The following is a 144,179-nucleotide window of genomic DNA, read 5'->3' as shown; positions in this document are numbered from 1 at the left end:
CTATGATTGGCATCACCATTACCAGTGAGAATCTAGCACGAAGATGCATACGAATTCTCCCACCAAAGTACGACGGTCTTGTTACGGTGCTGAATACATAGAACAGAAATCCGCCCCTCAACTTTGAGGATTTCAGTGCCATGCTTCTGGAGGAGATGCGTCAAAAGACGAGGACTGGAGAAGATTTGGCTTTCTCGACTGGATCACAGAAAGGTAAGGGTAAGGACTCTGGTAACCCATCTTCTTCTGATGACAAAAAGAGAAAGAAGAAGATCAAATGCTTCTATTGCAACAAGGCAGGGCACAAGTAGAATAAGTGGAGTCCTGAAGAAAGAACTCCTAGGTATGTGTCAGATCCCACTATCTCAAGTGGGTCGCTGGTGAAGAAGAACTGCTCCTCAGTGTACAGCCGCAGTCAAGAGGTGTTGAACACCATTATCTTGGTTTTCCCAAGGTTGAAGGTAATATGGAGGTTAGTGATTTAGCTTCTAAAAACTTGGAAGAATTGAATGAAGGGTATCAACCATCTGATGTGGATGAACCATCCGAATCTAAAGAGGTTGATACAGAATCCATTGTTGAATGAGAGGACAAAGATTCAGAGCAAGAGGAAGGATATAGAAGATGAAGGAAGAATCGAATGAAGGGTATTTACCTTGTCAACATTGATAAGACCAAGGGGATGTTCATTAGGTCAAAAGATAAGTATGGCTCTCTGATAAGGACTGCTAGAGTTATGTGGGCAATGCCCCCCACTGTAGGGTTCCCAAATGAGGCAGGCAACCCAGAGGAAATAGAGAGGGAGGGAGGGGCTGGTCAAACCAGCCCCTGGAGGGCTATCAGCTAGTTTTGGCCGACATAATGTCATCCAAAATTGGCCTACATAGTGTCGGGCAAAACCGGCTGACATAGGGTCGGCTAGCAGGTCGGCCAAACAGGGCCAACAAACCCCTGGGGGACCTAGTTTGCCGCAAACTAGGCCATATATAAGGGGCCATACTCCCCCTCTTCTGGGAGTCTTTTCTGACACTTTATGTGGAGCTGTGTATCATCCTCCGAAACACACATTTGATAGAGAGTGTGTTGCAGATCTGTTCCTGATCTGCTACTGTTTGCTATTCCCTGAAGGCATCCTCTTGCAGCTCCATTGGATTGCTGTTATCCCTATTTGTAGGCGACCCAATTGTCTACTATTTGTGGGAGGCTAGAAAATAGGAGTTTGCTGCCTTCATCTCTTCATCTCTTTGCTGTACTTTTCTAAGTATTATTCCAACACTATTATAGACCCAATTCATACGCTTTCACTTCTTTTATGTGCATGATCTCTAACAAGGACACCCTTTGAATAATTTCAAGGGAGTTGCAGTAGTATGTTCTTTTTGTGTTTACCTTCAGACTCGTAGACATCGCAAAACTTGCAAAAAACATGGTACATTCTGCAGTTTGGATTCCTAAGGTTGTCATCAAGGGAAACTATGGTTTTGACTCTGTAGATGTAATTGAAAGTATGTATATGCATGTGAGAGTGGCATATAGCTGTATGCCACTTTCACACGCATTTCTTAATACAAATGTGAGTATCATAATGATGCATGATATAAAGGCCATAGAGGCCATAGTCTGCTGCAATACTTGGGGTAGACTGCTGCCCAGGTAGGCAGCCAAAATGGCCCCTACCTAGGGTAGTTGTCGGCCATTTGATCGGCCAAATTTGGCCAAGCTGGTCCTTTCTAGGGACTGTGGCTTTGGCCAGAGTCCAGCCCCAGCCCTACCTCTTCTGCTCCTCTCCCCTACCTACCTATAGGTATGTCCCTATGGCATCCTCATTTGCGTGCCTATAGTTGGGACAATGAGCGATCTCGTTGATGTAAAGTCCAAAGAGGGTCGGTGAGAGTGGATAGCTCTGTTTTACTCTGATGGTGCTCTCTACCCATTCTGACAGGCCTCGTGGGGAACGAACTCTACCTCTATCAAACTCATATAGACTCATGACTCCCCAAATAATGCTCTCTGGAATGTGCATCTCCTGTAGCCGTCTGATCAAACGAGAGCATGGGACAATGTCAAAGGCCTTCCTAAAATCCACAAAGCATGCATAGACATTCTGACCAGTGGTCGGTTGGGTAGCTTTGCTTTGTCCACTCTCCATGCTGATTCACACATGAGGTTAGTCCCCATTGTAGTGAATAATTTATCATTATCTGCCATTGGTGTATCTCCCATTTCCATTCCTCGTACGATCACATTCAAGGCTTTGCTGTTCCTTCTTTTATCCTCTTCCAATGTTTTAGAGATGACCACTCTCTTTGGAGTAGAAGCACCTTTTTTAACAATAGTGGTCCACTTTGCCTATTTCTCAACCATGGCAGCTTGTATGGCAGTAATCTCCTCTTTAAAGGATGCATTCTCTGTTTTCATGTCTTTCAGTACTCTGAGAGAGAGAGAGAGAGAGAGAGAGAGAGAGAGAGAAAGAGAGAGAGAGAGAGAGAGATCTTTGGCTAAGATGCTGATTTGTTAATGTACCTAGGTGCCACCACCAAGAGGAGAGGGCAGCCGGGGGGGCATAAGAACAAACCAAGTTCAGATTTTTCTAAAGTTTTGGATTTTGACAGAAGAGTCATGCGCTCAGATGTTCGAAAATGATGAGAGTATGTATGAACCTATGATAAACCTTATGTAAATTTTTTATCTTTTTTAATCAATGCATTCACGATCGAAGAGAGAGAGAGAGAGAGAGAGAGAGAGAGAGAGAGAGAGAGAGAGAGAGAGAGAGAGAGAGAGAGAGAGAGAGAGAGAGACATCCTATAGTTCGTCTTATCTATTGATATAGCCTCCATTTGAAGGCAAGGGGCGTAAGTTGAGTGGGACATTAGATGCACTCTTGATTGAGCTGATAGAACAGCCTTTCTTGGTTGCGACTTTGAATGATATGATTCTGATGATGGGTCTATAGATCATTGGTATGACACAAATAATCCACAAAGTAGTGGTGCTTCCACTATCACAGTAGTCCTTGGTCAGGCAAGTTGAGATCTTCCACTGACACCTCTATGTTAGTAAGGGGAAGAGATAAAGGAAAGACCAAGGTGAATGAGATTGTCTGAGAAGGTCTCAGAGGGTTAGATACCCTATGGACAGGTTGACATATAGTGGATTTACTACAAAACACTTTGCTTACATGACAAAAGTTGTGGGATACTCAGAGCCATTTAGATTTGATGATGCTGTGCAAGATCAGCAATGGCAAATAGCCATGGATGAAGAAATGGATGCACTTGCCTTGAATCAGACTTGGGACTTGGTTGAGTTTCCTGAAGGAAAAACACCCATTGGTTGCAAATGGGTTTACAAAGTGAAATGCAAGTTTGATGGTTCAGTAGAACGAGGCTGGTTGTAGAGGGTTATGCATAGAAATATGGCTTGGATTATGAGAAAACCTTTAGCTGGTTGCAAAGATGGCTACTGTGAGGACTGTGATTGCTTTGGCGGCTACAAAAGGCTGGAAATTACAGCAAATGGTTGTTAAGAATGCCTTCCTCAATGGTGGTTTGTAGGAAGAGCTATATATGTCACAACCAGATGGTTATGTCCATCTTAATTTTCTGCAGTATGTTTAGTATGTTTGCAGATTGAAGAAAGCCTTGTATGGGTTGAAATAAGCTCCACGAGCTTGGAATGAGAGGATCAGTCAATACTTACAAAGTGTTGGTTTTGTGGTTGGTAAGGCTGATCATTGACTATTTGTGAAGAAGACTGATGCCGGTTATGTGGTGATTGTTATCTATGTGGATGATTTGATCCTGATAGGCAGTGATGAGTATGGCGTTGCTGATATAAAAGCTAAGTTGAAGAATGAGTTTGACATGAAAGATCTTGGAGATCTTAAAGTTCTTTGATCATAGGCTCGTGCAGATGCGATGATTCCACATATCCAGAGGGCAGAGACTTCTGTTGAACCACGGGCTACTCTGAAGGGTCTATATGAGACAAATAACATAGCCCGAATCTTGTTGCTCCAACATCAGTTATACACTTTGGAGCTGGACGAGGGAGGCAGTGTGCATGACCACATGACCAAGGTGAAAGTGGTGAGGGACCACTTGGCAGCAATCGGTCACAGGGTTGATTCAGCCCAATTGGCACCCATGGTGATGCACCCCCTACCTCGAAGTTACAGAGGCTTCATGAATATGGTGATGGCAGGTGAGAGGTTCAGACCTTTGACGTTTGATGAGCTTGCGATCTTGTTGATGTAGGAAGAAGCTCATGAACATGTCTTCAACCAATCGAACGAGAGAGCTTTGGCGGTGAAGGACAAAGGGGGCAAAGGTAAGCCCAAGAACTCCCAGCTAGAATCCAGTGATGCATACAAATCCTGGAAGAAAAATATCAAGGGAGTTATGTATGACTGACACCTATGCAACCACGTCCCTCTCCCCTTGCATTCTTATTGTTTGCATGCACATGTCGTTATGATGCCATTGTAATGATGGCGTCATTATGATATTACGATGGTGTCGTTATTAGAAGGATGCCATCATAATTTCGAAGTAAAAAATGCCCACAATTACGATGGCATTGTTAGAATGCCATCGTTATTCGGGGAGTCCAAAGGATGCCATGATTACAATCGCATCCTAACGACGGGGTCATTTTATGACGGCACAATGTTGGCATTGTTACGATGCTATCATTATGATAGTACCAAAGTAATGCCATCATTACGATGCTATCATAAAATCAAGATGCCATCATTACGATGCCATCGTAATGATGGAGTCATGTTGATCTGTTTGATGACATGGTTAAATCATCATAATATTACAATGGCATCATTATCGTTCATTACAATGGCATTCTAATATTACAATTGCATCGTAATGATGGCATTTCATCATTATGATGGCATCTTAATGATGTCATATGGCCATCGTAATAATGGATCATTACGAATGCATTGTATTAAAGGCATCAGTAATCATTCATTATGATCGGTGGCCAAATGATATCCTTATTATGGTGGGTGGTCAAATAACACTGTCTTTATGATGCTCAAAATTGATGGCATCACTACGTTGCATCATGTTATTGAGACAAAGAGCTAGAGGCCTAGGAGGATCGTGATTTGTATGCTCTTGCGATGATCATAGGCTCGTGCAGATGCAGTGATTGCACATATCTAGAGGGCAAAGACTTTTGTTGAAGCATGGGCTACTCTGAAGGGTCTATATGAGACAAATAATACAGCTTGAATCTTCTTGCTCCAACATCAGTTATACACTTTGGAGCTAGACGAGGGAGGCAGTGTGCATGACCACATGACCAAGGTGAAAGTGGTGAGGGACCACTTGGTAGCAATTGGTCACAGGGCTGATTCAGCCCAGTTGGCACTCATGGTGATGCACCCCCTACCCCGGAGTTACAGAGGCTTCGTGAATACGGTGATGGCAAGTCAGAGTTCAGACCTCTGATGTTTGATGAGCTTGCGCTCTTGTTGATGCAGGAAGAAGCTCATGAACATATCTTCAACCAATCGAACAAGAGAGCTTTGGCGGTGGACTAAGGGGGCAAAGGTAAGCCCAAGAACTCCCAGCTAGGATCTCCCAGCTAGGATCCAGTGATGCATACAAGTCTTGGAAGAAAAATATCAAGGGAGTTATTTATGATTGATGCCTACGCAGCCACGTCCCTCTCCCCTTCCTCACATTCTTACTGTTTGCATGTACATGTCATTATGATGCCATTGTAATGATGGCATCGTTATGATATTATGATGGTGTCGTTATTAGAAGGATGCCATCATAATTCTGAAGTAAAAAACACCCACAATTACGATGGCATTGTTACAATGCCATCGTTATTTGGGGAGTCCAAACGATGCCATCATTATGATCGCATCCTAATGACACGGTCATTTTATGACAGCACAATGTTGGCATTGTTACGATGCTGTCATTACGATAGTACCATAGTAATGCCATCATTACAATGCTATCATAAAATCAAGATGCCATCATTACGATTCCATCATAATGATGGAGTCATGTTGATCTATTTAATGACATGGTTAAATCATCATAATATTACGATGGCATCATTATGATTCATTACAATGGCATTCTAATATTACAATCACATCGTAATGATGTCATTTCATCATTATGATGGCATCTTAATGATGTCATATGGTCATGGTAATAATGCATGATTATGAATGCATTGTAATAAAGGCATCAGTAATCATTCATTACGATCAGTGCCAAATGATATCCTTATTATGGTGGTTTGATGACATGGTTAAATCATCATAATATTATGATGGCATCATTATCGTTCATTACAATGGCATTCTAATATTACAATTACATCTTAATGATGTCATTTCATCATTATGATGGCATCTTAATGATGTCATATGGCCATCGTAATAATGCATCATTACGAATGCATTGTAATAAAGGCATCAGTAATCATTCATTACCATCGCATTGATGGCATTGTAACAATGGCATCATTACAATGCCATCATTATGATGTCAATCCAATTGATAGCATTGTTATTATGCCACTATTATCATTATCATGGCATCGTTATGATGTCTCACAACAACACAAAGCAACTATAGACGCGCTTGGTAGATGTGCAAAATAGCAGGCGCATCTATAGGCGTTGCTTTAGTAGAGGAATTACAGGCGTGTCTAAATGCACATCTAAAAGCTCGTCTATTTGCGCGTAAATTACCGTGTCTACGTGTGCATCTAACCTGAGAAAATATGGTCCCGTCTAACATCCCGTTTATTAGCGCGTCTATTTGTGCATGTATTAGCGCGTTTATTTGCGTGTTTACACTGAGAATCAGACGTGCATTTAGACGCATAAATAGACGCAAAGCAGAGAATACAGAAAGTGAGATTTTGGTGTACATCATTGCTTTCCAAACATTGCCCATGATTACCAAAGCACATAATTTTTTGCAAGCCCACATATACAAGAATTAAGTGAGATGAGGAGAATGAGACAATATGTAAAATAGTTTTGCCAATATCAATTATGGGGCTACGGTTCAATCTCATCCTCAATGAGATCAACCCTTGCCAAACTATCTACTTCAAAATCCAAACAAGTGTTTAGATCTACAAATACATTCAACCCACTACTACTTGTGCCACTCATGTGCTCATCGAAATCAGCATCTCGAATGGTAGGCTCGTCCTCACGGGTAATGGCCTCAATATCTGTATCTCCTATCTCATGATCATCCTCCTCTCTTGTATCACGGTCATCATCACGTCCATGGCCATGATCATCCTCCATACGCTCCATATTAGTAAATGTACTATACATCACTTTGGAACGTGGCATAATAGGTATGACATGCCACCATCTATTATTATCCACCATTGGTTGATAGACAACCTAATTCAAACACAAATACAATCATGTTACTTTTCTTGCATCAAATATTTAAAAGCGAGAATTTTTATATGTGTGCACAGTACCTGTTCACATTGTTGCGGTAGTACTAGTGTGTCCTTCCTACTTTGCCAAAACTTTGTGGAGTCAATAGTTACAAAGCCACTTGCATGGCATTTGATTGTTGCATTAGGGCCTCTTTCCACCATGTCCTTAAACCACTTTACATCCAAAACATACACAAAGAAGCGTCGAAAGTGAAGCATAATAATATCTTGGATTATGCCACAATAGTCATCCATGGCTCCATTGGCTCCCTCAAAGCTAGCAATGACGCCGCAATCTTGTGTGTTTCTCTTATCATCAATCCGTTGTGTTCGAAAATGCTTGCCCTCACACCATATAGCATTGAACATAGTGCACTACACCAAGAAAAAATCAATTAAATAAGCAATCTAAATTATTGAAAGCTCCTAACTTATGCATAACATTCTATATACCGACCTTGCTCATGCATCCCCTAGCATACTCCCATTCTTCCATTGTGATATGCATCCCCTCGTCTTTCTCTGCTTTCTCCATTTCATCAAGTAGCCAATCCACATGAATATCCTTTGGAAGTGCTCTTAGATGCTGAGGGTATGGCACACGAGATCCGTGGTGTGTACGAAAGAGGGCCCTTTCTTCTTGTCTTCTTGCCTTTGCATCCTCGTATCTTGTCACCCATCTTTTCATCACATCACTATTAAGCACGCAAAAGAGGTTGATACTATTATGCAACTCCGTGCCTATTACTTTGTTGCATCCTTTCCCTTGAGGCACAATAGAGGTCATCCTTAGGTCTTCATCATCTCTCCAAAGTCGTGGGAGAGAGCTATCCACATCAACAAGAAACTCAGAAATATATACAAGTGACTCTTGTACCAACCAACCCTCGGCCATGCTACCTTCTGGTCTTGCATTTTGTCTCACAAAGCCCTTCAAGGTCTTCATGAAGCGCTCCAGAAAGAACAACCATCGTGCATGTATAGTACCACATATAGCAATCTCATCCACCAAATGCACTATGAGATGTAGTTGGCTTGTGAGAATAGAACGTGGAAATGTCTCCTCCACTAAACAAATTGCCTCCATTGACATAACTCGAGCATTCTCAAGCGTGGTGGGATCTATTTCCTTTGAGCTCACATACCTCACAAGCTCGCCCATCTTGTCAATACAATCTTTCACGTCCTTTGATGCACTACATGAAATGCTAGTAGGTAGTATGAACTGAACCCGCGAGGAGGTGGTTGTTTAGTTGCTTATAGCTATTCACTCACAAATTTGAAAGGAAAAAGATATTATGCACATAAAATACTTACTTGGAGCATCTTGTGCCAATCATGAGATTTCAAGCCATATAATTGCTCTACACCTCTTTTCTTGCTCTTTGTAAAGGCTCCCTTCAAACACCTCATGCATCCAGTGGGAGTACGAATTGTAGTAATAGCGCGCTTCATCGTCGCCATCTCTAGCTTTGATAACATCCACAGTGCACGAGGTAAAAAAACACACCCATTTGGTTTCTCTTGAGGCCAAGCTTCATGTATCCTCCCTGTGGTATGTAGATCCTCCCTTATGCCTGCCGAATCTCATGTCCCATTCAAATGCTCCCAAATGGTACATGCCACATTCTTGAAAATGTGCATGGGATCAAGCAAGTGATTGATCTTGAGGTGGGACCAATATGGTAAACGATAAAATATGGAGTATCTAAACAAAATAAAGTGTTAGCGTGCAATCTTTACTTTTAGCCAATATAGCCAATCTTTACTTCCAGCCAATAGTTACAAACCCTTACCGGCTCATGCCAAGTGGTGGAGGAGTCGTGGAACCGTCCCATGTTCTCATCCAATCTCCCGCGGTGAGTGATTGTGGGAGGACTTCATTCCAAGGGGCAACATATCTAGGATGATCAGGTGGGAGAAATGGATGGTGATTCTCATAGATGACCTTATTCAATGCGTCTGCCCGTGAGGCAACTAGCGAAGGACCACAAACAGGACATGCATGGTAACCCGATGTAGTGAGACCTGAACAATAGACACAATTAAGAGTTGAAGGTGGGTCATGGTGCCACATCCTTTGCCTATTCATAATTAGAAGTGCAATGCTTACCTGAACACTCGCCATAGCCTGGGAAGTCATGCATCATCCACATCAAGACTGCTTTGCAGTTGAAGTCTCGTGACGAGGGAGGCCTGCTCACATCATGCACCTCGATACCTCTCCAAAGTATCTCTAGCTCATAAATCAAAGGCTCCAAATAAACATCAGGGTTTTTGACTTTATGTTTCCTGGAATTAGAAGGGACAGCATGACATGTCCTTTCTTAATAGCCATAGAGGGTGGAAGATTGTAATTCACCAATACCATTGGCCATACACTGTAAGACGTGCTTTTGATACCAAATGGGTTCACACCGTCCATACCCAATCCAAGTCTCAAGCTCCTAAGTTCTTCCTTGAAGCTTGGCCATGTGTCTTCAATATGCTTCCACGCAGGAGAGTCCGCGGGAGTTCTCCACTTGCCATCGGTTGATCGATGGGAGGAATGCCATGACATGAGCTCTGCAATAGATTTGCACTTGAACATATGTTGGATGCGAGGGATTATGGGAAAATGTCGCAATACCTTATGAGGCACGTCCAAGGTTTTGAGATCTGCTCTATATCTTGCCTCTCCACAAGTAGGACACTCTCTTGCATCCTTATGTAGTCCACGAAACAAAATGCAATCGTTGACACATGCATGGATGCGCTTGTAATCTAATCCTCCAAGAGAGGTCACATGTTGCCTTGCCATATCTCTTGAGGTCGGTAGTTTATTCTCCCTTGGAAGCATTTTACACAATAGCCTGCACGTGAAGACCATAAATGAGGAAAAGCATTCGAGTAATTGACCCACTAGCATAATTCAGCATGTTTGCAAAATCGACTTTAAAGCTTACTTGAGTAATGCATTCAAATTTGCATTGCTCCATCCATAGATGGTTTGCAAGTTTAGTAACTCAAGGGAGGCACATAGAACAGAGAATGTGCACCCCTCAAACAATGGAGTCGATGCTGCAGTAAAAAGAGCATCCTACTCCATGCTATTATCCCTCCCTTGATGGACATATAAATCCCACACCATATCATCAAACACCTCCTCCTCCACGGCTTCATGAGGTAATGGTGGAGGGCTACTACCACCATCACTCCATGCATCCGTAATGGTCCCTCCCAAAGATCCCACCTCATATTGCCGACGCTTCGCCTCCTCACGACGAGCATAGGGTAACATATGCGGGTGTGGCACTGCATCCTGTATCAAATTAAAATGGGATCATAACTCAAACATATGAACACCCATAGGTATCTCAATCAACCTTAACTTACAAACCCTTACCCTGTTTACGGTCACATCCCATTCTCCATACTTTGAGATATGATTGAGTGTAATCCTGCATGCACGATACATGTTTCCTCGACATCGATCACACAGACATTTGATTTTTTTCTCCAACCACATTTCGCGATGGTGGATACGGAGGGATTCATCCTCACTGGAGCTACTTGTTGAAGATGAAGACATCCTACAAACAAACAACCCACCAAATTTGCTCTTCTTCAAATGTTTAATTTAAACTCTGTGACGCGTCTATAGTCGCGTCTAAAAGCACGTCTAAAATCGCGTCTAATGGTGTATCTAAATGCGCATCTACTCTGTGTATTTAGACGCACCTATAGATGCGCTATTAGACGTGACTATAGATGCGACTTTTAAACCTGCTTTTTAGCACGCCGCTCGCTTTGCTTTTCTTCACATTACTTATACTTCGCGTGGCTTGCTTCCTTCCTTATTAGCAGATCCATAGTTTTGATGCTTAAGAGGGAAGCTCCCATACTTACTTCCAAGCTTACACTCAAGAGAAAGGCACCCACACTTACTTCTAAGCTTAAAGGAGAGGAGGACGAACAAGGAGGAGAAGGAACTTTGAAAAAGAAAGAAGAACCTTCCATACCTCTATCCAAGTAAGTCTTTTTGCAGTTGATCTTGTTTGGAAGTTTGTTCTTTCCAGATTTGTACTTTCTCGTATCCAAGAAGCGCATGATCTGGGTATTAGTGTCATGTTTTTGTGTCGGGTGCAATGTCCTTTTCTACTTTTTAGAAATCCCGTCTGTCGGAGCGCATCTATAGGCGCGTCTCATAGCGCGTCTAAAATCGCGTCTACAGGCGCGTCTAAATGCGCCTGGCCTGTCGCAGACACAGACAGACGCGTCGATAGACGCTCTGTTAGACGCTCTGTTAGACGCTCTGTTAAATGCTCTGTTAGATGCTCTGTTAGACGAGCTATTAGACGCTCTATTAGATGTGTCTATAGACGCACAAATCAGACACGTCTATAGACGCGCTCTGACAGTAAGCCTCTCTTTTCTTCCCCTTTCTTCTCAGCTCATCAGTAATATATTTTTTTTCTTTTTTCCAGTTCAACATGTGGCCAGGAAGCGCTTCCAGCTCACCTGATCCCCGGGAATCTATTTGGAAGGACTTATATAACCTTTTAGGGCACCCTCCTAGTCCTGCGGAGTTATACGGGTATATGACGGGTACTCTAAACACTCCCCAAGAGTCGGCACTACAGACTCCAAGCCACCCCACACCACCTGAGATCACCCCAGCGGAGTTAGCACAGCCGTCTTATGCCCCTTCCCTCGTATCATCTTATGCCCCTTCCCCCATGCCGTCAGGAGGTCCTTCTGTCTCGACGAGCCATCGACGTACTCCTGTGCCGTTGAGACTCGGTTCTCCAGCTACGAGTGATCAGCGTAGTCCCCTGCAGTCCCTAGCTACGAGTGGCCAGCGTACGAGCTCGACATGATAGGGTAGCAGGCGTAGTAGCAGGGAGAGCGGTGGGGGATGCATGGCATAGTGCTTTGGGCCATGTGGCAGTGGGGAGGATGATGATTCAGATGATTTAGACGTGCCTCTGGGTGATGGTACGATTTATTATGACATCACTCAGACAGGAGGCATCTTGATGGATGCGCGGGAGAAGGACATCATGGCCTTCATGCGCTCTATAATTGCTAGCAATTACAGAGATTGCTTTATCCACTACAAAGACCACCCAAAGAGGTTGGCTGATGAGACCCTCGCTACTGTTCGCTCTAGGTATCCTAACCCCCCCAATCGCCAGTTCACAGATAAATGGGGGAAGTCAAAGATTGTTACGATACTTAGCAATAAAAGATCTTCGCTTAAGAGGCAGGCACTAGCGGAGCTTGCCAGGCTTAAGGCAGGTCAACCACCAAGGGGCCCGCCCCACAGCACTCACAAGCGTGAGTGGAAGAAGGCAATGAAGTTAGCGAGGGAGGACCCCAGTCTGCAGCACGTGGAGGCACGGAGGATCCAGATGGAGGAATATAGAAGCGCGCATTTTGGAGCAGGGGGTGTTGAATCATGGGAGGCCCAATTTGTAAGTATCGATCTCAAATTATATTGCTTATGTAGTTTATTAGGAGGTTGTTTCTTTGTACTAATCCCTCCGCAAAGTTTGTCACGGTCATGCAGCTTGAGATCATGGGCAGATACCCTACTCTTGTGGAGACAGCCTACCACCGCCACCATTGCAGAGGAGATACATGGAGGCACTTCCATGATGACGGGTTGATTACTGAGGAGCAGTATACCCGAGCTACTGGAGTAGCCCCCCAGGTATTTGAAAGTAATTAAATAATGCCAAAATTATAAGTAAAGATTTGATTTTTCATACATTGATATATGTTGTCCCTTGTTTACAGGCCCATGCACAAGACGATGAGGAAGAGGAGGAAGGAGGTGCAGAAGGGAGCGCAGAAGGGAGCGTGGAAGGGAGCGAGGACCTGGAGAACATAGATTAGTCATACAAGTAGTGCTAGCTACTCCTTTTTGTACTTAAAGCCACTGGCTTGGCTTTGTGCCTCTTGTATATACACTCCTCTTATTTTTTGTACTTGAAGCCACATGACATGGCTTAGCTTCGTGCTATATGTATATACAAGCACTTTTTGAGCTTTCAATTTTATTGTGTTTTGGAGTTGTAATGTTTTATTTGGAATTGTAATTAAAATGGGGTTGGCTGTAAGAATTTAATTACACAATGTGGATATGGGATTCTTGTAACTATATAGCATACACAACATACATAGTATTCTGTAAAATTTAAATTAAAAAAAAGCGCGTCTATCAGTGCGTTTAAAAACGCGTTTATATACGCGCCTGTCTGTTCGACTTGCATCTATATGTGCATCTATAAATGCGTTTATAAGCGCGTCTATTTATGCATCTAACTGCGCGTCTATACGTGCGTGTGTCTGATATATAGACGCGCAATTAGACTCGGGTCTCTAAACGTAAAAATAGATGCGCAAATAGACGCGCCCGTAAGTTTTTTATTTAGTTCATGAAACGCATCTGTTCACGCATCTATGGGTGCTTTGTCTTGTTGTGTCTTCATCAGTACGGTGCATTGTAAGGATAGCATCATTATGATGCTAACCTTGATGGCATCAACAGTAATCATTCATTACAATCGGTGGCCAAATGACAACATTATTATGGTGGGTGGTCAAATAACATCGTCTTTATGCTCAAAATTGATGGCGTCATTACGATGCATCGTGTTATTGATTACTAGAGGCATCATTAGGATGCTCGTGTTACGTGATGCTAACCTTGATGGCATCAATAATCATTCATTACGATCAGTGGTCAAATAATAACCTTATTATGCTGGGTGGTCAAATAATGCCATCTTTATGATGCTTAAAATTGATGGCATTACTACGATGCATCATGTTATTGATTATTAGAGGCATCATTATGATGCTAACCTTGACGGCATTAGTAATTGTTCATTACGATCGTTGGCCAAATGACAACCTTATTATAGTGGGTGGTCAAATAACATCGTCTTCATGCTCAAAATTGATGGCATTACTACGATGCATCGTGTTATTGATTATTAGAGGCATCATTAGGATGTCAACCATCTGATCTGGATGAATCATCCGAATCTAAACAGGTGGGTACAGAAGCCATTGTCGAATGAGAGGACGAAGATTCAAAGCAAGAGGAAGGATATAGAAGATGAAGGAATAATCAAATGAAGGGTATTTACCTTGTCAACATTGATAAGACCAAGGGGATGTTCATTGAAGAATCAAATGAAGGGTATTTACCGTCTACGCATCCACTCTCGATCCAAAGTCAGTGTGATGAGACCTTGAATTGGCCTAGGGCGATCCGAAGCGCATGTGGCAGATGTATTTGTGTGTATATTGAATGCTTGCGGAAATCCACAAAGTAGCAATTGATATACTCTCTGTCTCCTGTCCCTGGCCTCCTCGATAATGCCTCGAAGGGTAGGATAACTTGAAGACTATTTTTGGATGACTCAAAAAAGTTGATCAAAGATAGTGGGTGGGAATTCCTTGATATGGAGGTTAATGATTCAGATTCTAAAAACTTGGAAGAATCAAATGAAGGATATCAACCGTCTGATGTGGATGAACCATCTAAATCTAAAGAGGTGGATAGGCTACATGCAAGTGTAGGAAGGCATCCCATGATTGACCGCACTGAGGGTAGATGGAGCATTTTTTGAGGCAGCCCACTCTTGGGTTGCGGGGCCCGTTTGGAGCCTCAGATGATCCTGGATGGCTCTGGGCCCGAACGGAGACCATAGGTTAGTTGCTCTATTTTTGCACACTAGTCCTATCGTGTGGTCGGTGGCCTATTTTGGGACCGACCCCTAGTCAGCCGTTTTGGGTGGACTGGGTCAGTCACCCAATTGGCTCTAACCGACTACTTATGGTGGCTATATAAGAGCAACCTCGTGAAGCCCATTTCATCATTGGCTACAGCAACCCTAATTCCTTAGCATCTGGCCTCAGTCCTCTACTGTTTTTAGCATGCCATCGAAGCTTCTTTCACAGGAGCACATGGTTGGGAGGCAGCACCATCCATTGTATCAGTTTTACAGTAATCAAATTTTGGATTCTCCATACTATCTGTTTTCTCTCTTGTGTACAAGATCCTGTTATCTGTTGAGCACAGACGTTGTATTGTTTTCTTACAAATATATGGGGTGGGCTATGTATGGGATGTGTATGGGCTGAATATAGCGGTTAGGCAAGGTGTGGGCTACATATGGGCTGAATATAGGGGAATGGTTTGCAAAAGGGATGTACTGCATATGGGCTGAATATGGGATGCATATGGGCTGAATATTACATATGGGTTGCATATGGGATGCATATGGGCTATATATGGGATGCACATGGGCTGAACATAGGGACTGGGATGAATATTACATATTGATTGAACATGGGATGCATATGGACAGAGTATAGGAGATGGGCTGCATATGGGCTATGTATGGGATGCACATGGGCTGAACATAGGGAGTGGGCTACACATGTAATGCATATGGGAGGGAGAAATGTTAATTTATAGATTGCAATTTAAAAGATATCAAGTAAGTTGATATGTGTAAAGAATGATGCATTTCTCCTTTTATAGATTAGCATAGAAAGATTATTGATTCATATGCTACATGTTATACTTCAAGTTAATGCATTCTTTCTTTTATCAATTAGTATAGAGGATTATTAATTTATATACTATGGGTTGATGCTTTTCAAGTTGATGAATTTTGTGAAGAGGATCAAGAGACAATTCTCTTGAAATTTTTAGGCTTGAACACAGTGGATGAGATGTACATGTCACTCAAGTCTGATTATAATATTATAAAGAGAGATCTAACTTATTCTGAAGATAGAAATGAACATCGTTTGCTTGCAATAAGGAAAGCTTTCATAGATTGGTTAGTTTTAGAGGAAAAAGTTAGGGTAAATAGAGATGAAAAGAAAATGTTATGTCTTGACGATGTACATGTATCAAAATGAAACATGTTATTTTGAATGATATTTAAAGACACATGGATGGACTCTTTTATTCATTTTCAACGCAATGTCTTTTCTCTCAACATTCTTTTGATTAATGTCTCTTGGAATATAAAAAATTGTATTGGTGGTATATCGGTAACAAGCTCTTACTTTCTTTGAAAATGAATTTGTGAATTTTGGCATGCTTTTTGTAATTACGTCCTTCCTTTGAAAATGAGTTTATGTTATTTGTGACACTTTAGGTGATTATGTCATAAGCTTTTTTTTAAAGATTACTTTATGCTATTTATATAAATTGACTATATGTTGAAGTTTAAGTTTAATTTTATTCTTTTCCATTACGTAATCAAAACAACTCTATAAAACCTTTAGAAAGTCTGTATTTATTACTGAGTAAATTAATTCTTAAATTTTCCTATACAGAGAAATTCTATTGCAAATTTATCTATATAGAAAAACTTAGCATTGTCTATATGGATTATAATTTACCATATAGCAAATGTTCTATAGACTTTTACTATATAGGACATTTGCTATGTAGTAAATTGTTAACTATATAGACAATTCTAAGGGTTTCTATATAGATAAATATACTAGATCTAATCTAGTAAAATCATATTGTAGGTTTGCTATATAGTGAATTTATTTGCTATATAGGAAATGTTCAAATTTTACTAGTCCGGACTTTTACTAGATACATTCAATTGGATCTAGTAAAGTCCCTTTTTTCCCCTATATAGACAAAGGTTTAGTGTTCCTTGTGATACTTCATCCTTAAAGTTGAAGACAAAGAAGACAAAGAAAGTGGCTTGATAATTGTTTGTATGCATTTCACTCTCTTGAGGGGGAGTGCAAGCTATCAAGCTCATGAAATGCATCACGAAGTGAACTATAATGTGAAAAGGAAGAAAAGAATGATGGAGATACTCAAGTTCTACCTCATGAAGAACATGCTCTATCTCGAATGATTCTTTGCATAAGCATATTGTATAAACTATAGCATATAGGCTAGCAGTGTGAAGCATCACAACAAATTGGGGATGCATCTCAATTCTTGTTGCAGAATAAATCCAGACACTCACCACCTTGAAGACCTTAATGATCTTAAGGGGGAGTATTGGAAATAATACCAATTAAGGTCTTGGTTACACATATGGACACACATAGGGTGATGTCAATGGATGCACCTCTCAAATGAAATGCCACATCCTACAACCATATCAATGTAATCATTAGGCAAGAATCAAATGAAAAGGTGAGCTCTCCTTCAGGCAGGTGTCAGCAATTTTCAATTCTAAGTATTCTTCTTTTTTTTGAATGGGAATGCCATCTGTCAAACCTTCTACAAAATCCAACATTTCACACCATGCACATGGTCTTTCTTCTTCTTCTTCTTCCATTGTCGTCTTCTTGTTATCTTCATACCCTTTCAACTTTTGAAGCTTTCAAGATTTAAATGATCTCCATCTATTCCTCTTCGGAAGCTTTCGTGGCCTCATCGCACTCTCTTTCTCCTCCACTGCTCGACTTTCATCGCCTCTATTGCCTCCTCTGGGGCTGCTACTCTGTGACTATGAGAATGCCATCTATTGTCATGACCACATCAGTTTGTTGTCCCAAGAATTACCCCATCTATGACACCTAGGTCGGTTACTGGTACCAAGTGCGATTTCCTTAGCTCTTCACTACCTTTCTTTCTTGAGTGCGTGTGTGTTTTTTTCTAGTGTGATCTCTGTTCTTGGTGTTCCTGCATCGAGTCATGTCTATAAGCACCTATGAGAACACCATCAGCTGGGACTACAAGAACTCATTTGGGGCTACAATGATTACGAGAATGCTATCTGCTCTATGACAACCACATCAATTGCTACCCCGAGGATTACCTCTGCGACACCCAAGCCGGTTACTTCTACCAGGTGTGATGAGGGCTATTCTTGGTGTTTCTGCCTCCACTCATTTCTACAAGTGGATTTCAATGGAAAGAGTCTATGGAATTTGCATTTCATGCTTGACATGTAAATCCAATTTCCAAATACATCAAAACCGTCACACTTTTAAGCTTCTCTTTCGTTGGTTAATTCTCTACTTTATTTATACATAGCAAAACGGATCTAGTCAATGCGGGCATCATCAGGCTTTGTTCTTCTATGATGTTGCTACTAAAGGGTGCTTTTGTATAATATATCTTGTGCACTGCAAATGATCATGACCTTATATTGGAAGTGACCTTAGAGCATCATTGAAGTAATGTCAAAAATTATGTCATGTGCTGCACAAAGTTATATATTTTTTGGTGACTAGAGCTTTTTGTTTCATAACTTATAGTGTAAGCACAAACCATTTTTTAGCGAGCGTCTCATGCTCAGGCAAGCAAGCTACTTCCCTAGTGTCTCTTCTTTGATCCTCTGTAGGACCAGCATCCTGATCTAAATTTACCCCTTCTATTTTGTCATATCCACCAGGAAGGCGAGGCAATCATGCAAACTGTTCTATATGTCATGCCTGAGAAAATTGCAAGAAGCCCATCTTTCATGCTACTGGAGCTACAGAGCAAAGAGTACATGAGTGGCTCTTCCTCTTCCTTTAGTTAGAGCATCTATAGGGAAACCAAGCGGTTGATTACAGAAAACTACTCACTTGTGCAGGGATAGTTGGCGCGATTTATCATAGATGAAGCTCATTGCATTTGGTAATTTCCAATCATACTAGTGCAAGAAGAAGCTCAAGTCAGGGATTGTACTCCCAAATCTGTAGTTGATTGGAGGTGCTAGCTATAGAAGAGTGTGGGGTAGAAGAGATGCATCATGGCACAAAGAGTGAGAGCACAAGTGAGGAAAAATTCATGTATTAGAATGAAGAATGTCCTCCATTCCTCAACTCAAGTCAAATGTTTGTTTTTGAGCTTTACATTCACTAGAAATAATTATTGATGCCCCCAAACTAGTGGATCACTACTACTTGAATCTCCTGGACTGGAGTTGTAAGAATGTTTTGCAATTGCTTTAGGGACAACAGTGTACCTTTGGGATGCAGAGTCTGATGCAATCAGCCAATTGATGAAGACAATTGAAGAGGATGATTATGTTACAAGTGTTGTCTACCCGGCTATAGATAGAAAACATGTTGTAGTGGTGTTACCTAGAAAAGAAATCAAGACAAGAGGCTAGACACTAAGCATGGTGATGCTCAAGGGCCATAGAAGAAAGGAGAACATGAGGGCGAAACATTGTCATGGGTGGGGAAAAGGGATTAGAAGGCGAGGGAATGAAGAGGGAGACTATGGCACAAGGGGAAAGGGAGAGAGCAAAGAGAATCATGTACATGATGGGAGGAGGAATGTAAAGATGGAGACATCAAGGGAAGAGGGCCATGCTTTATTTGAAAGGAAGGGAAGGGGAAATCAAAGCACTAGCTAGGTGGCTTTACAAGAATGAGCATATTCCATCAATGAATAGCCCCCTCCTTTTATAGCCAAGAGAGGGGGTCTCTCCCAATAAATGCATCCTCCCACATGCATGGTGTGTGTGAAAATGTCTCCCATGTGGGCTAGGTGTTTATGCACTCTCAATTGGGTGTGACAACCCTTTGCCTCATTTTTCCACATAAATCAAGCCCCATATCTCAAGTCTATGATACTCCCTTGGTCTCTTCCCAATTTTATAATACGTTCAAACATCTACGAGGACAAGTGAAGGGTTGGCACAAGGAATTTGCCACCTCATCCTACTTTCCCCATTATTTAACTTGCACTCTTGGACCTTCTATACCTCCCCCACATGGGCCTATCCTATATGGAGGGAATAACCCAATATAATATCCATCTCCAGCTATTTTATATTACTTCTCCCATGGACTTTGGGCCATATCTCACTAAATGCAGGCATGGGACCACCTAGGTGGAGGAGTGGCACATGGAGGAGCCATGCCACCTTAACATTTTATAATATTGCTACCGTGGATCATGTACAACACACCTTATGGGTCCTCTTACGTGGAAGGGTGGCACATGGTCATGCCCTACCACCTCAACCCTGGACCCTATGCACTCCATATTTTATTATACTATTGCCACACATACAAGTACACACTCATATTTATGCCTTTTTACTTTGGTCAAATTTATCCATAACAGTTCCCCCCCCCATGCAGGCAGGGAATACACAACATTTCCATGCCTGGGACCATCATGCACAAAGAAGGGCTTGAGATAACGCTTGTTGATTACCTTCTTGCCATATGGCTTATGCAGCTCCTGAACTTGTACAGACCCATTGCTACGTTCCTTGATGACTTTATATGGACTAGGGTCCACAGTGGCAGAAACTTCTTATCCATTTGGTAGTCCAATTTGTTATCAAAGCATAGCACAACATTCCCCTCAGCAAAGTGTCTTTCCCATCCCTTGTGAATCTTAGCATCCAAGCGGGACTTTTGTCGATTCTTTTGGATCTCTATTTGGTGTAGTGCAAGGCGTCAGGTTTCATCTAACTTCTCAAGTTGTACCAATCTAGCCTCTACATGTTCATCTTCTGTCATGCTCTATTCTTGTGCCAATCTCAAGGCCAAAATCTCTATCTCTAGTCGTAAAACTACCTCGGTACCATACACCAACTCAAAAGGAGTGTGACCTATAGATGTTTTATGAGTGATGTTGTAAGCCCACACGGCTTCAGTGACCTTTTGATCCCACTGGCTCCTATTCCTTGTGGCCATTTTTCCCATGGTTTTACAAAGGAGGCCATTGGTCCGCTCCGTTTGACCCATGGATGTTGGATAATAGATGCTAGAAGTGCGATGATCAATACCCATGCGATCCATGAGCAATTCCACTACTTCATTTAAGAATGGACTCCCATGGTTAGATACTATTTCCATGGGTGTCCCAAACCTTGTGCTGATACATTCAAATATGAAATTTGAAACTGCCTTACCATTTGCAATAGGGAGGGCGATAGCTTGAGCCCACTTAGTGACATACTGAGTGGCTACCAAAAGATACTTCTTTTTGAGGGCAGTCATGGGCAAGGGCCCGACAAAATCTATTCCCCACTTCTGAAACAGATGGATGGACATCACTGGGTGATGTTGCCCAGGATGCAAATCCTTCCTACCAAAGAATTGGCATGGTTCATAGGTTTTGCAATACAAAGTGACATCCTTGAACAAGGTCGGCCAATAGTATCCAACATGTGAAATCTTCTTAGCTATATAGTCACTGGCATAGTGGCCTCCACAAAATCCATCATGATAATGCTTCAATACCTTAGGCACTTCATCTGCATCAATGGCCCGTCTTAGTACCCCATCTGCTATGGGACCAAGAAAGGGCATTTGGAGAGGAAGTTCCCCATACATGTGTGGTGATGTCCAAAATGCAAAGTACTATAAGCCAAATGCAAAGTGCTATGTGCCAAACTCAAACTAGATGTGTAAATTTCAAATTGCTTTGTGCCAAAAAATGAACCCAAGGAAGGGCAAGTTCCTTGGTCTTATAATTTTTGCAAAGGAAGTGTGCTGACTTTCCCCCCACACAAATGTCTAGTTATGTGCAAAATGACTCAAATTGCTATGTGTTAGATACAAATCAATATGAATCCAAGGAAATGCACGTTCCTTGGTCTTATAATTTTTGGAGAGGAAGTTTGTCAACTCTCCCCCCACACAAATGTGTGGTTATGTGCTGAATTCACAGTAATATAAGCCAAATGCAAAGTGCTATATGTTAGTTTCAAAATGGTATGTGCAAAATTAAAAGTGCCTTGTGGCAAATTCAAATTGAAATGAATAAGAGACGAATTCTACAGAAGTATCCAACAAGTGCAAAGTGCTATGTACCAAATGCAAAGTGCTATGTTCTAAACTCAAATTGCTATGTGCTATGTGCTAGATACAAATCGATATGAACCCAAGGAAGGGCATGTTTCTTGGTCTTATAATTTTTGGAGAGGAGCTGTGCCAACTCTCCCCCCACACAAATGTGTGGTTATGTGCTAAATGCAAAGTACTATACGCCAAATGCAAATGCTCTACATGCCAGATTCAAAATGCTATGTGCAAAAATTAAAAGTACTTTGTGCCAAATGGACAAAATGAATTGTGCAGAAGTAACCAACAAGTGCAAAGTGTTGTGTACCAAATGCAAAATGCTATGTGCTAAACTCAAATTGGTATGTTCTATATGCAAATTGCTAGGTGATGTATGCAAATTACTATGTGTTGTATGCAAAATGCTATATGCTAGATACAAATTGATATGAACCCAAGGAAGGGCATGTTCCTTGGTCTTATAATTTTTGGAGAGGAAGTGTGCCAACTCTCCCCCCCACATAAATTTGTGGTTATGTGTACGAAATGCAACGTACTATAAGCCAAATGCAAAGTGCTATATGCCATATTCAAAATGCTATGTGCAAAATTAAAAGTGCTTTGTGCCAAAATGAACCCAAAAAAGGGCACATTGCTTGGTCTTGTAATTTTGGTGAGGAAGTGTGGTAGCTCTCCCCCCACATAAATGTGTGGTCATGCGCTAAATGAAAAGTGCTATGTGCAAAGCACATAAAGTGCCGTGTGTTGAATGCAAATTGCTATGCACTAATTCAATTTTCTAGAAACAAAATGTGTGGTTATATACTAAAACTACAAAATTCAAATAAAACATATTCTCAGTCAATACAGCTACCTACCCGTATCTAGTTCATTCTATTCAAGCACTAGAGATCTGTTTAAGCGTATACTATATGTTCTAGATTTCTACATAGAGTTCATAATTGAGCAATGTAGAGAGGTCATCTTTTTCACTTTGGGGTCGGGACTCTGGGGTCAATATGCATTTCGACAGTGGCACGCCATCAATGAAAGATTTTGAAAGTGTCGCATGAACAGATTGTATGACCTTCCAATTGTTCCCTTCGTGATCAGATTGGGGTTAATGATATTCGACTCCTCTTTTGGGCATGAGTCTATCCTCGTCTTCTCCTCTTGTAGATGGGAGGGTACATCGCCGATGGTAGGGTACATCTTTTTTGCTTGTTGCTGACATCTTCTCCTCCCTGCATTGTCACAGGTCTTTGTACCCTTTTGTTGTTTGTGCCGTTGGTGGGATTGATGCGGATCATTTGTGCCACTGATGGAGGGATAATTATTGCCCTCATCGTCTCCTCGCTTTTGTGGGAGATTGCTTTAGCGATCGTCATCGTGTTTGCTCTCATTGGAGATTGGTGAACCTTTGTCTACTCGTCCTTTTTGCAAATCGTAGTCTACACATTTAGGCTGGCGCACGACCTTATTCTCATCTATCACTCTATGAAGAGTACGAGTAAGCGCAAGTTAAGATCCAGAAAACAATGGTCACTAACTCTTTTGAGCATCCGTTTTAAATTTGTCATCTATGATTGATATTTCTTTTTTGGACTTGTCATGTGGTGATCGGTGTTCTGAAAATAGCTAATTAATGGCTTAAAATTTTCTACCACTACGTCTGACCAGACACAACTTTCACAAGATACTGCCCCATCGTAGGTCATCATACCAGGTGATCTCTGAAGTCTGGCAAGGTACAACCCGCAGCTACGATGGCCGTTGCACACATGGAACTTTTGATAATTATCTATGCGAGAAAAGATCGTGGGATACGACTTGTTCCAATACGAGAGGTTGAAAAAATAGATCAAATCACACTGTGGAGCCAACGAACAGCGTTTTGGCGCGAGCTTGCATCAAGAACCTTGTTGTGGAATTTTTGAAAGTAGACTTCTTTTTTTCCATGAGGACAGTTGCCTTATTTTCCTTCAATCTGTTGCTTCATTTGCTCTCTTGGTCATATGTTTCAGAAAATCTACTAGATTCTTCTTGGAGCTCCCTCCGTCCTCAACAGCCGTTCTAACTATCTTTTTCATTTTTGAGATTCTTGTCCTTGCTTCCTTTCCTTCCTGTCCATTGAATAAAGCCCTCACCGCCTCCTCTATTGCCACGCTTCTTACTATTGTGCCGTCGTTTGGCATCTCCAGAGTGATACCAATCTTCCACACCTGAGAAACGATCCTCGTGTTTAACATTTGGTCAGCTAATTTAGGCCACCCAATCATTGGAACTCCCATGTACATGCTTTCGATGGTGGAATTCCAGCCACAGTGGGTTAAAAATCCTCCAACAGAGGGATGCTGTAAAACAGAAAGTTGAGGTGCCCAAGAAACAATCCTGCTGCGTCGTTTCGTTTGATCTGAAAAGATGTCAGATATTGAGACGGTGAACTTTTCTGCTACCAAAGTTGCACGGCACACCCAAAGAAAAGGCTGCTCACTAGCCTCTAGCGCCAGGGCTAACTCCTTGAGTTCAGCCTCAGACCAAAATCCACTTGTGCCAAAAGATATATAAAGAACAGATGAGGGAGCTTGAGAGTCGAGCCACTGTAAACATGCGTCATCCTCATCAAAAAGCCTTGGCTTAAGGCTATTGGGGTCGAGAGCCAGAAGAGGACCTACCGTGTAAATAGGAAGTTCCTGTCGAAGAGCATCAACGGAACTGCTTTCTATTTCATACACGGAATGTACAATTGCTGCAGCTGCAGTTTTCACTGCCGTAGAAACCCTGGTGAAAAATTCAAAAATTGTATCAGGGGCTCTAAGAACGTCAGAGACATCTGCCAGACGCACCACTGTGTCAAGGCCTGGAATGCAAGTGATCAACTCTTCACTGTCGTCAGGTTCTCCTGCAATAGCATTTACAAACTTCAGGAGATTTCAATCAATTTCGGACTTATTTCAAACGTGATCCATATCTCATATCTTTGACAGAACCCCCATTTGCGGGCTTGTTTCAAATCTAGAGTACTAGCGAGTGGAATTATTTGCAAGAGAGGGGAAACGAGCTCGTCTGCATAAAATTTTAAGTGTTTCGCTTGTATACCTGTGTTGGGCATGGATCGGTAGGGTGCGAACAGATCACGCTGCATGTAATGGAATATGGAATGAAACCGTGCAGACACTGGGCAGAAAACTACTCTAGGAACTCCCACACCATCAGCAACATCTTGCGCCCATAATACTATGGTGTCAGCAATGAAACAAGTAACTGGAGGCTCCCTTTTCTTGAGTTTGTTCAGCAACACCTCGACCCCCGGTTTCATCGCCTCCAAGATCGTGATGACCCACCCAAACTCCAAGACTTCCACAGCAACTTCCTTGTCCACTGGAACGTGGAAGAACTGCAGGTTCGGGTCTGGACTAACACTGCCACTCTGCAGATTGCTATCTGACTGTGGGAGCAAACCAGAAATAATTCTGTCGAGGGAAACGAAGGTTACGAAGAAGCCGTTTGAGGCAAGACGCTGGGCAAGCTGCAACATAGGAGTGACATGCCCGTGAGTTGGCAAGGGCAGCATGAAGGCGTGAGGCTTACGAATGACAAGAGGAGAAGAGGCAGTGGACATCGTTGCTAGTAGGATGAGTGTGGAGGGTGTGTCGGCTTTTACTTTTTTAGCTTGCCGAAGGCAAAGCCTTATAGGCTTACTGCACACGGTAACCACATGCAACCACATGCGTGATTTGTGCCCAGTGTGGAGGGGGTGTCGGCTTTTACTTTTTTGGCTTGCCAAAGGCAAAGCCTTATAGGCTTACTGCACATGGTCACCACATGCAACCACATGCGTGATTTGTGCCCACAGAGCACTTTGTTCACGCATTCCATTGAAGCATTTAATGGAGATCTGCTTGTTTGAAAGTATTGGAACATAAGACCACTAAGGTCTTGTATTCACACATGCACCGACATCACGCATCGACGATGTGATGCAAAGAGGCACACCTCTTGGCAACCCTCTCTCTCAAACTCTATTTGTACGCATGATTCATTCATTGAAATATACATTCGATTAGTACTATACTGGCACACGCAACTGATACAAATGCAAATGCTAAAGATGATGCTAATAATTTCTCTTCTTTCTCTCGCTTGGGGGGGAGTACAAGAATACAAGCTCGAGAAATGAAGATGCAGAATCCGGTAGATGGAAGAAAGATGAAAACAAAACTGATTCTGCTCCTAATCATCCAAGCAACTCTTAATCTCGGATAGATTGATTAATGCATTGCATATTGTAAATTTATAGCATATAGTCTAAGCTCTACGAAGCACCACGCTAACCGGGCGTGCATCTTAATTCTGTGATGCAAAGAGGTGCACCTCTTGGTAACCGTCTCTCTCAAACTCTATTTATACGCACAATTCATTCATTGAAATGTACATTCGATTAGTACTAAACTCGCACTCTGTTTTCCATAGAAAGCAAGATCTACGTACATGTAGGGAGCTCTGCGATGAGTCTGTTTGTGAGAACTGAGAACAAATTGGCCACTAGATATTTCGAAATGTTCTTCTTCAAGAATATCTAAAAATTCATCCTCATGCACACAACGTCACATAATCCATTTCATAGAGTTGCTTGGCAATCAGTCAGTATGGTACTACATCCTTAATTAGCTTTTCGACCCCTTTCTTGTTGAGGGGCTTGTGCAAAAATCCATCTTCGAAGAGGTGACCTGCAATCTCCTCCGTCCATTCTGGCATCAAATCTACAAGAAGTAATGTGACATTTGAAATATCATCATCTACGCCAATTGGTGGCTCACCATTGGGAAGGCACAACTTGTCCTAAACAAGCCTAGTGGTTGGAACATCATGCAATATATCACCCTGCTGGTTTAAGTCAAACACCAATTATGAAGTAAGTTAATTGTTTAACTTATTTTCTAAATTAGACTAGCTTGGACTTAATGTGATTGTCCTAAATTAGCTTGGTGGTTAGAACATCATCCAATATGTCACCCTAATCATTTAGGTCAAACATTAGTTACATGATTGTCCTAAAACCACCATAGTTGAACAACAATATATTTCACCATCTCCATGGTTGTTAATGCAATTATCCTAAACTAGTGCTGTGTCTCCTAGTAGTTAAAAACTAGTTAAGTTTTATCACTACAAGGCATAGGCCCTTTTTCAATGAAAATACGTCCGACGTTTTTTACACTATTTTTTTTTTAAAAACAGGCGCAAAGGTCGTTATTTACGTCGTTATAAGCGTCGGAAAAGAACGGTTGCTATATAAGCATCGCTATATAGCGACGAATAATAGAACTTAAAAAAAAGCATTAGTGGGACTAAACAGGGCTACAATAAGCCCTATTTAGCCCCACTATTGTTTTTTGTTTAGTAATTACAAAAAAAAAGTTTTTTATTACAAAATTTCCCTTGCGAAAAGGGTGATACAAAATCGCTCAAATGAACCGATCAAGCATCAGAAGCATATACATGTCGAAGATATACAACATTGTTTGTTACAAAATTACCCTTTTGAAAAGGGTGATACAAAATCGCTCAAGCGAGCCAATATACAAAAGGATATACATGGTGAAGTATATGCAAACTACTACTACTACTACTACTCATTCGAATCGTCATCGTCCTCGTCTTAATGGCCTGATCTTTGGCCCTCGTGAGCTACGCCTGATCCCTGGCCCTCGTGAGCTGCGCCTGATCCTTGGCCCTCATCATCGCTCGCCTCCAGTGATGGGACGCTTGAGCTTTGACTCTAAGAATGAAACCATATTAATTGGAAATTAGATTGGAACTTAAAGAATAAAACAATTTAAAAAGTGAGATTACAAGTAGGAGTAGACTTATACCATGCGAGCAGCCACCTCAGCCCAATCGACCGTCGCTCCCATTGCCTCCTGCTCAATAAACCACGGCTTTATTCCTACGCAAAACACGCATCACGTCTGCATCTGTAGGAAGGCAACCCATCGGAGCTTCTTGTGGACCCAATTTACGAGAGTTAGATAAAGTGCATGTAATATGTAGTAAAACAAATAGAACAATACATTAAATTAGAAGCAGTAGACTTACCACGGTTGCCTCGAATGCCAACCGTCCGCCTACACTAAAGTGCAAAGTACCTACGGCGTCCAGCCGTCTCTTCGCAACCCTCCTCTGACCCTCGAACATTTCGGGATGGTCCCTGTTCTGCTTCTTAAAAAACTTCCAATCAGCTTTGTCTGCCTAGCTGGGTTTAGCCCTCCCCTTTGCGATGGAAGTACGCAAGGTTGATCTACGATGCTTTAAGACCAAACCCATGCGCTCTCGCATGTAATTCTCATTTTACTCCAAATATGGGGGGTTAGGGTCTTTTTCTTTTAATTCGTCGATGACCGCCTACTTCTTTTGGTCATCTTGATACTGCCAATCAATAGCAATGCCACTCTTGAAGTGATGGCTCATCAACCACCTCATGGTGGCCATCACTGCTTTGCCCTTTTTATCTTCTATTATCTCTCTAGCAGCCGTGATTTGATAGGATAGGTCCTCGACTGAGTAAGGAAGACTCATGGTAGTGGTAGAGTTAGAGTGAGTGGTGTTTGTGCGAGCGCTTTCGGAGCGAGGAGTAGCAGTGGGAGTAGGAGAGGGCAAGGGACTTGACTGGTACTGGGTCTTAGGACCAAGTGGACACCTGTAGGGATGTCAGTGTGCTGACTCGTCTACATCTCTTGAGTCAGCACAACATAAGCGACCCCTCCTACTCTTCCTTCCCTTATGATGGGCATGCCCAAATGATGATCCCTCAGTTGAAGGGGCACGAGGGGATGGCTGGGCAGTAGGTCCAGCCGTCGGTGTAGGAGAGGGAATTGCTGCGGTCCTCTGGGATAGCAGAGAGAAGAATCTTGCTACCTCCTCATCGGTCATTTGTGCCACAAACTCATCAAGACTCCCGACAAAGCCATGGACTGCTAGCAAAGGAGTTCCCCGAGGGGTAGTCGCAGTGCTACGTCCGAGAGGAGTCGGGCTAGGGGTAGTTGCAGGTGTAGGCCCCTGAGATGTCCCTATGAGGGTTTTCGTACTCGTCGAACGTGCAACGTGATCCCATGTCTAACGTAGACACAAACATGAAAACAAAAAACAAAAAACAAGAGAATACATTGAGAAAGCATATGAGAATACACTAACAAAGCATAAGAGAATACATTGAGAAAGCATATGCTTAATAAGCATATGAGCATATGCTCATGCATAAGCATAGGTATAGGCATATGCTTATGAAAAGAAGAGAAAAAGAGAGGAAAAAAGAAGAGAAAGAAAGGAGAAGAAGGAGAAGGAGAAGGACATGCATAGGTATAGGCATAGGCATAGGCATATGCTTGTGAAAAGAAGAGAAAAAGAGAGGAAAAAAGAAGAGAAAGAAAGGAGAAGGATATGCATAGGCATAGGCATAGGCATATGCTTATGAAAAGAAGAGAAAAAGTGAGGAAAAAAGAAGAGAAGGAAAGGAGAGGGAGAAGGAGAAGGAGAGAGGAAAAGAGGAGAAGGAGACATATGCTCATGCATAAGCATTAGCATAAAAGAAGGAAGAGGGAAAAAGAGCATAAGCATAAGAGAAAAGGAAGGAAAGGATATGCTTATTCTTATGCATGAGCATATGATACTTTTATTCTCTCAAAAGATCAAACATGTATGAAAATTAAAACAAATTTGTCATTGAAAAAACTATCTTTTAAGGTTGGTATGAAAAAAAAAACTCTCTGTAAAACGTCGCTATAGAAAACTATCTTAGTGTCGCTATATAACGACCATTACCAATCTGATAAAAGTCGCTATATAGAAACTTTAGTAAACGTCGCTATATAGCAACGTTTCACTAAAGTCATTATATAGCGACCCTTAACGAACCCCGGTTCCGATACCAATGATTAGCGCCCCACGCATGCTAAACGTCAGTACTTAAGCGTTGCAATAGGATCCATGTGTAGTAGTGTATTTTTGGGATGGTTCAGGTCATATACCAGTGAATCTCTAAACTAGATTGACTTGGACTTAATGTGATTGTCCTAAATGTCAACTTAATGTGATTGTCCTAAATGTCAACATTCTAAAGGTCTATGAGCTCTTAGAGAGAGAGTGAGAGAATGAGAATAAAGGAAGCTATCACTTGCAAGAGATAAAAGAATTTGCATGGGGGAGAGATAGAAAGAGAGAGAGAGAGAGAGAGAGACCACACGTGATAGACTTTGCACTAATATCGTGAAGCTAGAGTAAGAGCTGATTTTTCTAATTAAAGTGCTTCCTCAATAGCTTAGGAAATACCTTAGGGACTAGTGGGAAGAAGAAAGTCATTTATGCAAATTCGTACATCCATATTCTAACAGATTGAGAATTGCTAGTAAATGAAAGGAATTTGTATTTGTCGTTTGGGTTGATCGAATTTGATCCCTTAAAAAAGGAACAAGAGCTCCACTAGAGTTGTGGGTCAAGGGCCACACACACTTGGTCGTATCCACATCCATACAATCGTGTACATTTTCTCCACGTACTTTTTTACATCCTTGATTACATGATACATTGGCCATGTTCCATGTGACAACATTTATGGAGCCCATGATCTTCCATGTGAACCATGTGCATACAATCACCCTTAACTTTAGGAAGTGATTCTTACACCATGATTCCTAACACCCTCCCTCAATGTAACATTACATTGGCTACACATAGAATCATGTTGTCTAGATTACAAGGATTATGTACCTTGTATCTTAGGTAAGTATTTTAACAAGTATGTTTTTACATGATGTATTTTATGGATGTGTGGTTTTCACTCTTTCATGTCATTTTCTTTTGAAATGCTTTTTATAACTCTTTATTTTATATAGAAAGGAGGGTCTAACCTCTTATCTCATTTGACGGACAAGGGCCATGTCTACTTCATAAATACAAAGAGCACTTTTGTGAATGTAAATATTTTGAGACCCAAGCAACATTAGAGTCAAACATGTGGTCATATTCTTCTCTCTTTACTTGAGGATTCTCCAATGGCAACAATAATCTCTTGATGACCAAGAGAATTTGGATAGAATACTCCTTTTATATTTGAATAATTATGATCATTAGCTGTAATCTTTTAGCCTTTACGGCTCTCACCAATTGCCGAGTTTTTATAAATGTAAGATCCTCTGTTCCATTTCTTCTTGGTATACATTAGGGGAGAATTGAGGTCTCAAAAGGGCCTCATAAGGAATGGATTAGGGAATGCTTAGTGGGCTAATGCAAGGAGCTTGGAGGGTCCCAAAGAGACCTAACCAACCCAACCTAGGTGGGTTAAGCCCACATTTGAGCCCACCTCTCCCCCCATCAATGAGGGGAGGGTGCCACTTTTCTAAATTTGAATTTCAAATTTCAAATCTCCCTCCCTCCCTCTCTCTCTCTCTCTCCCTCCCTCTCTCTCCCTACGCCTCCTCCCTCCCTCCCTCCCTCCCTCCCTCCCTCCCTCCTCCTCCCTCTCCCTCTCCCTCCCTCCCCCTCCCTGAGGATTACCAAAAGGTGAGCGACAAAAAGTGAGCGAGCCAAAAAAAGCGAGCAATAAAAAACAATAAAAGATTTATAAATCCCCCATTTCAGTAGCAAAAAATAATAACTTATTCAAAAGTCCATATGTTTCCTCAATGCTAGAAGGTTAAATATGCATATAACTTTCTAAGCCACTAACGCTAATTTCACATCATCCATGAGATAGCTCGGGGGGGTCACTCATCATATGTAACCCTAGCACGTGAGTTCAACAGAAGGATATTTTTTATTTCTAAAATTTACAGAAATAAATATACATAAGGGACTATTTAAAATAATTTTGGAAAAAATTTACAGATTTGTATAGAAAAGGGGTACATTTTATTAATGAAAAAATTTACAGATAAGGGATTTTAAATATAGGCCTTGAACGCACGTGATATAGAGGGTTTATACATAGTGACCCCCCTGAGTGAGATAGTTTGTATGTTCAATTTCCAATTCATTGTTTGTATTGAAGAAAAACCCTATAGTAACTGCAATCAAGTTCTCTCTTTCCACTAGAGTAATTGAGATCATCAATGCAACCTTTCACACAGCTGGGGTTTTTCCAAGGACTCCTTGCATGGATTAGTCTAGATTCCATGCATATGTAAATGCTTAGCTTTTTTAACTTTGTTCACTCTTGGAATGAAACCCATATTTCTTTGTTACTGGAAAAATATCCTTCCCTAATGATTTATTCTTAGCTCCCACTAATCTAACCAATGCAATAAATTAACCACAAATTCATATTTTGGTGCATTAAATTTTACTAGATGGTGCACAAAGACATGATAATCATCTATAGTACGCCTTGCCATTTGATTTGATATGTAACATGACCCTGTTTGGACTTGTAAATCAAAAGATACAAGGATGTGAAAATGCCCTCTTTTAACGCGCTCCCTGTTTTGGCCCAAAAGAGGGCATTTTCACATCCCTGTATTTATGCAAGATGTCAACATATGATTTTTTTGGCCCAAAAGATGAGTTTTTAACATCCCTACATCTTTTTATTGTCAAATATAAATGGCATAATGTTACATATCAAATCAAATGACAAGGCATGATTAGATCAATATCATGCCTTTTTGCACCATCTAAAAAAATTGTGTGCATCAGAATATGAATTTTGTGAGATTCTGTCCAATTTTTTGCTCCAAGTTTAAAGCAAGGTTTCCCATAATGGGGAGTGAGAAGACACTGTCTATTTTGGCAAAAAACAAATGAAAATTTAACATCCTCTACCTTTTAATTGCACTCTGGGGATCACTCTTCATAAACCCATAAAGCATGTGCAAGCAAGCATGTATTAAAAATTACCCCTATTCTTGCAATTTACATTTCATCATGTAAATGGTTGAACCCATGTATGTGTTTACATTTTAAAATGTCTACATATATAAATTACATTAAGTTGCTATTTTACAAATCCCCTCATGCACACAAACAACATGTAAGTCCCCCCACTAAAAAACACCCCTCAATGCACAAAAGTGGTATGTTACATGTTTATGAGTGACCCCCCAGGATAATTGGCAAACCCAAATGGGGTCATGTTGCAATAGTCCTTAACTTTAGACTACTCAATTTCAAGAAATGTGACACATAACCACTCTTTTGAATACTTTATACTTCAAGCAATTATTTTATAAAAAACTTAGATTCTTTCTTTGCTTGCTTGATTTTCCAATCACTTCAACTAATTGTCGCTCGCTTTTTTGGGCTTGCTCGCTTTTTCTCGCTCGCTCTATTGACTGCCTCCTCCTCTCCCCTCCTCTGTCTTGCTCCTCCTCATCCCTCTGCCCTCCTCCTCCTCCTTCTGGCTCCTTCTACCTCCTTCCTCTCCCCTCCTTCCCCAGCTGCCCAGGCTCCCTCTCCTCTGCTTCTCCGTCCTGCAGAATCACTCCCCTCCTCCTCCCTCCTGTAGCATCTCTCCCCTCCTCCTCCTATAGTAGCTCCTTTCCTCCCTTATACACCTGTCGCCCTACTCTCCTCCTCCTCTTCCTCTTGCCCTCATTTGCTTCTCCTCCTCCCTCTTCCTTGCTACTCTCTCCCTCTCACTGCTCCATCTTTGCCAGCTCTCCCCTACATTTTAGCCTGCATCACTGATACCTCTCTTTGAGTACTCATGGCACCATTTGAGGACATATCCAACAAGTACCATGTGAACCTACAACTAGAGGTAGAATATGCAAGCACAGGCTATTTGGGATATAGTGGAACTCCTCAAAGTGTGCTCCACAGTCTTCGATTGCAAGGGAAGAAGCATCTTGACCTTTGGGTGGATGGAAACTTGTATCCTTTAGGCCCTGCCACCCAAAAGAGTCCTCCTTTTCATACAGTGCATGATTGTTCAGTTTGTTGGCAAGGGACATGCTGGATTGCTTGGTTATTACAATTGATTCAACCGTTCTCAGACATGGGCTATGCAAGCAAGCAAGGTGCAGAGAGCCCAAGAAGAAGAACTTGCACATTTGGGAAATATTGCTATTGTGGCAATGCATAATAGTATGTAGTATCTCCAATTGCAAAACAAAGAACTCAGTTGACAAAGCACATGCACTAGACTTGGAGCAACATGAATTGGAAGAATCAATCCAGAAGCTCGCTGAAAGCAAACAAGATTTGGAAAGTTCTATCTATGGCCAAGTTCAATGTGCTGTGGAGAAGGAACGAGAGAAGTCGATAGAATGAGTACAAAAGTTGAAAGGAACACATTTGGGACTACAGGAGAGGAAAAGACAATTGCAATCTATGGATGCATTTTCAACCAATAGTGATGCCCGAAAGAGAAGAATACGGGCTACAAGGTTACTTCCCCAAATTTTCAATGAAATTTCTTACTCCAAAATATTCGTGGTGTTGCATTGTTTCCACTAAGACTTATTTGTACTCTACTTTAGGAATTTCATGGAGGATGTGATGGGAACAATGGAAATGGATGATAGTGATCCTTCATATGTTCTAAGAAGTTTAATAAAGCCAATTGATTTCATGGAAGTGTTGAAGGACCCTAGACAAAAAGGGCTATGTGAACAAGTTGCTAGAGAGGTAATGAAGGACTTCAAGGGCCTTGTGCAAGCTTGTGATGTCGTGAAGCTTGCGATGTTGCTGGTGTAAGTCGTGAAGTTTACAACTCTTTTTTTTTAATTTTTAAGCTTGCTATGGAAAAAAAATATAAGATATCTACAATGCCATTGCCAACACCGTGGTCTATAAGGCTTGCATGTCAAGAAACAAACCAATGTGCTAGAGAAAAGCTTGGAGGATACCATTGTGTAAGTGGCACAATGACTTGGAAGAGTAAAAAGAAGTCTGGCATCCAAATGTTTGAGATGAATGCTTTCAATAATGTTTATGTGGATGTAGAGAATTTGCAGAGAGCCATGGTCAAATTCTATGGGATGAGAGAAGAAGGTAAGAGAAATTCCCTCTTCACATTCAACTTTATTTCTTCTTATTTCTATATCCTTACAGTATTTCTCTTTCATTGTACAGATGGCAACCCCCAATGAGGAGAATGCTTTCATTGCCCTCCTTCAAGAGTAAAAGGATTGCATGGATTGGAAATACATGGATATGAAGGGTGTGCTCATCTTCCTGAAGTAATGTAGCACATGATACCCATGCTAGTAGACGATATCAGGCCAATGTGTCAGCGTCCCTATCCTTTGAATCCCAAATATGCATTCATATTGAGAGACAAGATCCAAAAACTCATAGATGAAAGATTCATCTATGAGATAGAGCATACACACTAGGTGTCACTCGTTGTGATAGTCCTCAAGAAGAATGAAAAGATTCTAGTATGCATGGATCTAAAAAAGTTAATGCTACCACTAGGCACGACCACTATCCCTTGCCTTTCACGAAACATGTTCGGGAAAGGAAGCTTATAGCTTCCTAGATGGATTCTCGGGATACAATCAAATGTCCCATCGCCCTGCAAGATCAACAGAAAGCTGCCTTCGCAACTGGGTGGGGTGTGTATGCAGCCAAAGTAATGATATTTGGGCTTACCAATATGTCTGCCACATTCCAACAATTGATGATCACCGTCTTCAAGGAGTACCTAAGGGACTTCGTGGCAGTCTTCTTGGATGATGTGTGCATGAACTCAGCATGAGATGATTACTTGAGATATTTGAAGTTGGTCCTAGAAAGGTGCAGGTCATACCATATATCCTTAAATCCCCTGAAGTGCCAATTTTGGGTCAAACGCAATGTGATTCTCAGCCACAGTGTCCAAGAATGGCATCTCCACAGATTACAACAAGATCAACCTCATTCTAGAATTATCTCCCCCCACAAATGCCAAGGGCGTGCAGAGGTTTACGAGCCATACGAGCTACTATCGAAGGTTCATCTAGTTCTATGCAGACATAGCCCAGCCCTTGTACAAGCTATTAGTAGTCTTTGAGTGCACTAAGGAATGTCAGAAATCCTTTGAAACCCTCAAGCTAGCTCTAGCCACAACACCAATATCACGGACCGCGTACTGGAATCTAATATTTCACGTTCACATAGATGCCCCCAATTTTGCTATTGGGTGTGTGTTAGCCCAACTAGGGGAGTACAACTTCGACTAGACGATGTACTTTTCTAGCCCAGCAATTAAACAATGCCAATGTTAATTACACGACAATAGAGAGCAAAGGCCTAGTCGACAATTAAATGATGCCGATGTTAATTACACGACAACAGAGAGGAAAGTATTAAATTACACGACGTAGTGGAACAAAAACTGAAAAAAGAATAGAGAGTACACAGCAAACTGGAGATGAATAAAATTTTCCTTCAATACTGATGTAGTATAGATGATGGCTCCGTCCACCAGTGCGCTCCCACAGTGGAGCTTAGATGGTGATCTAGACAGATACTAGGTGAAGAGCTACTAGCTGGAAGATCTGATCTGATCTGAACGGATCTGATACAATGGATTGGGGAGGTCGCCTCTTTATAGCTATGATGGCAGTAGTTGGATCAACATAGTCAGTGGAACCAACCAATCAGCCTAGCCTCAGTGGAGACAACTAGTCAACCTAATCGGTGGAACTGACTAGTCGTCCATGGAATATTTAGGGAATATTTCCTATACCGTCGCCTCGGGGGCTCTTGCCCCCGAACCCCCACCAGGCGAACCCCCACCAGGGGGGCCACTGGCCCCTAGGCCCCAGTAAGAATAAGGGGCTCCTACACAATCACCTTTCTACCATCAACGGTCTCATTGATAAACCTCATCTGACATGCAAGTCAAGATCCATCCAGTGTCTCGGGCTCACACATGGCTTCTCCTCATATGGGGGCCTTACAACTTGAGCAGCTTGGACCACTACTGGTTACTAGGAGGGTGGGGCATTGATCATATCTAACACCCCCCCTCAATGTCTACCTTCTTGGCACAATACCGAGTCTCTGAAAATGAACCTGAAGCTGATCCTTCTCGAGTGCCTTGGTGGTTGACTAGTCGCACCTCAATAAAATCAACCATCCCGTCCTCAATCAAATCAAATCAACCATCCCATCCTCAATCAAATCACACACATAGTGATACTGAATCTCTATATGTTTTGTCTCTGGATTTTTAGCAATGGCCATGCAACTTTTATTGTCGCACCTCAACACAGTTGCCTCATCCTCTTGCACTCCCATGTGCCATAAGATCCCTTGCAGCCACACTGCTTCACAAAACATGTTGCCTTGTACTCAGCCTCGGTAGAAGACAATGCCACTATTGGTGGTTTCTTACTGATCCAAGAGAAGATACCTGAACCTAAACAGAAACAATATCCAGAAACTGATTTCCTGGAATCAACATCTCCAGCCCTAATCTGAGTCACAATGACCAGCCAAAGAAGTGCCCGTACCATTAGTGATGCCATAATCAAGAGTGCCCTTCACATACCTGAGCACCCGCATCCCTTCATTCCAATGATTCTCCGGGGGCTTATTGGAGAACCTGCTCAAAACGCCAACAGCAAAACTAATGTCCGGTCTGGTGTTGCACAGATAGATAAGATTGCCGACCAACTTCCTGTACCTCCCGATGTCTGCTGGTGGTGACGCATCCTCCATAGATAGCCTTGCATTTACCTCCATAGGTGTAGCTATCTCCTTGCACTCCGAGTTTGTCGTTTGATCCCTTTGCTCTTGCAAAAATCTCCAAACTATGTAGAAACAAACTCATCACCACCATCCGATCTGATTTTCTTCACTTTTCTTCCTATTTCATTTTCAACAAGCTATAGCCATTCTTTCAATTTACCAAAAGCTTGGGCCTTTCCGCAAAGCACCCACATCTTCCTACTATAGTTGTTGACAATCAATAAAAAATAGGAAGATCCCCCCAAGGCCTGTGTAGGCATCCTATTGCACAAGTCAACATGCACCAACTCTAGAGGAGCATTTGCTCTATTCTTGCTTTCTTGTGGGAATGCCTTTCTCTCTTGCTTGCCCATCATGCAAGCTTCACACGGTTCTTTGATTTCTGCTACTGCAGGTAAGTGAGCAACCATACCTTACTTATGCATCTCCTTCAGCACTACAAATCCGATGTGGCCGAATCTTTTGTGCCAAAGTCTGCTTGTGCCCACTCCAGCGGTGGCTGTAAGAGCACTTAGCTCATACAGGTTGTTCCTCCTTGCTCTTGTGCCAACAAGATTTCCCAGATGCACTCACCGCTTGTAGAAGCCTGGTTGTTGAAACAACTCAACAGATGTGCCATCCACTCCCAATATTCCTATGAGGGGCATGACTACTCCCTCCACTACCACAATGTGGCTACATATCTGTTAATGTGTCAAGAAGCCAACAGGGTACCTTTTTGGGCTCCTGAATTTCTGCTCTTTCTTGGTCAAGAGACCTGTGCAAATGATCCTGATCCATGAGAGGCATATCAGACTAAATTTCTGGCTGCAAATGACCAACAGATGGAGGAGGTACAATCTCAAATAAAACATCAGCCCGAGCATCGGATGGAAACAAAGGCATCAAGCTGTCAAATATGTCAGGGGCATCAAGTAGCTAGAAGTTCAAGACTCCGGTCCCTAGCAGTAGACAAGTCTTGGATCCATGGTAGACCGCCTCCCCTGTCACCTAGACATGAAGCTACTCGGGGAATTCCTCTAGGCCTACAACTCAAACACCAACGTCGGCATCCTACACGATAGAACAAGAACCCCCCACTTCTACCACCTCAACGTGGATGTGGTGCCCACTTCCTTCAGCTTCCCCATCATTGGAGAGAAGTAATCTCAGAAGAAAAAGATGCACGAAGCCTTGAGCCAGGATTTGCAACTTTAACCAAAAGAAGAGCAAGGGCCGCATACACTTCTATGAGATCACCAAGGCAGAGTTGGAGAAATCGACACATGCATTCCAGTGCCGACAGACTCAGGGAGGAATTTGATAGGTAGATCCAAACCCTCTAGGATCTCTTGGCATAAGAGCATGCCCTCACTATAACCATGCAAGCAAAAAATGAGTGCCTGCATACCTGTGGATGCCCAAAGGAATCAACATTGGAAGACATGGAGCAACAGAAGTTCTAGATGTACCTGGGAGGTCTCTACACAACTTGTCACGTGCACTTTTGCCCCATGCATCGTCCCATGGATCATCCCCCAATTTCATCCTCATGCATGGTCAATTTTAAGTTATCATACACATACATTACAGGATGATGACTGCTTCTTGGTTCGCAATATTCTTTTTTTCTCTCCATAATCTTTTCATGGTCAAAGGTTTGACAACATTTGTTCTTACAACAATCAACGGCTTCTACTAGTCGAATAGAGTCTTCAAAACATTTTCCAACATTACATAGTTTAGTATTAGCTTAACACTCTCTACTTATCATTATGTACTTTATTTTACATGATATATCGGGAGCTAGAGTAGATTGTGGACTAGCACTACAGTCGTTGTCTTCTTCTTCGTAGTCATTGGAGATGCCCTCTTCTGCATCTCCTCTCTATTTCTAGTTAGAAGGGCAGGATGTTTACGTTGGATGCGGACATGCCTGAATTGAGTGCAGTAATGTTTACACATGGGACCAGTGTAGTTGCAAATATTGATATCTGGCATAAACTCATTGGTCATGTTAATGTACAGTGACTTAAATTAATGTAGGCCCAAAATATTGTTGCAGGATTGCCTAAGTTCAAGGTTGCAGAAATGCATAAGGTATGTGAAGCCTGTCAATTTGGAAAACAAGCAAGGAAACCATTTCCTAGACATGTTCAAGAGAGTAACAGGCCATTGGAATTAATCTTCTCTGATGCGTGGACTACTAAAGCTGCATCTATTGGAGGTTGTCATTATTTTGTCACTCTTATTGATGACTACAGCAGAAAAGTTTGGGTGTATTTTATGAAAAAGAAAAGTGAAGTGTTTGGGTATTTCAAAGCCTTTAAAGCTATGGTTGACAAAGAAACAGGCTTGCAAATAAAATTTCTAAGGTCAGATGGAGGGGGAGCGTACCTCTCAAATGAGTTTGCAAGGTTCATGCAGGAGCATGGCATAAAGCAGCAATATTCATGCAGTCATACCCCACAGCAAAATAGACTTCCAGAAAGGAAAAAGAGGCATATTGGAGAGGTATCTCATGCCATGCTCAATGAAAAAGACTTGCCAAATTATTATTGGGCTGAAGCAATTGCTTCAAAATGGATCCAAAGGTTGAGAAGTGCAGCTTTATTGGTTGGTATAGATGCTATAACCCTTCTACTCATAAGTTTACAGTGAGCAAAGATGTTGTTTTTTATGAGATGAGCAGCTGGTATAAACCAGTAAATGTGATTGATGATGTAGATGCACAAAATGGTAATGCTGCACAAAATTCACAGCAGCAATCACAAAATATTAGTGGACCTGTAGTGTCCTCTAGCAGTGTTCACATACTTCACCATGGATGGGTAGATTGAGATCAGGAAAATCTCCTCAAAGCAATGCAGATAGTGGTATGAAAGTATCACGAAAAGGAAAAGAGAAAGTAGATCAGCCCATGGTTGATGTGAATGCTAGTCACTCTTATGTGGATGGTGAATCCAGTGGCTCAGAACAGATCCTTGATGATGAGTTGGGTATTCCTTCTGTTGTTACACCTGGAGTAAGGAAGACAAGGGATGTTTTAAGAGCACTTGGTAGTGAGCCTATGTTGCCCAGGTCCACCAGAGCTAGGTATCCTATGGATAGGCTGAAATATGATGGATTTACAGCCATTCACTATGCCTATATGGTCAAAGTGATACATGAACCAGAACCCACTTCTTTTGAGCAAGCCATGGGAAAATAAAAATGGGAGAAAGCCATGGATGAAGAAATGGATGCCTTGGAAGCAAATGCTACATGGGAATTGGTGCCTTTGCCTAAAGACAACAATGCAATTGGCTACAAGTGGGTTTATAAGGTGAAGCACAATGTAGATGGTTCTGTGAACAGATACAAGGCAAGATTAGTTGTCAAGGGGTATGCATAGACATATGGCATTGATTATGAAGAAACATTCAGTCCGGTTGCAAGGATAGCAACCGTAAAAGTAGTCATTGCTATGGCTACATCAAAGGGATGGTCTTTACATCAAATGGATGTAAAGAATGCTCTGTTTCATGGTGATTTGCAAAAAGAGCTCTATATGGAGTAGCCACCAGGTTATGTTCATGCTGTTCTCATCCTAAGTTTGTTTGCAGGTTGAAGAAAGCCTTGTATGGCTTGAAGCAAGCACCCAAAGCATGGTCTGACAAGATAGGACAATATCTTGTCACTATTGGCTTTCAGATATCCAAGGCAGATTTCTCACTTTATGTGAGAAAAACAGAGAAAGGCATTATGCTGGTTGTCATTTATGTTGATGATTTGAGCATCACAAGTGATAGTCATGAAGATATCCTTCATGTGAAAATGCTATTGAAGCAGAAGTTTGAGATGAAGGATTTGGGAGAGCTCCGTTACTTCTTGGGCATTGAGGTGATTAGATCCATAAGTGGGATATGGCTCTTGCAGAGGCAGTATGGATTGGACATGCTGTCCAATAATGGGATGACAGGTTGTAAGCCTATTTCAGTTTCTTTGGAGCAGAATGTGAGGTTGAGCGCAGATGCAAGTGAGCTTCTAGAAGACCCTACTATGTACAGATGCATAGTAGGAAGTTTGATTTATATGACTATTTCCAGGCCAGATTTGAGCTATGCTGCTGGGTTGGTAAGTCAGTTTATGCAGGCTCCAAGGAAACCACATTTGGATGCGGCTAGATGCATACTGAGGTATGTGAAGTCCACATTGCAGTATGGACTATTTTATAAGACTTGGGTTCAGATACAGTTGCATGGATACATTGATGCTGATTGGGCTAGTAGCATTTCTGATAGATGATCTACAAGTGGATAAATGTTCTCTTTTGTGAGTGCTACAGTCACTTGGAGCAGCAAGAAATAGCCTATAGTTGCCTTGTCGAGCACAGAGGCTGAGTACAAGGGTGCAGCAATGGCTACATGTGAGGCAGCTTGGTTGCATATTAAGCTACTTTATGATATGCATCAGGCGTTGTCATTTATTGTGACAATATAAGCAGTATACACTTGGCAAATAACCCAGTCTATCATGCTAGAACAAAGCACATTGAGGTGCATTATCACTATGTGCAGGAGAAGGTTCTAGTAGGTTTTATTGATCTAGTTTATGTCAGCACAGAGGATCAGGTAGCTAACATATTCACGAAGGCATTGGGCACAGAGAAGCTACGCAAGTTCAGAGACCTGCTTGGTGTGTAGGAATCGGGATTGAGCTTGAGGGGGAGTGCTGAGATATCGAGCTCCACTTGTGATATGCCAGGGTGACCGTTGTGCATTTATGTCGCCAACTTGTTAGCTACAGATGCGGTTGGTACATCACCCATGAATAATAGCTGGATGATAGCTATCTTTATGTACTCTAGTTAGTGGCTTAGTTAGTATGCCACCTTAGTTAGTTGAGTTTGGTTTGAGACCCACATATAGGGTTCACCTATTCTTTTGTACTTAGAGTTCTTTTGGCTTTCACAACTAAGAAGAGGAAAAATATTTTCAGCCTCCAACTTTGTGTGTATTCCCTCATTGTGTATGTGAGAAAGTTGCAAGTGAGACTCCTTACTTCTCTCCCACTCTCTTCATAGTGTGGACCATATTGCAAGGCATCCATAATTTTAAACAAAATATGGAAGGTGGTTGTATACAATATGCTGCAATCACAAAAAATATTAAGTGAGTATTTTGTAGACCAGGTTTGAAAGTACAAACTATGAATACAAAACAAATAAGTTCAACTTACCATGTAGTGTGTTATATCGAAGCTTGTCTAGGCTTGTTTCATCGATTTTCCAAAAATTTTAAGCTCCTCTTCTAATGCATGATGATCTCTCTTGGTCCATATCTTTTTCTCACAAAGCTAAAAAAGCTTGTCTAAGGACTTCCATACATCTGTTTAACATTTACCATCTTTCATATCATCTTTAACTGCATTATGCACATGCTTCCAAAGGCCGTATCTCACCCTTGAAACATATATTGATCATCTACCAAGCTTCCCTTCTCTTTGTGGTACTGATAAAAATATTCTTACTTCGACTCCACCAATTGATGGCTTGATAGGAACATCACTTTCCATTTGAGGACTTCTTGATGTCCCTTCTACAGCAGCTCCTTCCCTCCCTTCTACACCTGTCACCCTACTCTTCTCCTCCTCTTCCTCTTGCCCTCATCTGATTCTCCTCCTCCCTCTTCCTTGCTACTCTCTCCCTCTCACTGCTCCATCTTTGCCAGCTCTCCCCTACATCCTAGCCTGCATCACTGATACCTCTCTTTGAGTACTCATAGCACCATTTGAGGACATATCCAACAAGTACCATGTGAACCTACAACTGGAGGTAGAATATGCAAGCACATGCTCTTTGGGATACAGTGGAACTCCTCAAAGTGTGCTCCACAATCTTCGATTGCAAGGAAAGAAGCATCTTGACCTTTGGGTTGATGGAAACTTGTATCCTTTAGACCCTGTCACCCAAAAGAGTCCTCCTTTTCATACACTGCATGATGTTGTTCGGTTTGTTGGCAAGGGACATGCTGGATTGCTCGGTTATTGCAATCGATTGAACCATTCTTAGACATTGGCTATGCAAGCAAGCGAGGTGCAGAGAGCCCAAGCAGAAGAACTTGCACATTTGGGAAATATTACCATTGTGGCAATGCATAATAGGTAAGGCAAAGAGAAAGACCGGAAGCAAGCATGGTAGATGGATGGCTTGTGCAAGAGTCATTAGTATATATCACGGAGATTCTTGCATCCACGGATCCCAATATGCCACCGGCTTGGGATAACAAGGATGATGATCGCATCATTGGCGAGGTTCCCCAAGGAAAAGGGATTGAAAGAAAGATGAGCGAAGAGCAAGTGGAGAAATTCAATAAGTTTTGTATCCTTAATAGCAAGGAGATGCAGAAGTGGATTCATAGATATGAAGTGGCCAAAGCAGAAAGAATAGTTGCAAGGAAGAGATGCAGAGTAATTTACAGGCAATCACAACCATATCCATGGGATCTCACCCTTCTCCCCACTCATATGTCACTTGATTGGCTATAACTATCTCTACGTAAAGCGAAACACGATGGAGAGATAATAAACGAGCACGGGCGAGAGTTATCATCTGGATGTATGATGCATGTAAGTTTCTTACCTCTTGACGTAATTAAGTAATTATTTGTGGCAATATACGCTATAAAATAGATGCATCCTCATTGTCTTAATGATGCTCTTTTATATTACAAAAAGTATAGTGCATTATGCTCATATGGATGACATTTTCACATGGAATGCATTCATTTAAAGAGTCATGTATGATTGTGGAGTCATGGCTAACTTCACACAAGATAGCCGAGCAAGTGCTTCGGATACCAATCTTCTCTCCTCATAGTTGGATTATTAAGGGACCATACGGGAAATCTATGAAATTGATTTCAGACAATTTAGTATTTTCATTCTTGATGTAATTATAAAATGGTTTAGAACTATTTACAACGGTCCCCATGTGATAGTGAGGAAAGAAAGTAGCAATTTCTTTGTAATAAACTCCACCAAAACCGATGAAATTGATACTTTTTTTCTTCCCGAGCATTGTGAGCAGGTGCATACTAATGATTTAATTAATCAAAGCTTTCATTTTTAAATATCCATTGATACATGTACTTATGCATAATTTCATATATATAATTGATGGCATTTGGTACCCATCTTCAATATAGGTGGTTTTTCATCCAAATCGTTCTAATCCAAGATGGTGGCACGTGATCCAAGTTGCACCATGAAGTAAGCAAATTTTTGAAGATAGAGATGTGGATATGGAGATGCCACTACCAATGCCGGATCCAATTGATCCAGATGGATCTAACGAAGAAGATGAAGATCACAATATGAGCCAAGAGGAAGATGCACATAATGACATCATATGAGAGGAAGATGGAGATCATGATATTGAGGAAGAAGATGATGATCATCAAGAATCACAACACTTTATTGAAGAAGATGATCAAGTCTTAGGTGAATGTACGATGCCAGAGTACGATGATGATATAGGAGATCAACTCCATATAGAGTTAGAGATAGATTTTATTGGTGCGTTAGACTTGGCTCAAGATGTGAAGCCATTGATGTAAATGCTCTTCATTGATTTTTTGCATCTCAAACTTGGCCATGAATATATGAGCTTCAAACTTTATGCACATGCTCTTGTACTTTTATTCTCTCAAAGGATCAAACATGTATGAAAAGGAAAAAAAATTTGTCATTGGGAAAAACTATCTTTAAAGGTCGGTATGGGAGAAAACACTCTCTGTAAAACGTCGCTATAGGAAACTATCTCAGTGTCACTATATAACGACCATTTACAAGTTTGGTAAGTGTTGCTATATAGCGACTCCATATAAACATCGCTATATGGTGACACTTGACTAATCCCGCTTCACTTACTGATGATTAGCGCCCCCCGTGCGACATCGATGCTTAAAAATCAGAATAGGGCCCTTGTGAAATAGTGTTCATAGAGTAACAACACTATCAACACCTCAGGAGATGCACACCCAAGAGGCGATGCTCTCTAACCTGAGAAATGGTCTACAGAAAGTGAAAGGGGTGCACAACTAAGATCAACTAGTTGCAAAGAGGGCAACATTAGCTATGTTGGTGTCCCCTAAAACAAAGGAGAAATGGCTTGGGTGCACGATGTCAAAGATGTTGTCAATCAAAAGGACCAATGTGGCTCCAGCGGTTGAATGTAGAGCAAAAGCAATGCTGGATCATCCCGATCCGAGAAGTCTATGGGCTTTAAAAAAATGCAAGAAAACGATAGACAACCTAAGTGCGGAAGTCATTGCTACAAAGACACTATTTTGGCACAAAAATACAAGAGTTTCTCCAATTTAGAAAGGACTGTCTTTGGAACAATTTCATCTTGGTCCCAGAACGTTCTGTGTGCTTGCATATCAAATATGTCACATTAGTCTCCATGTGGATATTTTAAATGTACTTGAGGATTTACAACATTGGTGATTATCATTACACATCTTCTCTCACCACAACATTGGAAATGACACACATTCATAGGATCAAGACTATGAATTCGTCCAAAAGCCACCACTTCATTCTTGTTAGGGTGAATACCTATTTTATGTACAAAAATAGATTAGCAACTCAAAAAAGACACAATAAATAATCATTGAGCTTATTATTACTTAATAACTTTTATATAAAAACTAGCAGAGAAGGCATTAAACCTAAACCCTACATCCTAAACTTTAAACAATTAATACCAAAACATCTTAACCACCGTAAATCCTAAACTTAAACATGTAATTCCTAAACCCTAAATCCTAAACTCCTAAACAATAAATCCTAAACCCTAAACCCTAAACCCTAAACTCTAAATCCTAAACCCTCATTCCTAAATCCTAAATCCTAAACCCTAACCCTAAAATACAACCAAAATTTAATGAATTTTTTTGATTTGTGCAACAGGTTGGATATATCCCCCAACCTGTTGCTTAAGAAACAAGTTGGGGGATATATCCAACCTATTGCACAAATCAAAAAAATTGTAAAAATCAAGAATTTTCTTGATTTGTGCAACAGATTGGATATACGGTTGGGGGTGCACTCCCAACCTGTTGCCTGAGCAACAGGTTGGGGGATATATCCAACCTATTCCACAAGTCAAGAATTTTCTTGATTTGTGCAACAGGTTGGATTGAGCAATAGGTTGGGGGATATATCCAACCTGTTGCACAAATCAAGAAAATTCTTGACTTGTGGAACAGGTTGGATATAATGAGTTATAACAGGTTGGGGGGTATATCAACCTGTTGCACAAATGAAGAAAATTCTTGACTTGTAGAACAAGTTGTATATATCCCCCAACCTATTACTTGAGCAACAGGTTGGGGGATATATCCAATCTGTTGCACAAATTAAGAAAATTATTGATTTGTTCAAGAGGTTGGATATCCCCCAACCTGTTACTCAAGCAACAGGTTGGGGGGAAAAGTTTTCATAAACCGCTCTAGAGAAAACATCCACCCACTGTGCACGGTACCTGCAATGGCCACCTCATCAACTATGTGCACAAGCAAGTGCACTTGAGTTGTCATAATGCTCGAGGGAAAGTGCTTCTCAAGCAAGCATATGGCTTCAATGGAGTCCACCCTAGCCTTCTCGATGATTGATATGGAGATCTCTTTTTGAGATGTCCACCTATTTCACATGCCCATGTAAGAATATTAATAATCAGTCTATAAATTATTCAGCTTAAATTGAAGAAAATGCAATCAATGCAATTTGATAGTAAGCATACCTCACAATGCCACTGATCTTGAATATAGCATTTCTAACATCTTCTTGTAAGCACCCTTTCACTGTAATTGGGAGGATGAACTATCAAAGCAACAAAGAAGTCATGTCAATAATATAACATAATCATAATTACACTAATGCATCACGATTATTGGTACACTAATCCTATAGCTTATAATACCTGTAAGATCCTCAATGTGTCATCAATGGACTCATGAGATGCATGCCAAGTCATCAACTCCGCTATGGATTTGCATCGAAACATGTGATGTATTCTTGCAATGATGGAAAAGTGTCTCAAGACCTTTACTGGTATCTGCTCACCCTGCAAGTCATCTCTATATCATTGTTCCCCACACTCCGGACAACTAGCCAAATCTTCATACTCACGGCGAAAGAGAATACAATCATTAAGGCAAGCATGGATGGTATCATAATCCATACCCACTGTTGTTAGCATCTTCTTCACTTCATCTCTTGATGCGGGCATGGTATTTGGTGCAGGCAACATCTTCTGAGCAACCTATCACAATTCAAACATACATAGGCTTTGAATAATGATGATTCTCAAACATACATGATGATTTTCAAAACAAAAAATGTCCAAATAATGAGTCAAATTAATGTGAGAGCTAACCTCATTAAGGTCGAGACACTTGTATCTGACCACCCACACTTTGCTTGCAGATTCAAGATTGAAGACAAGCCTATAGTTTAGACATCCTAGCACCCTCATACAACTGTGTTGATTGCAACTCTCGCATATTGACCTCAGACTCGGACATCACGTGTACATATTATGTAGTGCCCCTAAAAATAGAATCCATCATATCCACCATACCCTCGTCATCATTTGGCACATCCAGGAGACTATAGTCTTGCTCAAAGTGTGAAGGTATATGTGCACATTTGCCACCCTCCTCATCCTATCTCAAGATTTCGTGTAAATATAAGATCTTGTCTCAAGGTTTTGTGTCGTGTACGTATGCAATATTAATCACAAACTCAAATAGCATTGACTTACCAATGATCCATCACCATGTGCAACACCAACGGTGGGTATTGGTTCGAGGTCCTCCCCATACATACGCAAGTGGTGCATGACAATATGACATTGATGTTGTACTTATCGCTTGCAATGTGTGCAATGACAATACAACCTCTTCGTAAGCCACTCTGTGCTCCCAGGTGTTGGCGCATCATCTGACGAGCTTCTACTCGTCCCTTCCATTTGCACACCTCCAAAATCACAACATGAGGTGCAAGGAAATCTATTAAGATCCAAAAAATAGCCACCCATGAGCTCCTTTCCTCTCTTCTAACAATAAGTACCCTGAACCGTCGCTATATAGCGACGCTTTTCCCTGTTACATCGTTATATAGCGATGCTTTAGGATATAACCTTTGCTATGTAGTGTTACTATATAGCGATGCTAGGGGCTAAAACCTGAAACCCCGTGTGATGTCATCTTTCACATCTCTATTGTGGGAAAAGCAAAAATCGATCCTCCCACCTTATATTCGATGACCTCACTTTCGTCTTCTCTATTCCCTACACCCCTCACTCCTACCCAGCGCCTCTCCCAACACTTGTGCTCCCTCTCCACCCTTCTCCCTCTTCGCTTGTGTGAAAGGAAGTTTTTCAAGAAGGTGTGTCTCTTTAAGCAATGTAGGTTCACTTTTTGTGAGATTTTGTTTTGTGAGTGTTGAAACATGTTTCTTCTTGTATTGCTAAGCCAATGTGCTAATTTTTATGCTTGATTTTCAAAAGTTAAGGACAAAAAACGAGATTTAGTGAAAGAAAGAAGACACACCTCTTCTCTTTTTGGTATTTCTCTTCCTCCTCTTTCTTCTTGTTTGTAGGCTTATGCTTTCTTCTTGTTTGTAGGTTTATGCTTGTGTCCTCAATCCAATCCATTTGAAAAGTTGCTTCTCCAAACTCCTCTTCCTCTAACTAGTTATCTAAAAAATCGTATGTTTTCTCTCTTTTATAGGGTCAGTCCACGAAACACCAAGCAAAACCTTTCCAAGTAAGAAAGTGCTTCCTCTTTTTTCCTTTTGTTATTTCCGTTATTTGCATTGGCCAGTTGCAGTGATGGGCATAGGAACCCTCTCTTTCCCTCTATTCTCTTATTCCCTCTTCTTCCCCTCTTTTTCTCTTTTCCTCCCTCTTTCACCCCCCCCTTTCCCTCATATGCTCATGCATAAGCATACGCATATGCTTTCTCTCTTTTTCTCTTATGCATATGTTTTTCCTTCTCTTATGCTTATGCTCTTTTCCCCTCTTCCTTTTCCCCTCTTTCTATCTCTTTTCCCCTCTTCCTTCTCTTCTTTTCCCTCTCTTTTTTCCTCTCTTTTTCTCTTCTTTTCATAAGCATATCCCTATGCCTATGCTTATGCTTATGCTTGAGCTTATGCATGAGCATATGCTCATGACTAAGCATAAGAATATGCTTTCTGTCTCTTTTCCCCTCTTCCTTCTCTTCTTTTCCCCTCTCTTTTTTCCTCTCTTTTCTAATTTTCATATCTCTTTTCACATCTCTTCTCTTATTTTCATATGCTTATGCATGAGGATATGCATTTGCCTTCCATGAGCATATGCATTTGCCTTTGCTTATGCTTATGGAAGAGGGGAAAAGAGATTGAAAGAGTAAGCATAAGAGAAGGAAAAACATATGCATAAGACAAAAAGAGAGAAAGCATATGCTTTCTCTCTTTTTGTATTATGCATATGTTTTTCCTTCTCTTATGCTTATGCTCTTTCCCCCTCTTCTCCCCTCTTCCATTACTTCCATGAGAGGAAATGGAAGAGGGGATTTTCCCCTCTTCTCCCCTCTTCCATTACTTCCATGAGGGGAAATGGAAGAGGGGAGAATGGAAGAGGAAAAATGAGGGGAAATGGAAGAGGGGAGAAGAGAGGAAAAGAGCATAAGCATAAGAGAAGGAAAAACATATGCATAAGACAAAAAGAGAGAAAGCATGTTCCTTCTGTTATGCTTATGCTCTTTTCCTAAAACAAATGCATATGCTTTCTCTCTTTTTGTCTTATGCATATGTTTTTCCTTCTCTTATGCTTATGCTCTTTTCCCCTCTTCCTTTTCTTTTCCCCTCTCTTTTTTCCTCTCTTTTTCTCTTCTATTCATAAGCATATGCCTGTGCCTAAACTTATGCTTATGCTGAGCATATGCTTATGCCATGAGCATATGCTCATATGCTCATGCATAAGCATAAGCATATGCTTTCTCTCTTTTTCTCTTATGCATATGCTTTCTCTCTCTTTTCCCCTCTTCCTTCTCTTCTTTTACCCTCTCTTTTTTCCTCTCTTTTCTTATTTTCATATCTCGTTTTTCATCTCTTCTCTCATTTTCATATGCTTATGCATGAGCATATGCATTTGCCTATGCTTATGCTTATGCTTATGCATGAGCATATGCTCATGCATAAGCATATGCATATGCTTTCTCTCTTTTTCTCTTATGCATATGCTTTTCCTTCTCTTATGCTTCTCCTCTTTTTTCTTCTCTTTTTCTCTTCTTTTCTCTTCTCTCTTTTTCTCTTGTTTCCTCTCTTTTCTTCTTTTCATCTCTCTTTTTTTCGTCTCTTTCCCCCTCTCTCTTCTTCATATTTATCATTTATGCGTTGATGCCATTTCATAATTTTCACAAGTGATTTATTGCCTTTTCATACCATCACGAGTTTGAATTTCATAATTGTCTTAAGTAATTAATTGTCTTTCCACTTTTCAATGGACTGGTGGTACCAGCATGACCAAAAGAAGCAGGCAGTCATTGATGAATTGAAAAGACAATACCCTAACCCCCCAAATTGGGAGTTCAATTAAAATTACATGTAAGAGTGCATGGGTGGGGTCTTGAAGCATCGTAGTTTAACCTTGCATACTTCCATCGCAAAGGGGAAAAATAAACACAGTTGGGAAAATAAAGCTGACTAGAAGTTTTTTAAGAAGTAGTACAGGGACCATCCTGAACTGTTTGAGGGTCAGACGAGGGTTGCGAGGAGACGGTTGGACTCCGTAGGTACTTCGCACTTTAATGCAGGCAGATGGTTGATATTCGAGGCGATCGTGGTAAGTCTACTTCTTCTCATTTAATTTATTGTTCTTTTTTATGTATTAAATATTGCATGCACTTTATCTAACTCTCGTAAATTGGGCCCATAGCAAGCTGCAATGGGTCACCTTTCCACAGACACAGAGACGAGATGCAGGTTCTGCATAGGAACAAAGCCATGGTTTATTGAGCAGGAGGCTCTAGGAGCGACGATCAATTGGGCTAAGGTGGTTGCTCACACGGTATAAGTCTACTCCTCCTTGTAATCTCACCTTTTAAATTGTTTTTTTCTTTAAGTTCCAATCTAATTTCCAATTAATATGGTTTCACTCTTAGAATGCAAGCTTGAACGTCCCATCAATGGAGGTGAGTGTTGATGACAAGGGATTAGGCTTACATGGCTTCGACGAGGGCCAAGGATTAGGCACAGCTCACTAGGGCCAGGGATCAAACTAGCGCAATGAGGATAAGAATGAGGATAATGATTCGGATGAGCAGCAGTAGTAGTAGTATTAGTAGTAGTTTGTATATACTTCAGCATGTATATGCTTCTGTATGTCAACTCGTTTGAGCGATTTTGTATCACTCTTTTTGAAAGGGTAATTTTGTAACAAACAATGTCATTTATCTTTGGCATCAGCTCGTTTGAGCAATTTTGTATCACCCCTTTCACAAGGGAAATTTTATAACAAAAAATACTCTTTTGTAATTACTTTTAAGAAAACATTAGTGGGGCAAAACAGGGCTTGCTGTGGCCCTATTTAGCCCCACTAATGTTTTTTAAAGCTTCTGTTAATCATCCGCTATATAGCGATGTTTACTAGTGTCGCTATATAGCGACACTTATATAGCGACCGTTCTTTTTTGACGCTTATAGCAACGTAAATACCGACGTTTGCGCCTGTCAAAAAATTTCTTTTTAGTGTAAAAAAGATTGGTATTTCTGTCGAAAAATGGCATGTGCCTTGTAGTGGAATTTTAGGGTGTAGGCTAAAGGTTATGAAGACTTGAGATTGGTAATCACCTGAATGGCCTAATGTTGCTGTCTGAAATGCTCCCACCAATCGTGACACCATAGCTCGTGTTTCATTCCAATGGCAATGATTGAATGCGTGCATCTGCAACCGCTTCTTGCTGCTGCTCTGCAAAGAGTCTTCTTTGTTCTCGTTGTTTCTCCCTTCGCAGATGTTGCAAAAGTGTCTTTTATTATCGGTTCGATACCGTGCTAGTGCTTTTCTTGACCCGCACTCTGTTCCTTGTGCCTTGACCTAGCTTTTCAGCTTTCTTGTCTCATAGCCTCTGTCTACTTCTCTTGCAAGCCATGGTGAGCTGCATGTTGCCATTGGTGCCATGGCCACGATCTGTCCAATATACACCTAGAGAAGGTAGCTGGTGAGGCAAGCAAAGAATAGAAGACAACTTACCCGAAAGAAGACAATGGCAAACCAAAGTCTGTGCAAGGTCACATCGAGGTGCGTGTAGGTTGCAGGGTGGGGGCAGGTTGCAAGTACTTAAATCTTTAAAGATTTGATGGGCAAGAGGTGTGAAAATTCAAAATTTGCGGGAATAGTGAAAATTTTGGCCATTGGTTTATGATGATACACGTTAGCAGAATTGGATATCCCAAACAAGTGCAATGTGGCCTACAATGCTTCAAAACACAAATAGGCCAAAGGGCACGCTATCGGGTTTGATGCTATGTATTATTAAATTCAATAACCTTTGGCATGCTTATGAGCCATATAGTAAGCAAGTGCATGGAAAAAGAAACAAGTCAAAATTGTAAATAGTGTTGGATTTATTAAAATATCTTTGCACATGCACAAATTGCACTTTTCCAACTTCTTCCATTTTAGGGTGAATCTAGATACCAAAACCAAAAACTATCAATGTTTTAAGACCACCATGCAATACTCTCAATAGTTTGGATTCTAAATTTTCAATCATTTTGGGTTTTCAACAAATCAAAAGAAAGTTATGGAGTGTGCCCTCAAATGGGTATGCATCACTTTAGCACAACATTGGAGGCCCATTGACCCATGCATAATGATCTCATTTAGGTGTGTCCTTGGGTTGAGGAGAAGCTCACGTAGTGTACTTTAGGATGATTACTTGGTTGCATGTATGTATAGAATAAAACGAGGAATAAAATTTTAATGTTTTTGAATAAATTGCTATATCCTATAGTCTTCAGGATGCTTGCTTCACATGCAACATAGCACTTATAATGCTTTAATGGTCTCGTTCCAAATCCTTAATTCATAATTTTTTGCTCTCATGTGCAAGTTTGGAATGCGTACTACAACTTGAAGACAAAGTTTGTCGAATTCCATTGAGCAATGCATAAGTTATGGGTCATGCAAGATACTCATATACAAAAAAGTCCTTGAACCTCACCAAAAATGGCTACACCCAAGCAAACAATGACCCATCCATGACATGCACTGGATCGTTTCAGTAGAGGCATGAAAATTTTGAATTACCTTCTTTGCTTATGTTGAAGATGCATTTGAGGGCCTTGAGGTCTCCTACCATATGCTAATCGACTTGGGAAGTCGCCCTTGCCTGCAACATGAAGTTTGTTCTCCTTGAACCTAGTTTTTTATGTCTTTTGGTATTTCTATATGTTGAAACATTGTACCCAAAATAAGGTTTGGTGGTCCTCTGTCGTTACCTGCCATTGAGAAATGAAATTATAAAAATGAAATCGTTGACAATCAGTAATATATTTGAAAAATGAAAGTTCATGCTTACCTTAAATGCTCCCAACCACCAAATGTGCTTCTTTGATTGTACATTGAAATGCTTTGAGTTTTCTTTTGTGCCCTATTCATAAGTATGATGGTAACTCTTTCAATCTTTTTCTCTTTAACAATTTCACATTCATCCAACTTTATGACAAATATAAGACATCCCTGACACTCTTCAAATGTGATTTCGTAGAATTCAACCATTCTTTTTTGTAATTGTTCAAAAATGCAAGAAAGGTTGTCACAGTAGATCTTTAGTGGCATCCTTGGAACCACCTTCAATTCGTCAATTAATATTTGAATTTATAATCCTTCTTTGGTTGCTAATGCAACATCAATAAACTCGGCTTCTGCTGATGATAATGTAACCGATACTTGTTTCTTTGACTGCCAGGTGATCGCTCCTCCCCATCTGTGAGTTGACTACTAACCTTCATATTGCAACTGCTAGTACCATCCATCTCCAATGGTATCTTGAATTGTGAGTGTGCCGTGCGTCCATTGGCTAGTAGCAATGCAACAATCCTATAAGATGCACATGCCAAAGCGATGAGCCCCTCCCCACGCAATCGAGAGAGCAAGCAATTGTAGAGAAAGGTCTTTCCAGACCCTCCTATACCATCGAGAAAAAAGACCTCACCAGCATCTCCATAGATGCTTGCCAAAATCCGATCAAATGCAGCATGTTGACAGTGATTCAAGGACATTTCCATTTGCTGGGCGGTCTGTGCTTCTTTCACACAATCAAACATTCTTTCTTCTTGCAATAAGCCATTTCCAGCTTCTGACAACGATGTTCTATCTACAACAGGCATTCCGTCAAACTCAGCCAACCTTCGCCCATGTTGTTGAAGAATGTGCTCCAAGTGCAATACAACCTTCTTTATCGCTAGTTCACGATGACCGATTAAATTCCCCATACTTGATTCCTATATATATAAAAAATAATCTAAAAGCTCAGCGGAAAATTTTTCCCACAAAAGTCGAGGAGACATTGGCTCACAGAAAACCAATATTGTGACAAATAGGTGTCTCAGTTGTGCACTATTTTGATAAAACACAGCCTCTTGCATACACACAAACCATTCATCATCACTCTCCAACAATCCCCGTGCTATGCATGCTGCCTTGAAAGTAGGGTACACTTAACTGTCAAAAGTACGTAGGTCATCAAAGGACTTGCATCCCGTGCACACATTAAGAAGCATATGCATGAAGTAGAGCTCACCAGCTGAGGGGGAAATATTGTACATCTGACCGATGGTATTCCCCTTTTGTCTTCTAGTCCACCGCTTACTGGTTTTGTTCCAAACGAACTTGTCTGGCAAGTCACCATATAGCAAGTTGCTTGCGTCATATTGCAACTGATTGTAAGTGAACCATTTTGTGAGGGTGGTCTTTTGATTTTGTCCCCTGCCTACAACATTTTGCAAATCATCATCATCTCGAAAGATGACGTTATTGTGCATCGGAAGATGAACCTGTAATCTTTGCACATCGGGTTTTTCATTGTGTGTGGCATACTCGTAAATCTGCCAACATGCTTCTGATGCTGACACGTAACGTGCATCTAAGTAACTACTAATCTCATCAATGCCACCGTCAACTGTGTTGTGCAAATACCCTTGCTCTCCTGCATTATTTAGCTGCATCTTGATAATGGCTCTGTCATGACCTTTGTACACATATTTATACAAATACTTAACTACAGTGATTGTGGAGCATATTTCAACATTTATGTGTGCCTTGTACTTCACAGAGAGGAAAGGATTAAATGGCACAATCCAACGATTATCAACAAACCCCCTTTCACTTGTATCTTTCTACCATCATCACGACGCATGTAAACTCGATAGCCATCGTTTCCAACAACAGTAGTCTACGAGAATCCACGTGGATAATGACGAATGCATTTTCCATCAACCATGCAAGCTGCAGATGGATTTAGTGCACCACACGGACCATGGACATTACATTGCCCAATAATATCATGCAACTCCGAGAACATTGCCTTATCTGGCAACTCTGCACACACTAATCGGTCATAGTGACCGATCTCCACGGGTTTGAAACCACCTTCTAATATCAACAATATGTGTGAGTGTGGAAGACCTCTCTTTTGAAACTCTATCACACTCACATATCCAGCCACCTTCCTAAACAAATTATGTTTTGTAATTGACTGCATCATGTCCTTATGCTTTTGGAAAAACACACGGGCTGTCAAATCTGGACGGTCTTGCGTAGTTTGCTCGGCAACAATGCTATAGATATTTCATGCCATTTGGGATTACAGGTGAATGTTAAGAAGGCAACACCACCCTATGCCTTGCAGCATTGCCAAGCACACTACGTGTCCCATCAATTGTATTCACCATGTCCATCAACCCTTGATAGACTTCAGTGTGTAGGGAAGCTTGGTTGTTTCGTATCCACACCAACTTGGACTCTTCCATGCTACTGTAGGCATCAACCATGTATTACTGCAGCAATCTACCCCCACGCAAAAGACATGCATTTGTATCATATCTCACTTGCAAACGATATGCGTAGTATTGTCTCTAGGTGACACAACTCTGACCACGTATCTCGTGCAATGCTGTGCGATTAGGAACACCACTATATGGGATATATGGATGCCAACCATCTTCCCCCCGAGGGAACAAAAGAGCATACATGAGAGGCATGTATGATCGGTGCAAATTAGATATTCTACGCACAAACCCATTGCGGCTAAAAATCTGAATGTCTCGATTTCCAATATCGAAGTCATCCCCTTGTCCTGGCATGATTGCAGCAACCTCGCTAGCCATAGGAGCCAAGTACTACCTTGAGGTGGAGCGGCTCTCACAAATAACCATCCTCAGGTTTGTATGTGGATTTGTTCTTAGCACTTGCCCGATAGCCATCAATACACTAGCATATGGATTGCATGATGAATGGTTTGTGTGTATGCAAGAGGCTGTGTTTTATCAAAATAGTGCACAACTGAGACACCTATTTGTCACAATATTGGTTTTTTGTGAGCCAACGTCTCCTCGACTTTTGTGGGAAAAATTTTGCCTTGAGCTTTCGGAGATTAGATATCAACCACCAGGCTACTTAAAACATTTAAGTACTAACATGGAAGCAGGTGGATAAAAATTAGGTATTGTGAGCACCATGAGAAAGTCCACAAGTCCAAGAAATGTTTGCAAGATTTTTATTTTTCCAAAATACGACGACATTTTGTGGCTCAATGCCCTTGCATTTGATTCTGTTGTCTGCATAGGCCAACTTCTACATCCATAGATTCCACTGCCACCCTCACGCTTCTAGCAACTTGTGTTCTCGACCTTGTTCTTTGTATAGCATAAACACGACGGGCTGCCCACGTTGAATCCATTTGAGTAGTTGTACATATTATTGGAGCATGTTCATGCTCATTATCTACAGCTGGTTGATGTCCATTGTATTTTCAGCAATGCATGCTACATTACTGTGCCCATGCATTTGATTCTGTCGTCTGCGGAGGCCGTCTTCTACATCCATAGATTCCACAGCCACCCTCATGCTTCTAACTCCTTGTGTTTTCAACCTTGTTCTTTGTATAGCATAACTACGATGGGCCACCCGCATTGAATCCATTTGAGTAGGTGTACCTATCACTGAAGCATGTTGATGCACTCTACCTACTGTTACTGAAGTATTGAGGTCCATTGTATTTTCAGCCACAATGCATGCTACATTACTGCATCCATGTATCTGATTATGTTGACTGCAAAGTACTACTTCTACACCCATAGATTCCACAGCCACCCTCATGCTTCTAGCACCTTGTGTTTTAGACCTTGTTCTTTGTATAGCATAAGCGCGACGGGCTGCCCGCGTTGAATCCAACAATCTTCTCCTATGAGAATCTATTGAATGTAGCCTCTCTTCTATTTGTCTTGCCATATTCTATATCCACTCAACCAACTACATAAATATCTATTCCTCAAAGGGAAAAATAGCTTAATTAAATAACTTATGCATCATCCCTAACCATGACAAACTTGATGTATCTCAACCAATGTGCCCTAAGGAAGAAAATAATTTAGAAAAGCAAGAAGCAAGGTTAATTAGCAAAGCCATCCTTTTCCCATCTATCTAAAATTGAGAGCGGACCATTTATGCATTGAACTCATAGTGTCCCATGACCAAGTTTCAGTGTGTCACTATCTTTGGTATGAGTAATGCTCATATTTTTTCAGCATATGAGCAAAATACAATACCATATGTGCAACCATCATTTGAAACATAAAAACCAAAACTAACATATCTTAAAACTCAAAGTTGACCATCTCAAGAAACGATGTGTGCATGAATGAATATTTTCAAATAAAAAAGTATAAGCATTGCATCAGCATTTATGTGCAATAACTATTTCATTGCATGCGCCGAAAACAAAAGAATATGGATTAAATCAAATATAAAGGAAATGGGGAGGGGGGGATAGGCATTAGCTTAATTTATACGTGGGGGTGTATGTCATTACGTATTTCTAAGAGAGAGAGAGAGAGATAGAGAGAGAGAGATGTACAGTTATACGAGCGCCCTTGAGCATCTATCTTCTATCTATTGCCTTCCCTTCCTTGCCTCATCCCATGCTCCTCCAGCACATAACAAAAATCACTTCAAACATCCACTTTGAGACGTAACTGAGCATCATCGGCCCAAAAGTGAAGGAAAAGTATCCCCTTACTCATGGAGGTACATTGGAGGTTTGCGGCATAAAGAAAAAGGTGAGGGAGTGTGATTCAGTTTATGGAATCTAGACCATGGAGGGCCCATGTAGTGAGGCGAAGGGGTGCAATGACTATTTCATTGCATGCGCCGAAAACAAAAGAATATGGATTAAATCAAATATAAAGGAAATGGGGAGGGGGGGATAAAGGTGTAAGGCATTAGCTTAATTTACACGTGGGGGTGTATGTCATTACGTATTTCTATGAGAGAGAGAGAGAGAGAGAGAGAGAGAGAGAGAGAGAGAGATGTACAGTTCGCTTAGCTTTACTTTTTTTTTGGGTTGTTTTTCTTGCAGGTGCTTCATTTTATTGTTGGACATTTTATTATTGGACTAGCACTAGCTTCTCTCCACAACTTTTGTTTATCTAGGTAGGTGATCACTTTTTTTCCGATTGACATTGTGTGTGTGTGTGTGTGTGTGTGTGTGTTTGCATCTTAAACATTTTCAAAATCATTGAAACCATTCCGATCTGATAATTCATGAATTCTCTGTTACATTCATGAAACCATTCTGATCGTAATTCGTGGACACTTAGATTCTTGGGAGGGGAAAACTGAACTAAGAACAATCTTTTTTCAAAAAGGTAATGGAGGTGAGAGAGAGAGAGAGATTTAGAAGCTACATTTTTAAAATCATCCAAACCATTATGATCTTATAGTTTCTAGATGATTATATTATTGAGACGGAAGAACTAAAAGATAATGGAGGCGAGAGAGAGAGAGAGAGAGGGAGAGAGAGAGAGAGGGAAAATATAATGGTGGACAGAAGTGAATTAAGTTAGTGTATTAGTTAGAGACAAGGCGATGATGGGGTTGGACCAGTAATCATTAAATGTAATTGTATCTTTCGTAGGGGCATCTTGATGACCTGGCAATATGTCTAGAGATAAGCTTGCACTGTCTACCCTAAGTGATCTAATCTAACCTTCATTTTGAGAAGCTAGCCTTGCTTTCCCATTGACTTTGCTTTCTATTTGGAATTCTTTGCTTCCTTAGGACACGTTGTGTGTGTGTGTGTGTGTGTTTGCATCGTTTAAGACAAGCTACATTTTCAAAATCATTGAAACCATTCCGATCTGATAATTCATAAATTCTTTGCTTCCTTAGGACACATTGTGTGTGTGTGTGTGAGTTTGCATCGTTTGAGACAAGCTATATTCATTGAAACCATTCTGATCTTATAATTCCTGGACGCTTAGATTCTTGGGAGGGGAAAATTGAACTAAGAACCATGTTTTTTCAAAAACATGGTACATCTCTCTCTCTCTCTCTCTCTCTCTCTCACCCAACCTACAACACAGTTGCACGACGCTAAACTACCAACCTTATCTACAATCCTTTTCTATTGGTTCAGCATGATCTCTTCTATTGTGGACCTTGCTGTGCTACTCTGTGTGTAGAGTCTCATACCTCAATGCCTGCTTTGTCTGTGCATATCTCTTAGGAGAGGCGAGAGAGAGAGAGAGAGAGGGAAAATATAATGGTGGACAGAAATGAATTAAGTTTGTAGATGATTATATTATTGAGACGGAAGAACTAAAAGATAATGGAGGCGATGATGTGGTTGGACCAGTAATCATTAAATGTAAGCTACATTTTTAAAATCATCCAAACCATTATGATTTTATAGTTTCTAGATGATTATATTATTGAGACGGAAGAACTAAAAGATAATAGAGGCGAGAGAGAGAGAGAGAGGGAGAGAGAGAGACAGGGAAAATATATTGATGGACAGAAGTGCATTAAGTTAGTGTATTAGTTAGAGACAAGGCGATGATGTGGTTGGACCTAAGTGATCTAATCAACCTCTCAAGGAGAGTAAAGGATTATGTATGTTTCATGTCATGTGCATTATAGCCATGAGAAGTAACCTCTAGAGATGAGGCGATTGGATATCAGTAATCATTAAATGTAATTGTATCTTTCCTAGGAGCATCTTGATGACCTGGCAATATGTCTAGAGATAAGCTTGCACCCTCTACCCTAAGTGATCTAATCTAACCTTCGTTTTGAGAAGCTAGCCTTGCTTCTCAATGAGAGTAAAGCATCAAATATGTTTCATGTCATGTGGACTATAGCCATGAGAACTAAGCTCGAGACGTGAGGCAATTGGATGATAGGTGGGGCTACACAGAGAGAGAGAGAGAGAGAGAGAGAGAGAGAGAGAGAGAGAGAGAGAGAGAGAGAGAGAGAGAGAGAGAGGGGACGAAAGAATATAATGGTAGGGCAGAAGTGAAATAAGACAAGGCCATGATGTGGTTGGACTAGTAATCATTAAATGTGATTGTATCTTTCGTAGGAGCATCTTGATGACCTGGCAATATGTCTAAAGATAAGCTTGCACCCTCTACCCTAAGTGATCTAATCTAACCTTCATTTTGAGAAGCTAGCCTTGCTTCTCAATGAGAGTAAAGCATCAAATATGTTTCATGTCATGTGGACTATAGCCATGAGAACTAAGCTTGAGACATGAGGCGATTGGATGATAGGTGGGGCTACACCGAGAGAGAGAGAGAGAGAGAGAGAGAGAGGGCACGAAAAAATATAATGGTAGGCCAGAAGTGAAATAAGACAAGGCCATGATGTGTTTGGACTAGTAATCATTAAAGGTATTTGTATTTTTCTTAGGAGCATCAAGTTGGCAGTATGTCTAGAGATAAGCCAGCATCCTCTTCCCTAAGTGATCTAATCTATCCTCTTTTAGAAGTTAGCCTTGCTTCTCAAGGAGAGTAAAGGATTAAGTGTGTTTCACGTCATGTGCTTTATAGCCATGAGAACTAAGCTCAAGAGGTGAGGTGATTGGATGATAGATGGGGCTACACACACACACACACACACACACACACACACAGAGCAAAATATAATGGTGGACAGAAGTGAAATAAGTCCATGATGTGGTTGGATATGAAAGGTCCAAAGTAATTGTATCTTTCCCAGGAGCACCTCCATGAGCAGACAGTAAGATCGTAGTAAGATTGCTTGGTGATGATCATAGGACTAAGGTCTCAGATTTAGGGTTGGGTAGAGGAGGCTAATGCATGGCAAGGGGAGGTTAGGGGGATTTGATTTTTGAAATAGATGCTAGGGCCATGTGCCTTCCATGTCGATTTCTCCTTTTAACATGTCCTATGATTTCTACTTCCTACCACCATATCCTTGGTCACTCTAAGCAACTTACCGCCTTTGAATCGGAAAATATTTGCACGAGTGCTTGGCAAGAGCTCATTCACAAATATCTCAATCCATCCAACTTGATTCCAAATTCTTTGCTGAGAGGAGATGGGCTACAATCTTTGGGTATCTACCTCCTATGCCAATTGATTTCTACTCATGTTTGTTCTATGGAATCTGTGTGATCCAATTATACAATTGAGCCAATACATACCTGAAAAGGTTTTTGTATTTTGTTATGGATGCAGCTCCAGAAATGGCTTCTACCATTGTTCCAAATCTTGGGGAGTCGGGTTTCCATGGGCGACAAAGCCTTCGGGCAATGAAGTGAGCTGCAAGGGTGGAGGGCTCTGCAATTTCTGACATTGTGTTGTCATCTTTTCGTGAGCCAGATAGCCTTCATGTGATAAATCAAGTTTTTGCAAGGGCCGAGACTTCAACCCATGGAGCAAATCACGGTCCCAAGTTGCCTTCAAAGCATTTTAAGTCTAGTCGCGAACGTCGCACTGCTAATATAATGAAACGACTTACAAGGTGGAGAGCTTCAACCCATGCAACTCAGCATTCAAGTCATTACAATCTTTTAAAGTCCATTCAAGCCATGTGCGAGAATAATAAGGATGCATGTGCCATGAACACACGATATTTGGGCTCTTTGTGGGGAGAAATCCATTCAGATGGTGCTGCAGTAATAGCGCAGGGCATGGCAGAATTCCCTGGAACTCTCATTGTAAGGATTTCTCAAATTGAGAATAGTGTTAAGGACTCCAATCAATGGATGCAGCAGATTTGGGGAGAGGTGGAGAAGAGGCAGTTGTATGTGAGAATGGGTGTAGACTACAAGTTGATAAGCTGAAAGAACAAGTTCAGCTACTGTCCATTGAGGTGTCAATGTTCAAAGTTGAATTAAATAGGCTAACTGCTTTGATGACCAGGATGAGTCGTAAACTAGAGCAGGTCGCAACCCGTGACAATTAAGAGACCCCTGAGACTTTTATGTCACTTTTTGTATTGGAATCCCAAATGCTTCTATGGGATTCATGTACTTGGGTTGCCCTTATGTTATTTGGCAAGAAAAGTTTGAATCCTGAGACTTTTATGTCACTTTTTTTACTGGAATCCCAAATGCTTCTATGGGATTCATGTACTTGGGTTGCCCTTATGTTATTTTGGCAAATGTCACTTTTTGTACTAGAATCCCAAATGCTTCTATGGGATTCATGTAGTTGGGTTGCCCTTATGTTATTTGGCAAGACAAGTTTTTTGCAAATGATTATATTTACTTTCATTTGACGTATACATGGCAATGGAAGCTAATTTAAGTCAATATTTGAATTGCCTATTGTTCCTTCCCATTTTCGTTTTATTTAAGATATACTCAAATATTTGTAATTTTTTTGCATCATGTATTCGCATAAATGCTGATGCAATGCTTATACTTTTTTGAGATGGTCAACTTTGAGTTTTTTTAGATATGTTAGCTTTGGTTTTTATGTTTCAAATGATGGTTGCACATATGGTATTGTATTTTGCTCACATGTCAAAAAAATATGAGCATTACTCTTACCAAAGATAGTGAGACACTAAAACTTGGTCATGGGACACTATGAGTTCAATGCATAGATGGTCCGCTCTCAATTTTAGATAGATGGGAAAGGGATGGCTTTGCTAATTAACCTTGGTTCTTGCTGTTCTAAATTATTTTCTTCCTAGGGCATATTTGTTGAGATCCATCAATTTTGTCATGGTTAGGGATGATGCATAAGTTATTTGATTAAGCTATTTCTCCCTTTGAGGAATAGATATTTATGTAGTTGGTTGAGTGGACACAGAAGATGGCAAGACAAATAGAAGAGAGGCTACATTCAATACGTTCTCATAGGAGAAGATTGTTGGATTCAACGCGGGCGGCCCGTCGTGCTTATGCTATACAAAGAACAAGGTCTAAAACACAAGGTGCTAGAAGCATGAGGGTGGCTGTGGAATCTATGGGTGTAGAAGTAGGGGTTTGCAGTCAACATAATCAGATACATGGATGCAGTAATGTAGTGTGCATTGTGGCTGAAAATACAATGGACCTCAATACTTCAGTAACAGTAGGTAGAGTGCATCAACATGCTTTAGTGATAGGTATACCTACTCAAATGGATTCAATGCGGGCGGCCCCTTGTAGTTATGCTATACAAAGAACAAGGTCGAAAACACAAGGAGTTAAAAGCGTGAGGGTGGCTGTGGAATCTATGGATGTAGAAGACAGCCTTCGCAGACAACAGGACCAAATGTATGGGCACAGTAATGTAGCGTGCATTGTTGAAAATAAAATGGACGTCAATACTTTACCAACTGTAGATAATGAGCATGAACATGCTCTAGTAATAGGTACAACTACTCAAATGGATTCAACGCGGGTGGCCCGTCGCATTTATGCTATACAAAGAACAAGGTCGAGAACACAAGTTGCTAGAAGCGTGAGGGTGGCAATGGAATCTATGGATGTAGAAGTTGGCCTATGCAGACAACAGAATCAAATGCATGGGCATAGTAATGTAGCATGCACTGCTGAAAATACAATGGACCTCCATACTTCACCAATAGTACGTAATGAGCATGAACCTGCTCCAGTAGTATGTACAACTACTCAAATGGATGCAACCAGGGATGCTACTCATTTAAGAGCCCGAAGGCGTGTTGTTCACAACAGGGCTGTGATTTTGGGTGCGCGGGGGAGCCTCTCTATCTTGCATACTTTTCCGTTAAGGGAAAATGTAGAGCATCCATCTTTGTATCCACTGGTCTTCAATGCTCCTTCTGTTCATGCACTCGGATCCATGGATCATACATGCAGCTTTTGCCAGGCTCAACTGTGGAAACAAGAAACACGAATGCATATGCATCAAGTTGTGGGCAAGCACTGTTGCAAAGTTGGTCGTGTGTCATTGTTGCTGTTAGAAGAACCACCAAAGATTTTGAGAGTTCTACTGCACGGACATGATGCTAGAAGCAGACTGTTTAAGAAAAACATTAGGGCTTATACTTGGGAGCCCATGTTGATCAAATGTTCCATGGGAATGGGGGTATACAAAACTTTCGGGTCCATGGCAGTGTGTATCATCGGGTTGGAAATTTGTTGCCCGATGAGGCTAGGCAAGAGATGCCATGTTTTACATAGTTGTACGTGTATGACACTGATCATGAACTAGAACACCGTATACATGGGATGCCTGGTTTGGATCCAGGAATTTTGGAGTTGTTGCAGAGGATGATGCACGAGTGCAATCCATATGCCAGTGCATTGATGGCTATTGGGCAAGTGCTAAGAACAAATCCACATACAAACCTGAGGATGGTTATTTGTGAGAGCCGCTCCACCTCAAGGCAGTACTTGGATCCTATGGCTAGCGAGGTCGCTGCAATCATGCCAGGACAAGGGGATGACTTCGATATTGGAAATCGGGACATTCAGATTTTTAGCCGCAATGGGTTTGTGCGTAGAATATCTAATTTGCACCGATCATACATGCCTCTCATGTATATTCTTTTGTTCCCTCGGGGGGAAGATGGTTGGCATCCATATATCCCATATAGTGATGTTCCTAATCACACACCATTGCACGAGATACATGGAAAGAGTTGTGTCACCCAGAGACAATACTACGCATATCGTTTGCAAGTGAGATATGATACAAATGCATGTCTTTTGCGTGGGGGTAGATTGCTGCAGCAATACATGGTTGATGCCTACAGTAGCATGGAAGAGTCCAGGTTGGTGTGGATACGAAACAACCAAGCTTCCCTACGCACTGAAGTCTATCAAGGGTTGATGGACATGGTGAATACAGCTGATGGGACACGTACTGTGCTTGGCAATGCTATAGGGCGTAGGGTGGTGTTGCCTTCTTCTTTTACGGGAGGGCCTCGATATATGTGCCAGCTATACCAAGATGCTATGGCAATTGTCAGAAAAAGGGGCAAACCTGATTTATTCATAACATTCACCTATAATCCCAAATGGCCTGAAATATCTATAGCATTGTTGCCGGGGCAAACTGCGCAAGACCATCCAGATTTGACAGCCCGTGTGTTTTTCCAAAAGCATAAGGACATGATGCAGTCAATTACAAAACATAATTTGTTTGGGAAGGTGGCTGGATCTGTGAGTGTCATAGAGTTTCAAAAGAGAGGTCTGCCACACTAACACATATTGTTGATATTAGAAAGTGGTTTCAAACCTGTGGAGATCGGTACTATGACCAATTAGTGTGTGTGGAGTTGCCAGATAAGGCTATGTTCCCAGAGTTGCATGATATTATTGGGCAATGTAATGTCCATGGTCCGTGTGGTGCATTAAATCCATCTGTAGCTTGCATGGTTGATGGAAAATGCATTCGTCATTATCCACATGGATTCTCACAGACGACTGCTGTTGGCAACAATGCAATTGCTGGTGCTGTGAAAACAAATGGAGTAGAGCTACTTGTGGCTGGATCATCCAATGGTCTACAGATCTTAACATGGTGAATCAGATGATTGTATGGTACTATTTCTACTTTTTTTCCTTCTTTAGCCTTTTTTCCTTTAGTTGCACTTCTGTCGCAATTTTGATTAGAATCTAACTTGCAGGACTAAACCCAACATCCATGGGTACAAATACGATCGAGTTTCTTGGGTATGCAACTTTGCAACGATTAGTTCTCACTCTCCATCTAAAAGATACAAGTGAAAGGGGGTGTGATTGATAATTGTTGGATTGTGCCATTTAATCCTTTCCTCTCCGTGAAGTACAAGGCACACATAAATGTTGAAATATGCTCCACAATCACTGCAGTTAAGTATTTGTATAAATATGTGTACAAAGGTCATGACAAAGTAAATAATGCAGGAGAGCAAGGGCATTTGCACAACATAGTTGATGGTGGCATTGATGAGATTAGTAGTTACTTAGATGCATGTTACGTGTCAGCATCAGAAGCATGTTGGTGGATTTATGAGTATGCCACGCACGATGAAAAACCCGATGTGCAAAGATTGTAGGTTCATCTTCCGATGCGCAATAACGTCATCTTTCGAGATGATGATGATTTGCAAAATGTTGTAGGCAGGGATCAAAATCAAAAGACCACCCTCACAGAATGGTTCACTTCTAATCAGTTGCAATATGACGCAAGCAACTTGCTGTATGGTGACTTGCCAGACAAGTTGGTTTAGAACAAAACCAGTAAGCGGTGGACTAGAAGACAAAAGGGGAATACCATAGGTCGAATGTACAATATTTCCCCCTCAGTTGGTGAGCTCTACTTCATGCGTATGCTTCTTAATGTGTGCACAGGATGCAAGTCCTTTGATGAGCTACGTACTTTTGACAGCCAAGTGTACCCTACTTTCAAGGCAGCATGCATAGCACGGGGATCAAGTATGGGGAATTTAATTGGTCGTCGTGAACTAGCAATAAAGAAGGCTGTATTGCACTTGGAGCACATTCTTCAACAACATGGGCGAAGGTTGGCTGAGTTTGACGGAATGCCTATTGTAGATAGAACATCTTTGTCAGAAGCTGGAAATGGCTTATTGCAAGAAGAAAGAATGTTTGATTGTGTGAAAGAAGCACAGACTGCCCAGCAAATGGAAATGTCCTTGAATCACTGTCAACATGCTGCATTCAATCGGATTTTGGCAAGGGTCTATGGAGATGGTGGTGAGGTCTTTTTTCTCGATGGTATAGGAGGGTCTGGAAAGACCTTTCTCTACAATTGCTTGCTCTCTTGATTGCGTGGGGAGGGGTTGATCGCTTTGGCATGTGCATCTTCTGGGATTGCTACATTGCTACTAGCCAATGGACGCACGGCACACTCATGATTCAAGATACCGTTGGAGCTGGATGGTACTAGCAGTTGCAATATTAAGGTTAATAGTCAACTCGTAGACGTTTTGAAGATGGCTAGGCTGATAATATGGGATGAGGCACCCATGACTCACCGGTTTGCTTTTGAGGCACTAGACAAAACTTTGCGAGATATCATGTCCAATGAGCAACTTTTTGGTGGGAAGGTGGTATTGTTGGGGTGGGATTTTAGGCAAGTCTCGCCAGTTCTTCCAAAGGCAAGACGAGAGGACATTGTCAATGCTACCTTATGCCACTCAAGGATTTGGGGTCGCACTACAGTATTGAAGTTGATGCAGAATATGCGGGTCCTTCGGAATGGTGATAATTGTGCTGAGCAAGAGTTCATGCAATGGGTTCTAGACATTGGCAATGGGATAAATAGATGTACAAAAGACGATACTGTTGTGATTCCATCGCATATGCTTTTAGAGACAAAGTCCATGGAAGGCCTCATTGGATAGGTGTATCGAGGGCTTGCAACTATTTTAGACTGTGCACCATACTTTCGAGAGCGCACTATTCTTGCACCTCGAAACATCGAGGTTGATGCAATTAATGCTATGGAATTGAAGGCAATGCCCAGTGAGGAAAGGGAGTACCTAAGTGCAGACTCAGTGGACAACTTAGGGGGAGATTCCTTTTTGTTTGCAGTCGAGTATTTGAACAGTCTTGATCTTGGTGGTGGATATCCCCCGCATCGGTTGGTTTTGAAAAGGAATGCTTCTATAATTTTGTTGCGTAATTTGAATCCTCACCAAGGTTTGTGCAATGGGACACAGTTGATATGCAAAGAGTTTCACACAAAAGTGTTAGAAGCTGAAATCATTACTGGTAACAATGCTGATGAGCTAAGGTTTTCATTTCGTAGAGTGCGTTTGATGCGAGGGGCGAGGAGATGGATAATACTTCTACCACAATATTGTGTACAAGGAAGTTTTGCAATTGGCAACAGCAAGAGCCTAGGAGTATGACATTGCTCTTTCAAGCCCTCCTCAGGCTTTCTTGGGTGGAAAATCTTCATTTCGGTAATCTTTGTATAGCTTTTTTTAAGTTCTTTCAATATTCCAACTATCATAGGTCTTTGGGAATGTTGGCTATTTACACAAAGATGAAGTGAGACGTAATATTTCATGACTTTGTCCTTGATAATGTTTGGATTTCATTTTTCATTTGAGTTATGGGTTTGCAATATACTACAGACTATTTTCTCTTCAAAGCCTATTGTTTTTTTTAGGATATGTAGATTGACACGTGCATTCTTTTTTTGCAATGTGATAGAATGTCTAGGCAGTTCACGTTTGTCACTGAAACAAGAGCACAGGTGCAAGGTACATAGTTGCTTGACAACCACGTTTTATGTTGACACGTTTAATAGTATAGTCACTCACTTTTTAGAAAATTGTAGATCCTGCGGGCTGGGGATCTTTGGGAGAGCGTGCAACTCTTGTTGGATTTGCTTGAGCTGGAGAGCTACCTTGGGTAAGAACTGTGTACATTGTTTAATGCTTTATTTTTGTTAAAACAAAAGTTTTTTGGATTATATTTGAGTGGGAAAACATGCTATTGTTTTTCTTTTAGGACTATTCCTGATTCAAGGTTTCTAATGAATCTCCACGTCCACAATCCTTTGGATGGACGAGTCCATTTGGGATATTACGCTCTCCTGGCTTGCCGGCTGCATAGGGATGATGGACCATAGACCATCACTGTTCGCTGGCTAGGATACTATGAATGTGTGTAGACACGAATTTTCTATCGAGGGCAAAATGGGGACTACACGTACACCTTTGTCAGCGTTGTTGAAAGCCCTTTGCGTCTGAGTAAGTACTCTAAACACAACAACACAAAGCAACTATAGACGCGCTTGGTAGATGCGCAAAATAGCGGGCGCGTCTATAGGCATTGCTTTAGTAGAGGAATTACGGGCGCATCTAAATGCGCGTCTAAAAGCTTGTCTATTTGTGTGTAAATTACTGTGTCTACTTGCGCGTCTAAATTGAGAAAATACGGGCCCGTCTAACATCGCGTTTATCAGCGCGTCTATTTGCGCATGTATTAGCGCGTTTATTTGTGCGTTGACACTGAGAATCAGACACGCATTTAGACGTGTAGATAGACGCAAACCAGAGAATACAGAAAGTGAGATTTTGGTGTACATCATTGCTTTCCAAACATTGCCCATGATTACCAAAGCACGTAATTTTTTGCAAGCCCACATATACAAGAATTAAGTGAGATGAGGAGAATGAGACAATATGTAAAATAGTTTTGCCAATATCAATTATGGGGCTACAGTTCAATCTCATCCTCAATGAGATCAACCCTTGCCAAACTATCTACTTCAAAATCCAAACAAGTGTTTAGATCTACAAATACATTCAATCCACTACTACTTGTGTCACTCATGTGCTCATCGAAATCAGCATCTCGAATGGTAGGCTCGTCCTCACGGGTAATGGCCTCAATATCTGTATCTCCTATCTCATGATCATCCTCCTCTCTCATATCACGGTCATCATCACGTCCATGGCCATGATCATCCTCCATACGCTCCATATTAGTAAATGTACTATACATCACTTTAGAACGTGGCATAATAGGTATGACATGCCACCATCTATTATTATCCACCATTGGTTGATAGACAACCTAATTCAAACACAAATATAATCATGTTACTTTTCTTGCATCAAATATTTAAAAGCGAGTATTTTTATATGTGTGCACAGTACCTGTTCACATTGTTGCGGTAGTACTAGTGTGTCCTTCCTACTTTGCCAAAACTTTGTGGAGTCAATAGTTACAAAGCCACTTGCATGGCATTTGATTGTTGCATTAGGGCCTCTTTCCACCACGTCCTTAAACCACTTTACATCCAAAACATACACAAAGAAGCGTCGAAAGACAAGCATAATAATATCTTGGATTATGCCACAATAATCATCCATGGCTCCATTGGCTCCCTCAAAGCTAGCAATGACGCTGCAATCTTGTGTGTTTCTCTTATCATCAATCCGTTGTGTTCGAAAATGCTTGTCCTCACACCATATAGCATTGAACATAGTGCACTACACCAAGAAAAAATCAATTAAATAAGCAATCTAAATTATTGAAAGCTCCTAACTTATGCATAACATTCTATATACCGAAATTGCTCATGCATCCCCTAGCATACTCCCATTCTTCCATTGTGATATGCATCCCCTCGTCTTTCTCTGCTTTCTCCATTTCATCAAGTAGCCAATCCACATGAATATCCTTTGGAAGTGCTCTTAGATACTGAGGGTATGGCACACGAGATCCGTGGTGTGTACGAAAGAGGACCCTTTCTTCTTGTCTTCTTGCCTTTGCATCCTTGTATCTTGTCACCCATCTTTTCATCACATCACTATTAAGCACGCAAAAGAGGTTGATACTATTATGCAACTCTGTGTCTATTACTTTGTTGCGTCCTTTCCCTTGAGGCACAATAGAGGTCATCCTTAGGTCTTCATCATCTCTCCATAGTCGTGGGAGAGAGCTATCCACATCAACAAGAAACTTAGAAATATATACAAGTGACTCTTGTACCAACCAACCCTCGGCCATGCTACCTTCGGGTCTTGCATTTTGTCTCACGAAGCCCTTCAAGGTCTTCATGAAGCGCTCCAGGAAGAACAACCATCGTGCATGTATAGTACCGCATATAGCAATCTCATCCACCAAATGCACTATGAGATGTAGTTGGCTTGTGAGAATAGAACGTGGAAATGTCTCCTCCACTAAACAAACCGCCTCCACTGACATAACTCGAGTATTCTCAAGCATGGTGGGATCTATTTCCTTTGAGCTCACATACCTAGAAATGAAAAAGTACAGCATATTAGCAATATGCATTCAAACTTGCACGAAGCATTGATACGCATCATATTTTATATCATGTAAAGTATCTCACAAGCTCGCCCATCTTGTAAATACAATCGTTCACGTCCTTCGATTCACTACGTGAAATGCTAGTAGGTAGTATGAACTGAACCCGCGAGGAGGTGGTTGATTAGTTGCTTATAACTATTCACTCACAAATTTGAAAGGAAAAAGATATTATGCACATAAAATACTTACTTGGAGCATCTTGTGTCAATCATGAGATTTCAAGCCATATGATTGCTCTACACCTCTTTTCTTGCTCTTTGTAAAAGCTCGCTTCAAACACCTCATGCATCCAGTGGGAGTACGAATTGTAGTAATAGCGTACTTCACCGTCGCCATCTCTAGCTTTGATAACATCCATGGTGCACGAGGTAAAAAAACACGCCCATTTGGTCTCTCTTGAGGCCAAGCTTCACGCATCCTCCCTGTGGTACGTAGATCCTCCCTTATGCCTGCCGAATCTCGTGTTATGTCTTTGCAGAGACGTACAGAGAGGTACTCAGTTCTTACTGAAAATGCAATACGTTTATTCCAGGAGGTGAGGGTTACATAGTTGGGTCATGACGATTCGTCATGCCCTTTGGCGTATGACTAATCGTCATTGGGAGCATTATAATTCAATATTGTTGAATACTCTACAATACCATCCGCTACTTTCCGACGCTCGTTCACCACGCACATGAAAGCCTCCTTAGAATCTTGTCCGAGTTGGTCGTAGCTGAACCGAAGTGATCGATTCACTTCGTCATATTCATCGTCCGTGCCATCCACTGTTGCGGAGCAGTAGCTTCTGAGTGCATCGATAGGCTCTTTCCAGTCGCCTTCTCCTTTGTTAGGCGCCTGTAACTGCAATGGCGAGAGGAAGCCTGCCACAGGCATCCAGCAGTTTCGTCAGCGGCACACTCGATTCCCCAAAGGCATGAACGCACAGCAACTTCTTTGCATCCTCTTCACTTAACAACGCCACTGGAAAACGGATCACTTCAACATCGCCATCCAGCACATTTGTGCACGGCCCTTCATGCCTACCATGACTCTGCTTCCTCGCGGATGATGAATCTTCTGTGGAAGTAACTGCTTCAATTGGTTCGGGTGGAAGACATTGTCGGTGTAGATGAAGACAGGTTTGCTATCCGTCGACACGGCTCTTTGTAATTCGTTCTTCATCGATTGACGAAACTGCGCATGTGCCAAGCGATCGCCCGTCAGCTGCTCGAACACCGAATCAATCTTCTCGTCGCTGGGTCTCTGCCCCAGCTCAACGTAGCAGCGCTTTTCGAACCTGCGCCTCAATCTTTCGTGGTTGTATACAACAGCACCCAGGGTCGTTTTACCAAATGCCGCCCATGCCATGCAGCACCACCGCCGATACCTTCTCACCATCTTCACATCGAAGGATTTCTACGATTTCATCCACTCGTGACTCCAAACCAACTGCTAATATCAGAATTCACAACCGCACACAAAGTCACGCTTAACCACTATTCATGTTCCTGCAAGATGTAAACACTCTAGGGAACATAAAAGCATCGCAAGTAAAACTACACGAACTTGGCTTTTTTACGTGCTGACCGGAGGTCGTCCGGTGGCGTTGGAACTTTTTTCATTTCTTTGAAGGTGTCAATGCTTACATCTAAATGAATGTCACTCCGAAACTCAATGATATTCTTTCGCAGGCTCTCCAAAGACGTACATTCCGAACCCGTAGTCGCAAATCTACATCATTGGGACCCAACTTTTAGCTTCCAATCCACATGCTATAGACGTATTCCAGTTAAAATATGCGTGCGCTTACTGTTACCTCAAAAGTGGATTTCTATCTAGAATGGCGCAGCACCGGACAATTCCATTCGCAAGCATCACGATGCCCTTTAAAGCATCCTGTCTTGTCTCCTCCATGTTGTCGTGCGTTATAATATCGAGCAGTAGACGCAGTCTCTTCCACAACATTACGATCTATTCCATGGTGGAAAAGCATTCCGTGTAGTTCCCTTCGCTCTGGTCCATGCGTTGGAGTACCCACCCGATAAGTGACAGCCCCGCGAAAGCTAGATGCAGATACTTAGCATTAGCGATGGTAGTCATAGCAAGCTTTTGCATCTACTTCCCTAGATCTGATCCTGCGAGCTGCATACGGGACCATTTCATACAGCGTTACTTTGCAATTGAGGTCTACCCATGCACGATCGCACAACAATATAATCGAAGTCCCAAAACACACCGCGTAAAAGATTTTCACACAAAACATACCTTGGATATCCACCCCCCTGCTTTTTCGAGTTTATGCACATGCGTACTATTCGTAGGCTGATTTTGCGTTTTGTTCTGTGGCACCTACTAAGTCGCATGGGCGGACTCCTGCTGCATTCAGGGTCTGCTCACCCGCAGCTGGAACCGGATCCGCCAGACGCTCTTTCGAATCCGAAAAGTTTGCCTCGAGCTCCGCCTCCGAGAGATCAATCGCGACCTTGCTGTTGGTGGAATCGTCAGAAGGCGCAGCTGGAGGCGGCCAGTCATGATATTGAGACGAAGTGCCTCTACAACAACAGCAAGCCAGGAAGCTTAGCTTTCCCATGAGATGGCTACGTGCGCACACAATTGATCCGAAGCAAGGAATCAGGTTTCAAGAACTGCCGTTGGTGGAATCGTCAGAAGGCGCAGCGCGCTCTCGAGGCGGCCAGTCATGATATTGAGACGAAGTGCCTCTACAACAACAGCAAGCCAGGGAGCTTAATCTTTCCCATGAGATGGCTACGTGCCCACACAAGTCCGAAGCAAGGAATCAGCTAGCTTGCAAGAACTGCCCACGAGCCAGTTTCTAGGGGCCTCTCGAGTCTCGGAATCAAAAGGTCAACACCAGTGCCAATTTGCCGTGAGTACTGCTTTCTCTTCAGAAAAGCTTCCAAACAAGTAATCCAAAACAAAAGGGATCAATCGGTAAACGAAAGGATCAATGCAACGCTCATCAAGGGAGCCCACGGCCACGATTACGTTCATCGCTTTCCAGTGATGTGTCAACTATTTTGTTCGCAAGATTTGCATTTACAGATCATCATCGTCAGATATCTCTACTCTCTATTAAGGAGAGTTTCAGTTTTGAAGGGTTACTACGAATGAATAACTCACAATCTTTGGATTAGATGTGTTTACTATTCACAATTGGCCATTAGTTGCATTTTTTGCGCGCTTACCCGTTTCATTTTGGGTACATGGACATTCACGCTTCTTGCTCGCGTATTTGCCATGGCAGGAAGTTATTGGTCTTTCTCTGTAGTCCCTTCGGCTATCAAGGCTTCCAATGCATTGGCCATGGGAGAGTCTTTTTGACACCAGTATTGGAACGTAAGACCACTAAGGTCTTGTATTCACACATGCACCCACATTGTGATGCGAAGAGACACACTGTCACACACACCTCTTCGTATCTATCTCCCAAACTCTATTTGTACTCACGATTCATTCAATGAAACATACGTTCAATTCAATGAAACATACATTCAATTCCTATACTACATTCAACTCTATTTGTACTCACGATTCATTCAATGAAACATACATTCAATTCCTATACTACTCGTACTCTGTTTTCAATATGGTATCAGATGCTTGTCTTGGACCCAAAACCCCTACGCCTTCCGTGAAACGATCCTGAAGGCCTCCTCCTCCTCCTTTTCGAACGTGAGGATGAAACAGCACATAACAAAGTCTTGCGAGAGCCCACAATCAATGGGCAAAATCAATGTGCAGTTAACTTAGACCTGCACACGGCGCAAAAGCCTAGAAACAATGCAAATTGCACCCAACAAAGGACCCTCAACGAAGGGCACAAGAGCCCCACCGATGGGCAATATCGAAAGGTAGAGCACACAAATCTGTCGACCAAAGGTCACCTCCAGCCACAAGTAGGAGACGAAATGGACACAAATCTGTCCAACGCGGAATCACAGACCCGCGCAGACGCACAAAAGTCCCGAATTGAAGGGCAAATCAAAGATTCGAAAGAGAAAGAGCATTGAAATGGCGCAAAAGCCAAAACAAATGCAAGCATCGACCTGCAGCAAACTATACGCCTGTTTGATGGTAAATTTGGGTCATTCAACGCCTCTATTCTAAAGGCTAACTTCGACAACCCTACGAATGATCCTGTTATCGTCAATTATGCAAAACGAAGGGTCAATCCAAAAGTCAAGAAAAAGAATTCACTTTTTCTGTGCATCGAGATAGACGTACCCTTTCATCCGGGTGACAAAGCTGAATCGCAATTCAAGAAATTCCGCTCTCGCAATTCGGATCCGTCAAATGCGTCCACTTTTTGTTCACTCCCCAATCCTTAGGAGGTGGAAAAACAAGCTTTGTAGCACACAAAAATGCAAATCTCACCTACTTCCCTATGGATCTAGTCTTTGAAGTCTTCTGACACAACATCACACTTGCTATTGTGCACACAATCATATAGTCTGATCGAAAATTCGATGCACACACAAAAAATTTCTGTGTCACACGGCATGGTTCCACGGTGGTCACACGTTTGTCACGAACAGAGAGTGTCATATTAAATTCTAAATTTCTCACTCATTTTAGATTAAATGTTATTGAAACTTTGTAAGTGGTCTCTTTGCATTATGTAGAGCTTAACTTGATTTATTGGTAATTTTTTGAATGATTTATCTAATTATAAATAATTATTTATAATAAATAAAGTCATAAAATACATGCATTTTAGTAGCACACCACATTTTTTTAGTATTTTGAATAATTAAGCAAATCCAATTCGGTATAGGCACATAAGGGTGTGTGGTTGAATCATCAAATACCAAATCCAACGATTAGATTTAGGAAGATTGAAGTTTAATTTTTACTTTTACTCCTTAGAGAATCAACAAAGAATATTAAAAATAAATCTAGTAATTCTCAAACATGACCAAACATTTCAAAAATGTCAATATGTTAGTCCTTTGCATGATGAATAAGAGAAAAAAATTTTGGTTAAATTTGAGTAAGAGAAACGTACGATATGGCCTCCAAGAGTGAAATCTCCCTTTTGTGGGGGAAAAAGGGCCACCCAAGCCTAATACCAAGAAAAGGTAGGCTTGGTATTAGGCTTGGTGAGGTAGGCTGGGAGCATCACCGACCCTAGTGGCAAGCCTTTGGAGTGTGCATGCTACCAATGCGGAAGGCTGAGTCATCAAAACCATGCCACGTTGTTAGACCACGTGGTGCCATGTCATCAAGGAGATGTGACATCACTCCTTGCTATGTCACCTTACATTCCCACACGTGCTGCCACATGTGCCACCTCATCATTCCACATCATGAGCCATGTCATCACACCTTGCCACCTTGGCATACCTCGTCAACCTTGCCACGTCACCAATCCCTCCACCTCAATTTGCCATGTCAATCTACCACCTCATGAATGCCAACTCATCATGCCACATCACCTTTCCATGTCATGGAAGAGACTATATTGCCACATCATGACCATGCATGGTGCCACATCAGCCAGATGTATGACGATGTGCGAGGCATAGAATACCTCGATCAAGGTATATGACGTGCGTGAGGCATACAATACCTCGATCGAGGTATATGACCGAGGGGTATGTGCTATGACCGAGGGGTACCTCGATCGAGGTTTATACATGCGTAATGCATTGAATACCTCGATCGAGATATATGATCTGATCGAGGTACAAAACTTAGCCAATTAGTTTCAATCTTAGCACCAAAACTTAGCCAATTAGTTTCAATCTTAGCACCTCTCCCATTCTTAGCCATTCTTGCCTCCTCATCACTTTGTCACACCTTCCATCCTACTTTCATTGAGAATGGGTTCTCAAAGCCGTAGAGCTAGTAGACGTGAAAGATGTAGGAACCCCCCCCCAAATCTCATTGACGAGGAGCGCAAGCGGAAGGCTCGTGAGTGTAAGAGAGCCTCTAGAGCTCAAGCTCGCGCTGCCACCACTGATCCACCTCCACCTCTATCTCTACATCCCACCTCCACCCCCACCTTGACCCCCACCCCCACCCCCACCTCCATTGTCCCCCCATCCTCATCTGCTCCCCTACCTCTAGCCTCCACCCTTCCCCTAGCCACCTACATTTTGGCCTCCACCTCTACCTCTTCCCCCTCCACCCTCCTCCCTCCCCCTCCCCCTCCCCCTCCCCCTGCCCCCCTTGGCACCTCCCTTCCCCCGTCCACCCTACCATCTCCCATTGATCCCCTTGTCCCACCTTGCAGTAGCAGTGTTGCTTCACAACGTGACTTGCCGAAGTCCACTATCCGGTCGGGGGGGTCACTCATCATATGTAACCCTATCACGTGAGTTCAACAGAAGGATTTTTTTTATTTCTAAAATATACAGAAATAAATATACATAAGGGACTATTTAAAATAAATTTGGAAAAAAATTACAGATTTGTATAGAAAAGGGGTACATTTTATTCATGAAATTTTTTACAGATAAGGGACTTTAAATATAGGCCTTGAACGCACGTGATATAGAGGGTTAATACATAGTGACCCCCCTGAGACTATCCGTCGTCGTACTAGCAAGATTGTGCAGTCTTTTTTTTGTGACCTCACGCCAGCTTCGCAATCTTCTCTTCTCACGTCCCTGATTGATCACCCTGACTTGGTAGAGTGTAGGAGGCTTGCTGGTCTTGGCGCACGTAGAGAAAGGGTTGTATCTAGCGAGGTCCTTAGCGGTGTTCGACGTTCCTATGCTTCTATTAAGCATAGGAACTCCAGTGATGCTGTGGCAGCACGTCGTGTTATTGTGGCTGCCATTAGTAGACCTCATATGATAGGCCATCTGCATACCGCTTCACGTCTTCTTCAGATTGCACCGCGCACATTGCGAGCAGGCATCATTAGGAGGCAGAGTCTAGAGGATAGTGAGACTGATGTTCTTTGGGCTTCTAGTGGTCGTGCACCTCGCAGTGATCGATTGTTGGATGATTCCACTAGGTCCTTCATACAACAGTTTTGGGAGGAGCATTGCAGAGCATCCCTGGTGTTCAAGAAGGCATTGCAGAAGAGGGTGTCACGCGGTGTGTACATTGAGCATGGTGCATGTTTTTTGGAGTGTACCCAGACTGAGTTGTACACTCAGTTTGTAGAGGCGCACCCGGAGTTCAAGATTGGGCAGAGGTCATTTGAGTGATGTAGGCCATGGTTTGTGCGATGCTCTCAGGAGCGTGACACATGTTGTTGTCGCTACCATGTGGATTTTGGATTGATGTATGACGTATTCTGTTCCCTTGAAGGTCATAGGGGAGTGGTTCCTACTAGCCCTCGTGACTTCATTCATTCCATATTGTGTACTCGAGATGGTGATGCTTTATTCCACTCCCTTGATTGTGTGGAAGGCACGTGTACTTTGTGTGGTGATTTTGCTAGAGTGCCACGAGTTGCACTAGATACTTGTGATGTGCAGATGGTTTGTTGGCAGCAGTATGAGTACTATACCTTGACATTAGATGGTGGTGCACAGTCGAGGAGGTTGCAGTTTGTGGGGAAGGAGACACCACGTGTTGTATTCATTGACAGTTTTCGAGGGAAGCTGTAGTGCTACATACGCCACTCGCACACTGCGAAATGGGAGGATCGTCAGTTCCGTGCATGTTTGAGGACATTTCCTACAGGGGTGGTTGTCTCAGTGGTGGACTTTGCAGAGAATTACACCTTTGCACCACAGCATGAGATCCAATCAGAGTATTATTTCTCCGAACAGGTGCGTGTGATTGAGTATTGATTTTTTCCCCGCCTCATTATATTGAATTATTTCAATAGTCATATTTTTTTTCAATGCCATATTGCAGGTTGCTATATTTGTGCACATTAGCTATCGTCATGCACAGGCTCATGTGGATGGCATTGATAGCACCATGGACTCACGTGTCATTGTGTGAGAGTATCACTTCTACATTAGTGATGATCGATCGCATGATGCCCATTTTGTGCAGTATTGCTTCACTTTGCATGATAGTTTCTTGAGGGATCATGGTGTCACATGGCAGCGGCACTGGATCTGATCAAACGGCTGCGGTGGTCAGTTCAAATCCGCTAGACAGTTTTATTGGTTCTGCAGATGGCACCGTGAGACAGGCATTCCGATCACATCGAGCTACTTCGAGACAGGGCACGGTAAGGGAGAGCACGATGGTGCATGTGCTTGCGTGAAGCGTGCTTTGCGTCGATACCAGTTGCATCGCACTGCCGATCGCTTCAAGGATGCACATGATGTGGTGCGGTGGTGCAGCCACAGCACTTATCCACTAGTGCTATCATAGTGGTGCACCTTGCAGTGGCGGATCACGAGAGCATACTTGCAACTATTAGCATGAGAGCTGATCCTGAGGAGTAGCACATTACATATCATATTTTTTGGGATCATCAGTTGATCAGATTGATTTTTATTGGGTATCACTAGTTGATTACACATTTTTGTATTCGATATGTATAGGCTCACTGTGTGACCGTACCATTGTAATTTTCATGGACTCATATTTTTTATTTCACTCTGATGGTTGTATACACGTTCGTACACATCATTGTATTAGATTCTATTTTATACATGATAACCGATGTCTTCTCAATGGGATTTTTTGTGTTTGTGAAACAAAAAATTGTTTATTAGTAGTAATGTTGTAATTTGTTTGACTACATAAGCGGAGCAGTACTCAATGATGATGTGCTTTAGGACATTTTAAAAACGTGACTAAGAAAATTCACGCACGTACTAACGAAATACGCATGTGGACTTATCTGTTGGGGATGAAACTTCGCACAACTCTTAGGCCACCCTAGACATACATCCACACGAGATTTGGTCTCAACTGATTTGATATGTGCCACGTGGAAGGTACAATGCATACATTTTTACAATCCCTACCAGCACGACTGCGGCAAAGCTATGGCGCACGTACTAACGAATACACATGTGGACTTATCTGTTGGGAATGAAACTTCGCACGACTCTTAGGCCACCCAAGACATACATCCACGCAAGATTTGGTCTCCAACTGATTTGGTATGCGCCACGTGAAAGGTATAATGCGTACATTTTTACAATCCCTACTAGCACGACTATGTGTGAAAAATGGTGCACATACTTAAACTTTAAACAGCTCTTAGGCAACTGTAGACGTACATCCACGCAAGATTTGGTGCCCAACTGATTTGGTATGCACCATGTGGAAGGACAAATGCGTACATTTTTACAATCCCTACTAGCATGACTACGTATGAAAAATGGCGCACGTACTAATGAAATATGCACGTGGACTTATTTGTTGGGGATGAAACTTCACACAGCTCTTAGACTACCCTAGACGTACATCCACGCAAGATTTGGTCTCGAACTGATTTGGTATGCGCCACATGGAAGGTATAATGCGTACATTTTTACAATCCCTACTAGCACGACATGTGAAAAATGGTGCACGTACTAACGAAATACGCATGTGGACTTATCTGTTGGAGATTAAACTTTACATGGCTCTTAGGCTACTGTAGACGTACATCCACGCAAGATTTTGTGCCCAACTGATTTGGTATGCGCCACGTGGAAGGACAAATGCGTACATTTTTACAATCCCTACTAGCACGACTACGTATGAAAAATAGCACACGTACTAATGAAATACGCATGTGGACTTATCTGTTGGGGATAAAACTTCACACGGCTCTTAGACTACCCTAGACGTACATCCACACAAGATTTGGTCTCGAACTGATTTGGTATGCGCCACATGGAAGGTATAATGCGTACATTTTTACAATCCCTACTAGCACGACTATGTGTGAAAAATGGCGCACGTACTAACGAAATATGCATGTGGACTTATCTATTGGAGATTAAACTTTGCACGGCTCTTAGGCTACCTTAGACATACATCCACGCAAGATTTGGTGTCCAACTGATTTGGTATGCGCCACGTGGAAGGTATAATGTGTACATTTTTACAATCCCTACTAGCACGACTACGTATGAAAAATGGCACACGTACTAATAAAATATGCACGTGGACTTATCTGTTGGGGATGAAACTTCACACGGCTCTTAGGCTACCATAGATGTACATCCACGCAAGATTTGGTCTCCAACTGATTTGGTTTGCACCACGTAGAAGGTATAATGCATATATTTTTACAATCCCTACTAGCACGACTAAACCCTAAACCCTAAACCCTGAACCCTAGATCCTAAACCCTGTTGGGGATGAAACTTCACACGGCTCTTAGGCTACCATAGATGTACATCCACGCAAGATTTGGTCTCCAACTGATTTGATTTGCACCACGTAGAAGGTATAATGCATATATTTTTACAATCCCTACTAGCACGACTAAACCCTAAACCCTAAACCCTGAACCCTAGATCCTAAACCCTGTTGGGGATGAAACTTCACACGGCTCTTAGGCTACCCTAGACATACATCCATGCAAGGTTTGGTCTCCATTTGATTTGGTTTGCACCATGTAGAAGGTATAATGCGTACGTTTTTACAATCCCTACTAGCACGACTAAACCCTAAACCCTAAACCCTGAACCCTAAATCCTAAACCCTGTTGGGGATGAAACTTCACACGGCTCTTAGCTACCCTAGGCATACATCCATGCAAGATTTGGTCTCCAACTGATTTGGTTTGTGCCATGTAGAAGGTATAATGCGTACATTTTTACTATCCCTACTAGCACGACTAAACCCTAAACCCTAAACCCTGAACCCTAAATCCTAAACCCTGTTGGGGATGAAACTTCACACGGCTCTTAGGCTACCCTAGACGTACATCCACGCAAGATTTGGTCTCCAACTGATTTGGTTTGCACCACGTAGAAGGTATAATGCGTACATTTTTACAATCCCTACTAGCATGACTAAACCCTAAACCCTAAACCCTGAACCCTAAATCCTAAACCCTGTTGGGGATGAAACTACACACGGCTCTTAGGCTACCCTAGACGTACATCCACACAAGATTTGGTCTCCAATTGATTTGGTTTGCGCCACGTAGAAGGTAGAATGCGTACATTTTTACAAGCCCTACTATCACGACTAAACCCTAAACCCTAAACCCTGAACCCTAAATCCTAAACCCTGTTGGGGATGAAACTTCACATGGCTATTAGGCTACCCTAGATGTACATCCACGCAAGATTTGGTCTCCAACTGATTTGGTATGTGCCACATGGAAGGTATAATGCATACATTTTTGCAAGCACCTTTTCAATGCTTAATGTTTACAATTACGACACACGGCATTATTTTTAAAATACATTATGTATTAGATGTGTGAATTGAGATATCTGAAATTCAAAATCATACTCTTAATTTTAAATATGCACATGGGGATGAAACTTCGCACGGCTCTTAGGTTTAGTGTAATAATTGCAAGCATTGATATATACGAAATTCAATATGATATTCAAAATGATAAAGTTGGAACTTGAACACTTTTTTAATGCTTAATGTTTACAATTACTTCACATGGCATTCTTTTTTAAATACCTTATGTATTAGATGTGTGAATTGAGATATTCGAAATTCAAAATCATACTCCTAATTTTAAATGTTTATGTTAGATTTGAACAAACTATAAACTGAGATAAACAAAGTGTGAAGAACATCATGAAAGTACGAAAATGCTCATACATCATAAAAGTAAGAACAATATCATGAAAGTACCAAAATGAATCTGTACGTCCTCATCATCATCGTGCAGAAGTGCATCCCTAAACAAGAAATGTGTGAAGCCTAAACAATCATCCTGAATCAGAATCTGATAACTCCACATATGATCCTCTAGTCATCCTCTGACGTGGCTCCCGTATGACCGCTGCCCAACCGTCCACTGTGTGCCCTCAGGCAAAGCCAGATCAGATGGGCCAGCCTCATCACCTGCATGAGATGGGCCAGCCTCATCTTGATGAAGAGGAGGGCATGCTGCACGAGCCACCGCTGCCATCTGTGCCTCCCTCGCCTCCTCTATGTATGCGCGTCTCAGCTCCCATAGTTGTGCATCTGCGAATACTCGTCCCTCAAATCTAGCGCGAGTAATCGTCTCTACATGTAGAAGATGCTGGTCTCGGCCCCGCCCAAGCTGCTGCTCCACCCACTGCTGCAATGATGTCTGCAGCTCTGCCTCTCGCTCAATACGGCGTGCCTCCTCTGCTCGTGCCTCATCACCTGGCATGAAATCACCATATGAAAAGCGTCGTGGAACGCATGCTGCAACCACCGATGTATTAGCACCCTCCTGCATCAGCAATGCTCTCTGTGCCTCCTCCCTGTAGTACTCTATCAAGACCACGCGGGCGAATGGATCAATGGCTTGACGATGACCAGGATACAGATCATCCATGCCTAGTCCTTTGTATGTGGCCACATCAATGTCAGCAAAGCATACAGGGCACACTAATCGTGCCACCATGTGGCGGGTCATGCAATGGAGATGTGCGATGTGGCCGCACCCTAGTCCAAACCACCCTACGGTGTCAAACTCCTTGTGGCAAAGGATGCAAGTGGCAGTAGGAAGCCTGGCTATGACTGCTGCATCTATGGGTGTCCTAGTCAGCACATCTACAGGAGGAGCGGGGTATAGGGCCACACTGGGGTCGATCCTATGGCGAGATGGATCATGACTAATATGCCTCAACTGCAAAATATAGTGCTCCACACGATGGTATGCTATGCGTGTCCGAATCCTCTGCTCCTCCAAATCTGCCTCCACTACACGAGACTCCATATCCTGACGCAATAGATGTGCCTGCAATGCAAACATGTCGCGTACATGGTGAGCATTAACCAAAAAACTTCAGTTCAAAACACGCTACAAAAAAATAAACTAATATAATCAAAATAACTAACCTCGTCCCTAGACTCGGCCAACAATGCCTCCAACTCTGCAATCCGTGCGTCTCGAGCCTCCAACTCATGCTGAGGCGGTGTAGATGTGGGAGGTGGTGTAGATGTGGGAGGCTCCATTGATGATCCAGGTGGGGGAGGTGGAATCGAAAGTGATCTCGATAGGGCAGAGACCATGTGCTGCAAGGATGATGCCACTGAATGAACATCCCCCCTAATCCGTCCTCCAACAGCTCGCAATGCCGGTGCAGGGATGGTGTGCAACTCTGGTGCCTCGCATCGACGCCGAACACCTGCAGTCTAACGCTCCTGATGCCCCATCCTACCATGTCCCGCTCCTGATCCTGGACGGGTACTAAGGTAGTCTACCCGATGACCAAGCATAAACTCAACGTATAGCTGCATGGCAAATGACCTGGCTATCTGACGATTGTGAGGCAATCGACCACCATTCACAGCAAGATATCTCGGATAAATGTGTGCTGCTATGATGGGGTGCCTACAACGTAAAATATGCAAGGGGAGCCCTGATCATGGTCGCATCGCCTCAGTGTGACCATCCCAAAACATATCCTCTAAGGTCTACCTGTAATGTGACTCACGCTCAAACAACTGTCGAATGGCTCTCCAATCCAAGCCATCACTAGTGATCTCAGCCTCAACCTGTGCCTGAAAGCTATCCACAACGTCCTCAACTGTGTCCAATCGACCCAGAGCCTTAATAACTGAATCTAGACTCGCAACCAAGTGAGGGGGTGCCTTAGCATCCTGCAGTGCCCTCATCTCAGCTCTCAGAATCTCTATCTGCATACGAATAGTGGTGCCAGAACCTGTGCGCTGGCTAGCGCATGCACAAAAAAAACACATGGAAATTAATATTCTATTTGGGTAATGAAAATAATATTCTATTCAATATGACTTATAATCTATTTACGTAATGAAAACTATTTGTACGTACTCCTTGATGAGGTAGGATGTCGTTGGGATCATCCTATGTACCTACCGATAGATGGGCCAAATGTGTGGCTCAATATTATGTTTATCAAACTCAATATTATTAAAAATTCTTAATTTTGATTAAAATTTTTTCAAACTCTAGTTGTTGCATTTTTAAACTTAGATGTCTCAAATATTTTTTCCTTATATGTTTCCCTTTTTTTACTTTTTATCCAATATGAAACTTTTCCACATGTGGTGTAAGGACCACATTGTCCAATTATGGCCCCTATACTAAGGACAGATAGTGGAGAGGTTTGGTTAATAAGACCTTCTTTGAATGCTTTACTGCCTTGGGTTTGCAATAGATATGGAGGAGATAGAAGGATACCTAATACATTACTTTGAACGATACACAAGCAAGGCACATCTAGTATTTCTCGGACTACACATTAAAAAAGAGAGCGGGTTGACACTACAGACCTTTTAAAGCGAGAACTTTGAGAAAATAATTAGGCCTTTTCAATATTATCTATTTTGGTTGGGCAATCCACCTCAACTAGTGGCCATTCCTATAGATCATCACTTGGTTCCCATGCTTGGGGAGAGAGGAGACCTTTGGACAATCATTTATGTATGTCTTTTCGATGCACTGGTGCATTTAGCAGATCCAATTAGCCATACGCTTATGCATCTAACCACTCTAGTGTTGGGGTCTTTGCCCATGTGGTGTGGTGTTTTAGGGATAATGCCGATGTGGTGTTTTATACAACCTACTTACTCTACCTAAATTATGAAACAACTCTTAACCAACTATATAATCTATAATATTCCACATAAAGATTGATAAATGCACACCGCTACCTTAAACTCTTATTTTCTTTTTTTTTAAAAGATGATTTTGAAGACTAAAATTTAAACGTTTTTTTATTTAAATAAAAATAGCACCAATTTCAAATATAACATAAAACCTACTTTAATCTCTCTTTTTCTTGTTCTTGTTTTCTCGTTTTCTTGTTTTTAATACATGATTTTCTTATTTTAACAAAAACTCTTATTTTCTTGTTCTTAATACATGATTTCTAAAAACAAAATTTAAACGTAATTTGTAATTTGTAACTTCAGTTATAAATTTTTTTTTAATAGATTATTTTAAAAAACAAATTCTATACTTTTTGACATTTAAATAAAGACTTCACTAACTTAAACTCTTATTTTCTTTTTTTTTAAAGATCATTTTTAAAAATAAAATTTAAATGTTTTTTTATTTAAATATAAATAACACTAATAAAAAAAATATCTTTAATCTCTTTTTTTTGAAAGATGATTTCAAAAAACAAAATATATACATTTTCACATTTTAAATAAAAAATTACGTAATTCCAAAAATAATTTAAAAAAACTTTAAAATGCATTTCAAATTTAGAAATATTTTATAATTATTTCTATAAACTAAAATTTAAACGTTTCTTTATTTAAATAAAAATAGCACTAACTTAAAAAATAACTTTAATCTCTTTTTTTTTAAAGATGATTTTAAAAACAAAATATTTACATTTTCACATTTTAAATAAGAAATTACGTAATTCCAAAAATAATTTAAAAAAACTTTAAAATGTATTTCAAATTTAGAAATATTTTATAATTATTCCTATAAACTAAGATTTAAACGTTTTTTATTTAAATAAAAATAGCTCTAATTTAAAAAATAACTTTAATCTCTTTTTTTCCAAAGATGATATTAAAAAACCTAATTTTTACATTTTCACATTTTAAATAAAAAATTAAAATGCATTTGAAATTTGGAAATATTTTATAATCATTCCTATGAACTAAAATTTAAACATTTTTTTATTTAAATAAAAGTAGCTCTCATTTAAAAAATAACTTTAATCTCTTTTTTTTCAAAGATGATTTTAAAAAACATAATTTTTACATTTTCACATTTTGAATAAAAAATGTCGTAATTCAAAAATTAAAAAAAAACTTTAAAATGCATTTCAAATTTAGAAATATTTTATAATTATTCCTGTGAACTAAAATTTAAACGTTTTTTTATTTAAATAAAAATAGCTATAATTTAAAAAATAACTTTAATCTCGTTTTTTTAAAAGATGGTTTTAAAAAACAGAATTTTTACATTTTTCACATTTTTAATAAAAAATGTCATAATTCAAAATTTTAAAAAAAATTTTAAATTGCATTTGAAATTTAGAAATATTTTATAATTACTCCTATGAAACATTTTTTTATTTAATAAAAATAGCTCTAATTTAAAAAATAATTTTAATCTCTTTTTTTTCAAAGATGATTAAAATTTTTTTTTTTTTTACATTTTCACATTTCAAATAAAAAATGTCGTAATTCAAAAATTTCAAAAAAACTTTAAAATGCATTTGAAATTTAGAAATTTTTTATAATTATTCCTATAAACTAAAATTTAAATAAATTTTAGCAAAAAAAAATGCTACATAAAAAAAACCCTACCTGGACTCTCTCGCTCCATCCATCTCCGTCGCTGTCCATCGGTCGCTCTCCGTGGTTGGCGCAATTCTGTCGACATCCCGCAAATCCGAAATCGGTCGATGAGGAGGAGCTCGATCAAGGTATGAAGAATGAGGGGGGTCGCTCTCCTTTTATAAGAAAATTTAGGGTTTCCCTACCTCGATCGAGGTATTTCACATGCAACATACATATCGCTCCATCATACCTTGATCGAGGTATAGACATGCCATGATACCTCGATCGAGGTATTTTGACATGCCCATACATCTCGGTACATCTACCTCGATAGAGGTATAGACATGCCACGATACCTCGATCGAGGTATGTCGACAGCAGGCGGATGCCACATGTCTCGATTGACGTATTTAACATGCGGCCAAGTCATCGGTCCAGCATACCTCGATCGAGGTATGTCAGCTGCCCTGTCGGATGGCACATACCTCGATCGAGGTATAGCTGGACATGCCACACTACCTCGATCGAGGTGTAGCTGGATTGCCACGATACCTCGAACGAGGTATGTGTGGCATGTATAGGTGGCATGCTAGCAAACCTCGATCGAGGTATAGGCTCGGTCCGGTGAAAAAAGCCCAGCTACTAGAGTGCATGGTAATGAGTGATTATAGCCACATCTGTCATGGCTAGAATTCCATTGGGCTGGCAATTAAAACTACCAACCACCACCCACCACCAAGCTTAAGCATGCATGATCACTACGAGTGCACTAAAAATTACCAATCACTGGGCTCGCATGTTCAGTAGAGTACTAGAGTGCATGGTAATGAGTGATTAGAGCTTCATGATTTACCTTTGTGGGAATTACTACCCGGTGGTAGTGGCTTTCATCAGCCATGTCTGTCGTGTGGCTAAGATTCCACTAGTTAATTACTAGCCACTAGAGTAACCTGCTCACCTACCACATGGCATTTGCTTCATGATTACTAGCCCATCTAGGGTGGTGCCTAATATTCCACTATGGTGTCCTACAATTAATATGGATGGAACCTCGGGCTCCAGCCACCACGATGGCTCAAACTTTATAATAAATTTAAGATCCGTGGCATTTGGCATTCTACTACATTGCTCTCATCTGCCCCTGATCTTCTACTTTGCTCCACATCCCTCCTCCGGCGATTTTTCACCCTTGCTCTACTTTTCTCCATGCACCCTCCTCCAACTCTCATCACTCATCTACTCCTGTGCTCCTCTGTTGCTCACCCACTCATATTTTCCATGCCTACTACCACCTCGTGGCATTTGGCATTTTACTACGTTGCTCTCACCTGCCCATGATCTTCTACTTTTCTCCACATGCTCTGCTACTTTGCTCCACACCGCTCCTCCAGCACTTTTTCGCCCTTGCTCTACTTTGCTCCATGCATCCTCCTCCAACTCTCGTCACTCATTTGTTCCCCTGCTCATCTGTTGCGCTTACCCACTCATCTTTGCCATGCCTATTGCCACCCCCCCTCAATGTTGTGTGATCCCAATGTTATCTGCCTACTCATATAAGGTGATTGTGTTGCACTCACTTGGAGTAGAAATGCTAGCACTAGTGGAGACCCTTCATTCCCAGAGTCGATTACCCACACATTTGCATGTCACCACCTTAGATGACTTGCTCACAAAGGGCCTCTTTATGGCTATGATGTATGGGTTTCCCCTAGATGTCGACGAAGGCCTCAGTATTTTTAGAGCAGAGTACTCTCGACTTGTTGGGAGTCCTGGCAATGTGCGTCTATGGCCTCTTTATTGTATCCTCCTTTGGCTCCCTAAAAAATTTTAAAGCAATAAGTTAGACTGGCAGAAAACGGAGTTATACAAATTTCCTTTTGCTTAGACAAGAATCTTAGCAATAGCTGGATGTAATCTTTTGGTCTCTAAGGCTCCCAAACTATCGCTTAAATAACTCCAGCGTCCCACCATTGTGGTTGTGTGGATATACATCTAGAAAAATACAATTAAACTTTCAGAAAATGCAATTGATGATATGGACCTTGAGGGGCCCCCTCTATGGGCAAGGGCCATATCGACATTCATTATACAATATCTAGGATGCCACTGGACAGAAATGGCATGTCGATATGGCCCTTGCCTCTAAAGGGTACCCCTCAAGGGCCATATCATCAATTGCATTTTGCTTGGTTTCACAATGGAATAAATTTTCCTTGGTACACAAATATATAACTCCAAGAACTAGCGTAGTGGCTCTAATAGATCTCCTTCTATTTGCCATCGCATTGGTTGTCAAAAATCTCCTTTTGTAATACATAAAAATAGGTAACAAAGCTATAATTCCAAGAACCAATGTGGTGGTCTCTCCAAGACAACCTTGAATTCTAGGCTATGATAGGTCATCACGCCAGAGACTTCGCTGAGGCAGATGCTCATAATGATAGATTACGTCTCATTATTATGCCAAAAACGAGCACAGTGGTCTCTCCAAGCCAACCTATGATTTGCATGGTGGCTGTAGGCAAAGATGTGGCAAAAGGTTGCACGATGATAGGTGGTCAGGCGAGAGACTGCGCTATGACGGTGTTCAAAATGATAGATTGTGTCTAATTCTTACGCCAAGAACTAGCGATGGTCTCTCCAAGCCAACCTTCAATTTTAATTATCTACATGGGTGTGGTGCCTAGTGAGAGGTGGCAAAGCTGCTCCAAAGCTATGGCAAAAGGTTGCACGTTGATAAGTGGTCAGGCGGCTTAGGCCAGAGACTGCGCTACGCGTAGCAGTGTGGAGATGCTGCACATGTGTCGAGCTATGCAGTGTTCAAAAAAAAAATATTGCATCTCATTATCACGCCAATGCGCCTTCATGAGATCGGGACAATTTTTGACGATAGCGCGGGTCTGCACAATATTCAAATAGTCACCCAAAAGTGCATCGCATCGTGGCCACAAAATGGCCCGAAAAACAGTTTCGCAATTGGCTACACCCAAGCAAACGTTGACCCTGTTGCAATCTTAGATAAATGCTTTCAAATGTTGCAATATTTTCATAATATAAATGGCCATACATCCACAACATAAATGGCATCTTTTCAAATTATAAAATGCTTTCAAGCTCAATATATATTTTTTTAAACAAGAAGTTTATTACGATAAGTTTGAAAGACACATGGTGTCCCAAAAATATTACAAGGCAAAAAATGTGGCTTATGTTACAAGCCTAAGGGCAAGAATCATCTCTTCCATAGGCCTCATAGCCAATTCTCCCTCACATTCTACTCTCTTTAAGATATCACTGGTCTCTGCAGGTGGCTTTCTCTAATCAGCAATGCGATGCATCATTTGTCCCTATGCATGATGCTTAATGGCATTAATGACATGGGCGGGAGGTATTTTTTTATCATTCTCAAGATAACCCTAGGCATCTTCAAAAAATAGAATTATATGAACAATGATCCATCCCAATGCATAGGTATCTTCATGACATGTATATCTGCCTCTTAAGGCTACTTCTTGTATGGTGCAAGCCACTTTTTTTGCCCATGCTCTTCCTCTTTTCACTGAACTCTCTCAACAAAGTCAGCACCTATCTCCAAAGACTGCTTCTTCATATGCTTGAATGCCTTTCAACTCTCTAAGAAGTCCATGGCCATCCCCCAGTCTATGATGCCTACTTGTCATCTAGAATTTCCAACAAAATCCAATAAGGTGTTTCCCAAGGTGTAGGTCTGTGTTCATCCACCTTCCTATGTGCAGCCTTGCCAAACCATCCACAAGTGCATGGATGATATGGAGGAGATTCTCACAAGAGGGTATAGAGGTTGGTGCTCTTCATGTGTAGCCAGGGGCGTAGCTCACCCATAAGCTACTGTAGCCTTCTTTTCCTAGCTTTTAGCCACTATGACACGACGATATGATGCAATGACCCTACTCTTGTGCTTGGCCAATACATCCATCCATTGTGTCAATTTGAAGACATCAAACTCTTGTACAAGAGTAGGGTCTACATTGCATGCTTCGTTGAAATGAGTCTCTACATTCCCAATAAAGTTATCAACCCAAAGCATGGCATCTGTCTCCCATTGCACCTGGCTTGCAAGGTCATCATGACCTTCAGACTGCAAACTGGTCTTAGCATCATTAAGAATCCTCCTCTTCATAGTGCTAGCTCCCTCTAAACTAGACAGGATGATTCCATCTCACTCTCCTCCATGTCTCACACCCTAATAAACAAGGCATCCCGAATGCTTCTCACACTCGCCCCTACTTAGCTCTTCCCCTACTTTTTGCTTGGTGTCGGCAGTTGAGGTCATGCTTGCGAGTAAATCTCGTTGTGTGTGTGTGGAACACTTTCTCGCTTGACACTAGCAAAATAGCTACAGTTGCCACACAATAGTGAGCAAGTAGGCATCTGACAACAATAACCCCTACCCTATGCAAATGAGTTTAATGTAAAAGTTTGGAGAATAATAACTTTCAATGCCACAAATGATTCTTTCAATGCACGCATGCAACAAATGATTCTTTCAATGCATGCATGCAACAAATGCAAGGTAATTTCTTAAAACTTTGACAACCCCCCCCTTCCTTTATGTGGAGGGCCGAGGAAACCTACTTCTAAGTTGTGGTTTCAACTAGCTCCCCATCCTATTTAGGACATGGGACCAGGAACCACTTCCTAGACCAATCCCCTTGGCCAAGACTTGGAGAGAGGAGGATTTTTACCTCTTCTAAATCTACTGTTAGTGAAAATGAAACCAGCGGTTGGCATATATCTTGGGGCGTTAGTACTACCATCGAAAATTACATATCACCACCACTAGTAGTACTACCACTAGTGGTAAATGACATACCACTGCCGATAGTGCTACTATTTTGGTTGGGAATACTTTTACTACTACTGGAGGTAAAAATTACGTGTGGTATGGTTAATTCTACCATCGGTAGTATTGTGTTAAGCTACCATCGGTAGTATTAGAACTACCACCCGTACTAGGATACCATTGGTAGTGTTGGTACTACTGTCGGTATGTATCCAGTTTCTAGGTCAGGGCCACCTGATAGCGTAAAGGTGTGATTGTATCCGTGAATGTGTTAAATACATCATCACAACATGTAATCATAAGAAAATTCATGTGAGTGCGTGAATATGCAATCCTTGGCAATCCCATTCATAGGTTTCCCTTGGCATAAACCCGAAGAGCCCACACTGTTCACTCTCCATACACTAATTTTTACATGCCCAACCACCATAGAGAGACTCATAGTGGATGTATAGGAAGCTCTTAGTATATTATTGTTATATGAAGGACAAATATTTCCTATCAGATGTGAACTGGACACTCAAAAATTTGGTGGAGAGTTTTTAGCCTATTTTGCGCTCTTGGGAGGCACCTTTGATATCCCCATCTACTCCATGCCTACATAGCACAACTTCCACTTTTCTGCATGCAAGGGTGCTTGGCAAATTTGAATGGATGAAAGTTTGGCTAACTATGACATACAGAGAGAGAGAGAGGCATTTCCCCGGTCAAAGAAAAATCCCAAACTGTTTGGCAGATTCCCACACATTATGCACTTTGTTTCCAACTGTTCTCACATGGGGCATTTGACAAGACAAGCAAAGGCGAGGCGGATCAATTAGTAGGATAGATTCCAACTAAATATTGCTAAGGGTGGTAATTGAATCAAGATACCTTGAAGTTGCCATAGCAACAAGCCCCAAAAATTGTCCAATGAGAAGGAACATACAAATACTACAACTTTGATCGTGACCTCAGCATTGTTTCCCCATAAAAGTACGTCCATGCACAAGTCCACTGCCTATGTCATGCTTATTCACAAGTCAGACAAATCCAAGAGGTAATAAAAAACAATGAGCAAGCACCATGACCCTTGATTGAGCTACATTTATAGTGACACCTTGAAACAAAGAAGTTCAAGGATGCCACATCCAACATACGATCTAAGAAACATGTTTATCTTCTTGCATTGACGGTTGTTCCCAATTGGCGAAACATTCGTCACACTATACAATTGATTCAACATTAGCTCTTGTGTTTCCTTCCATTCATACAACGTTCAGGCATGATTAGCGTGGAGCTCCACACTGGTCAGATCACAAGTGGAATTCAGGCTATCAAGCCATTGGTTGCCCTATGGAATCTTCTCATTTTTGAAATGCATTGGCTAGATAAAAGTACTCCTAGATAATGTGGCATAGTTTCGACCAAGGTTGTGAATTTATGAATGTGAACATGTTCTTCATGCATGCCAAATTCACTTACAAATGTAAGATATGCCTACCCACCCTACCTAAGCAGGCACTGATATTTTGAAGAAGCATTCATAGACTTGTTTGAGGTTTCTAGATAATAAAAAACCAACCTATGTCTAATCATGAAGGCCAGACAACAAAAAATAAATGGTTCACTGTTCCCCAATCAACTATGGTGCAACTCGAAGCCCCTTCACCAAGAAGAGCTAAGAAGCATACTACCAAGTATAAATGCCAATCATACAAATATAGGAACTACATCATGGATATTCTTCATCCCACAGTTGGCCTCCAGGGCTCCTTGTAAAGGTGTGTAGACAACATCTAAAATGAAGGAGATAGCACGAGCAACAGAGGGCTAGAAGAGCTAGGAATGATGCTAGTTGCTGTGGTGACAAGGGAAGCTATTCAACAAAAATGCAAAGACATGCAGCCTATGTACCTCAATGAGGGTGATGCCGAGCTTCTTGAAAGACTTGACAAGCCCATTGAAATGGACCATGCTCATTGCCTAAGTTCTTTGAGTCACTAGCTATCCAAAGATTCAATCTCCCAAGCTTAGCAGCTGGAGCAAGAGGAACAAAGAGGGGACAAATCACTATTCCAAACACTTGCAAGGGCATTGTGGGGATGAAGAGAGGTGAGACAAGAGGAAGAAAGAGCATAATTCTCTTTGCCACAAATTAACTACCCACCTAACCTCCCACAAATTAAATCCCAAAACCACCCACCAAATTGGCAGGTCCTTCATACCTCTAAAGATTTGAATCATTTATGACCTTCCCTTTTCTAAAATTTGATCATGTTGTTAGGCTGGCAATGTTCTTTTGAGATGCCCATTACTAGCTGGTGCTAAGAGGTAATCTTAAGAGCACAGTCATGCAAACAAGAGAATTGTTGATGTGGTGAAGGGTTTGACAAGAGTCTATAGGTAGCCACAGAGTATCCTGAGAATTCTACATCATGCGAATTAAATCTGAAATCCTAGGGAATTATCACCCCCCCCCTCAAGAGGAGCAGTGTGGGTTATGAACTTGGCACTTTGTGAATGTAAGGCTCCTTTGTGTTGGCAAACAAGGATACAAAAAGGATATAAATCATCATAGACACAGCTTCATAAGGATTTCCATGCTTTTCTTGAATATTTCACTTCTATAGACATCTATCCCTTTGAGGAATTTTGGTTGCCTATGATTCTTGGTGACTTCTCCCCCATTGTTTCTTACTCTTTTCAAGGAATATTTGCATGGATTATGGAAGACTCAATGACATCTATCATCAAGTCAATCAATATCTTACTCAAAAGGAGCTGGAAATCATATTCTATCCAAAGTCCCATTTTTTGTTTCCCATATTTCCATTTCTACAGCGTTTCTATTCATGGCAAGCTAAAATTCTGCTAGGTTTATGGCTTTGTTCTTGCCCACATGCATCATTCAAGTACTAGAAAGTCAATATGATGAGTAAGACTCCAAGGAACACCAATTTTTAAAGAAGTCTTAAAGAAACAAGATGAAGCCATGCATGATTTATTAACATGCTACTTGTAGTTTCTAATTCTTTTACGATTAAGGAAACATTTGGAATCTCAAGTACCTAATGACCCAACAAGTGATAGTGTTATGGAAATATGGAATCATTAAATATAATCATGGCTTGAAGAGAACTCTACAAGACAATAGGAATATGATTGTATGGACCCAGGTATATTTAACATCGAATGCCAAGCTCACTAATGGTGAATCTAGATTTGGAAGAAAATAATATTAACCCCAAAGAAGAGCTAAGGAGTTTGGAAAATATGGTGAAGGTGTGGATACAAAAGGAAGGAAAGATAATAGTGACGATTCAGAAAATGCTAAACTTTATGAACAAGAGGTTGGACACAAGGAGCAAAGGTCCATTCCTAAGGGCCCTTGAAGGAGGTATCAAGGTTATTTCTTGGGGGAGGAGATTGAAAAACAACAATATTCAAGTCCAATCATGCCTGATTCCAAGTAGGTTTTAGATTAAACTTATCATCTACCATTATACATAGCACCAAAGCTTATCAATTTTGACACCATTCTTCTAACATCTAATAGGCATCTGATTCCATTGCATTGTCACAAAAAACACAAGATGATGCTTCAATTCGAAGGCTAATAGAAGCTCCAAATTCCCCGCATCCTTAACATGTATAGGATTCAATATCCTTTCTAAGTAGCTAATCACATTGGCAACTCATCATTAAATTAGGATCCAAGCAATTGGTCACCTCATCTCATCAACTTAGGATCCAAGTAATGGGAACTCATTCATCGATATCCTAGACTTCAATGCCTCTCTTTCTCACATTCTTTGGCACCAATCTTTTTTTTTAATGCATAATCTAATTCCTCAAAATTTTCCAATATTGCATGGACGGGGAGTTTGCTATGGGGGGTTTGATGGGATATCTCAAGGTGTATGCCCCAGGCACACCTTGGGTTCTATGTGTGTATGTGCTAGAGGCACAGTTAGGTGCCCATAAGCACTGTTAGGTGGTGGTAGATGCCACATAGGATGATTGAGAGATTCTAGGAGCTGATTGAGGAGATGATTGAGGAGATGATTGTGGAGCTTGGTGGCTCATGTAGAGGTGCCTACATATGGACCTCACCCTTCTTCATTCTATGAGCATTCTCTCATTTTGTGTTCAGCTTCATGCTTTCCTTTCACTTCTTCAACAGTAGGCACAATGTATACATCATTGAAAGGACAACTTTCACTTTCACCAATGCCATCTATGCTACTATAGCCACTCAAAGATCATGTGATCCCTAATTGTGGGCATTATTAATCTTGACATTAAATGTTTAGCATTACCTATTACAATATCGAGGAAAGAAGCGATGGAGCAATAATGTCATGCATCTACAAAATTATTTTGGAATCATAATGATTATGATCCATGTGTATAGGCATCTTATGAATGTTGATGTTTGAGAACCCTTTCTCATAGATTCTCATTAGCATGTGGAGATGTTGATTAATTAGTCAAAATTTTCTTGGATGTGTAAATGTGAGTCTTAGAAATCTAACCATCTAAATTGATCTCAGACTTTAGTTATTTCAAGTATTGGTACAATGACAATTGATAGCAATTATCTTGGCATTGCTTTGTATTTATTATAACTTATATGTAAATTCTAGCTCATTTGTGTTTATAGAGGTTAAGCATTTTACTTTATTACCATGTTTATACTGATATATAGTCAGTAGCAATCATCTTGGTATTGATTTGTATAATCCATTGAAAGTAAACTTTGTTAAAGAGGTTAAGCATTTTACGTTATTATCATCTTTAGGTGTTTAGGGTCTAGTAGTAGCTGATTTTTGTCAAGCATTTTACTTTATCTTTTGGCCTTAAAGAGGTTTAGGATCTAAGGTTTAGCAATAGATAATTTCTATTTTTTAAGGATGATCATTTTACTTTATTGCCATGCTTAACCACATATGATTAATGGCTAGAATTTGAGAATGGAAAAAATGAGTATGAGTCATTGGTTCTACATAAGAAATGTGTACTACCAGTGAACACTTTGAAGCCTATGATCATGACAGCTAAAGCATGGGAGGTTTTTGATAGAAAGGCACTAGGAACCATCGGAGTGTGTCTATCATCATCAATGGCTTTCAATTTCACCAAGATATGTCATCAACCCATGCCATAATACATAGATACACCAATAAAAAAAATCATGTTAAGATGAGATGTCAACTAAGATACACAGCTGATCCATATCCTCCTAGATGACCAAATCATCCAAGCACGACCATCCTCATATTTAAAGTCCCACATACAAGTTTAGAAGTTCGATTTGCAGGCAAAGAATCAATATCCCATATGCAATATTTGAATTTCCAAACAGGATATTTCAAGTCCGATATAGGCATTTGGAGGTTCTTATGACATTTGAAAAGGCGTTTTAGGGTCCCTTATGGGACTTGAAGTCCCACATAGGAGTTTCAAAGTCTCGTATGAGATGTGATCCCATCTCCTACAAGGGATTTAAAGTCACATATAAGAGTTCGGCATCCCTCATGGGATTTGAAGTCCCACATAGGAGTTTTGGGGTCCCTTCTCAGATTTGATCCATGTTCCACAAGGGATTTGAAGTCGCATAGAGAAGTTCACATGTCCATTATGGCAGGATTTGATCATATCCCATAAGGGATTTGTGAAGTCCCTTATCAAAGGTAACAGGTTTTCAGGTTTTCTTTGACTTGATAAGAAATAACGTTTTTAAAGAAGTAATTTGGTATTTAGAGAATTAAATTTGATTTAAAAGAATTTTTTGAAAAAAACCACTTGAAAAAAAAACCTGATATGCTTGTATTGTTCGTCTTCTTGATCACCACCATAGCACCATCTTCTAGCATCCCCTGTATATGATCTCAAACCCACCTGTTGTTCTCTTCTACTCCCACCTTGTTTTCTTCTACAAAGTTGTTGGTGGCCTTTTTCTAGCATTTGGACTGTAGTAATTTATCTCCATCCTCCCTATCTTTTTTAAACTAATGCATTATTAGCTTACTACAGTTTTGTATCCTTTATAATCACCAAACATGCATAACTTGTTAATCAGTCAATTGAGAGGTCATACCTACGATTGCCAAAAAGGGCAACCTAAATGTCCGATCGTGCAAGGGCCTGCATGTCCGTGCCGCAAAGTGTATACAAATTCAAGCCCTCTTTGATATCCACCACAATACTCACAATGCCTTCATTTCTTCCAGGTAAGAACGGCTAGGACCACTTAATCTTTTCTCAAAGTCTTCCTACAATCATCCCAAAGTGAGTTCATCTTGTAGGTAATTCCGTTGCTCCACAACATGGGGATCAAATATGAAGAATCACATGTTTGTGTGAGAGAATTGTGAATTGTAATACTCCTAGAGCCTACTTAGTATCATAAGGTGCTCCAAGTTCCTTTGTTTATCTCCACTGTGTGGGCAGTGCCAAGCCAAGTGACCAAAAGATGCAAACGAAATGTCTACAAGAAGCCTATGGGATTTGTGAGGAAATCTAGTTTGTCGAGAATGGCAAGGCCATTTTTTGAGATCAATGCTCCTCTTAAAAGTTCTCGTAGTTACTTCTAGGCTCCTTGTGAGTCGCTAGCTTAGAGCACCTCCCCGCATTAGCCAGTGGGACTCATAATGCTTTCACAGCCTCAGGGGATTCACCTCACAAAATGTAAGTGTACCACATGCATTCAAAAGGGGGGGTATTTTAATTTAACTTTGGAAAAAAATCCATTAGTTCATAAGTAAAGAGGGGTGATTTTATTGGGTAGAAAATTTTAGATGAGAGTTTTTAAAATACCCCTTGAATGCACATGATACATAGAGTTTCCTAGTAGTGCACTCCTTGAGTTCATAGCCACATGGCTTGAAAATGCTGAGACTTGCATTTTTCATGGCAGTGGCCTGCTAGTTTGGCTACTTGGGATTTCCAAATTCCAACCCAGCATTCCACAGCTGGACTAGCTCAACCTGCTGACCTAGCATTTATCTCTGCAACTGCCTAAGCTATAGCCTCCATGGAAGTTGGAAACGACTATTTCAGCAAGTTGCAGATAGTGGAATAAGGAAAATATCAAGGAGAAGGTAGCAAGACTACAAGGGAGGACACGATGTGGCCCAACTAGCAGCCTCCCCAATGCCAGCCTTGACGTAGGGAGCTGCTCTTAGCTTTTCTTTTCAAGGCTTAGCTTGGAGCCAGAAATTCTCGTTGTTACTCAGAACAAAAAAATTTCTCAATTCTATTGAGACATATAGCTCTACGGCATTCACCACATCAATCAAGATTACTCGACTGTGAGACATACTCATTGAGTGTTGCCAAACCTTGTCTCGCCATCTCTACAAGAATATGGGTAATTTGTGTCTATATGATGATGTCGCCATTGTTGACTACCGACTCCATTGCGAATCCATGTCTCCTAAGTCAGTCATAGCCACTATTCTGTTTATTGAAAACAGAGTACGAGTAGTATAGTAATTGAATGTATGTTTCATTGAATGAATCATGCATACAAATAGAGTTTTGGAGAGGTGTGTGTGAGAGTGTGTCTCTTCGCATCACAATGTGGGTGGGTGTGTGAATACAAGACCTTAGTGGTCTTACATTCCAATACTCCCCCTTCAGATCATTAAGGTCTTGAAGGTGGTGAGTGTCGAGATTTATTTTGGAACAAGAATTGAGTTGCACCCCTGGTTATTGTGGTGCTTTGCATAGCTTAGACTATATGCTATAAATTTACAATATGCAATGCATTCAATCTATCCGGGATCAAGAGTTGCTTGAATGATTAGTACCAGAATCAATTTTGTTTTCATATTTTGTGGTACTGGATCATGTGTCTTCATTTCTGGAGCTTGCACACGGATTCTCCCCCTCAAGCAAGAGAAAGGAGAAATTTTCTCATTTCCAACTTTGGGTTGGTCATTCAGATCAGTGGGTTGGTCTGGGCTTCCATCGTTGTCATCTACTTCTGATTCATCATCAGAATCGCTTTCTTGGTCTTCATCAGGATCGTCATGATCATCAGCGTCTTCTCGATGATCTCCATCATGGTGATCATTGCTATCTTGTACATCTTCAGTTCTGTCTGATTGTTGATCGTTGCCATCTTCAGGTTGATCAGTATCATCGATCGGAGTGTCGTCTCTGGGTCTTCATCTGAGTCATCCTCATCTTCTTCGTAGGATTTGTTTTGATCATCCTGGTCATCTTGATCATCACTAGCTTGGTCTTGATCTTCGTGATCATGCACCTCGTCTAGTCATTTGTGTCGTCACGCTTTTCTTGATTGCCATCATCTTCTGGTGCTGGTAATTCGTCTTGGGCATTTCCAGCAGAAGTGCCTTCAACGTCATCGTGACTTTCAGCGCCCTTTGCTGCACAAGAGCAAGCTAAGGATGTACAAAAATGGTTGACATGGAAAGGCATAGAAGACAAGAAGTAGAGAAGCGCATGAAGGAGCTCCGAGATAGGCTCGAAGAAGTGAAAAATGATGGGGACATGGCAGACAAGGAGCTAGAAAAGATGCGAAAGGATCTTGAAGATTAGAGAGCCAAAAAGGAGGGTCTTTACAAATGGCTCTGCAACATATAGAACTCATTAAACATTGAAAAAGGCTAGATGATGGAGGAGCTGAAAAGGGAGAATGTAGAAACTAGAAAGGTGATGCAAGAACTGTGAGAGAGCTTCAAGGCCAGGAAGGATGGGGCCAAGAGCACCCAAGGTGGAGAAGACATCGAGGTAGCTCCCTAGGCTAGGAAGGATGCAGAGGGCAGCCACGGTGGAGCAAGTTGTATTAGCCACTATGGTGAAGCAATTTGCAATAGCCATGGTGAGGGTTGTTTTTTTGAAACGCCATTGGAAGTCCAAAGAGTAAGCTACCAGACCTTGCAAGAAGATTACAATAGATGTGTGCACGATCTTGCCATGGCTTTCAATAGTTATAAAAAACAATTCGTCATCTTAGGAGATTTCCAATCTAGAGTGGAAGTCTTGGAAATGGCCCGCGAAGATTTTTTTGAGCAATTTAAGAAGCTTCAATAGATGTTGAGAGATTCAGATGAAGCTGTTGCATAGAGTGAGCAAAAGTGGAGGAGATGAAGGAGAACATCTACAACCTTAGGATGAGGGAGGAAGGAATCAAGAAGCAACTTCATCATGTATAGAGCAAGATTGTGGTATTGATGGCCATAATAGTTAAATCGGATGCCTATCTTGCTATGCAGTAGGGTTTGAAATGCATGGTCTCCCATATCCCCATCATAGATGACTGCTGTATCGGATGGCCTACATGCTACCACCCTATGCATGTTTTTTTCTTTGGGGTATTTGTGCATACAAAATCATGTAGAGAATGCCATTTGCCATTGCCTTGGTCATGGATAGATCAAATGTGCCTACTACTGCTATCTACGACGAGAAAGTAGATGTTGCAGCTCAATTTACCATTTGGGCAAAAGATACAAAAGACAAGGAGCTCTCGGGGGGGTCACTATGTATAAACCTTCTATATCACGTGCGTTCAAGGCCTATATTTAAAATCCCTTATCTGTAAATTTTTTCATTTATAAAATGTACCCCTTTTCTATACAAATCTGTAAATTTTTTCCAAAACTATTTTAAATAGTCCCTTATGTATATTTATTTCTGTAAATTTTAGGAATAGAAAATATCCTTCTGTCGAACTCACGTGATAGGGTTACATATGATGAGTGACCCCCCCGAGAAGGAGCTCAAATTGAAGAAGGCCAAGACCGAGCATGACTGCGAGGAAAAGGAGCTTGAAGTTAGGAACCACCCACCTTTAGGAAAGGAGAAAGAAGGGCCGAGCCTGCAACCAGGAAGCTCAAATCAAGGAAAGAGGAAGAGGCATGAAGGGAAGGGCCCGGCCCCTACAAGAAGGAGCAGACGCAGACGCCGAGCTTGCAAAATCAGGGAGATTAACATGGCGTCCTTGAGATGTAATCTGAAGTAAAGGGGTCTTTGAGATGTAATATGTGTGTAATCTATTGAATTGTTAATCTTCTCTAGAGTTTACTTGGGCAATGTTTTCTCAGCTATGTGACTAGATAGTGTTCTTTGATCCACGCTAGCATAGTGATAGTAATGAGATGAAAGATTTTGATTTGACAAGTAATGTGAGATGAAATATTTTGATTAGATCACTAATGTGAGACTGAAAGATTTCGATTAGTCAGCTAATATGAGACGAAATATTTCGATTAGACAACTAATGTGAGACAAAGGATTTCAATTAGACAATTAACATGAGATTGAAGAATGAGAAGGTTGGGCTCAATGAAATCAAAGATTTTGATTACCAAACTAATATGAGACTGAAGATTGAGAAGGTCAGGCTCAATGAACTCTCTCCCTATTTAAGTGCAATGCAGACACAACCAAGAGCCCATTATGAAATCGAGCCCCAAAACTTTGGACACCAATCCAAACTCTATACACCGGTCCACCTACTGCCAAACCACCTACAACGAATATATGGCATACCCAAATAACTTTGGAATGCTTTTGTTCTATCTGAAAATGATGTTGGATGGCATCCTCACAGAAACAGACTTGGAGAAGGAGGAAAATAACTGCAAGGAGGACATGCTTCGGTGGTGGGTGTATTACTTGGAGTCAACAGCGATAGTGAATATTAATTTCCCTCGCTATTTTTTTTCCTATTCCTTTAAGGTATTTGCAAAGCTCATGATGTAGGTTTCTTTTGGTAGGACATGATAGAGGCACGAATATGTATAGAGTGCAAAGACTAGGATGAAGAGGACCCCTAGCGAAAGGAGGAGTTACTATGGGCGTATAAGTCGGCAGAGTCAAGCAAGTAGTCTGTAATCCGAATGTGTGAATAGGTCTACAATTATGCATCATACTGGCCTAAAGAGCGAGGAGATGCTTGCTATAGAGAGGCTAATAAGATAGTTGGGAGTCTGGAGTTGAGTTGTAGAATATCATTGTATTTTGAAAAAATAAAAATCTTGCAGACATTTCTTGGACTTGTGGACTTTCTTGTGGTGCTCGTAATACCTGATTTTTTATTGACCTGCTTCCATGTTAGTAGGGTGGTAGCAAGCTAAGGGTGTCCACTTTCGGGTGAGTGTGACACCCGCTTGAGTGAAAATACAAAGGTTTTGCTTCGGTCTGCAATACCTCGAACGAGGTACTATCTCCAATGAAAATCACACACGAGGACAACCGAGCCAAGCCGATACCTCGATTGAGGTGCTGGGCTTTTTTCACCGAATCGAGCCTATACCTCGATCGAGGTCTGTTGGCATGCCACCTATACCTCGTTCGAGGTATCGTGGCAATCCAGTGTGGCACATCTAGCTATACCTCGATCGAGGTATGTGCCATCTGACACTGACTATCAGAGCCCACAATTGTGAGATGTCGATCTGGAGAATCCATGCTTGTAGCCATCACTCAGGTCATTTGTTAAACCTTATAACGTTTACTGTTCATAACAAGCTTGATAAACTATTCTTGAATCTTGCAGGTACTTCGAGGCAATAACCTGAAAAGATCATGAGGTGCCCACGTTCAGCTGTCAAAAATATACATAAGAAGTTCCCAATAGACAACAAAGAGGCACATTTTATATAGCCACCATAAGATAGAAAGAAACACGCATCACAGATGACTACATGAGGTCAACACCGTAGGAGAAACTTTACAACTCTTAACAACTTGTGGCTGACATGCTACACTGTTATTCCAACAGTCTGCCCCTGATTGTGCTGCCAACCCACTCACCCTTCCCTTATATGTTACCAGAATACTAAGACAAAAACGTCTAATCAAACCTCTTAGATTAGAAGTATGACATCATTCACAGAGAAATATCTGAAGGGAACCATGGAAAAAGGCAAGCCAGATAGTACACTAGATACAACATCTATTACCAAGCACCCAGTAAGGTCTGCTCTGCACGGACAAGCTGCATAATGGCAGAATATCTCCCACTTCAATGCTGCATAGCTATCTTTGATGACAATGCCCATTCTCACTACGCAAAATAAAATTTTCAATCAATTGTCCTCTAAAGCAACCTCGCTACTAAGAGCATTGCTTGCCACATAAAAGGGATAAGATGAATATCCTAGTCCCGAATTCATGATCACATCAACCTCCTACTATACATGAAGCAACAAAGCAAAGCAAGTGAGCCTGGGCTTAAAATAGTCCAACGAGTCGGCACACTAAATCTTAATAGCTCATTGTTGAACACCATCCCATGGGTTCAAAAGCAAGGGCCAGGCCTCGCAATAGTATGGAGGGCATTTGCCCTTGTTTTGAAGACCCACAAAGTTGGTGGGTATAGAATGGAAGTTGACCTAAAATGTAGTTCAAAGGACCTAAAAGTTAACTAGCTGCATGATAATTGCGGAATGGGGTCTCATCTAGTGGGACCAATCACATGGAATCAAGTATTGTAAGGGATGAGGTTGCCATGTACGTAAGAGACATGTGGAGTTGGTTGGCCCCTAAACTCAAGTGTTTGCACATGGCCATTTGGCATACATTAAATAAAGGCATGTTTAAAGAAAAAGTAAATACCCTTTGCGCATTGTACATCAATGTTGTGATTCAAACCTACTACAAACCTAGGAACAGAAATGACGTGCATTTTTTGCCAATATTGTAGGAGATTACTTAATATCCTTTGCCCATTGTGCATCAATGTTGTCAATGTAACCTACTACAAAAGCTATTGAACAAAAATGATGTGCATTGGTGCATTAGTAGAGGCTTCCTTGCCCATTAGCAAAAATGATGTGCATTGGCACATTAGCAATGACTAATGGTCCAAAGGGTTCAAAAGGGTGGCATTTCCATAAAGATTATGGATACAGAGGTCAAGAGAGAAAGGCTAATGAAAAATGAGAGCACGCATCTTGATAGGACAAAATGATGCCCATGCGGGGCTGGATGGCTAATGTGGGTATGGTATTGGGTTGGGAACGTAATATAGACATGATAGATTAGGGGGTTTCTTGATTCGTCCTTTCTTCCACTATCACCCTTTGCTCATTCATCAATGTGCATCCCTAAAGTGAGCTGGGAGAGAGGGAATTACAACATGTTATGTATCCCCACAGACATTGGATTATATTAGGACAATCTCTAGGGACATATCTTACCTTCCTTAGCACTTTACAAGGATATCTAGAGCTAGGAGAGGTCTTGCTGATATGGGACTTCAATGCCAAGACCAACGACGTGTGTGTGTGTGTAAAAATAGCAAGAGAGTATGTCCCCCTATATATTGATACATACATTTAAGTATTTGCATGTGGCATTTTAGTTTAGTTCATTTCTTCTTATTTCTTGTCATAAATTTGTAGAATCTTCCACTATACAAGATTGTAAGATTGGATACATGGCTTAAGTGTACTAAATGTATGAGAATGCTTGAGGGGTAGATTTATATTTAAAGCCTCTATTGACTGGCAAGTTCTTTGCATTATGACTACTTTCTAAATTTCTAAATGTATAGAGGTCGATGATGAAATTAAAGTTAGATTTTCACACACACACACACACACACACACAACTAGATATGCGACTTACTGCATATTCACTACTCTAGCTCTATTCATTAATTTAGTTGAATTTTTACCTTTTCGCGATCATAAACTGCGACTAAAGAAATACTTAAAATATCTAACAAGACACCTTCTACCAGGCCATTATAGAAAATTTCATTCTTTAATTTTGTATCATTTTAATCATTTGATTCTTCTTGCTAAGAATCTACTTGTTGCTTATGTTTACCTATGTATGTAGTGTCCTTCCATGTCCTTGTTGAAGATAGAAGCATGAAGAGATATATCCCTATTATATGACTTGATGAGGGGTAGACATAGTGCTAGTGATGGGCCTACCGTAGGCTTAAGTTAGCCAAATGTACATTGGATATAAGGCCACAAGTCTTCTTGATTGCACAAGTCTTCTTTTGGTGCTTAATTCTATAGATCTAGCCAAAATTTTAAATTGTATATATAATATGTTGGCGAAAGTTTCCAAATATATTTATTTATTATATAAAACTTTGGTGAGTTTTCATGGACTTTATTTATAATTTTATAATCTTAAAGGCTAAACCTAGCTCTTTTTTTAATTTTAGTTTCAAATTGTGGCAAATATAATAAGCTTTTATTTTTATAAAAGCATATAAACTTTCACAAGCCATATAAAACTTTCGCTTATTAAGGAAACTTACGTGAAAAAATCATCCCTGCTCCCATGTGGGCTAGGTGGGTATGCACTCTCAGTTGTGTGTGACAACCCTTTGCCTCATTTTTCCACATAAATCAAACCCCATATCCCAAGTCTAAGATCCTCCCTTGGTCTCTTCCCAATTTTATAATACTTTCAAACATCTAGGAGGACAAGTGGAGGGTTGGCACAAGGAGTCTTGCCACCTCATCCTACTTTCCCCATTATTTAACTTGCAGTCTTGGACTATCTACACCCCCCCCACATGGGCCTATCCTACATGGAGGGAATAATCCAATATAATATCCATCTCCACCTATTTTATATTACTTCTCCCATGGTCCTTGGGCCATGTCTCACTTCATGCAGGCATGGGACCGCCTAGGTGGAGGGGTGGCACATGGAGGAACCATGCCACCTTAACATTTTATAATACTACTACCATGGATTATGTACAAGACACCTTATGGGTCCTCTTATGTGGAAGGGTGGCACATGGTCATGCCTTGCCACCTCAACCCTGGGCCCTATGCACACCATATTTCATTATACTATTGCTACATATACAAGCACACACACATATTTATGCCTTTTACCTTGGTCAAATTTATCCATAACAGTTCCCCCCCCCAGGCAGGGAATGCACAACATTTCCATGCCTGGGACCATCACGAACAAAGAAGGGCTTGAGATAACGCTTGTTGATCACCTTCTTGCCATATGGCTCATGTAGCTCCTGTACTTTTACAGACCCATTGCTATGTTCGTTGATGACTTTGTATGGACCGGTCCACAGTGGAAGGAACTTTTTCTCCATTTGGTGGTCCAGTATGTTATCAAATCATAGCACAACATCCCCCTCAGCAAAGTGTCTTTCCCATCCCTTGCGAATCTTAGCATCCAATCAGGCCTTTTGTCGATTCTTTGGGATCTCTGGCCCATGTGATTTGGGGATTGAAGAACCTACTTTGCAAGACCATTGCTAGAGATTATAATGAAGGACTTTCCAGGCACATAATGCTTAAATTTCTCAATGCATAACACCAAAGACAAGGCATGCTTGTCAGCCTAAGAGTAGCATTGTTCAGTTTTGAGCAATTATCGAGAAGCAAATCAAACGGGATACATGAACCGATCCTCCCCTTGCTGGAGAAGAATACCTGCCAAAGTGTGCTCATCAAACCTAGGATTGATATAGAAAGTCTTTGACTAATCAAGATTGCATAGAATGGGTTCTGAAGCTAGAGCACTCTTGATTTGTACAAACCCATGATCACAATCCTCATCCCAAGAGAAAGCAAACCCATCTTTTAATAGCGTAGTCATGTGTCGCATCAAAGTAGCAAATTGATCAATGAAGCAGCGATAGTATCCTGCTAGATTGATAAATGAGCATACCTGATGTTTGGTTGTTGGTGGGGAGAGCTTGAGGATAGCTTCTACCTTCTTGGGGTCAGGCTTGACACCCTCGGATGAGACAATATGTCCTAGTAACCTCCCTTGAGTGGCTCCAATGGTATATTTATCAGGGTTGAGGCTACCATTCACATCATTGACCCTTTGGAAGGCCAACCTAACCTTCATGACGTGCTCCTTTCGTGCCGAGAATATACAAAAATCATCCAAAAACACCTCCAAGAGAACCCCCAAATAAGGAGCAAACACCATCTACATAAATCTTTGAAAGGTAGCAAGAGCATTGGTGAGGCCAAATGGCATTACTTTGAATGCAAACATCCCCTTGGGTGTGGCAAATGTGGTTTTAAGCACATCCTCCTTGGCAATTCTAATTTGATAAAACCCGGAGTAACCATCATAGAAAGTATACATCTCATGACCACTTACCTTCTCAAGAATGAGGTCTTGAAAGGGTAGAGGATGATGATCCCTCTTGGTGGTCGCATTTTCTTATAATCGGTGCAAACCCACCACTTGTTGTTTTTCTTTGGGGTGACTACCACTAGTGAAACCCATTCAGTATTGTGGACCAGAACAATTATTCCAGCTTCTACAAGCTTATGCAACTCTAAGCGCAAAGTGTCGATTTGTAGGGGTCCTAATCTCTGATACTTTTGAGCCACTAGCTTAGCATCAGGCTTCAGCTCTATCTTGTGTTCTATGGCAGTCACATGTCGAAGGTGGTGGTAGCTAGTTGCGAGGAGGTCACGGAAACCTTTGAACATTTCTAGGAACTCGTCTTTCTCACTCAGAGTGAGGTCTGGGGAAAGCATAGATTCAAGATGTTGAGGACTAGCTATTACCTTTTTGGTGGGTGGCGGGGTCGGAGACACCCCCATCATGTAAACTTATTCCTCTGACAACTCCTCCCCCCCATCTCAATCTTCCAATGATTCAGACACCGAGGATGAGAGAGTATCACTATCTTGCTCCTCTTCTTCTTCTGGTTCAGTGGCACCTAGTTGCATTGGGATATTTGCATTGGGATCTTCTCCTTTGAAGCACAAAAAGACATGTGTCCTATCTTCCAATAGTAGCTAACTGCATCACTCTTTCTCAACCATGGTCTTCCAAGTATGGCTGGGTAACTCTTGCCTGTATCTTCAATGTCCACTACATAGAAATCGACGGTGGTGGTCAACCCATTGATAGTGATGGGCAAATCCTCAATGACTCCTAGGGTGGCAAGACGTCGACCATCTGCTACCTTGATTCGAGTGGAGGAACGCCTTGTACATTTCAAATTCAATATTTTCATGATACGGGGCACCATGATATTACATGCAGCTCCCCCATCAACACACACACTTTTGATACGGCAATTATCTATGATGACATCTACTGTATGCGGGTGTCGATCAACTTCTTCAAAGATAGAAGATATCTCTCGTACCTTTCCCTTTTTCTTGATCCTCCTTGTTGAGAGCCCTTGCTGCAGCTCATGTCTCACCTTAAGGCTTAATGCTATTAGTTGAGGAAGCGTGATGCTCAAAGACCGATGAGCAAGATCTTGAATGACTTAATAGTCTTCTTGCCCTGAGCCGATAGGGAAATCCAAGGGCGACCAGTTACTCCTGCGAGATCTTTTAGTCTTCTCTATTGGTGGGTATGCCATCCCAGCATCTGAGGGCTCTCAGAAGGACACCTTCTTCCTAGGCCGGCTCGGTCCATAGTTTGGAAAGGGGTCCGAGGTGGTACGACTTCTCTTCCCGAGGTCAAGGACCTCTACGTTAGAATCCTCGGTGCCTGATTCACCTAGAATATTCACCCTTGGAATATTGGGACATTCAATGCGATAATGACCCTTCTAGTGGCACTCGTAGCATACAACATTGGCACGTTCTCTTGGAGGGTGATTGGCTTGATTTATGATGCCCACCATCTCAAGCCAAAGATCATTCATGGCCTTGGCTAGGTCATTAACTCTAGGTTCTTTAGTAGGAGGGGCCGAGGGAGTAGGAAGGAGGGGGGCTCGTGGGGGCGAGGCTGGGAAAATCTTCCAGGCGGAGGGTGAGGATATACACCTTATTGAGGGTAAGCATCTAAGGGAGGACCATACATTTTAGGTGGAGGCAGTGGATATATCCCTGATGGTGGGTGGGGGTATGCCCCTGAGTTGGAACCCCCAAGTTGTTGTCGCAAGAATTGAGGGAGTTGCGGAGGGACAACCATCTTCTTTGAAGCGGGGTCAGACTGAACTTTATCAAACTTTTGAGCAATCTCTTGTGCTAGCACCATGGTCTCTGGATCCTCCCATTTAAGCTTGAGGCAGAATTCATCACTTGCTCCTACTACAAGGTAGCCCAACATGTGCTAGGTGATTCTGGCTCGAAATTCAGTGGTCCTCCTTCATGGCAATTAAACGGTCCAGGAGCACGGTCACTCAATCCACATATCAACGTGTCGTCTCACCTTCTGAATGCTTTAAGTTTTCCACCTATAGGTACGCATTCTCTGGCTCCTCTTCTTTGCCGAAATACTCAATCATAGCTACTGTCAACCTCGACTAACTTTTGGCGAACATCCTCGGCTTGCTTCTCATACCACACTTGAGCCAAACGAGAGCCAAACCCTCTAGAAATGTGCGAAGAACCAAGAACCATCTATCTTTCAGTAAGAAAGTTGAGAGAAACACAACGGCGCTTGAAGGCCACAAGATACTCATTTGGATTTTCTTCAACCCGACCACAAAACACAAGAATGTCAGCCATGCTTGGAAAGTGGAAAAGAGAGAGGCAAAATGAGACTTATATATTAGCAAACAATGGGAAGAGGTAGGTTGAACTGAAAATCAGATGAAGATACATCCACAAAGCACACATAGGCAGGGTAGGGTGTGACTGGTGTATTGTGAAATGCTATACGAGAAGAATCTTCAGCATAGAATAGCCTCATAGACAATCTTAAAAGGACCAACCTTTATTGGTCGAGGCATGATATTGCATTTATCTTTACAAGAGAGGGTTAGAGACACGGTGTTGCATGACATTCATCAAGGCAAACAAGAATGCCATGACAAATGTCAACAATTGGAGAGCTTGCACATCACCTTCAGCTTCTTCCAGTTCTTGTAGTCGCCATGCTATTTCTTCAAGGGGTGTGCGGTTTGGCATCGTTCTTTTGAGCAATGTCCTTAAGGACCTTTCAGATGATGTTCTGAAGTCGGTAAACTTGTATCAAATATGCACAACACTTATTTTCATGGTGACCATAACCTTTCCATTCCTTACAAATGATCACCCTCATTCGTGGCTTGCGGCTTTGTTGGGGAGGTCTTGGGTTCAATTCCCACTCAATAAAAGGAGAGGACAGGAGAAGAGAAGACAAAGAGAAAGAAGAAGAGGGAGAGGATAGAGGGATGCGAGGTGTGTTACAGGGATTTTTTAAACATGCAAAGACTGTGAGCTGGGGTTTTACAGATGCGTCAGCCACAACCAAAAGACATGTGGAAACCCAGAAGACGCGCGGATGTGGATGCAGATGCACAGGTACCCAGAAGACGCGTGAATGCACCCATGACAAGAAGACATGCGAGAACCCAGAAGACATGCGGATGCGGATGCGCAGGTACCTAGAAGACACGCGGATGGCAGATGCGTAGGTACCCAGAAGACGTGCAGATGCATAGGAACTGCAAGCAGAAGACACGCAGACTAGAGGCTAAAAAATAGAGAAGTTTTGCAACCATAGAGATGGAGAACCGTGAGCAAAAGGCATGCAAATTGGAGGCACAGAAGTAGAGAACCGCACACAGAAGATGCTGCAGAACTGCTCACAATTGTAGGAGTAACGAATGTCGACGAATTTTATGCCACTAGCCATGGAGACTTCAGATCCCAGCAGCCACACCAATTCTATTAACTAGAAAATAAATCAAGGCATGAGGCTTGACGCTAGGCATGGCGACGCTCAAGGGCCATAGAGGAAAAGGGAATGTGAGGGGAGAAGCATTAACATGGGTGGGGAAAAGGGATTAAGAGGGGTGGGAATGAAGAGGGGGACTATGGCACAAGGGGGAAGAGAGAGGGGGCAGAGGAGCATGTACATGGTGGGAGGTGGAATGTAGAGATGAAGACATCAAGGGAAGAGAGTCATGCTTTATTTAAAAGGAAGGATGGGGGGAAATCAAAGTACTAGCTAGGTGGCTTTACAAGAATGAGCGTGTCCCATCAAGGAATAGCCCCCTCCTTTTATAGCCAAGGGAGGGGGTCTCTCCCAATAAATGCATCCTCCCACATGCATGGTGTGTGTGGAGGAATCTCCCATGTGGGCTAGGTGGGTATGCACTCTCAATTGTGTGCGGCAACCCTTTGCCTCATTTTTCCACATAAATCAAACCCCATATCCCAAGTCTAAGATACTCCCTTAGTCTCTTTCCAATTTTATAATACGTTCAAACATCTAGGAGGACAAGTGGAGGGTTGGCACAAGGAGTCTTGCCACCTTATCCTACTTTCTCCATTATTTAACTTGCATTCTTGGACTATCTACACCCCCCCCACATGGGCCTATCCTACATGGAGGGAATAACCCAATATAATATCCATCTCCACCTATTTTATATTACTTCTCCCATGGTCCTACAAGCACATTCTTCTTTCATCACTCTTAATTTATCATCTCCCCACCCACCATGTATGTCCTTATCATCGTCGCAAACCAAGAATGGATTGCTGACTAAGGAGCATGGAGAGATGCAAGAATTCGACAAGGCTGTCCACTTACATGGATGGAGAGAGAGGAATTCGATGCATAAAGGTGGGCAGAGAGGGAGGACACTCAGAAGATAGCAAAGAGCAAAAGACTTTTACAATGCATTATAAAAGCATGACAAGATCTCTTAGACTTCTTAAGCAACCTACATTATCATACCTCTCAGTATGGCCGATTTGATGTAGATGCTGAAAGAACATTGATAAGGGCCTCCCAAAGAGATTATAAAGAAACAATCTGACTGCTTGAATTTCTTCCTTCATTGTAATTATGTTGAGGATACAGACGTGGAGTCCATGGAAGATTGGATTGTTGAGAAGATAAGAGATACTAATGATAAGATCTTCTAGTGTGATCTCGGCCTGTGTGGCCTGTAATAGTCATTAATCTTATTTTATATTCTCTGCAACAAGCCTTGTAGGTGTTGAGATATCGAGCTCCACTCATGATATGCCAGGGTAACCATTGTGCATTTATGTCACCGACTTGTTAGCTGTAGATGCGGTTGGTACACCGCCCATGAATAATAGCTGGATGACAGCTATCCTTATGTACTCTAGTTCGTGGCTCAGTCAGTATGCCACCTTAGTTTAGCTGAGTTTGGTTTGAGACCCACATATAGGGTTCTTCCATTTCTTTGTACTAGAGTTCTTTTGGCTTTCACAACTAAGAAGAGGAAAACTGTTTTCAGCCTCCACCTTTGTGTGTATTCTCCCATTGTGTATGTGAGAAAGTCGCAAGTGAGCTTCCTTCTCTCCCACTATCTTCACATGGCATTAGAGACTGGTTCATGGTAAGGAGCTCAAGAAAGCAAACCAAGTTTGCGGTGTCCTGGTAAGAGGACTAGTGTTGCTTTCATTTTTCGAGTTGGGAGCAACGCTTTGCAGGTAGCACAGCTGGAAGTGCAAGAGTACACTGTCTCAGATTGAGACATCCTTCGCAGTGTGGCGAGAGGGCAGTATATGCTGCGGGAAGGGCGAAGCTTCTGGTGACTTCATTTTTCTGATTCGAGGCTATTTCAGGGCCCGTTTTGAAGGCGGAAGTTCTTCGCACGCACTCAGAAAAAGGCCCTATTTTTTGCTGTGCGAACAGTGCTCTGCACGTCAGTGAAAAGTTGCCGCAGAAATTGCATCATATGCCTGTGCGCAAAGATATTAGGAGTTACAAAATCATCCTTATTGCTTGTTCATGCAAAATCGTCACTAGGAAGTGATAGTGTGGTCAAATACCACTTTCGTCAGTTTTGCAGATTTGCCTATGTGAGGTAGAAGTTGTGTTTTTTGCAGTGAGAGAATTTTTTGCAGTGTTCTATAATGGTGTCTGATTCACTTTCACAGATTGTCACTGAAAAGCTTGACAAGAACAACTTCCAAGCATGGAAGTTTAGAATGACAAATTTCCTTATGGGAAAAGGCTATTGGGAGTTCATTACAGGAAATGAAGAAGAACCAGTTCTTCCTAATGTTCCCAATCAACTGGAAATGCATGCATTTGAAGGATGGCATGAGAGAGCCAGAAAAGTTATGTATTGGCTATCTATCAGTATTTCGGATTCTATGATTGTGCATATTCAGGATGCAAGTACGCTAAAGGAGGCATGGGATACTTTGGCAAAAATGTACAGTACAAATATGCAAGCCAGGAAAATACAGCTCAAGCAGGAGTTGCACAATGTGCAGAGAGAAAATATGAGCATCAATGACTACCACATGAAGGTGAAGAAAATTGCAGATGCACTTGCTTCCATTGGGTCGCCAGTGGAAGATGATGATCTAGTTTCTGTGACCTTGAATGTGGTCTAGGAAAGGATTATGCACAGTTCCGGACATCCATTGCCGTCCGTGAAAAATTTCCTGATTTTGAGGAGTTGTTTGCTCTTCTAATTTCTGAAGAGCAGAGAAATGGTGGTGCATCTTCTTCAGGAGGAACTTCAAAAGAAACTGTCTTCTACTCAAATGCTAGAAGAGGTAGAGGCAGAGGTAGAGGAGGCCAATCTGGAGGCCGTGGTAGAAATCAGAATATGTAGCAAACTCAAGAAAACTAGTCCTTTGGAGGAGGACGTGGTAACTCTAGAGGCAAGGGGAGCCAAAGAGGTCATGGTGGATGGCAGACAGGTCAAAATGCAAATAGCAATGTTGAATGCTACTATTGTGGTAAAATGGGTCATATGGCTAAAGACTGCTACAAAAAACAGAATGACATCATGAATGGAAAATTGCAGCAAGGGAATTATGCATCTTCTAGTAGACAGGGTGATGACAGAAATGAGCATCTGTTTATGGTGCAGCACATGACCAATTCTGTGACAAGTGCAGAAGAAAGCAATGATGTGTGGTATGTTGACTCAGGTGCATCAAACTACATGATAGGTCATGCAGAATGGATGCAGGATGCAAGGGAAATGGAAAGACCAAGATTTGTGGAGACTAGTGATGATACTGCACATCCTATTGTGCAGATTGGTAAAATTCCTTTGTATATGCAGGATGGGAAAAAGAAATACCCGTCTGATGTATTTCATGTCCCGAACATCACCAAGAACTTGGTTTCTATTTGTCAAATGGTTAAGCAGGGCTTGCAGGTCAGATTTAATCCTCATGGGTGCTTTGTTGAGGATATGAAAAATAATGATTGCTTGATAGCAAAAGGAAAGAAGAAGGGCAGGATGTTTACGTTGGATGCGGACATGCCTGACTTGAGTGCAACAATGTTTGCACATGGGACCGGTGTAGTTGCAGATATTGATATCTGGCATAAATGCATTGGTCATGTTAATGTACAGTGACTTAAATCAATGTAGGCCCAAAATATTGTTGCAAGATTGCCTAAATTCAATGTTGCAGAAATGCATAAGGTATGTGAAGCCTGTCAATTTGGAAAACAGGCAAGGAAACCATTTCCTAGGCATGTTCAAGAGAGTAAGAATCCATTGGAATTAATCCACTCTGATGTGTTGAGTCACAAATTCTCATCAAGTGTATCCATGATAAATGTCCCTTATGTATCCATGAGAGACTCCTCCTTATGTATTCACATATAATCAAATAATAATACAAATTTAATAAACATCATAAGTAAATATCCTAATGTGTTGTAACATTTAACATAAGTAAAAGAAACACTATCATTAGTCAACACAAACAAGGTAAAAATATTCAAGGACTCATGTTTCTTTCTACATCCTTTACAATGAAATAAAGCTTATGAATCCTCTTGAGGCTGTGATGCTCTAAGAGTACATTGAGTCTCTACTTCTTGTGTAGATGGTGTACATTGAGTTTCTACCTCTGGTGCAATTAGAATAGACTCAATCTCTTCCTTTTTCACAAGATGTGATGTTGTATATGCACATTGAGTCTCTACTTCTTGTGTAGGAAGAATGCATTGAGTCTCTAATTCAAGTGGAGGCTGTAATGCTTTTGCTATAGACTCATTCTCTGCTTGAGGCTGTGATGCACAAGGAGAATGACTTTTCTCTTGTTTTTCTTTGGCTCCCTTGGGTTCTTCATTGACATCATGTTGTTTCCCAATGGTAGCAGTTAGGTCGTGAATAGTCTTAGCATAAAATCTTATAGCTCGAGCTTTGTATATGCTTCTATTGAGACATGTTCAAAAATTTCATTGAGGAACAACATGAAGCTGTAGGCAACTCTCCACCCACTACTAAACTCGTCTTTCTGCTCGACTGTGAGGCATGTCTAGAAATTTGGTTGGTCTTGATGCTCCCTGATTTTTATAATCATAGATACTAACTTGTTTGCAAAAATGTCCATCATGACATATGACAAAGTGAATTTGTGTAGTAAATAGTAAGATGCATGTTCATAATGATATGATAAAAGAACATTACTTGAACACCTCGTGAAAGCCTCTATATGAATTGACAAACCAATAATGGTTGTCATCAAGATCACATACTATGAGTCTCCAATGTGAGCTACATCACCAATAAAGAAAAAAAGATTTATTGACACAATTTTACAAATAAAAGAGTAAAAGAAAGGTTGAGATGATACTTAATTCTCATAATATGGCATAAAGATGAATAGCATGCCATCCAAGTCTAACGGTTGTAGCATTGAACAAACATCATCTATCGTCTTCTTGGTATCACTAAGTACAGCTGAAAGGAGAGAATCAAGCATACACACATGATTATATACTGATCTAGGAAAGTTAGATATAACCGTATTGCAACAATAAATAAACAAATGTTAGAAGTAGATTGAATCAAATGATTGAAGTATCAAGCCAAGAGATGTTCATATCAAACCTGAGGATGGACATCATGACTTACACACTATTCAAAATTTTTGGACTTTCTCTCCTGGTTTGGACTTTTTTTTGGAGCATATCCTCTCCACTCAACTTCACTTAGTGAGCTCAAAAATTGGGTTTTTTAGAGCACTAAATGGGTCACTTATATACAAATATGGCCTTATTACGCTAAAAAGTCAAGTGGTGACCTCTAATTTAAAAAAAAAAGGCTCAATGAAGCTATTATTCCCAAACTTGTGCATGGTGTCCCCATCCAATAACTATAATAATAATAACAGTAGTCTCCTAACTCCGGTTCAATTTTAACACTATACTAATAAAGTGAAAATATGACACCATATGAAAAGAGTTTGCGAAATTCAACAAATAAGTAGTGTATAGATACACCATTAAAAAAAAAAAAAAGAGTTTGTTGAATTCAATATATAAGTGGTGTATAGATACACCCTTTTTTTGAAAAACAAAGCATACAATACATTATCTTATTTGTGGTGTATAGATACACCATTTGTATGGAAAAAAGCATACAAAACATTATCTTATGCATCTGAATCTCGTTTAGAGTCATCAGAGTCATGTAATGTATTTGCACTTGATGGGTCAAGTCTTGCCAAATGATGTTTAATATGGACATGACTTGGATCAGGGATTGTGATACATTTTTCAACATTGTATCCATGCTTCTTTTTAAAACTTCATGTCCTCGATTTCTAGCAATGAATAATGCTACTGACTTCCACCTCTATTAATCCCTCATTATTTGGAACCCATTCACGTTTCTTTTGCAAGCATCCCTCATAGAGTTGTCTTATTGTATATCTTCTCGGGAGATTTTTCAATGGCTTTGGTTCATACCATAAAGCTGTGAATGTTATAGGAGTTCCCTTGTAATCCCTTTCTATCTTAGCAACCTTTGCAACCCAAATTGGGCCACCTTGGTCATCCAACTCTGAACCTAGATCAGATGCCCAAACTGCAACAAATAGACCCTCTTCAATCTCATTAGATGGTATAAACTCTGGTAAGGGTTTGTCTCCCTTCCTGCCACAATATTTTTGAGGTAAAAGGCATTCCTCTGCTTCCTCCATATCTACTAACATATTTATATCCAAAGGAAAACTTGGTGATGTAGCTTGTTCCAGCCAAAAGGATTCACAGTATTCAATGCTCATTAAGTTTTCTTGTCTTTCTAAAGATTGGATAAGTGCTTCAGTTGATTTAATTGTCTCCAAATTCTTAGTTGATTGCTCTAGATATTTTTTCATCATACTTTGAAGATGTTTAATGAAGGCTTTCAAGCCTTTCATTTCATCTATGTTAAGTGATTTGTTTTTTGCAAGAACAAATCTAGTTTCCTCCAATGGAATTATTTGTTGTAATAAAGCACATGACTCACTCCATAAATGATCTCCATCTACTGAGTAGTGCTTCCATTGCATCACTGGAATATTGTTATGCATGTGAAACTGAAAGTAGTGTGGATTTGTGTGTCCTATTAAGGTATCATCTCCTGCTTGTAAAATGTGGCTGTATGAATGCTCTCCAATCTACCATCCTCTCTAAGATAGCCACTTCTGATTCTTCCTTGCGAGACCCTCCAATTTTTTTCCCAATTCAAAATAGCATATTCTCCATTGTCAAAATATCCATTGACTTCAACTCGACTTCAACTCACCAGAGATAACACTGAAGATTTGATCTATGTCTTCATGTGTATGGCCGACAAGAAGAAAGCCAACTTCCACTTCTTCAAATATTTTCAAACCAACTAGCATAGAGCATAAAGCAAATATATATTTATTCGTGTTCTCTCTCCAACAATTATCAACTTGTATTCACAATGTTTTAGGTAAACATCTGTGAGCATCTCTAACCTTTCTTATTTCTTTCATGATTGATGTAACAACTTGGTTACTATCATGGTCATGCAAACTATCAATCCATACATCACAAAAGATTCGGTATCCATGTACTAATACCCCACACAAGTGTGTTTTTAGTCCACGTTTACCCTCCAATGCCGGTCGGATACGTCTATATAATCGTGGCAAAGTTGTTGTATTCTGGTCCATGCCATCAATGGTGATGCACATGGAATTATCGACATGTGAAATAGCTTCCTTTCTCCAAGAAGCATACAACTTTCGAGCATCCTGCACATGACGTAAATGGATTGATCACCATTTAATATATCTTCCTCACTACTGCTCACATTTACTATGTTCAATGGCATTTTTTAATTCATCACATGTCTTACATTTTGACATCCTTTGCTTTGATGGTGTCTTGACATGGCAAAAATCTCTATGCCAAATTTTTTACAAGGTTGACCGTGAAATCATGCTCTCGTCTCTGTCTTGTAAAGTTTTATTGACAGTTTCTAGGACAACCTTCTTTGTCATTCCCAAAGGAAGATGTTGTTGACATTCAACACGTCCATCTAGCATTGTTTGTTGAAGATGAGGCTATGGTAATGCATGGTCTTCGAGAACTTGCTTTAATGTTGCGGTTGCATTTATAGTGCTTCCATGGCATTTAAGCTTGTAGGTATTTCCATGAATTGTATGAACCACTTTTTCTTTCACGTCTGCCCAGATGGTCCAGTATGTGCCATGTGATAGTCCAGTTAACCATTGATATCCTCGATTGCAAATGGGTCTCCCATTAACCATGGCTTTCAATCTAGGTTTACAGTGTCTTGTGCTCAAATCTTGATTAGTGCCTTGATGAAGAAAGCATGAAAACTCTTGAAGAAGATAGTTATGTCTATTAGGCGCTGTCTTACTCCAAATACCAAGGCGTATGGCTGCACAATCATCTTTCCCAACTTTCCTAATGCAAAGTCCATTGCAACAAGCTCGCATAAGCATCCTTTCCATATTCTCCTCGGATAACATTACATGTCTCTTTGATTCTAGAATTGATGCCATGATTCTTCGCCTCTTCACACTCACATACTTTCTTTTTGTAGATATTGTCTTGCATTTTCCAGTTGTAAGCCCATCGAACCTCGAATCCATTTCCCTTGAATCTTCATCTCTATAATCAAATGATGTGTGGGCTTGAGAATTATTTGATACCTTATAATATCTTGGAAATGGCAATCTGGTAGACATGTTCATTGATGTCAATTTGTTGCCAATGCCTCTTGAATTTTGTGATTGAACTCTTTCTCCTTTGTAACTCAAGATTCTCCCATCTATATTCTCTGGCATGCTAGCAACAATATTACGAACAACATGACAAGTCTCAGATTCTCTGCCCCTTTTGCCCTGCATTCGAGTGGTAACATCATAATCATTGTCACTAATATCATTAATTCATGCTATTGCATCACTTATCCCATCAATCTTTGCCTGTATTTTTCTTTGTGGTCCCATCTTATTATTCTCAACACAAGACAAGTCTTCTATATCAGTAAGCATGTTTGAGTCACTTGCAACACAAGAAGACAAGTATTCTATACCAATGTGCCTATTCGAGTCACTTGCAACAAAGGACAAGTCTTCTATACCAGTGAGCCTGTTCGAGTCACTTGCAACACAAGAAGTCTTCTCTACCAGTGAGCCTGTTTGAGTCACTTGCAACACAAGACAAGTCTTCTATACTAGTGAGTATATTTGAGTCACTTGCAACACAAGAAACCTTTTCTACATCAACATCTATTACTATAATGTCCTCAATACCTGTGAGCATGCCACTATGATACTCTTGATCACTACTATAGCCTCTTATCAATTTGGATCCCATTTGTGTTATAGTCCTTTTCTTCTGATATTATTCTGTTGTGTCTTCCATGACATTGAAGGAAAGTGTCTTGGGCAAACTTGATTTCAAGAAAGCTAACCCCCATTTACAAGTACTATGAACTTGTAGATGAGACATATTATTATGGACGTCTAGATGTGAAGTACTATCCATTGCATTTTGAATGACACATGCACTAGTCGACTTAATTATCTCCACTATACAGAGAAAACTCTAAGCATAGCCCTTAAAGTTGCCAATTGCTAAAACTTCTCCAGAGCAAGATAACATCTCTACTTTTCTCCCCTCAAAATAAGTTTTCTTGATATCTTGAAAGTATGTCTTTGGAACAATTTCATCTTGGTCCCAGAGTGTTCTGTGTGCTTGCAGATCAAATATGTCAAATTATGAGATATCTCCCAATGTTTCAAAGTCTCCATGTGGATATTTTAAATGTACTTCAGGATTTACAACGTTGGTGGTTATCACTACACATCTTCTCTCACCACAATGTTGGAAATGGCACACACTCATAGGATCAAGACTATAAATTTGTCCAAAAGCCACCACTTCATTCTTCTTATATAACACCACATCCATATCCTCTATTAGGGTGAATACCTGTTTTATGTACAAAAATAGATTAGCAACTCAAAAAAAGACACAATAAATAATCATTGAGCTTATTATTACTTAATAACTTTTATATCAAAACTAGTAGAGAAGGCAATCATTTGCACAAATTAAGAAAATTCTTGACTTGTGGAACATGTTGGATATATTGAGTAACAGGTTGGGGGTATATCAACCTATTGCACAAATAAAGAAAATTGTTGACTTGTAAAACAAGTTGTATATATCCCCCAACCTATTGCTTGAGCAACAGGTTGGGGGATATATCCAATCTATTGCACAAATCAAGAAAATTATTCATTCGTGCAACAAGTTGGGGGTGCACTCCCAACCATGTGGCACAAATCAAGAAATTTATTGATTTGTGCAATAGGTTGGATATCCTCCAACCTGTTGCTCAAGCAACAGGTTGGGGGTGCACCCCCAACCGTATATCCAATCTGTTGCACAATCAAGAAAATTCTTGATTTTTATAATTTTTCTTATTTGTGCAACAGGTTGGATATATCCCCCAACCTGTTGCTTGAGCAACAGATATATGGTTGGGGGTGCACCCCCAACTTGTTGCTTAAGCAACAAGTTGGGGGATATATCTAACCTGTTCCACAAGTTAAGAATTTTCTTAATTTGTGCGACAGATTGGATTGAGCAATAGGTTGGGGGATATATCCAACCTGTTGCACAAATCAAGAAAATTCTTGACTTGTGGAATAGGTTGGATATATTGAGTAACAAGTTGGGGGGTATATTAACCTATTGCACAAATCAAGAAAATTCTTGACTTGTAGATCAAGTTGTATATATCTGCCAACCTATTGCTTGAGCAACAGGTTGGGGAATATATCCAATCTGTTGCACAAATCAAGAAAATTATTGATTTGTGCAACATGTTGGATATCCCCCAACCTGTTACTCAAGCAACAGGTTGGGGATACACTCCCAACCTCTTACAATAGGTTGGGAGGTATATCCAATTTGTTGCACAGATCAAGGAATTTTCTTGATTTGTACAACAGGTTGGATATATCCCCCAACTTGTTGCTCAATCCAACTTCTTACACAAATTAAGAAAATTCTTGACTTGTGGAACAGGTTGGATATATCCCCCAACCTGTTGCTCAAGCAATAGGTTGGGGGTGCACCCCCAACCGTGTATCCAATCTGTTGCACAAATCAAGAAAAGTCTTGATTTGTGCAATTTTTTTGATTTGTGCAACAGGTTGGATATATCCCCCAACCTGTTGCTTGAACAATAGGTTGGGGGATATATCCAACCTGTCACACAAATTAAAAAAATTCATTAAATTTTGGTTGTATTTTAGGGTTAGGGTTAGGGTTTAGGGTTTAGGGTTAGGGTTTAGGGTTGAAGATTTAGGATTTAGGGTTTAAGGTTAGGGTTTAGGGTTTAGGGTTTGGGATTTAGAATTTAGGATTTAGAGTTTAGGTTTTAGGGTTTAGGATTTATTGTTTAGGAGTTTAGGATTTAGGATTTAGGAATTAAATGTTTAAAGTTTAGGATTTACGGTGGTTAAGATGTTAGGGTATTAATTGTTTAAAGTTTATCCAACCAATCGTATATCCAATCTGTTGCACAAATCAAGAAAATTTTTGATTTGTGCAATTTTCTTGATTTGTGCAATAGGTTGGATATATCCAATACTAGGTACGATCCTTTGCAAAGGCTTTACTTTAAGTAATTATAAGTCTACCTAGTTAAAGTATCCTACTTATTAGGGACAAGCACATAGGCTAAAAGCACACCGATTCATATTTTCTTAAATTCATGCTGCATGGTGTATCAGAAGAAATGAATAAGTATGTGATAAGAAATATTCATAAGAAATACATTTTCCATATCATGGATATTTGGTGGTTGCTAAAGTAGAAAAATGATATGGATTCAATGATACTATAGTTTTGTACAAAGCCTTTATTTAAGGCTTTTGCAAAGTATTACATATTGTAACAAAGATAAGCAAGTATGCTAAACCTCTTCCAGATTCTATGGTTTTAAATACCTACCTTACAAATACATTATCTAATTCTTCATTCTTTGACTAACAAGTATTATATACAGGGAAGAAAAGCATACATGCTAAAAGTACTTGTGTAAATTTTAATATTTCCTTATTTTTTAAATTAATTTAATTCTTTGATTGAATACCTTTTTAAAATCTAAAGGTTATTAGTATATAATATACATAATTTTAAATGTTATTAATGTATAATATTAATAATTTATATATTTATTTAAATTTATACAATAATTATATTATATTTATATTAGTTTTTAAGTTAATGATGTATATTTTTATTAAAACTAAAATTTAATATCTAGTTAATAGAAAGAAGAATATTGTAGAGATTTTTCATATTAAGAACTACCTTACAAATACATTCACTAATTCTTCATTGTTTTAAGCATAAGTATTATATAAAGCACATATGCTAGAAAACTTCCCATTCAAAAATATTTTCATTGTTATATTTTTTTAATTAATGTATTTATATATATATTTATATAACAATTATATTAATTTATAGATTAACAATATATATTTTTAGCAAAGTTATATTTTAATATTAGTTAATAAAATTTTATTATATTATGGAGCAAAAATATTATAAATGGATTTCTTATATTAATAAAGTGTCGTGAGAAGAGTTTTTGAAGAGATTTATGATTAAATTTTATTTTGAAGTTCTTGCGTACGCAATAGGTAGAGAGGTTTGAGTGGTTTTGAGGTTGAGAGAGGAATTTGTAATAGATTGTTTCCTAATTTATTTTTTTTGAAATATTATTGTGTGCCCAATAGGCTGAGAGAGTTTGAGGTTGAGAGAAATTTGTGACAATAGGTTATGAGAGTTTAAGGTAAAGAGGGAAATTTGTGGGAAAAAAGATTTAATGCAAAAGATGGTTTTTGAAGATGTTGCGTACGCAACAAGTTTTTGAGAAAAGAACCGGATTTGAAAAAAAATTTAAATTTACAAAAACTTGATTCTTAGAAAATCTTGCTTACGCAATAGGTTGGAAATGAACTCACCTCTTGCAACATTTTGAAAATTTTGAGAATCCTGCAACAGGTTGATGCGAGGAGGGAAGCGTGGAGTGTGAAAGAATGAACTTTGAATGAAAGAGAGAATGAAGAACATTCTACTTATAGTGAACCTAAAAGAACTAAAAAAATCTTAAAAACTTAAAAAAGTTGACTATACCTAAAAGCTACCCATTTCCTATAAAACTCTACTTCTCCTCATTCTCTCATAACTTTCCTGGAGCTCCTCCACCACCTCCCCACCCAGGTACTCCCTCCCTCCCTTCCCTCCCCTCTCCTCCCTCCCCTCCCTTCCTCTCTCCTCCCGCTTCCCATCCCCTCTCCTCCCTTCCCACCTCCTCCCGCTTCCCATCCCCTCTCCTGCCACTTCTTCTCTCCCCTCCCCCCTCCCTCCTTCCGCTTCCCCCTTCCCCTCTCCTCCCTTCCCCTCCCCTCCTCCTCTTTTCCCCTGTCCTCTCCCTCCTCCTGCTTGCCCTATCCCTCCCTTCCCCTCTCCTCCCACTTCCCCCTCCCCTCCCCTCCCCTCCCCTCCTCTCCCTTCCCCTCTCCTCCCCTCTTCTCTCGCTTTCCCCTCCCCTCCCCTCCCCTCCTTTCCTCCCTCTCCTCCCGCTTCCCCTCCCCTCTTCTCCTGCTTCCCCTCCAAGCGGTGAGGGGGAGGTGAGGGGAGCGGAGGGGCGGGGAGGGGAGGGGAGGGGAGAGGGGAGGGGCGGGGCAGGGAGGGGAGGGGAGAGGGGAGGGGCGAGAGGGGCAGGGCGGGGAGGGGAGGGGAGAGGGGAGGGGCAAGCAGAGAGGGGAGGCGAGAGGGGAGGGGCGGGGCAAGGAGGGGAGGGGAGAGGGGAGGGGCGGGGCGGGGAGGGGAGGGGAGGGGCGAGAGGGGAGGGGAGGGGCGGGGCAGGGAGGCGGGACAGGTGAGAGGGGAGGGACGGGGCAGGGACATGGGAGGGGCGAGAGGGGAGGGGAGGGCCAGGGAGGGGAGGGGAGGGGAGAGGGGAGGGGTAGGGAGGGGAGAGGCAAGGAGGGGGGGGTTAAATGAGCAATTAGCATTGAGCAGAGTGCAAAGAAGAGTACATTCTTATTCTCTCGTCCGCAATTGTCTGCTTGTACTCTCAAAGTTGCTGGTAGGCGACCTTTTTCTACATGTACATTGCGAATTGCCTTCATAACGGATGTTACAACTTGATTGCTATCATGTAGATGCAAGGAATCAATCCATATGTTTGCAAAAAACTTAAATCTGTGCACTAACACTCCACATAGATGTGTCTTTAAAAAGTATTAACCCCCCCTCCCTGCCTCTCTCCTCCCCGTCCCTCCCCTCTCCCCTCCCCTCCCCGCCCCTCCCCCTGCCCCTCCCCTCCCCTCTCGCCCCTCGCGCCTCCCTGCCCCCTCCTCGCTATGGGAGGCATCCCTCGATGCCTCCTGCGGTAGGGAGGGGGCGGGGAGGCATGAGGGGAGGCGAGGGGAGGCGAGAGGGGGGGGAGGGCGGGGAGGGGAGACGGGTGAGGAGGGGAGGGAGGGGAGGCAGGAGGGGCGGGGAGGGGAGGCGAGAGGGGAGGGGGGGAGGGGAGGCGAGAGGGGAGGGGAGCAAGGATGACGGGAGGGGTGGGGAGGGGAGACGAGCGGGGAGGAGAGGGGAGGGGCGAGGAGGGGAGACAGGAGGGGAGGGGAGAGATGGGGAGGCAGGAGGAGAGGGGAGGGGCGGGCAGATGGGAGAGGAGGGGAGGGGAGGGCAGGGGATTAACCGAGACAGGAGGGGAGGGGAGACACGGGGAGGCAAGAGGAGAGGGGAGGGGCGGGCAGATGGGAGAGGAGGGGAGGGGAGGGCGGGGGATTAACCCCCAACCTGTTGCGCACGCAATAGGTTGGGGGGGTAATCCCCTCCTCTCCTTAAGTGGGGGTCCTTCGGGGCTCAAAAAAAAGCTTAAAAAATAAATTTAATTTTTTTTATTTTTTTAATTAAAAAAATTAAATTAAATTTTAAATAAATATATAATAATTAAAAATTTTTTAAATTACTAAATTTAATTTAATTTAATTTAAAAATTAAAATTAAATAAATAAATAAAAATTTTAATTTTTTAATTTTTTAGAAAAAATAAATTAAATTTTAAATATATAGATAAATAAATAAATAAAATAAAAATAAAAAAAAGATCAAGTAAATTTTTAGAGAAATTAAATTAATTTTTTATCTATGTTTAAAATATTTTGAATTAAATTATTTATGTAAAAAAATATTAGATTAAAAAATAGCATCTAGAAATATAAAAAAATATTTTTAGAAATATATTTAAACTTATAAAATTTCAATTAATTTTTATTTTTTAATATTTAAATATTTAATTAACTATTTTTTTAATATTTTGAGTTTGAAAATCATTGTTATTCTCATTTTTTGTTTTTGATTGCTTTGCAAAAAACTATGGCTTTGAGTTTTGGTTCCAAGGTGTCTTTCAAATATCTTGAACATGCTTAGTATTTTATGGAGTGCAAATCAAAGTATTTTTTGGTGATCACTGCCGAGAATGTGTTAAGCGTGAAATATTCTCCAGAGGTAGTAAGAAATGGTGGCATGGTCTCAACCATCAACATTAAAGAAAACAATTTGATAGAAGTTGTGTGCAAAGGGAAGAATGACGATGTGGTCTACAAGTTACGAGTTACGCACAAGCACTTCTTGAAGCCCTTACCAGATTCAATTGAGGGATACCAAGAATTACTTAGTGCCTTGGAAGCATTGAACACAATTCAGCGTGGCCATAATGCTTATTGATTCAGCTTCGTTATTCACAAATCAAAGAAGCTAGATATGACATTTGCACGCAAATTGTATGAAGATACGAAGAAAACAAGAACTCCAGTTGCCACTAATATCACTCTTCATCCTATGGCATTAACAAGACTTCAAGAAGATGATCCTCCATTGTCTGATGTCACATTTCCAAAGCACGTGGACTTTCTTGATGCTTTTGAGAACTTTAGAAGGAGTGACTTTGTTCATGGAGAGTCTTTGTACCAAAGCCGATATGGGACTGACATCGAGAAGAGATACATGCTGGCAAAGAATAAATTCTTGGAAAGATGCATGTTTGAGCCCATTTATGGGCAACACTTTTGTGAAGCTTGCAGGATTGCCCTTGATGAGGGAAGAAAAGGAAACTTGCCACAGATTAAGTGGATGGAAAAGTTTCAATGGGTCATTTGTCATGTATGCATATTTAACAATGACTCAAAGTACATTCTAGAATTAGAAAGGCTGAATTCTACTCCATTTAGGTTGAAAAAAGGCTCTTCTCTTTCTGAGATCCTGATTAAGGCAAGGGAGTTATGGGTGGGCTGTGGAAAGCCACAAACAATGAAGGGCAGGAGACCTACATCTGAGTACTTGGCAAAGAGGACTTGGTTCTATAGATGCTTGAAAGGTGTTGTAAGTAATACGCAAGGCATACCAAGTAATAAGGTTGAGGCAAAGGATCTGAACACCGCCATTGCAAGATGCAGGGATGTTACTTCCATTGTCTTCCACGAGAACTCAGTGTTTCAGAGCATAGTGGATGTTTGCCAAGCATATGAAACAGGAAAGATATCCTTTGAGGCACCAGAGCACACTGCAACTCAAAGGAAAGAAATAATCAAACTGATGTCTATTGTTTGGTGGAGAGCATTAAGGTTTGTTCCAAATGCAATAATAGAAGAATTGTACAAGAAGATCCAAGTGGTGACTGCTTCTTTGGAAAGAAGAGCAAGCATAGCAACTTGGATGAAGTGGTCACCCGAATGATTCAAAGTGAGGTTGCTCTCTCGGCACTATTGTCTTTATTGAAATCTAATGATGAGTTAGCTGGCAAGTGAATTAATGTGGATAAGAAGAAAGCACTTAGCCTAGGTCATCTCCTTGATAAGACATGGGCTAGAAAGTGGTTGGCTTCAACGGATGCAGATGCCACATCAATAAAGGATCTAAGAGCTAAAACGCCAAAGATTATTGAGACAAAATATATGGACATCAAGAAAGAGGCCTTACAATCCACTGCCCAAGGTAGAGCAATTGGTGGTTTAGATGATGGTTCTCCATTCAGCTTCTCCTATGATATCTTGCTATTAGAGAATGATACAAATTTTTCACACATCAATGGCATTGATACAGAGCATTTCATAACAATGAGCAGTCATGCTTGGGAGAAGCCATGTGTATTTTTCATAGATGAATTGCAAGACCTTGCAGTGTCACGGATAGTTGAACTTGTGCAGTTTATCATAGAAGGTCCTATGGCAGATAAGAAAAGATCAACATTGGTCATGTTCATGACAGAATCACAAAGGGATGCCTTGTATGTGAGTTTGACATCTGCATTTGGGTATTTACTTTCAAAAGTATACCATGGTATAGTCCTACGCAATCATATGACTGTCTTGGAAGGCATTGCCATTCAAGTCTTGCAGCCTTTCTTGATGTGCTTCTTATCCAGGGGTGGTAGCAATATAATCAAAATTCCTTTAAGGACTCTCGAGCTTCATTACTTTGAGGACAATAAGGTTAAACTTGATGCAGCAATGGTGGATTACGGAAAGCCGATGGATCCTGATGTGATACTAGAGATAACAAAGAATTTACTGAATGATGGGTGGGAAGTAGCATTGTATCGAATGGGTTTTGCTGGTGAGAAATTGCTATGCCAAGGTAGAAATGTAAATGTCATTGATACCCCCCATCAGATTGAGTTCTTTAACACATATTACAGTTGCACTACCTCCTTTGAAGAGGAAAATGTCAAAGAAGAGGGTAGTGAGGAAAATGTGGAAGACAAGGGTAATGCTCAGGGTGATGATTCTAGCTCAGGTGATGATGAGGATGAAAGCTCTGCATCCGATGACTCATGCCAAGAAGAAATCCGCACAAAGAATAAGGGTGATCAATTGTCAATTAGAGTCAAGGAGGTTCCACTCATCATACGGGACAGCTTGCGGTAGCAAGAAGTAGTAGTACAGCATGTCATAGGAAAAGGTAAGGCTAAAGAGGTGGAAGCACTTCCCTTGAAATTAAAAGTGAGGAAGGCACCTTTGATCTTGGGTGAAGGACATGCAAGTGGATCAAGCAAGGAAGCCTTACCCAAAGAAGGTATGGATGAGGCAAAGCATGACCAGGAGGAGTTACCAGGAGGCATAGATGGTTCTTCGACCATGACCTTACAGACTCCAGAGCAACCTACTAGTCAGGAACCTAGTAGCCAAGATCCTACTCACCAAGAATTTGGACATGAGACTTTAGAGTAGCCTACTAGTCCCGTGCTTGGAATTGAAGAGCAAACTACTGAGGACCTTGCTACTGAGACTCCAGTCTTAGATCAGCCTATTAGTCAGGACCCTGGTAGTCAAGGGCGCATTGATTACATTGTTACTATCTTAGAGCAGCCTATTAGTCAGGACCCTGGTAGTCAAGGGCCTGGCATTGAGAGGACATTGGTACTGAGGAACATGATGGTTGACGGCTTTGTAATCACAAGTTTTGAACTTTTATGTAAAGCGAATATCTAATAAAAAGTTAACTACTTTTTTTATTTCTTTACTCTCATTATTGTGTATAAATATTGTTTATGAGGTCCATTTTATACTTAATGGTGTATTTTAAACTTTATGTCAATGTATTTTTATAGTTAAGGGCGTTTTTTACTACCAAGTGAGGTGTATATGTATTTTTATAGTTAAGGGTGTTTTTTAATACCAAGTGAGGTGTATATGTATACCACTTACACATAAAAGGATCTATGTACACTACCTTTCTAAGGGAATTGGTCATCTATTGATGTTCTTAGGTGATAGTAGCTCAATTCATAAGAAGTTATGAAGATGTTTATGTAGACCACCTCTGTAAGAGATTTGGTTATGCATTGATGTTCTTAGTACTTAATCACCAAATCTTTTGTTTGGAGTTATCAAATCTAGTTCAAAAAACAACATTACTAGTATATTCAAAAATTTTGGACTGGTTTTTAGTCCATTTCTCAAATTGGACTTTACATAAGTCCAAAACTTTTGAATAGTGTGATGACTTTGTCATTAGCCTCTTTCAAAGGGTCAGAGAGGATTGTACCTTCCTTGCTACCAAATTTCAAAACATGAGGTCACTTGTTGCTAATGATAACCCCAACCTCAAAAGAGCTCCCCATTTCGTCCAATACAACGGTTACATTAAGACAACTTAAGGGTATAGCAACTAATGTTTCCTTTGGATGCTCCACCACGTTATCAATAAATGCCTTAATGGTAGATGACATAAATGCGTGCAGATGCAAGTTTGTATATGTTAACAATGAGGTTTCACCGCCGCTCAAATTAAAAATTTGAGCAAGGAGCAAAAAGTAGTTATATCCGACTCTCCACCCACAACTGTGGCCATCATTTAGCTTCACTGCGGGGCATGTTACATACTCTATTTGATCTTCTAAGTCACCTTCCATTTGCATAAGTGCATCTATAGCACCTACCAACTTCCGAGCCGATCTACACATCAAAATAGATAACATAAATGAATGTGCGCATTCCATAAAATGCATCTCATTGAAGTAATTATGACACAAGTAGGTTATACTTACTCTGACACACTGCCATTGATAGATGCTATTGGATTGACAAAGAAACATTGCTTGGCTAAGATGTCCACAGTCACCAAGCTCCAATGTGAGCTGCATTATCAATTAAGAATAATTATTATTTTACATAATCCTCCACAATGTAACAAATAAGCTAAGTAAGGATTGATACTCACTCCTCGTGATATGTAGTAGAGATAACTCGTGCCGTAATCAAATGAATAGGTCGCAACCACTTAAAAACATCATCTATGGTCTTTTGCTTATTGCTAAGTACATTAGAAACAAGAGGATCAACCACATATGCACGTCTCTGTATATATAGGGGAAGCTGTTCTAAAACCATACTGCAATAAAAGGAAAAGAATATTAGTTCATTTGATCCAATGGAAATACAAAATCATAAAGTCAAGAAAAAGTTTGTGTCAAACCTTAGGATGGCTATTATGACATTGTCATTAACCTCTTTCTTGGAGTTTAAGAGCTACTGAAGTGCAGCCCGCACATTCTGCATTGGATGGTCAAAGTCACCACAAATGTTGTTTTTCACCAAGTGTTATCCACAACTGACAAAAAGTAGTATCTGAGGTGTGTTATTCAAACATGCACATACCTGATGGACACGATACTTTGCACGCAATTCAATACCACCCTACTTTGAGGTACATTCAAAGTGTCATGTTTATCGTACATTCTTTGGATGTTCAAAGTCTGCACAAACCTTGTTTTTCAAAGTGTTATGCGCAACCATAAAAAAATAGTATCTAAGGTGTGTTATTCGAATGCGCACATACTAGATGGGCATGAAACTCTACACCCACTTAAAATATCATATACTTAGATATGCATGAAAATTATCATGTCCATTGGATATCTAGATGGTGAAGTCACCACAAACCCCATTTCTCACCAAGTATTATGCACAACTAGTAAAAAATAGTATCTGAGGTGTGTTATTCGAATGCACTCATATCCAATGGTCATGATAATTTTCACACACATGATTCCTAAATATCTTGAGGCATGTGCAATGCATTTTGCACATCAGATAAGATTCTGATGGTCAAATCACCACAAACCCTTTTTTCACCACTTGTCTTATGCACAACCGTAGTAAAAACATGCTTTGAGGTGTGTTATTCAAACGCGCTCATGTCGGATGGGAACAAAACTTTGTACTCACTTCAATCCCACCTATGTTGAGTTGCATGAAAAGCATGTTTCCCATTGGATATTCTCTAGATGATCAAAGTCATCACAAACCCCCTTTTTTGTAAACTGTTATCCAAACTATCAAAAACTATGATTTGAGGTGTGCTATTGGAATGTTCTCATACCTGATGGGTACTATAATAATCTAGCACAGCAATTCCACATATTTTGATGCATGTACAAAGTATCATGTCCATAGGGTATGCTTTTGATGGTCAAAGTTGCCACAAACCCCGTTTTTCACCAAGTGTTATGCACAACTAGCAAAAAATAGTATTTGAGGCATGTTATTCCAATGCAATCATACACGATGGGCATGATAATGTGCGCATACATGAATCACACATCTTATGAGGCACATACAAACTATCTTGCCCATATGATATGCTTTGGATGGTCAAACTCACCACGAACTTAATGTTTCACCAAGTCTTATGCACAACCAGCAAAAGACACGCTCTGAGGTGTGTTATTCAAACGTGCTCATACCCTATAGGTACGATATTTTGCAGGCATCTCAATCTCTTTTTATCAAATCTTCCAACATTGACATTTTCAAATCTCCTCCATTGTAGAGCAATAGGGTTGTGTTCCCTCATTTCATTTGGACAGACATGAAATTGCCTCTTCTTCAGCTTCAGACTACAATGCTTGCATGTGCCACGAATGCATTCAATGTGATGCCACTCAAGGTCTCCTTTGGAAAAACCAATGGCTCCCATAGAGACCTTAGGCTACCAAACTTGGCCTTTGTTGTGACACATGAGGATCCAGGTTGCCTACAAACTGTGCATTCATCAAGGAGACATGGGCATTGATACCCATGGAGCAATGCTCAAGCATGACCAAATTTCAAGTCATCCATAGCTTGATGGGCTAGGTGAAATTTTATGTGTGTTTTGCAACAAGAAACATTGTTGTCTTTGAGTTTCCTGATGTATGAGGGCTTACAATGCTTAAAGCTCCCCTGTCCAATTGAAATGTCACAATTCTGATCCATAAAGACCAGAAATAGCTCTATCTACAAACCCAACATGCAAGAACAATAGTACATTGAGCCCCCTTTTGCACTACTATGAGGAAAATAAAACAAAACATAGTACGTGCAAAAATTTGATCTAGCTATTCGACCTATGGAGAAACAAAACAATTTCAACCCCTGGTTTGGTTTCATACAATTACATATAATGAATCTAATAATTAAACTAATCAAGCTACTAGAATAAAAAAACAATTTCAACCATCGCATTGGTTTAGGATAGTCACAATCTCAACCACCGGGCTGGTTCAGGACAGTCACAATTTCAACCACTAGGCTAGTTTAGGATACTCACAATTTCAACTACTGGGCTGGTTTAGCCGAATGGTCACAACTTCAAAATTAGAAAATAAAAACTATATTGCTTTTCATTTCTGAACTTCACAATTAGAAGATAACAATATATGGCTTTTTATTTTTGAATTTTCAAAATTAGACAATATCAATATATTGTTTTTCATTTCTTTATTTGTGTTCAACCACAATTTCAATCAGTAACTGTTGTTTGACTTGAACTAGCACTTGGTAAGTTTAGGATAATCACATTAATTCCAAGCCATGCCGGTCTAGAAATTAAGTGGTATATGACCTGAACAGTAGGAAATTAAATTTAACTAATTTGAGTACTAAGAAACACAATAATTTCAATGATCGAGCTGGTCAACAACAAATGTCTATTCAACCACACTGGTTGAGGACAATCACATAGCTATTGTTTGAGCCAAACCAACCATGATTGCATGATGTTCCAATCATTGGGCTAGTTTAGTAAAATAACAATATATTGATGTTCTGTTGCAAAATATATTGCTAATAATTTCTGTTCAACCATGCTGGTTCATGACAATTACATAAGTGGCATTTGAGATGAACCAACCATGGTTGCTGTAGAATCCCGTAGGATAGAATAGATGCATCTTGCAAGAGGTGTGAGAGCACAATGAAAGAAAGATGGTAGATCTCTATTATGATTGTGAGAGAGAGGACTCTCTCTTATAGAAAGGGGGAGAAGGTAATACCTTCCCTACATAGTGGCAATCAGCCCCTACATCAGTGGGAATCAATCCCTACATCAGTGGGATTGCCTTTGTCTTACATCATCACTTAGGTCACACACTAGACACATCATAGCACTTGATGTGCCTTTACAACACACACAAATACACATGTGACTCCCCTAGATGCACACATGCACCATAGAGCAAGCCCTTGATCATACTTACCCCAACAAACCCTCCCTCAAGGGGTTTCCTCTTGCAGTGTCAAGGATACATCTAGTTTCATAGTTTCTCATGCCATCTCATGGTGGTCAAGGATAAACCTATGGCTAGGATCTCATGCTAGCAAGGGTTCCCAAGGGTGTGAGGTTCACAGAAATGGGATAGTCAAAACACATATCACATGGCCTACATCATATGGTGACCAGAGGTGATTTACATATTCTTTTTGTAGTACTACTCTAAGCAGAGAACCTCAAAATTTTGACCAAGTGATGATAAACAAAAAAGACAAAGTGCCTAAAAAGCATAGTCTTCATCATGTGGACACTCATCAGATGAAAGTAGATTGGTAGTTTTTGACTTTGTAGTTTCTTCCTTTTTGGCTTTACAATACTTTTCATGGTGATTGTTTTTGCCACAATGTTTGCATGGATTGATCTTGAAGCAATCTTTTGAGAGGTGATTAGTCTTCCCACAATGTTTGCAAGGTGAAAACCTACCCTTTTGAAATTTTATAGCATAGGCTATGTCATTGCCTCTCCGGAGTTCCATGTTCCTTTCTTCTTCTTGAAGAGTAGTAATAAGACCTTCAAGAGTAGGATTAGGAAGATTTTTTAAAGTGGTAACAATATGATCATAATCTTCAGGCATACTTTTGAGCAACACTGCCATTGCATCATCTATAGTGATTGGAGAGTTGATAGAAGCAAGTTGAGCCATGAGACTCCGCATATGATTGACATGGGCATCCAAAGGAGTGCCACTAACCATCTTCAATTCAAAGAAAGCAATCTTAAGTGATAATTTTGATATGTGAGAGCTAGCACCAAAAATAATGTCAAGCTTCTGCCAAGCTTCAGAAGGAGACTCTAAATTAGAAATGTGATGAATATAGTCATCTCCTAAGCCAAGAGCAATGATGCCATAGGCTTTCTCGTCTCTAGCAAGATCTCTTGCCGGGTGTGTCAGAGCTGAGGATTCTCCAGCATTAGAGGCTGTTGAAGAAGAAGTTGAAGCAGGTTTGACAAGCCCCTAGAGGTTTTCCCTCATCAGTGCAAACTTAATCTTCATCTGCCATGTGTGAAAGCCTTTACCATTGAACTTATCCATATCCAAGAAGGTAGCCATGAGAGGGTCTAACCCAGAATGGGCAGTGTTTACTCTCTTAGAAGGCTAGAAAGAGTTGAAAAACTTCAAAGTACAAGCATTTAGTGTGGCAAAGACTTGTAACCAAATTCCATACTACAAAACATAATGGAAATGATGCTTCCACTTGCATGCTTCATAGAGGTGGCTAAATGAAAGTATTCCAAGCAAATCCAGGTGTAGTAACTTAAAACAAAGCTATAGCCATAGTTGTATTGAAGCTATTCAACACTTTAAAACATCAAAAATGCTAAAGTAGCATCTAATGTAGCATCAAACTCTCAACATTGTCAAAACTGTCCAAAACAGAGACCAGAACTTGGAGGGTGCAATTCTCACAGCTCATAGCTGGCCTTATACCATAGAAGGGCTGCCAGCAATGAGGGGTGCAATGTTGTGCCAGATTGCCATAGCCAGGCTTGAGAAGATAGACTAGTTTATTGTCATTTTCTCCTCCATCTCTTGTCCAAACAAGCTCAAATTTCAGCAGCAGCTTGCCCTCAGTGTCATCCAGCATGGGCTCAGAGGAATTTGTAGATAGGTAAGTACAGAGGCGGTATTACATGAAATTTCATCAGAGAGTGTGAGTGTTGGCATTGGGCGTACAGTCAAAATTTCTCTGATTGCTTGCAGTTGGAAGTTTGCCCATATGTGAGGAGTTTGCAGCTCAAAGGGTTTGGGCAATGGTTGTTTATAGGCAGAGAATAGAGCCCTCAAGATTTGGGGAAGAAGGAGGAAAATGGAGAAGATGAGAAACTAGTGGTTTATGCTAGAGATAGCATCTAATGCTAGGCTAGGCTAGATATAGAACCTAAAGCTCTAATACCATTTGTAGAATCCCATAGGATAGAATAGATGCATCTTGCAAGAGGTGTGAGAGCACAATGAAAGAAAGATGGTACATCTCTATTATGATTGTGAGAGAGAGGACTGTCTCTTATAGAAAGGGGGAGAAGGTAATACCTTCCCTACATAGTGGCAATCAGCCCCTACATCAGTGGGAATCAATCCCTACATTAGTGGGATTGCCTTTGTCTTACGTCATCACTTAGGTCACACACTAGACACATCATAGCACTTGATGTGCTTTACAACACACACAAACACACATGTGACTCCCCTATATGCACACATGCACCATAGAGCAAGCCCTTGATCATACTTACCCCAACAGTTGCATGATGTTCCAACCATCAGGCTAGTTTAGTAAACTAGCAATATATTGCTGTTAGTTTTTGTTCAACCACATTGGTGTAGGACAATCACATAGCTAGTATTTGAGTTGAACCAACCACGGTTGCATGATGTTCCAACCAACTGGTTGGTTTAGGAGAGACCCGCTTTGTAGGGTCTCAAAGTTGGGATCCTATCCTCCCTTGCAATACAGTTTGAGATTTTATTTATAAATCTCAATATCTAAATTCTTCATAGGGAATTTTAAAGTTGGATCTATATTAAGCCTTGTCATTGCTTTTAGTTCGGTAAAAAGTTTTTCATAGAATTATACACATCTCTCTCTCTCTCTCTCTCTCTCTCTCTCTCTTTGTGTGTGTGTGTGTCTCTCTCTCTTTAAGCTATTTCCTATATTTACTATTTAGAAGAAATGGGTCTAAAGAAGATAACTTTCAATTGGAATCTATATCAAAGACAAATGATCTTGAAGAAGGGGACAATTACTTGAAAGGGGCTTCGACCAATTTCTGAGCGTATGATAAAATGACTCAAGCAATCTTTGAATCAAGTTGTTTGAAGTATTTAGGGAAGGCCCATCCTCTTCAATACACCTCCCCTTGAAAGCCTACTATAATATCAAACACTACATGATCAAGGCTCCTAATCATATGATGAAAGAGCTATCCTTATAGAGGTGCTCAAGAGAATTTGGAGTAACATTATTAAGAAACAATGATTATTAAATACTCGGAAAGGACTTTGACCAATTTCTGAGCGTATGGTAAGATGACTCAAGAAATCTTTGAATCAAGTTGTTTGAAGTATTTAGGCAAGGCCCATCCTCTTCAATACACCTCCCCTTGGAAGCCTACTATAATATCAAACACTACATGATCAAGGCTCCTAATCATATGATGAATTTGGATTAACATTATAGAGGTGCTCAAGAGAATTTGGAGTAACATTATTAAGAAAGAATGATTATTAAAGTGGATACACAGTTATTTCTCTCTCCAAAAGTTTATACTTACATACCAACACACACACACATGTAATTGTGTGTGTGTGTGTGTGTGTCTATCTATACACATATATTTATATAAAATATCTATATCTATCTCTCTCTCTCTCTCTCTCTCTCTCTATATATATATATATATATATATAGAGAGAGAGAGAGAGAGAGAGAGAGAGAGAGATGAATGTGTGTGTGAATATATTGTGTATGCACCTCCCCTTCCCCATTCTCTTCCCAACCTTGTGCTTCCTAGATCCTTGAGCTACAAAACCCCTCTCTCTCTATTTTTGTATGTGCACATGGTGTGTGTTGCTGTGTTTCCCCTACCCTACGGCTTTGTGTCTCTTTCTTATATGTGCTGTTATGGATAAATTTGACCAAAGTAAAAAGGCATAAATATGAGTGTGTGCTTATATGCGTGGCAATAGTATAATAAAATATGGAGTGCATAGGGCCCACGGTTGAGGTGGCAGGGCATGACCATGTGCCACCCTTCCACGTAAGAGGACCCATAAGGTGTGTTGTACATAATCCATGGTAGTATTATTATAAAATGTTAAGGTGGCATGGCTCCTCCATGTGCCACCCCTCCACCTAGGCAGTTCCATGCTTGCATTTAGTGAGATATGGCCCAAAGTCCATGGGAGAAGTAATATAAAATAGGTGGAGATGGATATTATATTGGGTTATTCCCTCCATATAGGATAGGCCCATGTGGAGGAGGTATAGAAGGTCCAAGAGTGCAAGTTAATAATGGGAAAAGTAGGATGAGGTGGCAAGATTCCTTGTGCCAACCCTCCACTTGTCCTCCCAAATGTTTGAACGTATTATAAAATTGGGAAGAGACCAAGGGAGTATCATAGACTTGGGATATGGGAGTTGATATATGTGGAAAAATGTGGCCAAGCGTTATCGCACACAATTGAGAGTGCGTAACAGCCTAACCCACATGGGAGACTCTTCCACACACACCTTGCATGTGGGAGGATGCATTTATTGGGAGAGACCCTCTCTGTTGGCTATAAAAGTAGGGGGCTATTCCTTGATGAGACACGCTCATTCTTGTAAAGCCACCTAGCTAGTACTTTGATATTGCCCCCATCCTTCCTTTCAAATAAACATTGACCCTCTTCCCTTGATGTCTCCATCTCTACATTCCTCTTCCCATCATGTACATGCTCTTCTTTGCCCTCTCTCTCTCCCCTTGTGCCATAGTCTCCCTCTTAATTCCCTCCCCTCTTAGTCTCTTTCCCCACCTAGGTTAATGCTTCTCCCCTCACGTTCCCTATTCCTCTATGGCCCTCGAGCATCACCATACCTATCCTCTAGCCTCTTGTCTTGATTTCTTTTCCGGCTAATAGAAATGGTGTGGCTGCTGGGATCGAAATCTCTACGGCTAGTGGTGTAAAATTTGTTACTCCTACGACTAGGTGCATCTCTGCAGCCTCTTCTGTGTGTAGTTCTCTACTTTTGCACCTCCAAACTGCGTGCCTTCCCTATCTCTATGGCTACAAAACCTCCATGCTTCTGCGCTTCTAGTCGGCTTGCTTTCTGCTTGGGATTCCTATGTGTATTCTGGCTGGCAAATCTTCTGCTCGTACCGGTCGCAACTGCAAAACTGCAACATCTGTGCTCCCGCGAGCGCATTCGTGCATCCACTGTGTACACTCGTGTGCATCGCGAATAGATCACGACAGTTTTCTAGGCTTCTGCATCTTCTGGTCGCGGATAGTTTTTTTGGGTTTCTGCAAAACTGTAACAGATCCCGCGCCCCCTCTCTCTCTTCTCTTCTTCTTCTTCTCCTCCTCCTCCTCTTTCTCTTCTCTTTCTCCTCTCCTCTCCTCTCTTTTTATTAAAGAGTGGGATTTGAACCCTTCACAAAAGGAAGACATATCATTGGGCCAACAAGTAGGATGTGATGAAAATGTAATGAGTTTTTCTTATATATTGAAATCTCAGGAACTGTAACTCTCTAACCATGGGGAGTTTACTCTTGCTGTAAAAAGCAAAAGTATTTCATTTCATGTGCTCTATTCACATCTCCTACTAAATCGCCGATTTGGAACTTTTCCAAGTTCACTTCACAGACGCATGCCACATGAGGAGGGTGGATATTTATGTCACTTCTCGATGAGTTTAAGGATTTGGTTCCTCCGCGCCTTATGGCTACCAATGGATGAGATCTCTTTCTTGATCTTCATGTCAATCTGCAACAACTGATCATACAGTGCATTGCTCAAGGAGATGACGGGTGGGATGATACACTGTGGATGATTCAAGGTGAAGAACTAATGATATGCAAAGTATTTCATTTCATGTGCTCTATTCACATCTCCAACTAAATCGCCGATTCGGAACTTTTCCAAGTTCACTTCACGGATGCACGCCACATGAGGAGGGTGGATATTTGTTTTGTTAAAATTATGTGCTTTGGTAATCATGGGCAATGTTTGGAACGCAATGATGTACACCAAAGTCTCACTTTCTGTATTCTCTAGTTTGCATCTAAATACGCATCTAATTCCCAGTGTAAACACGCTAATACACACGCAAATAAATACGCTAATACAAGCGCAAATAGACGCGCTGATAAATGCAATGTTAGATGGGCTAGTATTTTCTCAGTTTAGATGTGCAAATAGACGTGTTAATACATGCACAAATAGATGCGCTGATAAACGCAATGTTAGATGGGCTTGTATTTTCTCACTTTAAATGCGCAAATAGATGTGTCAATACACGTGCAAATAGACGAGTTGTTAGACGTGCTATTAGACGCACCCATAATTCCTCTACTCAAGCAATGCCTATTAGACACGCCCGCTATTTTGTGCATCTACCAAGCACATCTATAGTTGCTTTGTGTTGTTGTGCATGGCAAGCTTGTGCACAACCCTATAGTAATCTTGTTTTGCAGGGTCTTGTACCTTACTCTTTGAATTTCCAACAGTGTTTTGAAAAAACAATCCTCACCCTGGCTACTGTAACTTGCTCCACCGTGGCTGCTCTTTGTATCCTTCTTGGCCTAGAGAGCTACCTCATTGTCTCCTCCACCCTGGCTGCTCTCTGCCCCATCCTTCTTGGCCTAAAGCTGTCTCACAATTCTTGCATCACCTTTTTGGTCTCTGCATTCTCCCTTTCCAGCTCCTCCATCATCTGGTATTTTTCAATGTTCAATCCATTCTGCATGTTGTAGAGTTGTTTGTAAAGACCCTCCTTTTTGGCTCTCTGATCTTCAAGATCCTTTTGCATCATTGCTAGCACCTTGTCCATGATGTCCCGTCACTTCTCACTTCTTCAATCCTATCTTGGACCTCCTTGATGCACTTCTCTGTTTCTTCTAAACTATGCCTTTCCATGTCGACCATTTTTGCAGCGGCCTCAACTTGCTCTTCTGCCTTTAAGCCCTCGCTTATTTTTCCTCTACCTTAGGTTTTGCACCCTCCCTGAGAATGTTCTCAAGTTGCATTGCCTTTGCTACATCGGTGGCTTTCTCTTGAAGAAAAGTCACCTTCTGAGACATCTTCTTATTGTTTTTCTCAAAACTCCCATTGACGGTAGATGCCATCAGGTGCATTGCAACTCTAGCAAACTACAATGACAATTGGTATTTTCCATCCATGCAATTCTTCGGGTGGTTGTCATGCTCTTGGATACCACCCTTGAGAAAGATATACCATGTCCTTTTAGTTGCTCTACTACTGCTTGAACTTGCCAGAACTCCATGGTTCCTCTCGTATCACGAAGGAATTGAATGGTCTTCTTCAAAACATCTTGGAGGTTTGTTGGCAGGCTAGAAATCATGACTCCACCATCTTTACTAATTTGAGCATTGGTAAGAAGTTAAAATCTTAATAAATTTGAATTTAAATAATAAAAACTACAAATTTAATTTGACTCCAAACCCTAAACCCTAAACCCTAAACCCTAAACCCAAACCCTAAACCCTAAACCCAAATCCCAAAACCCTAAACCCTAAACTCCCAAACCTTAAAACCTAACTCCCAAACCTTAAAACCCTAAAACCTAACCCCAAAACCCAAAACCCTAAACCCAAACCTCAAAACCCTAAACCCAAACCTCAAAACCCTAAACCCTAAACCCTAAACCCAAACCCCCAAACCCTAAACCCTAACCCCCAAATCCTAAACCCTGAATCCCGAAACCTAAACCCTAAACCCTAAGCGCTAACCCCCAAATACTAACACCCTAAACACTAACCCCAAACCCAAACCCTAAACCGTAAACCCCTAATCCCTAACCCCAAACCCTAAGCCCTGACTCCGAAACCCTAAACCCTTATCCCCAAACCTTAAACCCAAACCCCCAAACTCTTTTTTAATTCAAACTAATTTAACTTAATTCACAATCATAAGAAGTTTAAACTTTAACAAAGTAAATTCTTATTAGTTTGAAATCACAAAATTTTAAATATAAATAAATTCAATTTAACTTAAAGTTTATGAAAAAATAAAGTAAAATTAAGAAAATAAGACTTAAAATTTTGAAATCACAAAATTTGAAATAGAAATAAATTCAATTTAACTTAAAGTTTATGAAAAAATAACGTAAAATTAAGAAAATAAGACTTAAAATTAAAAATTTAATATTTACCTAGAAGAATATATTAATTCTCCCTAAAAAGAAATAAATTAAAGTAATAATAACGAATGTAAGTTAAACTACTTTTAATATTTTTAAAAATGTAATTAAATTAAAATTATACTTTCTATATTCCAAAACAAAATGCGTTTTTGTAAACTATATTTCAGAAAATTTAATTGAGAAATTAAACTAGTAAATTGAAAATGGAAGTGAAACTCATTTTAAATTCAAAAACAAAGGAAATTTTAAAATTCAAGTTTCCACAAGTTTTCCTTTTCGCACACGTTTGTCTTTTCACACTTTTCAAGTTTCCACACGTTTGTCTTTTCAAACACAAGGTTGTCTTTTATCACAATTTTCAAGTTTTCACACGTTTATCTTTTCAAACACAAGGATTCATAGTTTAAAAAAAGGCAGGAAATTTGAAATTCAAGTTTCCACACGTTTCTCTTTTCAAACACCAAGGTTTATAGTTTTGTTTGTTTAAGTTTCGACTAAATCACACACCAATCTCCTCTAATATGCCTCATTGATCGTAGCTCCCAAATTCTTCCATCAAAACATCTCTCCTTTATCTCTCCTTGATCATCGCCCACTCATTTCTCCTCCTCATTGGTAAGATTTTCTATCTCGATCGTACTTTCTCTTGTGCCCTCCCTCTCTAAATTTTCATCAAACACCAAGGTTTATAGTTTGTTTGTTTAAGTTTCGACTAAATCACACACCAATCTCCTCTAATATGCCTCATTGATCGTAGCTCCCAAATTCTTCCATCAAAAC

General features: G+C 40.8%; 1 protein-coding gene across 1 annotated transcript; it reads right to left on the bottom strand.

Annotated features, from left to right (window-relative positions):
- Positions 1-23,264: 23,264 nt before the first annotated feature.
- On the bottom strand, positions 23,265-25,841 carry LOC147903486 ((R)-mandelonitrile beta-glucosyltransferase-like). Its single transcript, XM_087372847.1, has 2 exons — positions 25,294-25,841; positions 23,265-25,096 (listed from the first exon to the last, which is right to left on the bottom strand). The coding sequence occupies exons 1-2, from the start codon at positions 25,814-25,816 to the stop codon at positions 24,177-24,179; spliced, it is 1,443 nt and encodes a 480-aa protein (XP_087228973.1). The 5' UTR covers positions 25,817-25,841; the 3' UTR covers positions 23,265-24,176.
- Positions 25,842-144,179: the final 118,338 nt, after the last annotated feature.

Source organism: Dipteris shenzhenensis, chromosome 3, assembly GCF_047967505.1.
Source record: "Dipteris shenzhenensis isolate YYH24624 ecotype China chromosome 3, Dip_SZ_1.0, whole genome shotgun sequence".
In the NCBI taxonomy this organism is placed as follows: Eukaryota; Viridiplantae; Streptophyta; class Polypodiopsida; order Gleicheniales; family Dipteridaceae; genus Dipteris; species Dipteris shenzhenensis.
Note: the sequence above shows the minus strand (reverse complement) of the source record. Positions and strands in the feature narration are given on the sequence as shown.

Coding starts and splice junctions, on each gene's coding strand:
- LOC147903486 (XM_087372847.1), bottom strand. CDS start 25,816: ATGTCCACTGCCTCTTCTCCTCTTGTCATTCGTAAGCCTCACGCCTTC. Junction 25,097..25,293: donor CCGATCCATGCCCAACACAG/GTATACAAGCGA, acceptor ATGCTATTGCAG/GAGAACCTGACGACAGTGAA.